We start from the raw sequence: 121,896 nt of genomic DNA, 5'->3' as shown, positions 1-121,896 counted from the left end.
CTAGGCACAAACGAATGAAGTTTCCAGAGCCACCAGTGTGGAACTGTTTGCAATGGTCAGTCCTGTACAACATTTATGGGAAGAAAAGCAAGCAGATCTGGGGATCTTGTGGGCTTGCCGATAGGTAAAAGCATGGTCAGATAGCTCTTTTGAACCAGACATTGCCTAATGCAGCCTCTGGTTCTTTCCTTAAATGTAGGGGCAGGAGGGGTGCTGTACATTTTGGATAGCAATAAGTAACTTTATCTGCATCTCTGGCCTTGTGAAAGGTTTCATTTGGCCCGCAGTAGTGTCAACATCCTTTCCAGTTCTTTCTTCCTTGCTCTCCTACCCATAGGTAAGGTCCTTGAAGTCATCATCTACAGCCACACTCAGGAGAGACCTGTACTTACTCTCTTGAAGGGATCTGAGGAAGAAAGGTGGTGTTTGGGTGGACCATGGTGGAAGACTTTCTTCAAGGATTTCTCTTTGGGTAGGATGTGTGTGCCATGGAACCAGCTGTTTTGGAGAAGGTGGTTTGAAATCCTGTCTGGAGAAACAGGAAAGTAAGTGACAAGTTCATATCTTTCATTGCTTTTCCTCACCAATTTGCACTTCTATAGCAGATTTGGCAAGGCATCAGCTTTAGACTTGGCACCAGGAGGAATAATCCAAATTAATTTACCTTATCCTTGCTTTAAAAACTCCCAAGATCTATCAGTTTATTGTCATCCTGGAAAGCACTGTGACATTTCTCTTATTGCTGAATTCATTGTTCCTATTAAAAGTGTCACTCATGATGGTTTTTGATGTAGATGGATATAAATCAAATGCATTCCTTTCATTGATGCAATTAATGAGCAGAAGGCGTGGGGAAATTGTTAAGCTGTTGAATACTGCAAATTAAGGCCTTCAAGAAAAACAAATCCCTGTCTATAATGAAAAGAGCAAAGATGTGTCAATCTTGTTTAGTTACCTGGTTATAGGATGCAGATTTTTTTACTGACAGTTTCAGAAAGAATGTGACAGGGTAAGAATATAAGAATACCAGATTCAGTAGCTCTTATTGAACCAAACCCATATGAACCATCTCATCAAACATGCTTCTAATTTTCTTACAGAAATTGTTTTTCTACAATGAAAACCAGTCCTTTTTGTGAAACTGAGCGTTTCAACAGTGCACATCTCTCTCTGAGGATTTTTTCCTAGATTTTTCATGGGAAACAGACCAAATAACCCCAACTCTGAGGTTATTTTCTTTTAAAACAAATTTATGGGCCTTTGCTGAAAGCCTCAGAGGTTTTGTTTCTTCATCCTAAACCTGAGAAACATGTTAAAAAGAGGTCAAGGATAATGACATTTTATAGCAGGGAAAATCAACAACATTTTAACAACTATTCTCCCTGACCAGCTTGGCTAATTGTATATTAAACCACTGTTAAAAGCCTTAGAGAGGTACAAAACCTCTATGCTTAGGTGATACCAAAGCCAGCTGCCTGGAAGGTCCCTCTCAAACACACTGGTCATGGTGCCACAACCTTGCCAGTCCAAGCTGGCCAGCCTGAGTCATTTTGTTGCCAACTCCTGTGATGCAAGCCTTGGGATTTTGGCCCCAGTGGGATTCATTTGCAGAGGTGAGAAACCCCAGGTTGCACATGAGCTCCAGTTTTTCTGCACCTCCAAGGAAAAGGGGGCAAGGATGTCTGTCCTGGGAGATGGGCAGCAAAGCTACCAGGAGCGTATGGAGCAGGAACTGGACTCTGGTCCTCATCTGCTCTGTGCATCTTCCTCCCGCAGAAGACATTGAAGGTCATTGCCATGCCCCCTCCTCAAGGCTTGGTTTTTGTTGAGCACATGAGTTTGGGTTGGCTATCTCTGACTCTACTTGCAGGCTCTCCCTGACTCCTGGGTCAAACTATTTCCAGAAATAAAAATCCAAAAAAATCCCATGAAAAGGACTCTTAGGTCTTTCCCCTTTTAGACCTTGAAGACAAAGCTCCATTTGGGCCTGTGGCCATCTTTAAATAATTAGAGTTGTGTAAAAAGCTCGGTTTATCCCTTCATTTATCAGAAGAAACAGCCTGATCTCTCTGCCTTTCAGGTCTTTCAGTAAAGCTTCACAAGTGTTGGATGTGACTGGCTGAGCTGGCGTTGTGCCTGGCCTCACTGCTGCCATGATGTTTTGAGTTATCAGTGAAGAAGCGAGAATGTTAGATGCACACGAATGCACCCATGCACAGGTAATTCCTGCTCCCGCAAACACCACAGGCCAGGTCACCCTGCTGCTGTTGGGTTTTCTCTATTGGGTTCAGAGGGATGGAAAGGGTAAAAGGGGTGCCCAGGCTGCAGAGAGCCAGGGATGGAGGCCAGCTGTCCCATGCACAGGCCTCCAGGGCTTTAACCTCCAGACCACAGTGCTCAGCTCCTTCTGAAAAAGGACAAAGCTGTTCAGCAAAACTGTGGAACTGAGAGGCTTGCGGGCTGAAATGAGTCCAAAAGACATATTAACAGGCATGAGAGGCCTGTGATGAAATAGCTAAGGTATTAATGCAGCCAGAGGCTGGTAATGAATACAAGAAATGCCCACGTTTACCCAAGAGGTCCCAAAGGTCTCTTGGCCAGAACATTGTGATCCTTAAAGGAATCTTAAGAAAGTTAAACCACAGGGTTAGGGCTCCAGGAACAAAATCTGGGCTAGTGTGGTCTCTCAGCTCCTCTAACTTCTTGGCTGATGAGACCCTATTTAGGAGCTTTGTGCTTTTTAAAGAGCATGGATATTATCCTCTGGAGCTTGTCACCCAGAGTGCTGTCAGATGAGGGTGCCCCCTTGCCCATATGGATGGCATGAGTCTCCCACTGTGCCCCGTGGCTGTGCTGCAGGTAGCAAAGTTTAATTCTCATTTTTTCAGATGAGGGTCTGTCACCTGGTGGCAGGGGAAATCCTGAATGCTCAGGTATTAGCTAGTGATGTACAAAATACTCTTCTAGTACTTTGCTGTCTCTCTCCATCCCTCAGCTACTGGGGAAAACATATGAGGTACAGAGCATGGGCCAGTGCAGGCTATACTGCTGCCATCACAATTTGACCTTCGCTTCTTCTCCTTGTTGGCTCGTCCCATTAATTCTTTAATGCATGGAGGGCCTGGAGACAGTCCATCACTGCTGAGCAGAACGGGGCTGCAAGGAGAAGGTGGCAGCTGGAGGCTGATGGGAGCAGACAATTGTTGGGTGGCTGAGCATCCCTGGTGCTGGATGTGATGCAAACACCATGGCGACGAGGAAACCAAAGCAGGTTTGATGGATCTTCCTCTAAAGTTAATTCCAAACCAGTGCCTATCTGACCTGGTTTTGGAGGGGATGAACCCCTTTTAGGAGTCATTCAGTGCAGACAGGCACCTTTAAAAGGGAGACAGACCCATACAAGGGAGACAGTCCTACCATTGGTGTTAGCATGTCCTGCCTGTCCCCAACACTGTACCCACATTCTTCAAGCCATGTCTGGGTGTCGTTTAGCCTCCCTATCCCTGAGAATTTGTTCTTCTTTTGTAAGTACTTTTTCCTATTCAGTATGCCCCAATGAGGAAGGACTGGTGAGTGGAGGTCTTGTCATACGGTATCGGGCCTCTTGGCATGAAAACACCACCATGCTGTCATTATTTTGTGCACCTGATGTGATAGTCCTTACAGCCATCCTTTGCTTCAACCATTTACAAGGCCTGATTTTAGTCCAAAACAAGCTTCCTTGAAATAAAATAGTAATTTTCCAGTCTTCCTGTAGAAGCCAAAAGTATTTTAAGTTGGACTGGACTGGCCTAAACACAGGGTGGGGAGGGAATCAGTAGGTTGGGGACATTTTAATAATGAAAAGAAGAATGTGAAAGGAAGGATTAAACACAGTGTTTTATATGTATTTATTGAGTCAATTTATAAGGTGCCTTTTGCAAAATATCTTGAGTGCTGCATGAAAAACCACAAAGCAAAATATTTGAAAAATTTGGACATGAAGCCAGCTTGTCCCAGCGTACAGCCAGGCAGCAGAGGAGAACCTGGCATTGGGAGCAGCTCTCTAATGACCAGGCACCAGCAAAAGGAGATCTGTGTCTGTAGGGCAAGGTGAGTTATCAGGGAAGGATCTGTGGGCCAGCCAGCCACTGATGGCCCACTCTGTGGGCAGCCTGGAGGACAGGGTGGCTCAGCCCATCAGATCTGCTCCAAGCAGAGAGTCCTGGGGTGAAGGACCTTGTTAGAGATGGGGTGACCCTGGCTGATCTGGGAGGCCTGAAGGTTACCCATTGCAAGCCCAGCTGGTGAACACATAGTCCCCAGAAGTGGGGCTGTCTGGACCGGGAACACATTGGGGAGTGCAACAACTGCTCCTCCTGTACTGCGCAATCCCCACAACTGCTGCCCCTGGATGGGTTTCAGAGAGAGGCCAATTTGCAGCCCATTACAATAATTTCACCTGGCCCCAGCAAGAGCACAGATGTTTGTGGCACAGTCTCTGTTACGGGATTTTCTTGCTTGCAGTTGAAGGTCAGTGTGAGTGTTGACTCTGGCACACTGCCACACTGACGGCGTGTTCCCGTGACATGTCCAGAACTTCCCCCTCCAGCTGCAGGGCTCTGCTCAGCTCTGCTGAGGGGCTGCCAAGTGCCGCCCCAGGGTGACTGCCTCCCCAAAACCTTTGGGAAGTTCATGGGACACCTATGCAGTGAGGAACACTATAAAGCAAGCAGTTAACAAGAGTGCTTTGAAATCACAGGTAGCTGGGTAAACTCTTGAATGGTGAACTGCTTTTGGACAGGCACATGAAAAATATTCTGTTGAGGATTTAGCTGAATTAAAGATCAGGTAATGACCTCAGGACAAAATTGCAGCATCTCTATTATGTACCTTCCTCAATTGTTTTTAAAGGTGACAAGGAACTGAAAATGGATAGAGCAGAAAAATGGCCATGCTGATTGCTTTGAGCCATACAAGATACATTTTTTAGCATCTTTAGTGCAGTTAATTTCCTGATGCAGTATTTTTCCTGAAAATAGTTTACTATAATAGAAATGAAGGAGCACCATGCTCAGGGGACAGTGATTAATCTGTTGCACATAAGGACTTTTCTTCAGGGGAGGAAGTGTACCTACAAGAGGAGGTTTCATTGCAGGAAATACTGCTCACCAAAATGCTGAACTGAACATATTTGAAGAGACAACTTTGTCTTACAAATCTAACTTGTTCAGTATCTGCTGTGGCTCAGGCTAGGGGAAATGAGTGAGATCAACAAAACATTGTGGGTGGGGTGGGCTTCATCACTTCCTTCTCTACAGTCAACCACTTGCCTCTCTTCCAATGAGGAGGAGAGCAAAATACTTAAAAACCCAAGAAAACCAACTCATAAAATTACATCTGTTGGCAGTGAGGCCCAAGATAGGACTTCATTCTGGTTTTAGCTCTTGCTTTTGTTAACTGACTGGAGCTCGATCCACAAAGTAACCATTTGATTGTCTGGGAAAATGACTACAAATAATAAGGCTCTGGGCAATCTCTGTTGGGAAAGGGGTTTTGGGTAGGTGTCTGTTGAGAGTGGTCAAGGGTCTTTCGGGTTGGCTTCTCAGTGGGATGAAGCCATGGTGAAGAGTCAGAAGTGCTCTAAGTGTGATCCATTTTACTGATGTATGATCTGCTTGCCCATGTGTCTGTCCCAGTCTTGGAAGAGAGGTGATAACAAGAATTGTGAAGCCCACTGGGATCCTGAATCAGAAGCATGGGCCGATGCACCCACATCTTGGTGTGAGAAAGGCAGCATCACCCATCTTTCTGTCATGTAGTTTTCAGGAGTGATTTGGACACTGATTTGAGGACTTTATCAGCTAGGAGCAGAACTGATTTACAGCCTGATATTTTTCATAAATATGTGTGTGCCCAAAGCAGAGAGGTACTTGTGTGGAAGATGTTAGAATAGGGGCTGATACTTGGCACTGTTGCAAAGCATTGCTGGAGGAGCTGGTTTGCATGAGGGAGGATTTGACCTTGAACTTTCTCCTGCAGTTCAAGCCAACATCTTCTACCCCCTAGGCCTGAAAAAGTTCCTCCCTCTTGTTTTAAAAATACATTTGTTATGTCTAATGTTTCTGGCCAGAGCAATGGTACAGACTTCTACCCGCAGAGCTATGCGGGTCAGGGGTGGGGGTGATGTGATTTCTGAGTGGCTTTAGCTAGGCTCACTGAAGTCCCTAGTGCAGATCCACCAGCAGAATTGTTCTTTTCTGGGGACAGTTTATTGCTGTCCCTAGGGACGGTGGCTTTATTGTCCCAGTGTGAAGTACAGCCCTGCTAGGCTTTCTGGGCTCACATTAGGCTGTGGCAGCCACAAGCTAGCTGTGATATCCATGCTGCCAGTTCAAGAGTGGGTTTGAAAGCAGATACCGAGAGCTCTGATCTGCTCATATTCAAAGGACCTGCTGAAGGGGTCAGGCTCTGGGTGTCTGTCTGGGACTGGAGCAGTGTCTCTGATCACCCAGAGCACATGAACCAAGTTTTGGATCTCGGCTTCAGGGCTCCAGGCCTCACGTGGGGCATGTGATCGTGTGCCAGTAATGTGGCTAGCAAATGAGTCCCATTTTGGGGACAAACTCAGGTAGAGTAGTCATGTCCCCTGTGATTCCACGAGTTAGGTATAGAACAGGGCATGGACAGAAGCAGTGATGGAGCAAGTTTGGCTGCCTGTGTGCTCAGAGCTGGGCACAGATATTGCAGCCAGACTGCCTGGTCCCCAGCTGGAGCATCTCAGCACCCAGGCCCAGCTGCAGACTGGTTCTTCTCAGGACTGTGCACCCAACCTCTCCTTCACCCTGACTGCTGGGTTTTGTGGGGGAGAGTGGAGGCCACTGCCATGCTGCCAGGTGCCTGGGGTGAGTCATGGAGTGCAACCCTCCCGCCCCACTTCCCAACTCAAGTCTAGACACAGGGGAAGTCCAGCTGCCTGCAAACACCCCATCCCATCAGCTTCCCAGCTAAGCTGTGCTGTCCTGGCTGGCTTGGGTAATTTGGAAGGACTCCAGTGGAGGATTTGGCAGGCTGACTTCTCACAGCTCTTCCCAGTTCAGACCAATGTGGTGAACTGGTTTACTGACCACTTCATACTGTTCACTGTGCTTTTGCCCTTCTTTGACTAATGACTGTGTTCATTGGCAAAATGGCAATGTGCATGCGGTGAGGTTACCGTGATGTTGGAGTGGGAGCATCTACTTCTTTTGCAGGAAAAAAGCAACTGTAGAGGGCAACTGTGGTTATTTTGCAAGCAGCAGTGTTGGGTATAGGAAGCCACATTTTTGGGTCCCATCTCTGCCACACCACGGTGGGTTTTCCAGTGAATTCCCAGCAGTGGGGGATCTGTGAGGTGTTCTGAGAAAGACCCCATCTGTCTGGGAGAATGCAGGTGAAAGAATGGATATCACGGCACCATGTGGATCATGCAGAGCTTGCTATCAAACCTCCCCCAGGTGCTTATCACTACTGTTGATTTTTTTGATGTGAATAGTTTGTCTAGAGAAGCTGACTTTTTCCCACAGACCATGATTTAAACCTCGTGGGAGCTCATGTGCGGGCTGCTGGTGGTGTGTATATACAGGAATCCTGGCTGGCTGCCATGCAGCTCCCTGCCCTGACCTGTCCCATGAAATTAAGAGATGCAGAAGCTATTTCCTAGGACATCTTTTATGCTTATGCTCTTCTGGGTTGGGCTTACCCACACAAGACATTGGGTTGGGGTTTTTTTCTGCAGTGGCAAAGTGGCTGGAGGAGTCTGAAAGCTGGATGTCTTCTCATAGTGCCAGCCATGCCCCCATCTGCTCTCCGTGGGGCAGGGCAGTCCTTCTTGGACCGAAGGATGACAGTACCCCCCTGACATCCACCTCTTGCTCTTCTAGGCATGTTAATGCAGCACTAGAAAGCAGTGTTAATCTCCTTCAGGAAGACAGACAAGCAAATCTTGAGACCCTGAGCTAGAAAAAGCTTGTTTCATTGAGACATTGGACAATTCTGAGAGCTACAAGTGGCAAGAGGAAGATGTTTCTTCTTTATTTAACTCGCCCTCCATCACTTTCTGTATCCACGGCAGTTTCTAGCTCTGCCATACCTTGTGTTCAACTCTTCCCTGCCCCTCCCCTTGCAGTTCCCAGAGCAGACAGCCCCTCAGGAACGCAGGACTGGACTGTAAAAGAGCTGGTTTAACCCCGGTGCTCCGGGTACCGGGCCGGGCTCGCCGAGCTCCTGGCAGCCGGCAGAGGGCAAGCGAGCTGAGAGCGGTCCTGGCCCCGCAATCCCCCCTGCGCTGCTCACATCAGGCCCGGAGCAGCAAACCCAGCAAATTCCTCAGGAAAGATCCTTTGGGATTGTTTTGGGCTCTCAGTAGACAAGATCGCATTATCCAGCTCCTTTTTTCCCCCTTGCTCCCCCGCTGATCTTGCCATTTTTCCGGGCCACTAACACCGTATTTTATTCTTTGCTACGTTGGTGTCCTGATTGGTACTGGCATCATCTTATATTCACGGCATCTAGCTATTTTGCAGCCTTACTAATGTGGTTTGATACAAGAAGTATGTTTTGTATGGTTTTTGTTTCCTGTGTCTGTTTCCTGCTGTTTTGGAAGACATCTTCCTCCTTTTTTTTGGTCCACTTTGGAGCGCAAGCCCTGGGATCTTGAAAGCTGATTCTCTGGAAGAGCTGCTGTTTCCCCAGCCTGCCTGCTATGAGCAAGGAGCAGTTTTGCCCAAGCTGTGCAAAACGTTGCTCAAATTGTGCCTGCTGCTCCTTTACAACTATGGTGCATCCATACGTTCATGTTGTTACCTGTTACTGTTCCAGCTGGCAGGTATGGTGTCCCAAATGCTGCAGGACAGAAGTTTCCTAATCAAGTCCTGTTCTTTCTGGGGATGTGCACTGTTCACCCTTAGACCTGGCTGCAGTTTAAGATTTAGGATTTAACCAGCAAATTAAAAAAAAAAAAAACCAAAACCCCAAGCTTGAAGTGAAACAGATATTCCTGTCTTTTTTTTGCGGGGGGGGACGCTCTCTCTTTGTTCTCAGGACAAATAAGTGTGTGTACATCATCAAAGTGATTTAAAGTGTGGTTCAACTCTCAAAAGACACTGCAGAAAAACAGCACCAGTTGTGCATTTGCTTCCTTTAAAGGGTCAGAACTGGGCTGTACTTGCTGCAGGCTTGGAGAGTTAAAAATGCTGTAGGAAACCTTGTACTCATTTGCCTTTGGATGCCTGTAGTACACAGGCTCCTGGTTTTGTTAGGCTCCCTGAAAAATCCTAGCAATGAAGGTAAGTAGGCTTTATTCCAGGTCACAGCTGTTTTTTAGGTAAAAAAGTGAGTAACTATTTTATTGTCTAAGAAAAGAGCTGTGTTTTCTCCTGACTGCTCCCCATACCCCCTGTTGCCACACCAGCAGCACCCACCAGGACAGAGTGGCCCATGGGAGAGGTGGATGCTGGAGGAGAAGGATGGATCCAGCATGCAGCAAGACATGGATTAGCAGGTTCTGGCTTGGTGGCTATCCCAAAAGCCAGGGTGTTGCATAGGGTTTGGGGAGGTAGATTTGGACCCTCTGTTTTAGAGCTGGTGGATGAGGGAGAGGAACCTGTGTTTGCAGAAGGCTTGTTAGAAAACAGCTCTCTGGTGGGATGGGTTTCATCTGGAGCCTGCGAGAGACAATAAACAGGAAGTCCTGCAATGACATTTTTATAGAGCTGCTTTGCAGAGTGGGACTGTGCTTAAAATCCAAATTTAGTTTATTTGAGTGGGAGCGTCCTCAGCTTTAATGTCCGCTTGCTTTCAAAGCAATGTGATAGAGCTTGGCTCACGCAGCTCTGATGTCCAGGCAAACCTGTGATCTGGATCCCTCCTGTTATCTTCCTAAAAGCCCTCTGCCCTTTCTTTAGGCTACGCTGGTACTCATGCTCTGAGATCTCAGCTGCAGTGTTTTTGTGAAGGGTTAATTAGCAAGCTGTATTCTGCAGCAGAGATGACTTCATTTTAAAGTTTAAGTAGCTTTGTACATCAGGCCAGTAAAATATTCTTGGAAATAGATACAGAGCTATAAAACTAAAATCATACTCTACCGCTGAATGAGACACCAGAATCTTTAATAAAAGGTCTGGTTAATAACTAGCATGTGATAGCAAGTGATGAGGAGAGGCTGTGGGCTGGGTTTGTTCAACCTGGAGAAGAGAGGGCGAGAGCTAATTGCTGTATTTGACTCTCCAAAGGGAGGATTCAGAGAGGATGGAGCAGGTCTCTTCTCAGAGGGGCACCACGAAAGGACAAGAAGCAGCAGGGACAAGTTGCTGTGAGGGATGTTCTGTCTTAATGAAAAGAAAATAAGTTCACAGGGAGACCGGTTTAGCCCAGAGAGGCTGTGGGATCACCATCCCCAGAGATACTCAAAACTGGACTGGCAAAGACCCTAAGCAACCTTTTCCAGCTCTGAAGGGGACCTCTGGAGGTCTCTAGCCAAACCCTCTGCTTTGCATGACATCTGTTTGCTCGTGGTGGGGTGCTCCAGGAGGTACTGTTTTGTGGGATCACTGGCAGACCTTTTCTTCAGGTGGAAAAAATATACAGCCTTGGGCAGTAGTGGCCCATTCTTGTTACTTTTGTCATGCATTTTCTTTGGCAGGGTGTCCATGTCAGCAAGGAAGGGGAGAGCTTGTTAGTCCAGCTTCTTCTGTGTAACAGGAATCAGTGAAGTTCCAGAGGGGCAAGCCAAAACTGAGCAGTGATGCTTGGGCAGAAGGTCATGGAAGAGGTCTTGCTTGTGGGCTGCATGTCACTGCTTGTGTTCACAGGCTGGTACATATAAACTTACTGAAGAAATGGAAAGACTCGCTGCTGTGGGAGTGTCCTGGAAGGGGAAACCCACCCGCCAGGCTGCCTGGCTGTCCCAGCAGGACTGCAACTGTGCAGGAGGGCTCATCGCGTTACCCTAGAATGAGATGATACAGATCACCCCTTCCCACACCTGCCTTGACAGGTAGCATGCTTTAAAGCATACGATTAAATATTCTGAGTTGAGGTGTTTTTCTGCTGGCTTCTTGGTTAAGTACCATTATCGACCAAAGGGCTGTGATGCTCACCAGAGATGTTTATCTGTAGCTGCTAGTCGAAAATGACACTTTTATACAGGGTTGCTTCCTCAATCTTTCTCCTGTGCTGTTGCTGAGGAGGGCAAGGGGTTTTGCCTGGAGGTAGAAAGGCAGAGTTGGTGTTGCCCCAAGATGCTCACAAGTGGTCTCTGCCTTTACTACTGAGCAGAGACAGAGGTGGGACAGAGCTTGTCTGAGGCCAGGGGAGCTGTGGGATGAGGACCTCTTTCTGCAAGATGCTCTGTCCCCATAGCTCTTGGCTCTGTCTCCCTCTGCCTTGGCCACATCTCCAGAAATGAGTCAGACCCAAGAGAGGTGCAGACATGGGACCAGGGAAACAGGACGGGAGAAATTCCTGTTTTAGTAGGGTGTCAAAGGCAGCACAGCCCTGTGTGCTCCCTAGTTCTGGAGCAGCTCCTGTTCCTTAACAGCCAGGAGACTGCAGGGGCCTGGGGTTTCCTTTGTGTTAGAGGTAAATATCAGTGCACCTTCAAATACTCCTCTTGCCCTAGGAGAGATCTGTGCTCCGGGTTAAGATCTGAATGGTCTGTCTTGTCCCCAGTCAACACAGGACTGTTCCCTGTATTTTTTCCAGTACTCGTTTTATTTGTCCCAGGAGATGAATAAAGTTACTTCCCTGAGGAAGCTTTGACATAGGCAGCTAGAGACCAGCAGCTGGAGTCTTTTCTTGATATGTAGTCACCCCACACTTTCCTTTCCTTCATCCTGTTCCATTCAAGCACTTTCCGTGGGCTCGTGTAAGCAATCCCTGCTCCTACTGGGGCTGCAGCCCCTTTCCATTCCTGCATGCAATGTTGTTACTCAAAGCAGTATCCCAGCATGGTGCCTAGGAAAGAGTTGTTTTCTCTCCTGAGTAGGTTCTCCAAAGCTGTTATTGCTTTTCCAACAGCAAATACAAAACAAGTGGAAATGTTGGCTGATGCTGCTAATAAAATTCTTAAGCATTTGAAATGCTTTCATCCCGCTGCCCTGCTCAAGGGGTACCAGACACCGAGGGAAAGCTGGTCAATGTAAATGTCAAAGGGATCTTTGGGTTCTTATATTTGTCAGGGGGATCCTGCCTGTTTCCTATTCCCACTGTGTCATGGGGCTGCGAGGCTGTTCCAGCCCTCTCCAAGGAGCTGGATCCTCTAGCATCTGGACTCACTGAAACAAAGGGATTTTGAATCTAACTTTTATCTGAGGATCTAAATCCCCATGGAAACCAAGGAGCACATTGGAAGACTCAGTAGGTGTAAGCAATGAGGCAGGTCTTACGCCCAGGCCCATGAGTTTGTGGGAGCACTCCTACCACTGAAGGGAAATGAGGGTTGAGTAGCCTGGAGCAGGAAGGTCTCTGAGGCCAGAGGAGTGGGTCCTCAGGTAAGAAGATAGGGCTGTTGCCCACCAAACCCAGAGACTAATAATCCCTGTTCCCTATAGGCTAGGGCTGGGATTTTGTGATGTCTGAAAAGGTGCTGAAGTTTTAGAGTCTTTGCAAAGAGGTCACCTTCTGCTGATACCCGCAGGACTGGAACTGGGAAACTGTAATAGAGAAGCTATGGGTAGTACCAGGTCCTTTAGCCACCCAAGTCCCACTCCAAACAGAGATTTGTTTAAAGTAGGAAAATCTCTGCAAAGATGTACTGCTACCTTGGACTGAGATAAAGGCTCTTCCTTCCCCTCCCTCAGCTACATCTCCTTCATCCTCACCAGGTCCTTTTCCAACAGCAATTAACCCTGGTACCTGCTGAAGTCAAGGACAATCTCCACACAAATCCTCTCTCCTCTTGTTTTATCATCCCTATAAGCTGAGTCACTGTGCCTGACCATCCTAGGTCAATATTTAACCCTTTTTGCATCACCTCCTCCTGGTCAGCTGCTTGATTTCAAACTGCTTTGTACACCTGAGACTAATGAAAGCATCTTCGAGGGATGCTTAGGGATGAGCAAGGAGTTTGGCTACCAGGGTGTCCAAATCCACAAGACTCTGCTATGTATAGCATCTACAAGCCTCTGCTATGTATGGCAACTGTAGACCAGACAAAGTCACGGCACTCTGCCTCCCTCCCCTGCACCCTTGCTGAAGAGAGGTGGTGCCTGGGAGACAGGCAGTTACGAAGCACCTGGTCCCTGAGCCTGGAAACCACCACTGCTTTATGCCTTCCAGCTAATGGGTGGTTTTAGCTCTACTAATCTCTAATCAGTTCTGGAGAAACCTAAACAAACTAGCCTGGACCACTCCAAAGCATTTGTAATTACTGGATCAGGGTCATAGATAATGCATTTAGGGCTGCTCTAAAAACATCTCAGATAGGGTAAATGTAAAGAAAGTGGCCTGTAATTGACCCTTCTGCTGACATTTGAACTCTGGCCAGGCTGATGCACCTGGGGAAAACAATTTGAGGCTGGAGAGTGGGGCCTGGGGCATCAGGGAGATTCAGACCTACCTCTGAGAGCGAAGTCTGGAGCAGCAGAGCTCAGGGTGTGGATCAGAGCTGCAGGAGCTTGCGGGGTACCTGCACTCCTCACACAGGAGCCAACCAAGCTTCAGAGGGAAAGTGCTGAGTGAAGCATGAAACATGCTAGATGAGTTTTGGGGGACGGAAGGACAAGAGGCTGAGGTGTAACCCCAGGGCAAACAAAATCGAGTCACCACCAGGAGCGAAGGCTGGAGAGCAGGGACAGGCAGAGGGTGTGCTGGGGAGATGCGTGGCAACCCAGATGGTGCAGTTCTGTCCCTGTCTAGTGCAGAGCAGGGGGAGTGCTCCTCGCCTGCTCATTCCTCCAAGTGAGAAAACATCAGCTTCATTTCAGATGAGAACCATTCCCACTTTCATGTTCAACCACTTCAGCTGACCGAGCCTGGCGGGTGGGCAAAATCTGGTTTTGCCACACTTGAACCTTTGCTCTCTCCCACGTGCTCTGGCAGCGCCCGTAAGGTTTGCAGCAAACCTCTAGGCATCTAACCCTGGGAAGGAAGAAGAGGTGATGCTGGTAACATATTTATGGGCCATTCTTTTATTACCTTGAAAGCTTGCCATTTTCAGTGAGATTGCCTTGGGGAGCAGCTAGCACTGTGGGCAGGCTGGATCAAGTGGGACTCACACTGCCTCCCCTGTCCATGCAGTGCCCTGCTCAGCACACTCCCACCACCCCAATTTGGTGGGCGAAGCTGCTGAACTGGGGTGTCTGGAGGCAGGTTAGTGCCACCCTCACTGCTCCTGTGGCCAGGGACGAAGCGGGGTGGGGCTGGAGCGTCAGGCACCTATGGTCCTAGGGAGCGTGTAGGGGGGGAGAGGGAGCCATGTTCCAAATGCCACTGTAGGGAAAGGGAGCTGGGCTTGTGGGTGAGGTGGGGATCTGGCCTCCAAAACTTCAGCAGCATGCTTGACCTGCTGCTGAGGGGAAAAACATGCTGGCTGGCAAAGGCAGGGCATCACCTGAGACCATGAATGCACACATGTCTTGTGATGAGACTTGGCATCTCCATAATTGGATTTTAAGGTTATTTTGTTCCTTTTGAGAGGGAGATGAGGTCCCCCCTGCAGAGGACAGGGATCGGGGCAGAGCTCTTTCTGCCCCCACTACCAACTAGCCCTGACCTTGGGCACGCACCCCTGCCACCTCCTCGCTGTCCTGCCCCTGATGCGCTTCATCGGTGGAAATTCCCAGGTCCCAGCCCCTCAGCAAACTTTTACTCATGGCCAAACTTTGCCAAATCTCCAGGCGGAAAGCAAGATGTTGGCCACCAAACACTCACATTTGACCCAGCATGCATCCTCAGCCTTCCTCCTCGCAGTCTTCCCTTCCTCATCACCTGCCCCTCGCCATGGCAGCTCTGGGACACAGGAGACTTTCTCCAGCACTCACCATAAAGCACTTTGTGCCAGTCTATGAAAAGGGGGCCTTTAAAAATAATAAGACTGGTTTATTATTTTTTCCTCTTTTTTCTTTTTTTTAATTTCTTCCCCCTCCTCCCCCATTACCCACCATGCTAAAAATGAGGGAAAGGAAAATGCAGGAGAACATATTGTTTTCTCTTCCCCCCTTCCCCCGCTCCAAGCTGTAAAACACTTCTTAATCATTGGGAGCAAGAGGATCTCCGTGCTGGGCCTCCACTTTTTGTTTGCAAGTTTATTTTTCCTAATTCATCCTTGACAAAGGACAGAGCCATAAAAGAATCGACCAGCACGTCTGTGGGAAAAAACTGCCCTGAAAAGGGTCAGAGGAATACTGTAGCATTTCCAAACAATTCCAAGGGCTAAAGCCTCTGTGAGATGCAGCTTCAGCTATAACTTGCCTTTCTAGGAACAAGCCTACATCTGTTTGGCAATGCCATATTTTGTAGGGTAAAATAAACCCTTGAGAACAAACAGGCCAGCTTATCCAGAGGGGTAAATGCCTGTGAACAGAGCTCACTTGTTAATCCTAAAACTGTCAGCAAAGACCCACTGGAGAAATTATAGCTGGCCACGGGCACTCAAGCTGTTTTCCCTCTGCCTCCCCGCCTCCCCCCATCCCCACAACAGCTGTAAAATCTTCTTTATTGTTCTGCTCAAGTTGGAGAGCTGCACAGAGAGGTCTCCCGGCTGAGGGCTGCAGCAGCAGGGGCAGGGGGAACATCTGATCTATTGTATCTGCACCGGCGTTATTGCTTCGGTGGCAGACAAAGAAAATGACGGCGATAAAAGAAGGAGAACAGCCCGAGCACCTACTAAAGAGGCATATGAACAGGAAATCCTGGCTCGTTCCCACATCTGAGCTGCGTACGGTTTCTTTCCCTCCAGGATCATTATGTTTTATGTCCTCCTGCAATTCAGGCAGTTGAGCTGATGGAGCCCCTTCCCTCCCCCTCCTCTCTCCCTTCTCTCATCAGATTTTGAGCCCTCCCTGTGGAAAAATGATTTGTGCACAAGCAGCCTACACACCGGTGCTCATAAGGAATTTGCCCCTGCCAGGAGTTATTAATGGCACCCCAGTAAATGCCCCCAGCAAAACGGGCCGCTGCAAGCATCAAGTGCGTGTTGAAAAATCGGGTTTAAATCGTCCCTTGGGGAATGACCTATTGGCCACCTAAAAAATGCAGGATTGGATCGCTGTATAATTAAGTTCAGGCCATCTCTTGTGCTTACACATGCAGAAACCCAGATGTCAGCTTGGTACGAGTCAAAAGTGCTGGGCTGCTTTTAATGCACCGGGACAAGACAGACCGTGGGGGCATAACATTTGCCACTGGAAGAAAACCTATTTTGAATACTTGGAATATTTAACTGACTGCAACAGATAATTAGCCAAACCCTCTTACACCTCCAAATATAGATTCATTAGTCATATGAAAATATCTCATTGGAACCAAATGTGAGTCATTAGTGAAGTCAACGGCAGATCATAAAAAAGGTACCGAGAGCCTCCTTCCCCCCCATCCCCAAGAAGTCGTGAGTGTGCGGTGAAAATAATTCGCTCCATTTTCTATTGAACATCTGCTGGCAAATCTGTTTTAAAGGAAGGCTTTTGAGGGGCTGCTTGTGTGCAGGGCTGTGCATCCCGTTTTCCCACTTTGAGATTTGTGGGAGTAACGAATGCAAAGTCTGTGCTGGGTTTTTTTCTACATATATTTTTTTTTTTTGTCTTCTTGAAGAGACTTCCTTGAGTCACTTGGGCTAAAATTTGGGTTCTGTAATACAAAAAAGGATTTTGTAACGTGAAGTGGAATAAAAATATTTTTGTTCTTTGCTTCTAATTTCAGGGGAACATTTTTGTTGGCTTGGAGTTTCGGAGTCCACTACACTCAGAGCAATGACTGCTGCAAGCAGCAATGAGTGCTTGCTGCTACAGGGACCCCAAAACTAACTGGATTTCTCCAGAAGTGAAACGGGGATGGTTAAAATCACGGTTCAGCTTAAGCAAGGTGCAAACAAGCACTGGTACTTTTTAAAAAGTAAAGCAAATGGGCAGCTCTTCCACATCAAGTTATCTGCAGTGTGATGGGCAGCCAAAGAAAGGGACCATGCTTGGTGAAACTCTTGTAAAACCCGAGCAATTGCTTGGGAAGACCCAGGGACTGGGATGGGACCGCGTGCTTGGTCCCAGGATGTTATCACGGGGATTTCATGGAGCGTGCTGAATGCCGCAGACCATCGTCCCACCCTGTGCTTGTTGATCCCACAAACAAACATGTTGTTGTATAACTCCAGGGCCATGAGTAATCCTGTGCTGAAAGTTGTGCCACACGAGTCATCAACAGCAGCATTTTGCATTTTTCTTAATTTGAAAAAAACAAACCCAAACCACCAGAAAACTACAGAAGCAAATGTTAAGTGTCCCAAAGCTGACATTCCCATGGCTGAGGGAACTCAGGCTGTCTCACTGCCTGACTTTAACCATACAATCCCACGATGATATTAACTGAATTTTCCAGCTTCATTAGCTCAGTTGCATTCCCTCGGCTTTGTTGTTATTATTTTTTATTAGTGAAAAAAAGTCACCTCCACGTAATACCCCTTGCACTTAAAATCCTTTGCATAGCCTGCGACGGTCGGGCAGCAGGGATAGGAGCGTGACAGGGTTTGAAATGGGTATTTCACACCAAAACCCCAAAGCCCAGAGAGCTCTGCCTCTGCACCCTGGCCTGTACCCCGGCTTTCGGGCACCCTCGCAGGGCAGTGCCGCAGGGGAAGTGCTGAGCCTGCTGCTTTGGTCTGGGGGTGTAAATGACTTGTGGGCAGCTGGTCTGGAGATGCGGGCAGCGCCATGGGCATGGGGCCCTGCCTCTCCATGGGGGCTCACGCGACCTCAGGGTCCTGCTCCCATGGAGGCAGGGTGGCTCCCAGGCCCAGCGTTGGGTGGGGGGCTGGGTGGTGGGACTGTCCCTGAGTCCAGGTTTTGCCCCCCCATCCCCACGGTGGGACCTGGCCCAAAACATGTCTACTCATGCCTGGCCCTGGCAATTCTGGGGCAACAGGGTGAGAGTGAGGCCCCACCTCCCCCCAGCCCCCCTCTCGGCTCTCTCTGGGGGTGTGGAGATCACCCGGTTCCCCCCCGCCAGCACCGAGTGTCCCTGTGGGGCAAGACCCCCACCCTCTCGTGGGGCAGCATCTCCATCCCTCCCTGTACAAGGTGTCTCTGCGGGGCAGGCCCCAACCCCCGCCGTGGGGCAGGACTCGATTCCCTCCGGGTTTGGCCCCGCTCTACCCACCGGGGCAGACCCCAACCCGCTTGCGAGGCCGATCCCCATCCCCCGTGGGGGCAGCCCCGGACTCCCGCTGCCGCAGGCCCTCTCCCCGTGTTGGCCAGCCCTCCGCCATTTCCCCTTTGGGGCACCCCGCACCTCCTGCGCGGCATCCCCCGACGCCCTCTTGGGGTAGCCTCCCCTCCTCTCTCCCCTCCGGGGCAGCCCCGACCCCCGCGGGGCGGGCGGGCGCGGGGGCGGCTCTAGGACCCGGCGGCGCCGCGGCGCGCCCGGCCCCGCTCCGCGCCGCTCCGCGCCGCTCCGCGCTGTGCCGCGCCGCGCCGCGCCGTGCCGTGCCGTGCCGTGCCGCGCCGCTCGGCTCCGCTCGGCTCCGCTCCTCTCCGCGCCGCGCCGTGCCGCGCCGCCGGGGGGCCGAGCGGCGCGTCCACCTGCCGGCCCCGCCGCCCGTCAGTCCCGCCATGGCGCTCGGCGGGGTCGGTCGCGGCGGCGCGGCGCGGGCCGCCTGGCCGCGGCTGCTGGTGGCGGCGGCGGCGGCGGCGCTGGCGCTGGCGGGGCCGGCGCTGCCCGAGGTGCTGTTCCGCTGCCCGCCCTGCACGGCGGAGCGCCTGGCCGCCTGCCCCCCGGCCGCCCGCCCGCCCTGCCCCGAGCTGGTGCGGGAGCCGGGCTGCGGCTGCTGCCCGGTGTGCGCCCGCCTGGAGGCCGAGCCGTGCGGCGTCTACACGCCGCGCTGCGCCGCCGGCTTGCGCTGCTACCCCGACCCCGGCGCCGAGCTGCCCCTCCAAGCCCTGGTGCAGGGGCAGGGCACCTGCGCCCGCCGCCGCGACACGGCCGAGTACGGCGCCAGCGCCGAGCGCCCCGCAGGTGAGCAGCGCCCGGCACCGCGCACCCCGCGCCGGGGGCGGCGGGTACCGCGGACGGGGCACGGAGCGCCCTGCGCGGCGTGCTGGGGACCGGGCACCGCGCAGCCCGCCTGGGGATGGCACCGGGCACCGGGCGCTGCGCACGGGGACCGCGCACCCCGCCCGGGGATAGGGACTGGGCACCGGGCATTGGGCGCTGCGCACCGGGCACCGCGCAGCCCGCCTGGGGATGGGACCGGACACCGGGGACAGGGCATTGTGCGCTGCGCACCGGGCACCACGCACCGGGCACCCGGGACCGAGAGGGGAGCCGGCACGTCCAGGGGACGAAGGGATCCTAAAGGGTGGCCTGAAGGGGGTCCTCCCGGGGCAGAGGAACCCCTCGGGAGGGCAGGAAAGGGGGGTCCCAGCGGGAGAGGAGAGAGTCCAGGGAGGGACGAAGGGGCAGGGATGAGAGGGGCGCTGGAGGCGGGGAAGGAGCGTGAGTGCATCCCTAGGGGTGTGGGGAAAATGGGGTATTTGGGGGTGCAGCTACCCTGGGGGTTGGAGAGGTTTCCTCGGCACGGAGCAGGAACCCCGGGGTGGGCTGTAACGAAGGGGAATGCAGGGACTGCCCCGAGGGGCAGAGTGGGGTTTGGCATCTTCTAGAGAAGAAAATCCATGGGGGCAGATAAAGGTGAAGTTTGGGGAGATGCAGCTGAGGGGAAGGGGAGTCCTTCGGGGAATGGAGGGAGGTGGGGGTTCAGATTTGGGTTTGGTGGGGGAGTAAAATCACCCTGGAGGGTGACAGATGCCCCAAAGATACGGGGAGAGGCCGTGTGGGAGGACCATGTGCTGCCTGGTGGGAAGGGGGTGGCTGCGGGGAGCCCGTTCCCTATGGCTGCCTTCCCAGCAGAGCCCACCTTGGAGCCGGGGTGGCCGCTGCTGGCTCCCGTGGGGGTCCTGCCCCCCTCTGGCCCCCCTGGTCCAGGCACTGGGTGCCGGGGGAAGAGGAGCGTTCCCCGAGGGCACAGCCAGAAGGACGGGGACGCCAGCAGGCTCCTGACCTGTTGCTGCAATTGCTGTGGGAGGGAGCGCTCCTGGGGATGCCCGTACAGCAGAGCTTGCTTTTATTAATGCCTCCTCTCCCTTGCGATCGGCCGCAAGCTCCTTCCCTTTCCGTGGGGTGTTGAAAATTGCCGAATCAGGTCTGGGAGTGAAACCCAGCACTTGCTCCTTTGAAATCACCCCTCCTTGATTTCTGCCTCCTTGCTGGTTTTGCTCCCCTGGCTAGGACTGGGGCTCTGACCCTGTTCGCATAACTAGTTCAGCAGCACGACTTTGAATTACCTCCCTTCCCTCTTGTTGAGGCTTTGTTTAAAAAGGCTCTGGACCGGGCTGTACCTCTGAGCTTCGCTCCTCGGGACGACGGGAGCACAGCTGGGTACCTGTGCACGCTGCTCCGAGTGCCTGAGCACGCTGCTCCACTCGAGGGGCAGAGATGGAGAGAGGGGAGTGGAGAAAAACCAGCAGCAGGGAAAACTGCACGTTGCAAGCCGCTGCTTCCATGTACCCAGACTGTGACCGCTGCGGGTCCCCACTCCTGTCCCCACTCTTGTCCCTTCTCCTTTGCCCAGCTGCGAAGGGCTGTGGGAGAGCTGGGAGTCTGGAGAACACGTTGATGTGAAGTCTTGCTTGACTACGGAATATGAGTGTCAAGGGAGTGAATTTTACACTCTCCAGAAGAAGCCAAGGGCATTTAGATTTAAGGAATCTGGCGCTGACTTCCACGCTTATGCTTTTACAAGAAGTTGGCGGGAGGGGGATGTGCAGACAGCATTGCCGTGATGGGTTGAGAGGTGATTTTCTAAGTTAATGCTGCTTTTTTTGCTTGTATGGACTTTATTTCAGAATTATGTTACTTCACTGGGTATTTTGCTTGATTTTATTATCTTTAGTCCTTTACGATGGATGTGATTTATTTGACCGTATCTCTGTGTGTAATACACACACACATAAATAGCACAGTTTAAGAACATTTTAATGTATGTGGTGCTCTGTAATGTCCATAGGGGGTGAATAATAAAAATACTGGCACATCCTTAACCAGCATGATGTGAAACATGCAGCTGGAATATTCACAGTCAAGCATGTCTTGGCAGAGGAGCTTGGAAATCCAGAAAAGGGTTTGCTCTTTTCAGAATACAAAATTTTAACAGGTTGTTGTAGCCATTAGAAAAAAAACCAAAAAACAAAAACACCAAAACAACCAAACCCACAACAAAACCAAAACCCAAATCTGCCAGCTTCACTTGGTACTCTTCTGTTCAGACTCACAGCATCGCTTCCATCTGCAGCATGCCTGCAAAACATATATGAGGGAGAGTTTGCTTTTCGTTTAAAGCAGTGACAGGGAAAGCAGTCTGGCACCCGAAAGAGCAGGATTGGAATTCGCTTTCAAATGCTGATGTCAAGCTAGTTTCAAGAGTGCCCCGAAAGCAGGTTTTTGCCTGCAAAAGGCAGGTGTTGAAGCTTTTTTTTTTTTTTTTTTTTAATGTGCTTAAAGGTATTTGCCCTTTTCCCCCTTTCCAGCTTTAAAAGGCTCCTTTGACTGATTCAGGACTGGAATGCAGAGCTTGTGCTATTCCTAAATTAAGAGGTTGGCAAGTTTTTTTGTCCCTGATGAGAGGCAGAAGGATTGCCCAAATGAAACAAGGAATAAAACTCTGCAAATTCTCCTGCTGTGGCTCCAGCATTGTTTAGTCTTCCACTTAGGTCTGTAAAGCCAATCCTGAAATGGTTGTAGGCGGAAAGTAACATAAACCACCATGTAGCTAGGAAGCAGGGGATGTTGCTCATTGCACAAGAGGTTTTGGGTATTTTGAAGATGTTGGGAATGTTGGAACAGAATAGCAGCCGTCTGTGGAAATCAGGCTGAGAACTTCTACCCCCCGGGGAGGCGAGTGCACGAACTCCCACCAGTGGAGGGAGCGAGACAGAGGCTCAGCACCTCCAGGGATCAGGGCCTCTGAAATAGTTTCGATGCCACTGCACCACACTCTTTTACAGTTTATTTCAGGTCATCGCGTAACAAACTTTATGTACTGCTGACTGGAACCGCCTGCACTGGGGACAGAGGGTTGTTACTGTGCGTGCGAAGCTCGCAGAGTTCATGCCAGTCTCGAGCGTGTTTATTCTTTCAGCACCTCAGCGAGATCAGCACGCTGTTTTGCAGGTGGACTAATCAATGTACCTGAGGTCCACCAGGACACGGGGAGCAGAGTGAGGGCTGTCTGTGTCCTGGCAGATAATGTCCCAGTCCCTGATAGCCATCTTCTCTTCAAGCAAGTCTAGGGTGGTCGAGGACCAGATGGGTCCTGGAGACACAATGTGCTTTGAGAGGCGTTTCAGGTACCGTTGAGGTCTCTCAACCTCTCCAATCTCAGCTGGAGGGTGGGGATGCTGCCTTCTGCTTTGGTCATCATGAACTGGAATCAAGTGCTTGTGTGGTCCTGTCCAGCTCTCAGCTGCAATATCCTTCTGCCTGCCTTCTGCTGGGTTTAGCTCTCACCTTGTGTCAGAGCAGGCTGGTTCAGGAGTTAATCCTGCAGAAAGCCAGCCCCAGGAAACAAGTCAATCGTTTTCTGTCAGATCAGTGACCTGAAATGGCTCAAGGTACAGCAGGGTGACAGTGCTGCTCCAAGGTGGGACCTTGGGCTAGGAGGTGGAGGAGGGCAGATCTTAGCGATGTCTGCAAATGTCCTAAATTGTCTTGCCCAAGTTATGAGAATAGCTGAAGGGCATCTGTTTTCTCCTAAGGGAGACAAGGTCCTAGGAATAAAATTTGTTCCACTCTGCAAAAAAGTTCCTGAGCCACTGTCCAAAGCTGACCAGTTAAGGGAATTTTTCTTCCTTTTGCTAGTGCAGTTCAGTTGGGTTTGTAGTATTATTTTATTTTGTTGTTGGGATATTTGTACTAATTCAGTGGGATCTGCCTCAGAACCCACTGCTGGCTATTGAGTTGTGCTTTGGAATCTCACTTCTTTATTAAAACAAATGTGTTTTTTTTAGTCTATGCCAGTGCAAAGTAACCTTTCCAAATGGAAAGAGAGCTGTGCAAAGAATGCGGCCCCAGGCAAACTTGAGCTTGCAGGGCTGGGGTTGCCTCATTCACCTGGTCAGGGACTCCACTTTGAACTCCCATGACACAGAAACAGCGTCAAAACAGTTAACTGTTAAAAACGCAGCTTGTTTTAGCATCCAACTAAAATCCTTATTTGGGTAGCCCCAAATGCCACACATCCTTCCTTATGGGTCAAATGTCAAAACCTCCATTTCCCCTTGGCAGGCAGCTGCTAAAAGACAGTTTAATATATTGCTCCAAAACACAGAAGACTCTGAGGTTGGAGGTAGCATAATATAAGTGGAATTTTAACAGCAACTTGAAAACCATGCCAGTAATGCTGAGTGCATTTTTCATGTCCACTGAATTGCCAGGAAGACTTCTGCTTTTCTCCTGCTTTTATAAGGAAAGGAAGCATTCGTCATGATCTGCATGTGTATCTGTCCTTCTGCCCCCACAACTTCTGACCCTGTCAGTCAAGTTGACCAGATCTAATGCAGCAGTGGATGTGCTGAAGGCACTGTGTAGCTAAAAAGTGGGTGAGGGCTAGAGGAAAGCCAGGCTATGAGTGTCCCCCTTGTCCTGTGCTAGATGTCTTTTGAGGCAGAAGCACATGAGCAAAAGGGAGGTTAGTTGTGAGTACCTGCAACCAGACATTCAGCCTGGCTTATGCAACCTTGGACATTACTAGACACCAGAGAAGCCAACTGCAAGAACCACATCCACGGGAGTGTGTTAGTATGTCCACAGCCACTACAGCGGCTCTGCCCAGGATAAACTGAATGTCTGCAGAGCTTCTTGCCTTGGAAGAAATTATTGAAAGTGAAATGCAGTGAAGAACAGCTCTAGGGATGAATGAAAAAATACACAGCTCATCTGTCCTCTCTGCCTCTGGGGCTTTGCCAGTAGATGGACCAGGTCTCCAAGCTCCTTCATGGCAGCTGTATCTTGGTCAAGAGCTAACCTGGTCGGTCCCTGGGCTGGCTATCATCTTTAAGACAATAAATAGCACCTTGTGGATCAGCTTCTTGAAAATAATGCTATTTCCTGCTCCAGTCCCACTAGAGTTTGCTGTGGTGGGGGTGATAGCAGTGTGAAAATGGTGGTTTGGAGGGAGGGGGAAGCCTGGGAAGATTTCAAGGCTCTGGCCCAAAGGAGAAATGTGTTTTCATGCTGTCCCTTTGCAAATGATCCATTTCCTTCTTGCCCTTTGCAGTTGTTTCCTTTCCTCTGGGTTCCAGGCTCATACTCGCTGAGCATGGTATTTGTCAAGGGAACAGCAAGAAGCCCCGTCTGTGAGAAAGTCCATGTCGTTTGTTTTATCCACATCCAGGAATTGAGCCGAGATAAACAATTCGGGAGGCAAAACAGTGAAAACTGGAATGCGAGAGGTGTGTTTGTGTATGGCTCTGTACTAGACCTGGCTGCAGTATTAGCTGGGGCTAATTTATCTGCCCGATGGGCAGCTGTCGCTGTTACCCATGAACAGGACTGGGTTTGTGAAGGCAGGGTTTCATCCCAGCAGCCAGCAGCACTCCTGTACCTGCTTTTCCTGGTCACGTGTTCAGCACTAAGGAGCTAGGAGGAACAGGACTTTTCCTGGTGGATTTTTTGCATTTCTGCTTGGATTGGGCAATTCCAGCTTTCTGAGCATGGTCACATCTGCCTTCCCTACTGGGACTCTGATTCCTTCAGGGAGGATCTTTTGCTCTAGACAGACAGAGTAAGAGGAATTCCAAGGTAAAATGCAAAGATGCTATAATTTAAAGTATTTCAGTTACAGGAAGAGGGCCGAGCTTGGTGGTGTACTGAGTTTCCACGTGTAAGAATTCCTGGTTTCTTTCCTTGAGTCAGGGTGAAATATGTAACTTCAATCCAGTGGCTGCTTAGCAGACCCCTTCAGTATCAGAGGGATGCAAAGCCATTGCCATTGCATGTGCTTCCACTATCGCTTCCCCCTGTCTTCACCCCTGGCTCTTCCTTGGGGAGGTGCTGCCTGAAACAGTGTGTGTGTGTGACCACTTTTGAGGGTGTCCTTTAGCAGCACATACTGAACACATTGGGCTTGGCTTTCCAACTTGTCCTTGCTGACTATTGGCATCTGCCAGAAGAGGCAGGTTTGTCCTCAGTGGAAGAGTGAGGCTTTACCTGATGGCATTGGGTTTGTGGAGAAAGCTGCACTAGTGCTCCATGTCTGCCTCAGGGAGGGAGCTGTGTTATGTGTCCCTTTGCTCTGTGCCAGGCAACAACGTGCTGCCTCATGGGTGCTGAGCGTGCTGTGGGATTTGGAGGCTAACCATGGTGCGTGCTTCAGGTGTGGACTTGGGAGAGAAGGAAAAATCCTTGCTATGGATCCTAACATGCTGGGCAGGTTATTCTTGCCTGCCTTTCATCCCTGCTGAGCTGATCTCATGGCAGTCATGCCCCACACCCTCCCTGTCCTGGTGCACATCCTCGTGCTCTGTCATACTGGTCTTGGTCTTTGTCTGGACCATGGGTGAGCCATGATAGGGAGTTAACCGAACCAAATCTTCACTTTTCTGGAAGGATGAGTTTTCTGCCAGTTTAGCAGATTGCAAATCCAGTTTTACTATTATTTCCACAAAGACAAACTAGCTTCAGCAGAGCGAGTCTGACTGAAACATCTTTGCCTACTTTTAGCAGTCACTGCCAGCAAGCTAGGAGGTGTTTCTTGTTCACGAACTGGCCAAGCGTGACCTCATTAAACGAGTTGACATCTAATTACAAGCGAACGTGATGTGGTGGCTATCCTAGGCAAAGGCTTAAGAGAAAGGGGTTAGTGCACAGTTATCGGAGCTTTGCTGCAGCCCAGTGTTTGACAGCTTGTTGTAACTGCGCTATTGATTGTCTTATGTTCAGTGTTTTGCCCCACACGTAATTTAGCTAGATACCAGTGGGAAGATAAAGTCTCTTGCTTCATCAGCTTACGGTAGAAATAAATTGGTTTAGAAAGGAAGGGTCAGTAATCATGTGCCTTTCTTAAGGACTGGAATACTGGGAAACATCAGGTCACTTTTATAAGCCTTAAACTATCCTTTGACATTGCAGCTTTTATTCTGAAGAAAGCTGCACTGTGCCTCTTGGCTGGTAAGGGAACAAGTTCACTGCCTGGTGCTCTCTGTAGTCAAAGATCCCATTAATTCTGCCGCCTGTGAGGAACGATTTCTTGGTATTTCATTCTGGACTGTAATTGAGAGTGACACAAAGCACTGGTGGGAATTGGACCGTGTTGAAATCCCTGCTTTTCCTTAATATTTTCTGCAGATAAACCAGCTCAGGTGGGATGAGGGGAGTTCTAGTGCTCTGCCTTTGAAATTAATAATGTTTCCAACACCTTACCGGCTGGAGGGAATTTTAGAGAGGAGTTTTTGTGCTTCCTTGCAGCTTGTCCTTGTAGCCAGGTGATGCACGATGCCTACAACAGTGACATACTGTTGCAGTCACTTGCATGGTGTTGTCTGTTGGAGAGTCCTATAGTCCTGTTGGGAGAATTCATGAAGTTTTGCCCAGTATTTTTGCTCCAGACCACAGCAAGATTTCCCTATAAGGTCTTGCTTTTCAGACTTCAGCCAGGGCAGTCTGTTCTCAGATCTTCTGGCTAGCTGTAGAAGACCCAGTCCCTGCTAATGGAGTTCTCTTGGCTTGGTGAGGAGGTTGTCTGATAACCTTGCCATATTTTCCTCCTGCTGTTCTAAAAAATAGAAAAGGGTGGGCACCTGATGTCCATGTCTCGGGAGTGCTTGCTGGTTCAGTCTGAGGGGACTGGTGGGCACAGTGAGTTGTTGAAGATGTTTTGGTGGTTTTGGGTATCCTCCAAGAGCTTTTTGGTACCTTCAAAGTGTGACCTGTCTCCTCCAGTGTAGGGGGTGCCCTGTATTTTAGAAGTCCCAAGTTTTGCTCTCGATGGGAGCGGCCCCAGTGAATGCAGAAGACTGGAAGCAGTGAAACTGGCCAGAATCTGACCTTTTTTTGCATCTGGAAAGTTGCTTGGGGGTCATTTTGTGTTTGAATCCAGGAGGTTTTGTCTGTGGTGCTCGGCACGCCGTTCGGCTGCAAGCCGAGCTGGAGGGAGACGCAGGGTTTGCAACCGGCGCGGTGGCAGCCCTCCCACACAGCCCATGTGGAAACGCTCGTCTCCCATTGCTTTCAGCGGGCGAGCGGCTCGCCTCCATCTGGTGCTGTTTCATCTGGCACTTCAAAAGCAAGCAGAATCGGGGAGAGGAACTCAGGTTTAGCGAACAGGAATGGCATGAAGAGGAGGAACGGGAGGGGTGGCTGGCATGGGGCTCCATCCTCCCACGCTGTTGGAGCCCAGACCTGGTGCTGGGGCTCTGCCCTGTAGCCCCAACAGGGATTTGTAGCTACCAAGGCTGTGGATAATCCAAAGCGGCTGGCTCAGGGGCTCTCCAGGGTGCCTGGTTTGTGTCTTCTGGGTCCTGGCTGCCAGGAGAGTTTGATGTGGAGTAGGGTTGGAGTGGTTGGCCACCATGGTGATTCTGTTTGCAGTGAGGCTAACCCAACAGTCCCAGGGCTTTCTGTGGCTGTTTTTTGTTCCCCCTGGTCCTCCTCATTCACCCTGCAGTGCCTGTGCTAAAGACAAATTCCAGTTATAGTGGTGAATTATGTCTTGCTTCTTGGGATCACTTGTCAGGGGTCCTGCAATCCACCCTCCACATGGTAGCTGCTTTGCTCTTCTAGGTTTGCAGCTGAACCAGTGTGAGGAAAATGCTGACTGATAACACTAACCACTGCTTTCTGAAGGTTGGAAGAACTGCTCCACGCTCCATCCCAGGCTCTGAAAAGGCATCTCTTAGTCCAGCTGGTCAAGGGCAACGTTCCTGTGGTGGAACCTTCTCACTTTCTGCACTACTGGGCTCCAACAGCCATTCTTTTTCTAGCATAGTACCCACCACTAACCAAGGGCCATGAGTTTGATACAATCCCTGATGTGTAGAGGGTACTTTCCTTTCTTCTGAACATCATATGAACCAGATTGATATAATGGCAGGGAAATCACTGCTGCAACATCTTGATCTGACTGTGGTGTGAGTGGACAGGTAAATCATCTGCCATGATGGAAACTGGGATGAGAAGGCCTAAAGCAATGGTTGGCCATGGTAGGGGACCTCTTCCTTTGGCCATGGTGAACTGTGCTGCCTCCATGGCTTGTGCAGAGGTGGTTTTGGGAGGATTTTGTTTAGACTGTTAGAAATCCAGGTTGTTAAAGGTAGTCCAGTACACAGGACATTTGGGGCATATTGGACTTCTAGTGGTGTTCAGGGAATGTTGCCATTCCTGGGACTGGGTGGTGCGACAGCACTAGAAGTACTATTTAGAGGCTAACCCTCTATCACTGAATTTAAAGAGCAATGCAGAATTGGGAGAGGAAAACGAGACTATGGCAAAATGTTGCCCTTCTTACACAACAGGTCAGCTCCCTGTGGGTATTGTGAGTCATTTTGTTGTCATTGATTTTAGTGCCTAAAATAAGTTTATTCCATGCTTTTTTTCCCTGCCAGGCCCCACAGACCCTGTCACCCCCAGCTTGCAGGGAGTGAGACAGATTCCATTAATTTTTGTGCATTATTGAGGGATTTTGGTTGATGAGATTCTTGCCTGGAATTTCTCTGTGGAGGAGCCTGGCTTCCCACTGCCTGCCGATGGGGCCCAAAAAGCTCAGCCTCCTACCACACCCAGCTGAGTGGTGGGAATACAACTTCTGACATCTCCAGGACAAATTTGGTACCTTGCTCCTGTCAGGGCACCTGTCACTGAGAGCATGGCCAAGGCTGGGCAGGTGAAAACAGTTGGTTCGCAGAGCTTTGAATAATGACAAAATGCCTGATTTAAGCTCATTTAGGAGGTCTAGGAAGGTCTAGACCTCTGTGCACATGGCTGGGACATGCTTGGTCTGGGGGCACTGGGAGGAATTTGACATGGAGCCCTCTGAGGCAACTGTCTTGTTTAGTAAAACTCGGGCTGTGGGAGTCGGTGTGAGGAAATAACAACATCCACTTTGGTTGCTGCAGTCTCTGTCCCGGGGGCCAGTTGGGTGTTGCAGGAGGCCACAGGAATCCTGCTCGTGACCACAGCCAGATTAATGGCCAGTTTGGCAGTTTTTCAGGAGTGAGGAATTTGGCCACTTTCACAATAATGGCTAGAAATTCCACATGAATTAATTAGTTTTATTATGGGACATGTCCTTCCTGCTCCTCCAGGGCTGCCTGAAACACTGAACTCATTACATGAAGAAATGAAAATAGTACTAAAAATAAGAACTGGTATCCCAAGCCTTTGTGAGGAAACACACAGAATATACTGACATCCTCCACCAGACGTGCTTCCCAAGCTGTGGCTTTTGGCCAGATGAGATCTAAACCCAAGTTTTAGATCAATTGCAGCCACTAAAATGCCCCAGCCTGCTCCATGAGGGTGTCTTCTCTCAGCCTCTTGGCTTAAGACATTCATCTAGACTTCTTAATGACTCCCACAGTTTCAGTTTGATGCAGTGTTCAGATCTGACCCTTGGATGTTGCACAGTGGAGGCTGCACACCTTCAGCCTCCTCTCCCCATAGGACTGGTTTCCACAGCACTGTTTCTACCTTGCAAGGACACTGTTTGCTTCTATGGTAATGAAGTGCTTGGAAATACCCTTGTGAAAGGGTGCTCTGCATTTGAGTTTTGGTCAAGGGTATGCCATAAAAATGACAACATGGGACTTTGGAAAGGTCTGCTTGAGAGTAGTCAGAATACGGTTAGACTGAGTAAATATTTTGGAAGCCCAGAGCTGATAACTTTCCCTTACTTAGGTTTGTGGGGAAACAGCCTGTAGAAACTTACCGCCTCTCTCGTGGCTTTTAAACAAAGGTTGTCCGTGGACTCAGTGTGCTTTTATTTTAATTCCTTTTTAGAAGCACTGATGTTGTCTTGAGATTTGCCTGCTGGTAAGAGGCAGGCATGCAAAATGCACACTGCTTGCTGGTTGTTCCAGTGTTTGCTTTACGAATATTGCTTCAGATATCTGTGTTCAGACAGGGGGTTCTCCTTTTGAGACTAACATCTCCTTTCCGCTCAACCCCACCTTTGTTGGCCAGGGCTTGATTTCTTTGCTTTTTTTTCCCCTTGTTTTGGATGAAGTGAGTTCAACATGGCAAAGGTGACCAGGGAGGTGGTAAAGTTCCTGCAGGTAAAGCGTGGTTTGGTTGGTGCTCAGACCTCTTGGGAATTGTGACCTTCATCCTGCAGGGAGTAAGGTCAGCTGAGCTGACAAAGGGCTTAAACACAGAATTTTCATCATTAACAAAATGTGCCCGATAAAAAGAGTATAAAATGATAACGCAGACGTAAATTCTTCTAATCTCAGACAGTTGGAAAGCTTCCATCTTTCTAGTAATGTTTGTTACTGATTTCAGTCATTGCTTTCCTCCATTTCCCTGTTTATTCTTTTCATCAAGGATTTCAAGGATTTGTTACCTTCACCCCTGGCCATTAGGCTGGTCCTGCATGTGCTGAAACCGACCTTTGCAAATTCAGACCACACTGAAAGTGCTTCAGCAGTGCAGACGTGACCGGGCAGCAGACCAACCTGTTCAAAGGTCCATCAAGCCTGAAATCCTGCCTTAGGTGGTAGCCAGTGGTGCACAAACTGGGAATTTATGAAAAAGTATGGAGGGAGCCTTGTGAGGTAGGAACAGTGCTATAGAAACCCATCACGGTGCTGACACTGCTCAGCCCATGATTTCAGGGGTTTCCAGAGCACTGCCAGCTGCTCACAGAGGTACCTTCTTTGTGTGTAAGCTGCCCTCCTGACTTCTAGCAGTGGAGATTTAAGTGCTGGGGGAGGCAAGCACACCCTTGTCTGTGTACATCACTGTGGTGTTTTGAGGCTTTGAGATACGAAGATCTCTATGTACAAGACCAATTTGGGGCTACTCTTACAAATACAGTTTGCTACCTGTTCCCATCTCCTGCCACCTTGTGTGACCAGGAGCAGCAGCCATGGTGAGAAGGGAGATCCCATCACTTGGGCTGTGACCAGTGGAAACAACCCTGCCCAAGTCTGTTTTTTCCCTGAGTTACATGCTAGAAGAGTTCAGCCTCCAGGTTGTGGTTGTCAGCAGTGTCCTGTCCCCTGGAACTGATCTGCCCTAGCAGAGCTGAAATGTCCCAGCTGACCTAAAAAACTGCTTGCAACTGAAATGCAGCGGCCCCCTATAAATATTTAACTGAGTCTGTGTTTGTTGTTTTTTTTTTCCAGTTCTCTTTTATTTTCCCTGCTTATGCAGGGATAGTCAACTGAATTCATATCCCCTCCAAGGCATCCTGTGATGAAGCTGCATTTTTGGCAGTTAAATTATGCATCTTGCTTGTCTCCCATCATCATTACCCATGTTCAAGACTGACATCAAGCTCAGTGTTGTGTGTGTGAATGCTCCTGTGGGAGTGTTTACAACCCACAGTAGACTGCCCACTGCCATACAAATTACATCCAGAGAAACTCTGTGGAGTCTGCAGTGAGATTTTGCAGCTTTTATCTTGAAGCAGTAGACTCCCATCAGATTTACGAAAATTTTTAATGGGGGAAGTTCCTAAAATTTTGTCCAGGAAAGAGCTGTGAATGAGTAGGGCTTCAGGCCATGTGGCAGAAAACCTCTGCAATGCAAGACTGCAATTAGTGCAGTAACACAATGAAGAACGTACTTCTGTGAGCAGCCAGCAGACTGGGCTGTGCTTTGGAAATCCCTGAAATCGCGTGCTGAGCAGTGTCGGCAGTGTGACCCAAGCTGAGCTGACTGCTTGATGCCAGTACCTGGGGCTTGTTGTGCAAGGTGTGCAGTCTGCTCTGTACTGGAGTAACCCCGAGACGGGTTGCTCTCTTCTCTCTCCAACCATGGAAGCATGCACAGTGCCTGGAGGGCATGTAGCCACAGCCTGACAGGGACTGGGACATGGTGGATCAGATACTGTCCCTGTGATGGAGCTGGGGAGTTCAGCTAGAGGTGCTATCTTTGTTGCAAGAGCAACACCATGAGGTATGGTCACTTGCCATTGCAGCTCAACATGGAACAAATGCATTTCTCCATCATGACAGTGGTCAATGGCTGCATTTCAGAGCTGGGAACACGGTGTTGGTTCCCCTCCACTCCAACCCAGCTTCGCACAGCGCAGGGGCTGGTGCAGTGCAGTGCTGCCGTCGTGTCCTGGCTTGCAGGTCGTCGTGCCCTGGCTTGCATGTCACGGGGAGAGCGGGGCTTTGCTGTTTTCGGCTGGTGAGTCAGACCCTGAGCAGCCTTAGGCCAGGGTTGCAGGTTTGCTCTTTTTCCAGCTAGACACATGCATCTGTTTTAAGGCAGCCAAGGCACAGAGTGGGCAAGACTGAACCTCCCTGAAAACCCCGCAGCTCTCCAGGCAGCCAGCACGGGGACCTCGGAGCAGGTTTAGATACCAAAGTTTGGGCAAACACGTGTTGCAGTGCTGCCTGTAGAGACTTCTATCCAGGGGCTTTCCTGTAGATAGACATACCCAGGAAGCAGAAATAGCAAGTGACTAAACGTCACGGTTACATTCCTGCCATCTGAAAAGAACTCCCTATTTTCTTTTGGCTGCAAAAATTAACTTCCCTTTTCTCCTCCCCAAGCGGGCAAGCTGGCTCCCGGCAGCTGTGCCCTCGTGGCGGATATACAGGACAGTCCAGGTCAGGCTGAAAGGAAAACTCTCCTACTGGGGGCTTTTCACTGTTCTGGTCCTTTCTAAAGAAAATGTGCAAGACTTTTCCTGGCTCGTCTGAAGGCCAAGATGCAGGTCTGTAGCTGGAATAGGGTAATACTAGCCTCATTTGGGAGCTCGTCTGGGTTTTGAGCCACTTGCTTCCCTCCCGCATCCCCTGTGCTGCTGTCTGAGCTACGTGGGGTGGGAGCTGACATCCAGCTCTTTGTTATTCATGTAATTAATCTCATCCCTCCCCGACTGTACTTCTGCTACCCCCAAGCACAGACTGGCCATGGGCACCTGTGTTTGGCCTCTGCTGCACTGAAGTCAAGGAAGTTGAGGCAGGTACCACTGGGTGTGTTGTTCTTGGGGATACTTCTCCTTTGGTCCTGGAAGACCCAGTGATGGGATTGTATTTCAGGAGAGCAAATTTCTTGGACTGAACAGCCTGCTAGTTGTTCCAGTGATGAACATTACAGAAGCCATGATGGTGCCATGTATTGCCTAGTTTGAAGATGCCAGGATGAGGGAAACACTGAAAAGGCTCCAATGCAAAATCCCCTGGGATTTTTTTGAGTTTATTTTAATATTCTTTCCAATAGCAGAAGCCTGGATTTTTGTGGGATTAGAGCCCCATGGGTAAGAAAGGATCCAGCAGCTGCTGCACCTAGGAGAAGTCAAGAGCTTGGTCCTGATTTGCAAAAGGCTTTTGGGGGCCTTCTTGGATCTCCTTGGTGCCAAGAAGGAAATATGCACCAGTTATACCCATGCCGACCACGTGCATTCAGGCCAGGGTGTTCATCCCAACCCCTCTTACCTTCTTCCTTTGCTGCTTTTTTCCCTAGAGCCCAGTACATTTTTCCCATTGCGTTTTTTTTGGTCAGTAGGTTTATTTTTTTCCTGCTATAAAGTGTTGCACTCTCTGTCTTCCTATTGTTTTCTCTTGCTGCATTTCTACCAGTCTTACCTTCTCTCCCAATGCCTGCTGTCAGATTTACTTTGCATATTTTCAGTGGGGTGCTAACAGGCTCATTTTGACCTGTCTGGCTTGGTGAAGACCTGCTGAAACCTGCTGTTGCTCCAGAGAGAGGAGCAGTCAGGGGCTATCGCACTGGGGTGGGAGGGTCAGATGCACAGCTCTGCGTGAACATGGCTGGGAGCTGTGGAGGTGACACGCTCTGGGTTTGGAGTATGATGCAGTCCACATGTTGTTTCCTGCTTGGGGCTGATCATTTCAGTTTGGCTGCCAAAGCATTAAAAAAAAAAAAAAGAAAAAAAAAGAGCAAAATATAAGGTTTTATTCAGGTAACTTTGAAATATTGGCGTTTCTTCTTGGGAGCACAAAGGAACCTAAAAACAAGCTTGCAAAGATGGTGAGGGAGACTAGCAGCAAAAAGTGTTTACCATTTGAGCATCTTTAAAGAAAGCAAAGGGAACAAACAGCCAGACTCTCAAAGGTGGCTCCAAAGAGCATGCCACCAGTTTACCCACAGAGCTAGGATGCGTGAAAATTGACCCCAGACTCTTCCTTTGCCCAAGACATGAACACAGGCTGCCTGGGTTCCCGCACTGTAACACTTGGGTCTTGTCAAACAATGACATTTCAGTTGGTGTAAGCAGCTGGTAGTGTTTGGGGGAGACCCTGATCCTGCTTGACTTGGTGAGCCTCCTGAGCAGCAGCTGCAGGAGCCCCAGGATCTCTGGCTGAGTGGGTGTGGAAGAGTTTAGTCCCAAATGGCTGGGCTCTTGGTGGATTATGTTTTCTTTGCTCTTCCAGTTCTTTATGGCCGAAATTGTGCCATAATGTACCTCCTCAGTGGAGCTGCTCGTACGTAGGCTCCCCTCCATCCAACTGACCCCAGTACTGACCACAATCTTCTATTTTTCCTTCTGAAAGGACCAAAAAGAAGCCTTGGGTTTGACCACAGGCAGACATTTTTTACTTGTTTGCTGTTAATGCTGTGATTAGACCCAAACAAAACCAAAACCTGAACATTTTCTATACATCCAGTTTTATTTCCTTTTTTCCAGGCCATCATTCAAAAGAAAAGACCCCAAACAGACCCCAGGTGTTTGCACTGTCCTGGTTTTCATACAAATGCAAAGTTGCTTTATAAAAATGTGTGCAAGAATTTGAACTACTTTGGGCTTTTCCTACTCGCTCTCTTTCTCAAGGGCATTTGGAGAGAGCTTCTCTTCTCTGTTGTAGCTGTACTGAGATGGTTTAGTCCTGGTGCTCTCCTTCCAAAATGGGGCAAGGAGAGGCCATCAAGAAGCTATGGAGAGAGCAGTGTGTCTGTGAACCCAAGTGGACTTTGGAGCAAAGCCCTACAATGAAGTTGACCCTCCAGATGGGTTAAGTGTCTGCATCTGTAGCCACCCCTTTTCCCCGCTGCTGCAAACTGAACAGGGCTTTCCTGGAAGCTCATCCCAAAGCCGGGGCTGGTGGCTTGCTGTCACGTAGAGCGGAGCAAATGCAGGGCCTGAACTGAACTTGGACCAGTGCCCATCCAGTTTCCAGAGCTTGGGGGGGCAACTCCATAAGGAAAGTTTTCCCAGGTTTCAGCGAGTTGAGTGACCATCAGAGCATGTGGGCTGAGACATAGGCGGACCTTCATCTCTTAGCTCTTTTCTTCCGGTTACCTGAGGCGCTGTCTGTCTCCTCAGCATGCAAATTCCTCTCTGCTTTGCATTGCCTGTAATTCAAACCAGTGCAAATTGCTTTCCTCCGCTGCTGATATCCGTTTTCTGACTTAGCGTTTCTGCTGGTTGAATTTTGGCCTTCACCCTTTGGGGGCTGGCACCCACTGAACCCAGCTGAAAATGTGGCCCTTTGTGTCGTAGCTCTTTGCAGGAGCTGGGGAGCTTTGCCTTCCCTGCTGTGAGCCTTTTTGGCTGGCGAACGCGTGCCCTTTTCTGGTGGGGAGGGATTTAGGGGTGAGGGGGAGGTGAGAGCACTCCTTGTGCTGGAAGAAAAATGATGAATGACTCTCTTGTGCTGCTGAACAAAACCAGGAAATCGGGGCGGGGGGGGGGGGGGGGAAGCAAAAAAGGAGGAAATGAGAAACAGTAAAGAGGCCTCCCCCGCCTTCATATAAGCAATCACTCCACAGCATCTGGAGCCCAGTAAAAGGGCTGTTCCCAGGAGACCTCGCACTCTCCAGCCACACAGATCTCCTTTATTGCAAACTCCCGGGGCTTGCATCCCCACCTCCCCTGCGCCAGCTCGGAGGGCAGCCCCACAACCAAAACCAGCTCGACGAGGGCTAACTGAAGCTCGGTTTCCGTGGCCGTCAGCACCGGAGATGCGTGCGTCCAGCTCGGCTGGCAGGCCGCTATCTGGATCCGGCCTGAGGATATGGTTGCGTTGCTGTCGAACCAGCCGGAGCACCCGACACGGTGTTTGTGCTGGCATGCTGCCTTGCAGCAGCAGGGCTGACAGTACCTTGCCGGCATCACGTTACAGTGGTGCAGATGATGCGATACTCTATCTGGCGTGAAATCTGCTGGAGCAGAGTTGCCCCTCCTGCCCTCTCCCCGAAATTGTTTTGGATGCATTAGATGCAGCAGGGTTGAGCACAGAGCGGGTCACTGGCCATGGTGGTTTGGGTCTGATTTTAAGCACTCTCAGGATGGAGTCAGTATACCTGACATAAGCTATTTAGTTAAAATGATGTGGGAATACATAACTCTGGTGGGGCTGGAGGTGGTGGCACTCCAGCACAAGCCATGGCTGATGAGGTCTCCATATGGAGAGTGGTCCAGCAAAGCTCTGCTGTGGCTTGTTCTGACATAGCCACATCCACCTCCATCCCTGCAAGGCATTCAGAGCACATTGAGGTTTGGTGGCTCAGTTTGAAGAAGCTCCTTTGCAGTTTGTTAAAAAGTATATCTGGTAGGGACCTTAACAGGCCAAACTCTTCCTCAGTGTAATCTCATTGGTGTTACTGGTTTAGTCATTGTGCAAGGGGCTTGTCAGCAGTGGGAAAGCTGTTCCTAAGCATAGCTTTAAAATCATGATGCAGAAATAGAGACCCTGCAAAGGGCATTACTGTTACCCATTTCCAGCTGGAGATGAAGCAGCTGAGCATCTTCATCATGCCGGCCAAAACACTGGCTACTGATTTGGTTGCAGCTCTTATCCCTCTGTTGTCTCCATCAAGTCCCACCTGAATTTAAATGTTAGGTGGGAAGAGGGCTTGCTGTTTGTTTCTACTTCCCAGACTGAGAGGAGCTCTTCTTCCCCTGGACATAAGTCTGTTAGTGTTGTTTATTCAACTGTTGTCCTCTAGTCTGAGGATGGTGAGTGTTTCTGATGTAGCATTTGGGTCTTGCTTGGGAATTTTTGGTGTTCATGGCTCTGTAGGAGAATTGTTAGTAATAGTAGTAACACAGATCCTGTGGACCCTCTGTGCTGGTGGATGTTTTTATTTCTTATATACAGAGATTGTATTTTCAGCCAAGCTTTAGCCTAGCGCTTGCTCACCTGCTTATGTGACCCCATTTTCATTCTTATAAATCTGGAGGATCAAGCGTGTGTCTGAAAAATACATTTGTTCTCCTTTGTGGGCATGGGAAGGGAAAGTTTCTGCTTGTGAAAAGGTCAGTCTAAAGCACCACCTTGGATATTTGCAGCTGCTTTTGAAGTCCCCTTTTATCACTTTGTGAGCATCATCCTATTTCGCAAATGCAGTGTCCTCACTGTGTAACTCTGCTTGGCATGCTCCCAGAGGAGCTTCCTCTTGAGGGGCTGCAGAGAGGGATGGCTGGGCTCGTGGAAGGTGTTGTGAGTGCTCACACAGAGGAAAGGTAAAAACACCCTAATTACAGAGGAGTCACAGACACCCTGCTGTTGTGGAGAGAAACAGTGAATAAAATCAGGTTGCATCCTTGCAAAGTGGTATCTTCAGGTTTTTCCTAACTAGTTAATGGTGGGGTTGGTGGCAATGCGAGGGATTTGGGCTGTTTGGCTGGGGCAGCCTCCGTGTAAGGCAGCTGGTCTCAAGAGGAAAAGCAGCATTGAAGCTCCCAGGGTTACACAGCCTCTAGCGGGGTTTGCTAAGAGGAACAGTATTGTAAAAACCTTCAGCTCTTCTGCGTACAACCCACAGGGTAGCACCTTCCTGAATTTACCTCTCCCCTTGTGTCCTTGGCTCTGGATGCTTAAGGAGGGTTGTGGGAAGCCAGGCAGCGCCTCCGCTCTTTCCACTGCCCATGTGAATCCCAGGGTCAGCTTTGGAGTGACCCCTGAATTGCACAAATTTGGAGGCTGTGATCAGAAAAGGCACTCTGAGCCCCGTCTGCAAGGTTGGAACTGTGTTGCTGTGGACTCCTTAGCTGAAGAGTAATGGTGGGTGTGGCAGGTGGCAAAACGAAGTTTTGTGTTTCATTTGATCAGGGACTGGGCTGGGAGCTTGGTATTTTTTTTACAGCAGTTGTGTTTAAATATATGGGGAAAATGTAGGTCTTTCTCCTTGTGCCAGCAGTGCCCACAAGAGTCTGGTGAGGAGTGACCAGTCCCTAAAGGAAGGCAGCTTATGATTCACCCCATGCCCCCTTTTGTTTTTATACCAGCGATGCTTTTAAAGAGGGTCCTTGGGTGGCCAGGGAGGGAGGTGTGTTGGAGTCAGTACCTGTTGCTGCTGCTGTATCAGACCCTGGGCAGGGGTGTGAAGTTTTGGGGAAGCCTCAGAGCACCACAGCCTCCTCTGCTGGCTGCCCCTGTGTGAGGGGAACCTTGTGCTCTCATTAGCACAAACCAGCAGCATTTGAGCCTGGTGAGTTTACTTTCTCTCTCTGGAAGTCACTTGATGGGAAACCCTGGGCTGGTTGGCTGGGTGACTGCCATATTTTGGTCCCAAGCCCTTCAAATTAGCTGGGCCCACTCAAAGGGAGATAAGTCTTTGGGCTCATCTTCCTTGGGAAAAACTCCTGAGGGAAGTCTGACTCTTCTGTGGTTTCCATAACACCACGCTGAGGTGTCTGCGCGTCCTGCTGTCTTACTAATTTGCCAGTGATGATTTTTTTTTTTTGAGTTATTTTTAACAGGCACATTGTGCAACTAATGGGCTTTTTATTGGTGGTAAACAAGCAGAGCTAGGCAGGAATGCTGCTGAGGCTGGACTGGCAGGCTTGTCTCTCAGTGCTGAGAAATAACTTGTTCCCTTTTTTCCTTTAAAAAAAAAAAACACGAGAGAAAACCTGTGGTTCTTCTGCAGCCTGATGTTACTGCTCCAAGTCTCTCCCATTGAAGCAGCGGCAGAGCAGCTGAGGTGCATGCTCTGCACCTCATGGCCTGATTTTTGGTTCTAAAACTGCTCTCTGCTTTGGTTTAAGGGGCTGTAACCTCTGACGGGGAGGTAATGGCTTTGCCCACCGTAGCTGGATTGTGCAGGGCCCAGTCCTATCCTGACACAAATTGCTTCTCCCTGCCAGGCTGTGGCTGGGATGCTCAGGGCTGGATGCATGGATCTGGTGGGTCTTGGCAGGGGCTGTGGAATCCCCCCTGTCTCTTGTTATGCTTCTTGCTTGATAAGCTCAAAACTGGCTGTGGACACACAGTACTTCAAAACCCTCCTGGAAAGGGAGTGAGCTTGTACTGGAAACCTGTACAATCTGGTGAAACGCAGGTACTGCTGCAAAGTTGTTGCTGTGAGTGTGTCTGGTGACGCTGGTTGTGTGAGCCCTGGTCCCTCACCAGGGGCTGTGCTGGGGACACTAGGGCTCGCACTGAGCTAGGAGCTGCCCATGGGCTCAGCCTGTGCCCCTGCTGTGTGTGTGCCACCGCTGTCCAGGCTAACCTCAAGTGAAAAGTATCAAACTTCAGTGGCCAAGAAAAGAGCTGACCTATTTTGGACACTTATTTATATTCAAGTTGCTTCTCTCTGTCTCTGTGAAAAAGCTGTTGTGACTCTGATACTTTTAAAAAGTTTTCCCCCTCCCATAGCTTTTCTTTTTAACAGGATATAATCTAGGACTAACATCTGTATTTTCTAGTAGTTGGAATAAACGTCATCTTATCTTTTAGTTTTCTTGCTGAAACAACGTTTTTACAGGGCAAAGCCAGCTCTGTAATACAGCTAAGCCTTTGGTTGCGTTGTATCTCAATTTTTACAGGTTCTCTTTTTATTTAAAGTCTTTGCTACAATTCAAAGTTTTCAGACCAAAATGAGAAAAAAAGTTGAAAATATGTCACTGCTGTCTCTGATCATGAGCCATGATGAAAAGTCAATGAAAATGTAGGGTCACAAAAATTACGCAAAGCTGTTGGTTTTAGTTTCTGAGATTTTGTTTTAAGTACAATTTCCTTCTATCACTTGCTGTCTGTATCACTTTGCTGAAATCTTGATCTTCTTCTGAAAAGTCTTATTGATGAAAATGTTTTTTGTTTTTTTAGTCTTGTTTTGACAGCTAGCTATTCTCTAGCTTTATATGCTGCAGTTCACAGTTAATTTCTGATGTCTTTGAAATTGAAATTGTAATGTCTATGTCAAAATTGTGTCATTGGAATAATCATAAAATTTGAACAGCTTGATCAGTGCAGCTGTGCGCACTAACCCTAGCTGGATCCTTGTAATCCTGCATATTTTAGGACTTGCATTTCTTACTGTTAACAGTAGGAACATAAGTTAGATATTTAACCAGCAAGAAAAACAAAGGCAAATGCTATGGTTATATCATTCATGTGAATGAGTGACGATTGTTTTAGTCCATTGTATTCCATGAGTTTTCCTACTTTGTAGGAGCTTTTTGTGTGTATATGTTTTATTTTTTAAGACTTAAAAGAGCAAGGGTGAAAAAACTGGGAGTGCCTTGATTTATGGAAATTGCAGACCCGTTGCTTCACTGGCCAAGCTTGCAAATTCACCAGACATACTAGCTTTACGCTTAACTGGCTGTGCCCTGTGCAAGTGCATCTACATGAAGATCATATCCAACTCCTAGAAGGTCAGTGGGAGCCTTTCCCTCATCCTTGTCTGCAGTTGGATTTGACCCAAAGTGTATCTGAGAAGGATTAGGGAAGTTTTTGTTACACAGCTGTGGTATGTAGCTTTTGTGTCTGTTGTATCTGTGTTCCTGTTTTCAGAGCGTCTGACATGAAATTACCAGTGTCATGTGCCCAGACAGACACACAGCCACCTATACCCGGTGTGCACGGAGATATGTCTGCACAGATGTGGCTGGATTTGGGACAATCCCATTGCACCGTGGCAGAAGGGCTGTGTTGGCCCCGTGAGCTCCTGAGGATGATGGCTCTGTGGTTGCCATCAAACATAGCTGCTCCTTGAGCGTGGCCTGGCTGCGACTCCCCTGCTTGTGAGGCTGGTCCTGTGCAAGGTTTTGCAGCCTGTCTTGGCCCTACGTGCTATTGTAAGAGGTTTTTCCCCAATGTTCCTCACTGGGCAGCCAGATGTTGTGATGTAGTCTGGGGGTGCTGAGTCTGTGGGTGGTCTTCATCCAGAGTCAACAGGGAATGGAGAGCTGGAGGCAGAACACTCATGATACAGCAAGGGCAGAGTTTTTCAATTTCTTTCAAGCAGGAACAGCAGTTGAGGTCTGTAGCCTCTGATCCAGGACCCTGTACTGATGCAAAACTGTCCTGAGAGCTCAGCATCACCCTTAGCAGGAGTGGAATATGGCATGGTCAAGTGAAGGCCTCCATGCTGTATGCTGGGGTTTGAAATGCCAAATGCTCTTCAACTTCCAGTGATTCATGTATGTTTAAAGTTCTTTGTGATCCCTGTGTGTTAAAAGCATTTGTAAAGCTCATATGAAAGGAGGTAGGTCTGAAGGTGAGACTAGTTCCTATTGCTGCTGGGATCAGAGGTATATAACAGCTCTGTGTTCTGAGTGGTGTGTTGCTTGGGTTTGCTTGTTCAGACTTGGTCATGGAGAGACCAAACTATGACCCCTGCAATGCAGAAGAATTTTTTTTTTTAATATTTTACATGTGTATAAATGGTTTAAACGGACACCATTTCTTTGCTATCAGTAGAGCAGTTCTAGGTGACCAATCACATCAACAAAGGACATAACTTAGAGAAATGATGGGCTCCAGAAGAGATGCTTATTTTGTCTCCTGAGTACCCTCCATAGGCTGCTGCAGATGAGCAATGCTGTTGACATCTCCTGGTCAAACCTGCTGGGGTGCTTTCACACCAGCAAGGAAACCGTGAGTTTACCAAACCCATCTGGGATCTGTTGGATTAGGCATGATGGAAGGCTGCTGAGTCTGGATGCCCAGGGACTCTCAGGAATTAATGATGTGTATGTAGTCTGGATTAGTTTTATCTATAGAAGGTTTAATGCAATACACATACTGAGAATTGAAATGCTCCTTGTTCAAAGTAAGCATAATTCTCCCTTCAAATAAGGCAAACTAAAAGGAGGGATGCTCTGTATTGAGTTGGCATGTTTAACACAGTTTAGCTACTCTACTGTGAAAATGAATTCAGATTAAGCTTTCTCTGTGTAAACAAGCCAGTTGAGGGATTTTGTTATGCGATGAATTGATGCAGTGAAGTGGAAGTTGTGAAGGACATCTGTCCTGAGTGCAGGGAATGTCCCTGAAGCTGGCATTAACTGCCCCTGGTTGTGACATTGGCAGAGCTGGGGATGGAGAATGCTTTGGAGAATGCATTAGACCCTCAGCTTCAGTGCTCAGCCCTCATGTACCCTGTACATGATATATCAGGTCTGACGCCACAATTTTCCTATACTGGAAGCTCTTGGAGAAGGTTTCTTTGTTTTCCTTGAGTCTCTCAAAATTCAGTCCCTTGTACTTTGGTTTAGTTATCTTCATGGTGCTGGTGGTCTTGTGCACATGTGTGTTGGCTCCACACCTTACACACCAGAATGTCAGCAGGGTAAAAGTTACTGGGGAAAACTTCTGGTATTCTGGTTTGTCAGTTTCTTGAAGAAGTTTGGATCCAAATCTGAGGCTTGGGTGTTCTTCTTTCCCTATGTCGCTGCCACCATATTTGTCTCTAAGCAGGAAGGTTGATTAAACTACAGTGAACCTCTGTTAATGTGCAAGTATGGCAGCTCCTTTAAATTTCATACTAGTTTTTATTTTTCATGTGGTGAGTAATCATGCTCACACATCCAGAGGGTTGAGGAAAGAGCAGTGCACAGCAACTGCTGGATATGCGTTTCAAAATTCCCCGTGGAAGACTGTCTAATTAGACTTAATGAGCTGGCTGGTGAGCATGCACGTGCGTGTGTTCTTTCACCTCCTCTAGCTAACAGGATGAGAAATGCTTATGTGTTGGAGGTAAATTGGATGAGTATGTGGGAGAGATGTTTTTTGCACTTGCAGAGTGCAGGTTTGAAGCAGACTTCTACCTGTTTCTTATGTCTGTGCTGTAATAAGAGACTTCCATTGTGGAGGTGAAGTATTTGATAATGCAGGTGGTAAATTAGAAGTGAGGTTTGCTGTGGCTTCAGCTGCTTAGGTGAGGTGGGATGGGAGCAGAGCATCTTTGATACTTGATATCCCATCCTCCATAATGTTGTCCCAAGAACCATTGGTGCAGGAGGGTGGCAGAGCTACAGTAGGTCACAGGACGTGTGCCACCAAGCTATCAGGGGAAGGTTTTAATTTAACTGGAGACAAATGGTCAGTGAGGCTGGGATTTCAGTGAGTGAGGTGGATAACAACCATCAGGTTTGCACCTTGCTGTGTAAGGTGTCTCGGGTCTGCTCTCCTGGCTGGTTTCCCACCCCTCCATCACTGGAGACAGCCCTGAGTTGGCTGTGTGTAATTTGGCTTTTTTGCAGGGGTCGCAGCCATGGGTCAGTGCTCTGTTTCCAGGAAGGACCAGTCTGGGTGAAGAGCTGTGCAGAGAGGGTGGCCATTTTAATGAGGAGTTTCTCTTTGTGTTTTTTCTTTTTTTTTTTATTAATTAACCTTTGTTTTCTGTCAAGAAAGCTGTCCCGAGGCACGATTTAGCCAAGCAAACATGCCCGGACAAAGGGAGCATTAAGCCTGCACAGAGGGAGGGGAGAGGGTTACACCTCTAATTACTTTGTGTGCATGTAATTTTTTTTTTTCCCCTCTGGTGACTGATGGGTCTTGAAAGGACTTGCCGGGGTTAGTGCGTGATTCACTGGGGCAGAACGTGTTCTGGGCTGAAGCTATGGGCTGTCTGGGCCCTGGATGCCAAGGGCAGGCAATGCCCTCGCACTGGTGTTGCTCATGCCTGAGTCAGCACTTGTGCAGCACAGCTGCTCCTGAGCTGGGGGTCAGGCTGTGGGTTTTACTGCTCATGCCCCAGCGGAGCCAGACAGGAGGATGGAGAGGCTTGGTTCTCTCATGTGAGCACGGCCTTGAGAGGGGTGGTGTGGAAGCACACGGAACAGCGTCTCCTGGTAGCAGTGTGGGTGCTTGGAGCCATCCTGAGCAGATGTGAAGCATTGAGCTAGAAAATTGCTTCTGCCAACCAAAGGACTAGAGAAGGAGGCAGTCCTGCACCCCTTTTACACATCCATAGCCCCAAACAGGGACTCAAGCAGGGAAAAAGGGTTTGGTGCTCTCCCACCCTCCCAATAAGCAGCAGCCTCCAAATCACCCAACCTGCCATTCTGTCCCTTTCTCTGGTCTTCATGCCTGGTCCTGGAGCTCATGATAGACACCCAGGCTCTCCTGAAAAAATGGGATCTGGGTTTGGCCAGGAGGGGAGTTAGAGCTTATGATCATGTGGGAAGCAAGAAGAGGGAGGAAGGGAAACTGGGGTGGAGGTGGAAAATGGTGAATAAGCAGTTGTGGGGCTGGTCTTCAGGGAAGAGGAGGAGAAGCTGGGGCTGCCTGGGAGAGGGGAGGAGGAACTTGTGGAGTGGGCTGCAGTCCTGGCCTCGAAGCTGATGGATTAGGAGGGCTTGGCAGGGAGTTGGGGATCTGGTTTTAGGCAAACAGTGTAAAATATGATGTGGAATTCAAGGAGGGAGCTCCAAAGCCACTGGGCTTGGCTCCTAAAGATCCCACTGGAGGGAATGCATTTTAGCCTGATTTCTGTAAAGGCTTTCACTTTCCCACTAGTTTTTAGATACATGGACCAACTCCCTGCATGTAGGGTGGTGTAGAGGTCTGACCGATGATTTCCTTCCTGAAAGTTTGGTGAAAATCACTGGCCAGGTAAGGAGGAAAGGCCCTGCTGGTGCCTACTTGGAGAGGAAGGCTGTAGTGTGGCTTGAACCACCATATAGACATCAGGGTGTCTGTGTGGGTGCTAATGCCCAGAGTGCACTCATGGGTAGCACTGCTCCTGTGATGGCTGGCTCTCCCTTTGGGAAATAATGCACTTTCTGTATGAAAATCATTGAATCATTTAGGTTGGAAAAGAATATTCAGATCATTGAATTCAACTGTAAACCTAATGCTGCCAAGTCCACCACTAAGCCATGTCCCTAAGCACCACATCTACACGTCTTTTAAGTATCCCCAGGAATGGTGACTCCACCACTTCCCTGGGCAGCCTGTTCTAGTGCTTGATAACCCTTTTGGTGAAGACACTTTTCCTAATATCCAATCTAAACCTCCCCTGGCACAACTTGATGTTGTTTCCTCTAGTCCTATCACTTCTTACTTGGGAGAAGAGACCGACACCCACCTCACAACAACCTCCTTTCAGGTAGTTGTAGACAGTGATAAGGTCTCCCCTCAGTTCAGGGATGGCCTCTACCCCCTTCTTCCACCTCCCAATTTCCTATTCTCACCCAGTGAAATGCTTTGGACACCCACTCCTCCCCTCTTGGGGGCTGCTGCCTTTGAGGAAGGGTCACTTTGGCTGTTGCTGAGAGGATACTGTCAGCCCCAGGGTTTGGGGTGGCTGTTGGTCCTGCAGGGTGTGGACACCCTTCTGTGCATCTTGGTTGGCCCTGGTAGGAGACTGGATGCAGGGCAAAAATGGGCTTTGTTCTGGGTCAGTTTGGCTGCTTTTAGGGTTGTATGGGAATACAGTGAGACCAGTATCTCTTGGGGGTCATGTGTCCAGAATAGATTCTTGCAGGGTTAGATTTTGCATATGGAAAAAGCCTAACCCTGCTGTGGCAGCCAGGAAATGCAGGGGAGGGGGCCCTTCCTCATGCTGCACAATTCTACGTTTGCATCCTATAGCTTGAGAGATGGGGCTTCCCCATTTCTGGGCATGCCACTCAATAACATGAGTAGATCTTACTGCTTACTTTTTTTCTCTGCTTTTTCAGCCTTCCCCTCTTCATTTCACCAATTCCTCTTTCCTGCTGGGAGGTGATCCCACGCTTAAAAAAATATCAGTGTTTTAGAGAAAATGTTTGTCAGCAGATCTTTTCCCCTCTCTCCTATGAATATCTCATACGTTGTTTTCATTAATGAAAAATGGTATCTAGCGAAAGGAAATGAGCATCTTTGCCATTTTGAGCAAACTTCTCATCTAGCCAGGGTGGGGAAATCTGTCTCCAGTATTGCCTGTTTGGTTGGTTCCCCCAGCTCTTTTCTGCTGATGGAAGATCAGTTGCATTTTACAGCTTGCAACAGGGATATAAGCATTTTTGGGGGGGAAAAAAAACCCCAACAAAAACCCCAACACCAAACAATGAAAACCACCCAGCTGTCTGGGGGTTCTTTCATTAAGTGGAGCTGAGGGACTACAGCAAACTACCTTTTTTTCAGGAATCCTTTTTGGCTTGAAAGGAATTATTCATGCAGTTACACAATCCATGTTGAATTTTCAATTTGTCACAGTTTTCCCCTGCCCCCTCCCTTTTGTCCACCAGCCCAACTAGGCTCCTGCTGAGTCTCTTCATACATGCTTTAGAAAGAGTCCTAATGTGTAGGTGCAGTCCTGATCCAGCAACCCTCCCTGCTCTGAGGTCTATGCTTGGAGCGAGTCGCTATGGTGCAGAATGTGGGTCTAGAGTCTCTCCCAGTTTAAGGTTAGCCCCACTGGAAGGGAAAGCCATCATTTTTCATCACAAATTCTTTTCTGAGAGGCTGTGGTTGCCTGGTGTCTCAGCTTCCCTCTCGTGTTCCCAAGCAGTTCGCGTTCCTTGCAGGAAGAAATCTCAGAAGCAGAGGACTGCATCGTCCTCTGCAGCCATAACCTGAACACGGTCCCAGCACAAAGGTATTGGGAAAAGCTCAGAAGCCTTCACTTCAGTAATATTGCCTCAGATGGGCAGTGTCTGAGCTCAGTGTTTTATTTTGCTCAATTTCAGATGTGGGGTGGAGGTGTTCACTGCTTATCCTGATGTAGGAGAGCTCTGCCATTTGCAGTAGGCACCTGAACTGCTGCTGGCACCTGTTAAATCGCAGCTAAGAGCCTACCTGTGCTATGCATCAGTTTAAAAATCATGGTTTGGCACGGATTATTTCTTCATTAGTTCTATGTAAAAATAATCCTCCCCTTCCAGGGAACCTGTGTGGTGGGGTTCGAGTCTGTGTAGGCATGAGCATTAGCAGGGCAGAGGTTTCTCCTGTTGGTGAGAGCAGGGCCATTGAGCACAAAACTGCTCTTCCTCCACACCAGTTATGAAAGAAAATGGCTTAGCCTAAATCACCCTTTTTGCTTGAGTTTCTTATGAACAGATTAAAGGGGAAGCAAGGGGCTGGATGTGATGAGACTCCTGGGAGCTCTGCATGCGGGTGGCTGTTGTGGCTCAGCTGGTGACTCAGGAGGCTGCTCTGAGCAGGGTGTAAGTGCCCTGTGCTCCCCTAGATGCACTTGCACCAGTGCTGCTCTCGGGTCAGGGGATCCCATGCATGTGTGTCCTGATGGTGGGGAAGGTTGCTCCCTGTGCCCTTCCTCTCACTGCAGGGCCCTATGGTTGTAGAGTATCTGCAACAGGAATATGGGGATGGGGTTGTCCTCAGAAAATGGTGAGTGTGGCCCCTGATCACCTTCAGTTCCATGTGTATTCCCCCCTCTGGGGGAGAGAGTGTCTCTGAGCTGTAGGGTGGTCTAGTGCTGGAGGAGCCATGCAGTGGGCGATGCCTGGGCAGCACCAACACACACATTGGCTCTGATTCACAACAGTGGTACACATGTCTGTGGGATGTGAGCTGGAGCTGAACTGCTGTGAGATGGGGTAGTGTGGATTATTTTTTCCATTTTACTCCTCACATTCAATATTAGTGGAAGGGATTGCAGCTAACAAAGCTAGCTGTTGCCATTCACAAAAACATTTTCTTTCAACTCCCTAAAAGCTCCAGCAGAGAAAATAATAAAAATTCACTTGCTGTTCACATTTCCAGGGTGTTCATGCCTTGGAGATGCACTAAGATGGTGGAATAGGAAGATCTAAGGGAGGGTGTATATCTCCTGGGGCTGTGGTCAGGAGTCTGAAGCACTGTTTAAAAAAAAAATACAAAACAAAGCAGAACAAAGCCAATCAACCCTTCCCTAAAGACTACTTTTGCTGCTCTCCCTTGGTGCAGCACAGGCCTTGAACCTGACACCCTCATCTTTCCCTGTGCTGATTTCTGTTACTAATTTCTCTTGCTGCAACAAGTGCTAAAACCCCAGCTGCTAAGCAGCAGGCCTGGGCTGTGTTTCACCCCCCCCACCCCCCTTTCCCAGGGGCTGTCAACGTGCCTGTGCTTGCATCCTTTGTGCTGTGTCCTCCATCCTGACACAGCTTTTTTCTTTCTCTCTCCTCTCCCTCTCTCACTTTTGAAGGGTTCAGGCTGGGGATGTGATGTGTGGGGTTTTCTAGGGGTATGTCAACCTTGACAATGTTCCCTGAAAAATGTCCCAACATGAGGAGAGCAGAAAACTTGTGAGAATATTTGAATTGCTGACTAGTTCGATAGCCTCTTGCGTGATGCAGCACAGGGGCAAATACTGCTCCTTGCAGACACTGGAGTTGGGAGGTCTCTCACCTGCAGAAGGTATCCCCCTGAATTCCTCAGTTGCAGTGTGGCCAGCCCAGCCCGCCAGCCAGGTCCCCCGACCCTCTGTATTTTTGTATGGCTCCTAAAGTTGCTTTAAGTGAATTCAAACTTAATTCTTCCTGCTTGATCCAGCCCTGTTCCCCGGGTTTCTTCCACATGGGATGTGCTGGAGTCACGGAGACGTGAGAACACCTCCAGGCCTGGACGGTGTTTGGAGTAAAACATCCCATTCCTCCATGTGGGGCTACCCTGCTGGCATTGTGCACGCAGGGACCAGCTCTCCTTGGCGCAGTGGCTGGGGGCAGGTGGTGAGCAAGCCTTACCCCCAGGCTTTGTGAGGTGAGCAACTGGCTTTCTGCTTCCCTTCAGGCTGCTCCATAACACGTCTGTCCCCACTTGTTCATGCCGCCGCCTGAGCCCCAGGGATGGGGAGGGCAGGCGGGATCCCCTGTGCTGCTTTGGGTCCTGATGCTGAAGCTCTTGGCGTCTTCACTTAGCGCAGGCGAGTGCATGCATGTGTTTTGTGAGGCTGGGTTTACTGTGCCCGTTCTTTGTCTCTTCCCCACCCCTTAAAACTCCCAAATCTTACATTTTTCATCTCCATCACGTGCATGCATGCTTCATACATCCAGAGCATTTGATTAGAGTCAAAGTGCAAACCTTTCCCCCTTTTGTGCAAACGTTTCCACACCTTTGCAATGTGCCATGCAGTATTAACTCTGTCGAGAGGGCATCTGGGCGATAAAGTGCAAACATGGTCCTTGTTTAGCTCTTGCACTCAGTAAAGACTTCCTTTTCTTGTTTTAAAGCAATGTACTGGCTGTCCCATTTTGAGCCTGGCTTTCTTCCAAATGAGCCATGTGTGTGGGCACGTGTGGATTATCTTTGTCTCTATGGGTACCCTGAAAACTTTTAAACCAGAAAATTCACTGGAGGGATTGAACTTTAAGATACTGGTTTCCTACAGCTTTTATGAAAATAGTTGCTGGGTGGTGGGACTGTACCTTGTTCATGTGTCCTGATGGGTTGTAGCAGAAACAGGCAGTATTGAACATCAGAGAACCAACAACCAACTCTCAGGCACAGTCTCAGGAAAGAGCTACATTAAAAAAACCCTTAAAAATCAAACTTTGTTAGTTCTGTCACTCTGGTGTATTAATATTAATTAGGTCATTTTACTAATTACCTGTTCATCTGTAGGTAAGGGGCAATTGACAGCTTGCTGATGGGTCCCAGCTGGAAACTGTAGAGCATGAGAAACAGACCTTGAGAGTCAAGTGTGGGCAAGAGGGGGTTGATTATCACCTCCAAGAGCTCTTGTTTTCTAGGGTTTTAAATCATTTTGACAATCCCTAAGGTTGCATGTGGGATGGAGAAGTGCTCTCTCTGATGAGGGTTAAGCATGTGCTTTTTAAGAGAGAATTAGTGCATGTAAGCTATTCACTGGTGCGTGCTTGCTAAGAGCTGCTGTCAACATTTTGAGAAGATAACAAGTAACAGCAGTTACAAATATCATCATCATCATCATTATTATGTTTTGGCTTTTTTCAGGCATCTCCCCAGTTGGAGATTTAAAGATGTTTCTAATTAGTCAGAGTTTCTGGCTCTGGGAGATGACTTGCTGAGACTCCCATTGCAGGGATGTGTGCGTTCTGGGCCTCTCTGAAGCTTATCCTGGGGTCAGCATCATCCCTGCTGCCCTCATGAAGGTCACACGCTCTGCAGTGAGCATGAGGACCTAAAGCAGGAGACTGGAAGGGGAGCCTTGTGGACCACCTTGTTGTCACATTTCCTGCAGGTGTTGGGTCTCTTAGAGGGAAGACATTAGTTGGAGACACATTGTCTTGTCTTGCCCCATCAGTTGGATGTGACAAGTCTTTTTTCTTTGCTTTGTCCAGCTGCAGAGGCACACAGCTACTTTCTGGCACCAGGAGTTTTTCTAGCACCACCTTAACTCTGGGTGCTTCAATGCTAGGCTGAACTTTGGGGATGGGTAATGCTTGGGAAGAAGGAAAGATTTGGTGGTAAGCAAATGTATAGCCTCTTGTCAGTCTTTCTAGACTGACTATGGGAGTCAGGTCTTACTGGTGATTTTTTTTCCCCAGCATGTTTTTAAACAGAAGTGGTGATATTCCTCGTGTTTCAGTCATTCTATTGCATGCCCAATGTAATAATCTTTGAAGCCATTTAAACTATTTGTTATTCATTTTGTGAAAACTGGTAGAGATGAGACCCTTTTAATACTATGAATTTGATGTCAGAGAACTGCATGGAAAGTATTCATCTGTGTCGATCCCCTGGACAGCTGGCCTTCTTGATTCTGCTCCCTGGAGGACCCACCAGTTCACTGTCATTTTGGGCAGAGAAGATGCCAAAATTGGCCTCATTCTCCCCCAATCCTAGGGTATTCAGGTAGAAATCTGACCATTTTATGGCAATTATTCCTTTTGGGCTTGTCAAACTTTTTATTTCCTATTCTCTCCATTCTCCTGAGAGCTGCTGCTGCTTCTTCCACCCCTGCTGATGGCAGGTTGATATCCACCAGACCTTCCTGGTTCCTTCCTCAGCTCCCCAAGCCCAGTCCCCTTTCTCCAAGTGTTTCTTGATCATGTACAACCCTCAAGTTCAAAGTAAGCTGCTGCAGAGACTGATGTAGTCCTCAGAGGTTCATCCAGGTGGGAATCCTCATTATGCAATGAGTTTGAACTAGTGCTTATTTGGCATCAGAGCAGTAGGAAGGACAGGGTCATAAACTAATGTTGCTCTCAGAAGAGTGACAGCAAAGGCTTGGTCCAAGATGTGGAAACATGGAGGGGAAACAAAGAGAAGAGGGAAGAGCGTCCTTCCCTGATACAAAAGCTGTTGTTGCTCAAAGTAAGGAGTGAAATAACATTAGATATAATTGATGTGGCATAAATGGTGGAGACAAGGCAACAGAAACTTGGAGGTAGCTGCCTCTGGACATCTGTACATGAACAAACAGCTGTCTCAGGAAGAAATTAATTTGCCCTGGGAAGAAATTACTCTGGATGGGAACTGGTTAGGGCAGGTTTACTTCAGCACAAGGTTGCATCATGCAGCCTTTTTTCCCTCCCCTTAGGCCATCTGGGGATTTCCTGGCTGATCCTGTTCATGCTGCTTTCTCTGGGTGCTTGAGATATTTCTAATAGGTGCTTGTGAACAGCTGTGGTGCAAGAGTGTAGAGCTAGCCTAGCTCATTAGGGGAAAATGGGTTCAGAGCAACTAAGGTGATTTGGGGGCATTAATCAGTGGAAGATAAAGGTTGGGTTTTTCTTTTCATTTCGGCAGTCTACTGAAGGCACAGTGGGATCTAGTGAGATAGGTAAATGGCTGCTGTATTCATGGAAGCAGTGAAATAAGATCCTCTACTGCCCTTGGCAAGGGTCCTTTGCCCTGCTGTGTTGCTTCAGCAAGGTGCTCTCACCTTCCAGTCATTAGTCATCCTCTTGTTACTTTATTTTGTGAAAGAGATTATAACCAGCTGAGGAGATAGGGAACATGAGAGACCAGGGTGCTGTCTTGTACTCCTGTATTGTTCCTTTGTCTTTGCTTTGACCTCCTTCCAAACCCATGGCCATCCAGACCATACAATGGAGAGCAGGCAAGAGCATTCTTTATGGTGGGAGGAGCACCCAGTCTGGACTTGCGCAAGTCAAGTTGCCTAACCCTGGAGTTACGCTATCCATTGTGGAAAGAACAAGGGCTGGAGTCTGGAGCCTGGGACTGTATTCCCAGCTCTGCCACTGATGCTTGCATCATCTTGAGCAGATGACCCTCAGTTGCTCCAGCCTGCCTGTCTGCTGTATGTAAGCATTGTGATGGTGCAGTGTTGATTTCAGAGAATTTATAAACCTTGATGCATTCAAGGAGGGTGAAGGCTCTGGGCTGGAGGACTTCTCCATAATGTGGTTGTTTACTGCAGCCTTTGAGTCAGCCAGGCCCCAGAAGGTTCAGCAGGAGCAGGTGGATTTGAGGGAGTTTAGCTTCAGGACCTGAACCTCAAGATTCATATTAGCTAATCCAGTCATAAAGCAATGAAATTAGGGGTGCTCAGCTGTTCCCTTAAAGCCTGACTGTTTTTCTTTGATGAAGAAGTCTTTAGGAGACAAGATTATCTCTAAATGGGTTTGTTCAGCAAATTGTATGCTGGGACTCTGTCCTGAAGGGATCTCAGGTCAACATGTTCATCTTGAGTGATAACAGTAGCATTTGATGAAGTGGCTCAGGTGTAGAATTAGATTTATCACTTCTAGGAGGCAGAGTCTGACCTTTGTTCCAGGGCTCTTACAGTTCTTTCAGAACCAAATCTTGGTCCCTCTGAAGCTGATCGCTGACTGGGAGCAACTTTCTCTCCATGAGTAAATAGCTTATTACTGCCTGACTTTTCTCAAGGGCAAGTTGGAGACTACCATTGCCTCTTACGTGCCTAGGCTCACGTGTGTTTTGGCACGTACACCTCTTTGATATGAAAAATGACTGGGTTGAGAAAATGCAAATAACTTCTGCAAAATTGCTGATTCTTGTTTTATGGGAGGAAAAAAAGACGCACCCAAATCTTTCCTGAAAGTCCCAAGTTTGAGGAGTGTCCAACCTCTGCCATGTTTGGTAATCACAGTGCCTGGTGCCAAGCAAGAATAGTAGTTTTTAAACAGGTAACAAGGTCGTATGGTTAGGTGGATTGTGTTTGGTGCTGTGGGGAAACAGCTGTGTTTCCTGACCCTGCTGGGTGGTTTGGAGCAGGAGCCATGTCAGGGTAAGCACCCAGAGGCAGCTGTGCCTCCTGGATTTCTGCATGGGGTCAGCTTTGCTTTATCTGCATAGCCTGGGATAAAAAACAGGTTGGATGTACAGCTCAGGGTTAATGCCTGGGGTTGTCTCAGTTTGGGCAGCTGCAGTGTATGAGGTTTTTTTGTGAAGAGGCAATCTTTGGTGTGATGCAGGTGAGGTAATACCACAATCCTTCTCCTCTCAGATTTAACTAAACAGCTCCAGCCTTTGTAGGGCTGAAGAGAGAAAGAAACCTGACTTCCCCCCGCCCCCCACCCCTGTATGTGCAGAGATAATAGCATGCCAAAATAAAGTGGAATTATTTATGTGGCACTAAAAGCACAGTCAGTGTCAGAGCAAGGGACTTGCACCTAAATATTCAGTGTGGCTATACGGCTGTCCTTGCCATAGTTACAAGGACTTCCTTCTATCTGCTGGCTTGATGCTAACAGTCCTTCTGTCAAGGATGGGATTTTTATCATCCCTTTTTTATAGATGTGCACTGCTGGATAGAGTGATAAAATTACTTCCTCAAGGTCTCTTAAGGAGGGGGAAGCAGGGTAGAAAGGCTTGAATCCAATTCTCTTGAACTTGGCCCTGAGACTATTTATGGGACCTTCCTGGTGTCAGGATTGACTTCCCTGAAGTCAGCTATATTGCATCAACGTAAACTGCCTTAAGCAGGTTATGGCCAGGGCCACATTAGCTGCTTTCAAGGACTTTACTGTGAAACACAGTGCACAAAACTTGGAGAGGAAGCAGGAAAAAAGTACTGAAAGCAAAGCTCTTTGGCCTCACAGTCTGTAACAGAATGGACACTGGGGACTTTCTTAATCCACTAGAATGCATTTTTGTCTCATTGTAATTTATCCTCTTTCATTTGCATTTTCCCTTCTTCTGGATAACATTGGTTTTGATGAAGAACCATGTCAGAGCCTGTGACTTCCATGACAAGTCCATTCACAGTCCCTCACACTGAGACAACGCTCCTGACTCCACCTCAAACAGACTGAAGATGAGGACACCAGTAGCAAAGACTTAAATGATCTTCAGTGAAGGGTTTTTGTGGTGATTTTTGTCTGTGGTGGTATATTTTATTCTCTTTAATAGTGTCCTCAGAAAGGAGGAGGATCTGGGTGGCTGTGATCAGAAGTCAAGGGCCCCAGAGTTGGTTACACCACAGCATTAGCATGTAGACTATGTGGACTGGTAGTGGTGTTGTCCTAGCTGTAGTAGTCTAAAGACATAGACAGGGCAAGCTTTGTGGGGAAGGATAAGCTCTCTTATTAGGCTGGTGGCCAGGCTTTCAGGTACACGAGTTGAAGTCTGGAACAGAGATGGCAATCTTCAAAGCTACATTCAATTTGAGAGCAAATACTTAAAGCTTAATGAGGTAGGTTGATCAGGTAGGTTGTTGGAGAGGAAGGTAATTCTTACCTGCATATGAGAGGGATATTAACAAAAAAAGTGAAATTAAGGAAATTACTTTCTGTGAGGAAGAGAGAGACAATTTGCCTTCTGTTGAACATGGGATTTGCTGGAAGGAGGCAGGACAGAACTACAGTAGTCAGTAAAGCCAATCTCCCCGTTGAAACCAGGATTTCTAGTATCTAGCAGAGTTATAAATGCTTGTTTCTAGGCTCACCTTTTGAAGGTGTTTTATGGGTCTCTTTTGAGGACCATGGCTGAGAGATCGAGGCTGCCCAAATAAAGGGATGTACCCTTTCATAGCATCAGTAGGTGAGTTGTGGGACTACTTTCCAGAGGATGCTGTGAAGGCTCAAAGTTTCTGAGTGCTCAAGGGGAGACTGGGAAAATTAATGGGGGTTAAAATCCCCTCAAACAGTCTTTGATCTCCACCCACTTTTATCTACTGTAGGAGATGAAGTTATGTGGACCTGTGGTCTGAGCTGGTACAGTTGTTCCTGTGATGGGCTGATTGTTTTGAGAGTCATCCTGATGATAGGACCACTTAAAGGTATTCACAAAATACCTTAGAAGACTGCAGTTCTTCTGAGTACCTTGGGATGTAGCCATGAGAGGATAGATAGAGCTGCAGACTGTGAAATGAGGGGTGGCAGGGGTTGTGTGGAGAGATTTCTCTGTAATGTTATTAGAAAGATAAATGTTACCAAAATAATATTGCTGTGGGAATTTAGGAATGTATCTTAATATCTAGGAATACACATTGGCAAACACATTGTATTAATAAGGTAAAACATAGATATTCCTGGATGTGATAGCCCAGATTTTTTCATTAAATAGTAACAGCACCAGCAAATGGAGGTGCTATTTTAGGTTTTGTTTTGGTAACTAGTGTTAATGTTACAGGAGGGCCTGATTGTACAGAGGAATCTTGGACTTAGTGCTCATAAAATGGATTCCTTTTAAATTAAATGGAAGCCTAAACAAAAGTATGTCTGGAACTAGGATACTTCTCTTTGAAAGGGCAAACTGAAAAATTAAAAAAAACCTGTTGGGTGAAGTCATCTGAGCAGAGAAGCATGAGAACTTGAATGCAGAGGATGCAGAGCCTCTCTCTAATTCAGAGGTGCCGAAACTATCTGGACCAGCTTTCCCAAGCAAAGGAGGAAAACACGGCAGGAAAGGGCTCCTTGCTGAAGCTGGTGAATAACCACCTTAAAAAGGATAGCTGGGATTACACAGACAGTCTGCAAGGAATGGAAAAAAAGACTAATCGGCAAAAAAGCAATGTCTTACAGGTCAGGAGGGGTAGGGATAAAATGAGATTTGCCAAAAGTCAAGCTGCGTTAGGCCTGGCAAAGGAAATTAAAACAAATAGCAACAGGTTTCTCAGCTATATAAATAAAAAGAGACTTGAAGCCGCTGTGCAGTGAGGACCAACTGGAGATTAAAGATGATATAGGTATGCCTCCAGTATTAACCGAACTTTGCTTCAGTGTTCAGTACAGTTGGAGGGGATCAAGACATGGAAACCTTGAAAACTGAGGAGGAAAACCCAAAAGTCAGAGAATTAAATTGATTAAAATGGGTTGGAGAGCAGAGGCCAGGAACACTGGCCCCGGTTTCTGAAAGGACTGGGTCAAAAAAAATAATCACTGTCATGTGTAAGGATTTTTAGGTCATGGTGGTACATAGGAGACAGGGACCCAGTATTTCAGATTGCCAAAGGTGGGGGGGTGATTCAGACAAATGCAAACCCATTAATCCAGCCTCAGCTGTGGATGACACTGGCAGATCTGGTGGACAGAATAATAAAGGACTTGAAGGTAAACACCAAGCAGATGAAGCAAAGGTGGATCATGCCAGGCTGAGCTGATACTTTTGTCTGATACACTGCACTTACCTGAAAATCAGTTATCTGGTCTGTGTGATCTCCCATGGAGCAGTAGATACAAACGCATGTGAGAAAATATTCCTTAAAATAGGGACAAGGGGAGTCAGTTTGAGAAGTGGTGAGGGGGTGACAGGCTTGTGCGGGGATGGTGAGATTTGGCTGCAGAGGACCCCGGGGATAAACGAGGTGTACCTGGCTGTGGGTTTGTAATGATGGCCCTGGTGGAAACTGTAGGTGTGAAGGTGTTGAATACTTGTGATTACACTGAGTTAGGTTTATTATCATGGAAGACTCTTTAGGATAAGTGATGTGGAGGGGTGACAGGGTCAGGGATAGGATAAAACTGAATAGCACAGAGTGCTGGGATGCTCAGTGAAAGACAGGGCAGGAGACTTTGAACTGAACTTTTGCTAGCAGTATCTGTCAGTGGACAACTAAGACTTGTATCTTTTAATCAATCCCAGGGTGAGGGTGGACTGCCACTTGGGCCCTGCTTTGCAAAAACCACCCAGGCTCACCCTGTATCCAGAGAGAAGCCTCCCACAAGGGGAGGTAAGTGTTAACCCCTCTGAAAGCAGCTGGCAAGCCCTTGGCTGCAGTCATGAGCTTGAAAAAATGGATGTGGGCAGGCGCAGGTGCAGGGACCAGCTCCAGGGTAGTGGGAGCATGTGTGATGGGGAGGGATTGGCAGGGGAGGACTTGGCTGCTCCCTCAAGATACAGGAGGGAAACAAACACGGGGAGGGGAAAGAGCGCCATGAGCTAGAGAAGAGTGCTGGCAGGAGGGCAGCATACCATAACTCGGCCCTAATAATATCCTGTCTAGAAAACACTGCGTCTTCTGCTGGCTGGAGCACTGTCCTTCTAGGACATCATCTCCAGGTGAAACTTTGAGGCCAGGGCAGATGCTTTTCTGTTTCCAAGGAGGGTGGTGTGATGTGGCTGAACCCAAGTCCCATGTCCAGTGGCTCCAGGAGTCCCTTGCCCTAATCCCAGGGAGGATTTAATCTTTTCCTTAAACAAGAATTTTAAAAAATGTTTTAGTTCTGCTCATGGGCCCAGCAGGTTTTGTCAGTGCACGGGAAACATAGCGCCAACTTTGCCATACTAATGTTCCTTCAGTTTGGCAAATGGAAGCTTTGTCATGGAAGAGTCAATTGTTAAAGAGCAGTATTTATTCACCAAATGCAAAATAAAATTGTGCTCTCAGAATTTGGGGTCTGGTTCAAAGTGGAGTTGGATCTAGGCTAAGGCAGTGTTCCTGTTTCACAATAAGTTACTGTACTTAATTTTCAAAAGGAATGGAGATGTAGAGATTTTTTTGCAGTCTCTGTTAATAGTTTTCTAGGTGCAGGACCCCAGTCTGCTTGTCTGTTTTCTTTATTTAAATAGATTTTGTTTTTAATTGTAGCAAACCAAGCAGCATGACATATTCTGACCTAAAGCAAGTTTCCATGTATTTATTTATTTACTGAGATTTTATTGCTCAGCATTTCAGGGTAGCAGAAGTGTCCTATGTGTTTGTTTTCTTTTGGGCTCTAGAGTTTGCCCTGCAGCCAAGCCAAATTACTCCAGCTTTGGGGGGAACTGAAATGAGGAAATCTGTACTTTGAGACCTTAAACTTTGAATGAAAGGGGATTTGGGGAGTGGAGAAATGGCAAATGTTCAGAAAGTTAATATTTGCAACAGGGAAATGTGGGAAGACTTTAAAACAAAGCCCTTGTACAATGCCAATAACTAGATGATGTGGTAAAGTTAGGACGCCCTTGATAGAGAATCTGTTGGTCAAGAGGAGGTATCAGGTACATAGTCTGAGGCCAACAGCCCCGACAAACAAGGGAAAAGGATAGCTGGCATCTCTGATACTTTAATTGTAAATGAAACAAAAGCTGGCAGGAGAGAAATTGAGAAGTGTCACATGCCTTTAAGGCCTCCAGAAGGCTCTTCCCCAGCTTACAGTGGTCCTTTGTTGATTGCTGTAGAGTGATTTATTCCTGTGGCTCTGAGAGTTGGGTTTTAGGCATTTGCTTCTCCCCACCTCCAAGCTCTCCCAGCACGGCTGTGCTGCCTTTGGGGCAAAGGAGCAAGATGCACTTCAGGCTATTTATGGCTCATTCTACAGTTTCATTCTGGGAACATCCCAGGGAGGCTGATGGCTGTTTCGGCGCCAAATATTCATCAGCCTTCTGCCATATTCCATTTAATTTGTCTGGATGACTTCTCCAGTGACCTCTCACATTTTCCACCACCTGATGCTCTATTAAGAGTTTGTTCTTTCATTGTATCGACACTGCCTCGTTTTCTGTCTGATTTAAGGATATATGCTAACCTCATCAGTCATGGCAACTGATCAAGGCTGCTTTTGTAAGGAATCATCATGTGGAGACCTCCGTCTCATGCTCACCAGCTCCACAGTAGCAGGTCTGATCTGAGCACTGCCCTTTTCTTTAGCAGAAATACTCAGTTTAGGTTCAGCCCATGCGATGTCAGATCTTCTCCTAAGTGCACCCATCTCTGGTGCTCACAGGTTCATTTTTCACAGCTTTAAGGCCAGAAGGATGGTGTCCTATCCTCAATCCTGACGTCTGGTCCAGTTCAGAAGACAGATTTTTGCTGTGTGAATTGCTGTAGAGTGCTACAAAAATTACGCAGTTTTGACTTTAAAATCACTCACAACAGGAGATGCTATCACAACCCATTTGTAAACTGTGCCAGTGGCTAATTATTTGGATTGTCCATGTTTGCTTCATCCAGTAAATAGTCTTCATCTCAGTACAGTTGACTATTTGCAAGAGTCATTAATTCCTTTTTGATCTTCATATACTTAACTATAGGTGAAGTCAAATTTTCCCTGGTTGCTCTTTTTCCCTTCTAATATGTTACCTCACCAATTTATCCTGCTTTCTTCTGTGGCATTCCATTACAGTTGTATTTTAGGAATGAGTAAGCAGCTTGTGGGCAATTTTCTCTACAGGTTTTATTCACTTTTGCTTTTCATTATTGATTAGCAGTTTCTATTCTCCTCTTCTCTTACACTCCCTTAATAATAAATATTTATGCTGCTCCATCAGTTTACATAGTACTCTGCAGACCTCAAAACAGGCGGAGTGCTGTCCCACTGATCTCTAGTCTTTCCATGCATCTCCTATGCTGCTGTTGGGGGCTTTGGGAGCAGAGATGATACAGCTTTGCTGGAGAGGACCCGAATACTGAAGGTGCTCGGTGCATTTTGCTCCTTTGGAGCTCCCTGGGAGTAGAAGACCTTTCTACTTCTTCAAAGAGAGGGGAGGGGACATACCTGTTGGTGATACTTCATGCAGAGAGAGTGGAAGTACTCTGGTAATTTGCTTGGCATGTCTAGAAGAGGTGGCCCATGTGGTGCATTATGCAGTCTGGCCTATGTGTGGAAACAGCAATTGCCGTTAAAAACCCACCGATCTTTCATTCCCTGCATGTTGGGCCAGTTGCATGATGAAACCCGCTGACAAACTTTGCAGGGCTTGCTCAGCCTGCTGCATGGGGTCCTCCTCTGCTGGGGCAGAGGACCCAGCCTGCTTCCAGTGAAACTCGACCTGCCAGTTCTGCTGTCTCAGCTGCTGTAACAAATCCTGTCTTTGAATGCTCTCTCCATGCAGAATTTGCATTGCCGCTCCCATGAGGTGTTAAATGCCACCAGCAACTCTTCACTGTCACTACAAACCCTTCCCTCCAGGGCACTGGTTTGTTGCTCCTTCAGGCACACTTCCCAAATGATGTAGGAGGGAGTTGTAGTGGAATGAGTCTAACTCGGCTGTTGCAGCTTTAGGGACGTCTCTGGTCTGGAAAAACTTGATGAACAGATCTGTGGCTGTGTAGGGACCAGCCCAGCAAAGCCGGTAGAAATTAAATCAGCCCAAGGATTTTCTTACCGTGGGATTCAATAGGAAGAGTCAAATGCAGACGTGATGATTGCAAGTGCATGTGGCTGTCCATCTTGAGGCCTGTTTAGTGAAAACTGGGTTCATCTGTTTGCCAAAAGCAACACACTTTTCCTTTTAACCCTCAGCAAGCCTTCCAGCTTTAGTCCAGCCAACACCATCATGGTTTATTTAGCAAGGCAAAGTGTGGTGAGGCCGAGGGAGCGGCGTGAGAGAGGCCACAGCTGGGCTTTGTGAGAAGCAGGGATGGGGCAAGGGAGAAAACAATTAGGAAAAAGAAAGTATTTCGGTGCAGAGTTTGAGTGGGACTTGTAATATTCAGTGGTAAATAGCCAGTTAATCAATGCCAGATCGTCTGCTGGACATCCTCTTAATTACTTCAGCCTGTGCCAGACACTGATATCCTTGAAACCTGAAAAAATCCTATTACAAGGTGCTTTTATTGGGGCTCAGCCAACATGCTTTGCAGGCTTTTGAGGAAGAGCAGCACATGACAAGAACGAGTGCCGATGGGCTGGGGCTGTCAGGGCAGCAACAGGGGTGGCACTGGAGGGGTCTGTCCCCGTATTGGGGCACCCTGTACAGCTTGTCAGGAACTTGCAATGAATCCCACACTCTGGGGTGGCGTCCCAGCTCTCCAATTAGACAGGCAGCAGTAAGAGCTGCTGCTGCTGCTGTTTTCCATGTGCTTTGGCTTCGTTCCTGTGCCCTCAGCTTGTGCCAAGGCCCTTCTGTATTTGTGAAAAGGCCAGGCATTTTTCTTTCCCTTTAAAGAAGAGGTGTCCTGGCTCCCAGCCCCTCGCAAGGGCTGTGGTTGATTCCAGAGACATGATGGAGGCGTGTGTGGCAGACAGCAGGTGCATGTTGCTTTCTGAAGCTCACCCCTTGATTAGGGGGTCTTCAAAACCTCTCTCAACAGAGTATGAAGACCTGCACTTTGGTGTTTAGGTCTTTCTGATTACTTGTTCCTGTGGGCTAAGCACTATGAAATTGTGAATAGGGGGAGGAACGAGAAGATCACTATTTTTTCAGTTCATTCGGCATCCCATGAAAAGGTCAAGCAGCACATCTGGGGGAGGAGGACATGGAATTAAACTGTGAAAGTAATTGCTGTAGGAAGTTGGAAATGTCCTTCATATAAATGGCTTCTAAAAGGAAGTATAGAAATTCATAGAGGGATGGCTGGCTATGAAATATGAAGATCCATGTGTAGCCTCTGGCTTGGAAAGTCCCTACACCATTGGTTTCCAGAAGCAGAGCAAAAGATCAGTCCTATGCTCCTCCTAACATCTGCTGCTGACCACAGCTGTAGCTGCTGGTGGGTCACGGAGATTGCAGCCGAGTGCTGGAAGAGCACGCTGGTGCCTTGGCAGGGAGACATGAAGAAGTGTCATGTGCTGGGGTCTCAAACAAGCTGTGTGCAGCTGGATGGGTCTACTCTGCTCCTCCCTCAGTCTCTGCATGGATGAGCCTCTGTGTCATGGTCAGCTTGTGTTTCGGACTTGTGACTGGTTTGGTCTCTGCACAAGGAACCGCCACGGCCCACTTCCTCTCTCACTGGTGAACATTGCTGCAGGTGCCCTCCGCTGTCTCCTCTTCATGGCTCTCAGTCGAAGGGGGGTCAACACGGCTTGCACATAAGCCATATTCAGCTCATGGGGCATATGGGCCTTGAGCAGAGGACACACAGTCAGAGGCTCTGATTGCAGGTTTTGCTTTATATGCACTGCAGTATCTAAATTTTCTGCCTCACCAACTTTGGAAGATGCGGTGTCCTTGTGAGGATGACTTGGGTTGGTCTTCCCATGGGTACAGCTCAGCTGGGTTCAGTTGGAAAGCCTAGAGGGATTTTTTTGATAGGAAAGATGTCTCTGCTTTGTGCATATGAGCCATGCTGGAGGAGGGGAAGAGGACAGGGAGGGGTTTAGAATTCATAATTTGCCTTACTGACTTCCTCCCAAGGAATACAGAAGAGCTTGTCTTTTTAAAGATGGAACTGTTTTCCTTTCCAGTGAAACAAGAATGCCTGAGTAACTCTCAGACCCACAGCAACACCCACTAACAGTTTGGGATAGGAAGTGCAGAGCTTAATTACATTTTGACCCTCTTTCACTTCACTATTCAGATGTTTCTTCTCTTGGGCTTGAAGTCTTGTTGGACCGGGACAGGAAGGACCTGGGGAGCTCATTCGGCTGCTGCTAGTATGCCTTGCATTTTGCTCGCTTCAAGGGTGGCTTTTGTGTTTAGACATCTGAGAAAAGATACCAGGCAGCGGGGATAAAAGATGGTTGGACTTAGCACTGCAGCATGAAATCAAACTGGAACACGGCATTGGGAAAGCTGACAGTGCTTTGAATATCTTACTCTTGTAGGAAGTGGGACAGGCAGGACATTGCCTGCTTCCACTGGAAGAGTTGAAAGCCAGTGCTTACAAGGTGTGACGCTGACTGAACAGGACTCCCTCGTGGGTGGCAGGCAGGAGAACAAGTAGCTGATGGTCAGGTCAGCACATCTGGGGAGATGACTGATGGGGGCACAAAACAGATTGTGGGACTGCTGCATCACAGCCATGATGTGTTGTGGTGTGATGAGGCATCACTTTTCATCTAGCCACTTACTCTGAAGCTGCAGTAGTCCTGGTTTCAGCAGGTTGTCCTGCTTTTAGCAGGTATAAAGTTCCTGGGCTGCATGTGTGGGTTGCATCCTGTATTAGCATTAACTAGCATAATGCATCTGCTGTGCATTTGGTGCTTGGTGAAAGCCAGGCTGCCCACTGAGCGGTCCCAGCCTCAGTCTGTAGTGAGAAATGCTGTCTGGGGCAGTGTTTTAAAGCCAGGCTCTGGAGACACTGCTGGTACCTGTGCATGCCAGATCATGGTCTGAAAGCTGTGGTGAGATGCTGGGCACGGGTCCCTGGGAGGATGCTGCAGCCCAGCAATGGTACCCTAGCTCCTTCCCACAGGAGGGACTAGTCCTGTTGTTCTCCCAGTGGCTGGGAAGCACTTGGGGTGGCTTAGTGGGAAAGCAGCCAGCTTTGCAGCCAGTACTCCTCTCTGTTCCCAGCTATTGCGTGCCTGGTGTTTCCTTTCACAGGGAAACACAAGCATCTTCCAGTGTAGGAGCTGGCAAAGGGGCTTGCAGGTAACCTCTCCTCTGTCTGGGGGCATGAAGGACCTTTGTGCTTCCTGGAGGAGATTTCAAGCACCCCATGCATCGGATGCAGGCTTCCTGAGCTGGGCTTTTCTGTTGTTCAGGCCACCTGGAAGGATGTGCCAGAGGAGGCTTGCAGCGTGATTGTTTGTGAGCAGTAGCTGGCACTAGCACAGCCTGCGCTGGGTGGATGGAGGGGGACGTGGGGGCTGTGTTTTGATTCTGCTTTTCCTGTTTGTTGTAACTTGGCAGAGGCAAAGTTTCAGAGACTGCAGGGGCAGCAAGATCCTTTTTCTTTTCTTTCTTTTCTCCCTGGCATGTACTGCGACACTTTCCGCCAGTAACTCTGATTTTTTTCCAGGAGGGAGAGTGGGAGGGGAGAGTTGGTGTGTCAAAGCTCTGCAGCTTTAGAGCACATAAACCCAGAATATTTAGGATGGGGTTCATTGTCCAGAGGTGAGACTTACCTAAAAGGAGTCCCCAGCGTGTAAGCAGCTGTCACAGGGGCTTTTTTCCCTGCTTCGGGTGGGATTTCAGTGGAAAATATTTTAAAAAGGAAGAAGGAAAAATCCAAACCCAAAACGCACAAAACCCTCTCCCCAAGGCCTGTTCAGAAAATGGAGATAAAGCAGCAATAAAGTCAAGTGCTCAATTAAGCCAGATGTACGTGCTTTAAAGCACTAACAGATGCGGCAACAGTGGCTCTAATGAAGTGGAGCTTTATGGACTGAGTGTGATGGAGGCGGGTGAGTGTGCCTGTTGCTTCCCGACAGGGAATGGCGCAGCAGTGCTTTTGTTCTGGGGGCTGATGAAAGTCCTCCGAGTATGTGGGTGCTCAGAGCTGATGTTTCCCACTGTCTCCGCGGCTCCTGCCCCCTTGCCCCTGGGATGGATGCGGTTATGGTGCTTTTCAGCTGCAGTGGTCTGAGAGCAGTGAGGGTGGGTTAATTATAGCACTCCAGGGCAAACTATTTCATGACAGCCTCCCACCTTGGTGCTCCTGGGAGGTTTCGGTGGCCCCCTTGATGTGTTCCTTCCCCAGACCCTATGCCTGGGGCATTACATGCCCTTAAATGACTGCCACACTTTGTTTTGAAAATCGGGGGGTTCAAAAATGCAGCAGAAAGCTGTGAGATGCTTTCAGCTGTAAGAAGATGGATAAAGGCCAGGTAAAACCTGATATTCACATGCTGTACAACACCTGCAATATATGGCATGAGTGATGCTTGCTGCAGAGCAGCCAGCTGGGTTTTGGCTGGGGAGGCTCACCTGGGCCAGGCTTAGACCATGTGCAGGATTGGTTTGGAGAAGGATTTCAACATCAGTATGCCACAAGCCAGATGAATCTGTCCAGCATTTTGGGGTCAACTCCATGAGAATGCCAATCCTTCTTGAAGTCAGGGAGTCCCCTGGCATTTTCTTAGAGTAGCTCAGTGTTTTAACTCTTTGTCTTGTTAACACAGGCATGGGTGGTTTGCTCTAACTTGGGGACCACCCCACCACCACATACCACCAGCTCCCCCCTTTAAAGGTCTCTGCCACAAGCCTGGGTATCTTCCAAGCTTTTAGGTGGTAGCCAGATCCTCCCACCTGGAAAGGGGTCCTGTGTAGATCAGATGCACAGCAAACACACCAGGGCACTTGGTGCTGAGCGTGCTGGCTGGATGTACATGAAATGCTTTCTGGAGCTGATTGAGTGGAAAGCTGACTGTTGCACATCCGAGCTTCCCTTCCAGTGGTTCAGCTGGCTTATCACATCTGTCTCCATCACTGTGTTTTGTGGTGGTCTGTTTTTTAAGCTTTGCAATGCCTCCCTCCTCCTTGGGAATGCAGCTGACTGATGTTCCCCTTTCTTTTCTTCCTTCCTCTACCACAGTTTTATGACTCTCTCTTCCTGCCTTTTGCTCAGTGGGAGTCTGCATACTCCTGAGGTTGGAGCTTGGGCAACTTCATGGGTGGCCCAAAATACAGAGTCGTTTGCAAACAAAGTGAGATCCAGCCCCTTTTTCTATAAAGGCAAGAGACCAAAGCAATGACAGCAGAGCAAAGCAGCAGGCTGTCTTGCAGTGCTTCCCTCCCACCTATGTGGGAGGAAGCTTCCCCTTGCGAAGGCCAAGTGACATTGATCAGGCCATGCTGTAGCCTCTGGAAGCTGGAAGTCGCTGAAGGACCATAGAGGTTGCATTACTCGCATGCATGGCTGTTGTTTGCCACAAAGTTATTGCAGATAAGCTGGTCAGCTGATCTGCAGTAAATTGCTGCCTTCTGGTAGCCTGTCCATGAATCTGAGCCCTTCATGGTGTTACTGCATGTGTGTGCGTGTCATTCAGCAGTGGGACAAATCGGCAAGTCTTAATTTTTCAAAACTCCTGTTTATTTCAATAGCAGTGTTGTATCAACAAAGACTTAATGCCTAAGCAGTGGCAGTTGCCTTATTGTAGTAAGTGCACATAGTAAGTCAAATAGTAAATGTGCATAATAAATACATGTGCAAGACCAGGTTCAATCCCTTCTCATGGTGCAGATGAGGTGAGTTCAAATTCAGCTCTACACCTACCTGGGAGAAGGAAGAAACAAAGGTTAAAGAAATCCAGCAAAGTGACTTCAAAACTGAGTGAAATATTCCTCGAGAACAGATGAACAAAGTGTTTTGATGTAACCTGAAACAATTGCAGTGTTGTTTAGCTTGAACATCAAATGAGAAAAAAAATGTAGTCTGTGAACAGCTCGACTTGGGACTTAAATGTGGGATATGGCAACTTGGTAATAGCCCCCATGAGGAGGGAAGGATAATGTCTGTGAGTGCTGGAGGCAGCTGGGAGATGCTGGTGGCCAGAAGAGACTCAACTAAATTACAGCAGATACTGCCTCTTTCCACCTACAATTCAGTGCTCTGGTCATATTTGGAAGCACTTGTGCTTTGTGCCTGGAGAATGCAAGTTTGGGGGGGGGCGAGTAGATGCAGGATTGGCTTCAAGGGCTGGTGCTTGGCTAGGGGGCTGCATGGGGACAGTAGATCTAGGAGACCTTGAGGTGACGCTGTTGGTAATTGCTGTTGGGTTCTGGCAAGGTTTCTGAGGAGAAGATAGGAAGGAATTACCGTACTAATAGTGCATTTTGAAAAGGGCAGACTGAGGAAATGTGCAATGAGATTTGGGTGGGTGGTGAGGGGAGCCCTGGACTGAGCCGCTGTCTGGAAAATTGACTGTGGAAAAGTAAGATGTTATTTAAAAACTAGTATTACGAATGGCTGAAGTTCATCCCATTTGCATGCAATAGTCGTCATAACTGGAGAAGCCAATGTAGCTGAGAAGGGAGTGGAGCAATACCGGAGATAGGCAAGAGACGGCTCTCACAAGCAGGGTGGGGCACTGCTCTGACCTTTTAGGGGTTTTAAGTCTTTTTCACTTTACTCATAGTATATTTTTCCTCCTGGTTTTGAAGCTTTTCCACCTTTATGCAGGGCAGAAGGTCAGACTTTTGGCCTCTCTGCACACAGCCTTCCCAGAAGGTGTGGAGAAATACTCTGCCGTAGGCTCTTCTGGTCATGCCCTGTCCAGACCCACTTTCCCACCAGCTGTTGATCTTGATGGGAGTTGTGAACAGGAAGCAAAGGGCGCACTTGAGCTTCCAGAGCCAGAGAACATCTTTCTGGTGAGCTAAGCCATCCTTGAGGATCCAGGACAGGCAGAGAGCATTGCAAGAAACAACCCCTAGACTTCTTATATGATAAAGACCATAAAATTTCCCTCAGCCACCTCTCCTTGGAGCAAGATGTCTTGTATTTGCCTAAAGCATCCTATCCAAGAGGCACATTATGTGGGTTTGAAGACCCCGATGGACACATGCGAGCACTTCCTCCAATAGTACGTGTTTCCTTGGTGCAGGTTCAAATTGATTTTTGACAGGTCTGTCTCCAGCTAACTTGGTGTTTGCTTGTCACTGCCTGCACCTAGAAGGGTAATCATCTTAAAATAGAAGAGTCTGAACAGGTCCTGTATATCACACTTTTTCCAAAAATGTGTGAGGGAGGCAGAAATGTTTTGTGTGAATTCAGGGAAGAGTTTCTTATTTGTGATTGCGTGTCCATCAGATCATCAGTTTTTCATCAGCCCTTTCTGGCAGGCTGCAGACTGTCGAACCTGGGAATCAGCCTTGTTAAGATTCACAGCTCCTGTAACTCTGCCAGCCTTTGGCTCTCCTGCAGAAAAGAGAGGTACAGCATCCCAGTGCTGAACAGAGATCACCTAGATAATAATTAACATGGAGGCTGCAGTAAGGAAAGCTTTTCTGTGCTTGCATAGTCTGGACTGTGGGATGCAAAAGTCCCAGTGGGCTTGGACTTGGGGTTAGAGATGAGCCTGTGTTTCCTAAAACAAACTGGAGAAATAAAGGTAATTCAAACATAGCAGTAAAACCTGTAGGAAATGAATGAGGTGGGTTTGTGGTCTGGTTTCATTGTGGAAGGAGCCAAGCTTATACTAGAAGTTGGTGCAGGCTGTTTGGGGTGGCTGGAGCACCAAAGACCACACGGATGCATTCGAGTGACCAGGGAAGGAGAGCAGAGACTTGGCCTGGTAAGGTTAACAGCTCGTTTCATTCAGGCAGAAGCACCTAATGACTAAGTAGCAGCTACTCTGGGGATTTTACAGATGGGGTCAAGGTCAAATCGGGAAGCTGCAGTGCAATTAATTTAAGCTTGGAAGTGTTTTCAAGTTAATTCATTTGGTTCTGCTGGGAAGGTTGCAGCTTTGTGGAGGGCTAATAGGGGAAGTGTGTTGAAAGGGCTGAGATACGGTTCACTAACAAAGGGGAATGCTTTTATGGCAGCAGGGAGCTTGGAGAGCCTCACTCGGCAAAACCTTCCAAACATGTTAAGGTCTTTCCCCTGAGCAAGCTGCCTTCACACATGTTGAAGTTAAGCACATGTGCAAAACCGCTGTCATCAGTCACAAGACGAGACCCTCTGGCTCCTCAGCCTCAGCTTTTAGGTGAGTCTGGAAAGTCTCTGCTGTAGGTGTGCACTGGGATGCTCAGCAGCCCCACATTTGGGGGAAGAGGTGGGTGAAAGAAGAAAGCAGGATTGCAAGTGGAGGTTGGGTAAATGAGGGGACTTGAAGTGTTCCCCTGTATTTTTGAAGGACCTGAACGGTGTTTTCCCTTATCATTCTTGGCACGCAGTGAACGGCTGGCGCGGGAGGGAACAGGATGTTACAAACAACACTTGCAGCCTCGCTGTTGGCAGGAGGAGGGCTGGAGCAGACCTTCCCCAGTGGTGGTTTGTGCTCTGCTGGGTCCACACAGAGTGGGCTGGTGATGTGCTACACGGCCCATCAGTCAAATCGTTTGGAAAGAAAGCTAACAAAATGAACCCTGCTATTTTATCTTTTCAGCCTGGCTGCACATTTCCATGAAATGGTGGAAACTTACTATTTTTGAGAATTGTGTTCCTGTTTGAGATGTAGTTGGCATTTGCTGACGTGTTTGTAGATATATTGGGAGGTGGAGGGGGAGGAGGACTAATAGGGAGACAGGCAGTCATGCAAACACATGCACATGCAGAAACACATAGAGGCAGGCTGTGTTATTGCACAAGTCCTGTATCCTTGGGAAACCAGTCTACAAATATGATTAAAAAAAAAAAAAAGACAACTGTTTGAAGTAAAGCCCGAGGGAAGGGACATCTCAGTCTCTGACATCAGTTCCATTTCAGTATCACTTCTGTGCTTGCTCCAGGGTGCCAAAGGAGTTCGTGTGCGATGGGGCACAGGTGCATTATAGGGCACTGTGCAGTGGGTAAGAAGTTTTTCTCTGGCTCTGGACCTAGGCGGATGGAGGAGAGAAAGTTGCTCTCTCCAGCCACTAGGAATGGGCAGAGAAAAGAGAGCGAAGCAGGCTGTTGAAAGCTGCGCTGCGCCGAGTCAATGTCCCCGGCACTTTGGAGGAGCATAAAGCATTTCCTGCAAGACGCCCGAGCCAAAGGAAGGCACTGGGTGCCCCTTGGATCACCCCTCAGTGCCAGCCGCTCAAGGCAGGGAGAGAAGCTTGCTAAGCAACCCCTGGCCAGGACATGCCGTTCCCTCCCCAGTCCTGCCCTCCCTGCTGTTAGAGATGGGCTGAAAAGATCTCACAGCAAAAATAAAGGGTGTTTGCAGAGCCTCAGGGCTCTTGGCCCCAGGGGATCTTAGAGTTCTTTGTGTACAGCTTATCACAGAGGTAAAACAAGCTCTTAGAGACTGATGCAGGAATTTTCTGGCTGTGGTGTGCAACTGCCTTGCTGTTACTGAAGATAGTTGGTGTGATGAAATAACCCTGAGGAGTGCAGGCAGGCAGAAGATCCTGGGAACCTGCCCTGAGGAGCTCCTTGGCAGATGGAGAGATGCTCCAAGCTGATCTCCATCTCTGTGTCTCATGGGAGCCCTCAGTTCTGAGAGATTTGGGGGACCAGGCTCTCTGCAGCCCTCCCAAAAGCTGGGTGGCATGGACACCCCTAGGCTGCCCAGGAATGCTGGTTGTGTGTTCTCTGCAAGCAAATCAAGTGCTTAAACATCCATGTGTCGCCTGTGCAGAACTGGATGAGGCAAGCAGAACAGGCTGCTAGCTTGGGAGGGGGGACCAGGAGGAAGTACGTGAGGGGTCCCTGTAGTTGAATCCAGAAAGGGATCATGCATGACTCCTCCCCAGTTAGGCTTGTCAATGGCTATTAAACCCAGTCTAGATGCAACCTTTGGCTCCTGAACTGCTGATTCCCAGGAGGAGAGCTGGGGAGGGATTGCTCTGTAACTGTATCCTTTCTTCTGTTCCTCCTCTGAGCATCCATGTTCAGCCTCTGTGAGAGATGTCCTGGGTCAGGGCGACTTCTCTGCTCTGCATCCCTTCTTCCATTGCCCCCTCTCCTACGTGGCCCATTGCTTATACTCCCTCTCTGGCATTTCCCAGTCACACTTCTTTTTTTGTGCAAAGTGAAGAGTGAAACTTGAGTGGCTGCTTTGGTTTCGTCTGTCTCTGGAGAGCTGCATCCCAGCCTGGCTCCATTATGCCTGGGGCCAGACCATGTACTGGTGCCCCAGTGCTTCACCTCTGCTGCCAGCTGAGCTCTGACCGATGCTGTGCTGTGGCTCATCGCTTTGCAGTTTGGCAGCGGTTATCAGCAAACCCTAGGTCCTTTTTGGGGTAGGATGGGCCAGAGGGCCCGGGGGGGACTTTGTTCTTGGCAGCTCCTGCTGCGAGGAAATTGCAGCGTCGGTATAATCCCTGCTGGCAAAAGTTTTCTGAGGTATCTGAGCTCCAGGTCAACAACACCCACACTACAGCTATTGCACAGGAACCTTTGCTCAGGGCTCTCCTAGAAATACTTTACAGACTGATGAAGCAGAGGTCACTGGGGCTGCAGTCGGGGTTTGTCTACTTCTTCCCCACCTTCCTGCAAGTAATTCTCTGACCATGGTTCTCGTGCATGTTAAAGGTCAGGTTTAAAGGCCCTGCCTGCTCTCAGGCTGTGAAGGACAAGTGCTGGGTTCCTGGCAGCCTGGGACAGGCAGTTCTGTTCCTTAAAATAAAAAGTGGCAAGCAAAACCCAGAACAGGCACTTAAATTATTCTGAGATGGTAGAACTTGTGGCCACAAGAAGCTAAAAGTGTTAGAGGAGACACACTGCTCAGAGTGAAAAATCACTCTCTGGATGCCGCATTCCTGCAGTCCCAAGTGTGCTCGCTCCTGTGCACAGTGTGGTGCCAGGGCAGGAGTGCAGGCTCCTGGGTTTGCTCATTGATTCCCTGCGTGGCTTTGGGAACACTCTCAAATTCAAATTTTCCCCTGCCTTTGTTTTTTACTGTGTGCAGCCCAGGATGAACACCTTTCTCTTCAGTGTAATTAATGAAATTCATAGTGCATTTGCGTCTTCAGAGAGAAAGTGATGGCCAACGGAGGCTGCAGTTGCTGCGGCAGGGAGACCTAAGCCCCGTCCAGCCCGGGACACAGCCAGGACCCGACGCTAATGGCAGGGTGTTGAAGGCCACTTAGGTGAAGCTTTCTGTGGGTCTGGGCCCTTAATCAGCACTTAAACGCTATGCAAACACCGTGGGCAGATAAGCAAATGCATGTGAAACCCTCTGGGCAAGCTGTCCTGCTGGAGAGGACGGCTGTCGTCTTGGCATGGTGCGTACTCCCTGTGATACAGGCTGGCCCTCTCATGCTAAGTGAGTGCTACTGGCTCATTCCCGTCCTGCAACCCAGATACGCTTCAGGGCTCTTCAAAGGGATAAAGATGTATTTTTAACTTCAGGCAGCTGCCTTTTTCTGTGTGGTGCTTTTTTCTTCTTGCAGCTCGGGAAGTGGCAGGTTGTTTTTAAGCCCCTCTGTTTCTCAGCTGTCTCAGCGGAGGTGCCTAGAGGTCTCAAACCAGATTCCCGAAAATTTCAGCACTGGAAATTGGTAGCCGCTTTTGAAAATGTTGGCGAGACTGTGTAGCTCCCTACAGACGTTAGCTGATGACCGTTTGAACACGCTTTCACCCGCCAAGTCCTCGCCCCATTGAAGCCAATGGGAATTTTCCTTGAAAAACACCATAAAGAAATCATTTTCTTGGCGTGGAAAGAGGTGTTTCATGGGCTTCACATCAGTGTTCAGGAGAACTTCAGCTATCTGCTTTGATTCCTGCCACACTTGTCCCACCCTGCACAAAGCTCTCTACCTTTTGATCCAAAATAGCACAGGAGATGTTTTCCACATGCCATAGGAAAATGGAAGAACTATAAAACATAATTGTTTTGGAGTTTGGCACCATTCCGTTCACAGATATATTTAGTGTGAATTGAAACTGGTCAGCAAAAGGGCGTTTGCCAGGATGACAAACAGATTAGGGTTGTATGTCTGAGGCAATTGCATACCTGCCCTTCCCATGCCGGTAGGGTTGGTGGGTGGCTTAATTGTTTCATGGATAGTCATAAGCAAGCACGCACAACTCACTACTTTTGGGCAGCGTTAAAAAGCATTATCTGGCTGTAAAAGCTGTCGTTTGGCTCATGGCATGCTCTGTGTTCTCCTGACCTTGAGTCTTGATGTCTCCATTCTTGTCGTCACTACCTGTCCCGTTTGCTCTTTGAAATGTGGTCCGTCACACCTGGTGCTCAGCCTCCTCCCGTGCATGCAGCTTTTCCGTGAAGGAAATGTCAGTGGTTTGCACATGGGACCAACCTCTTCTGTCCCATCTTTATTCCCCAGTGACTGACTCCAAGCCCCAGGTCAGGAGAGCTCCTCCTAAGAGCAGAATTGGATTTGGGAGAGGGAAAAGCTGTGATGGGGCTCTGGCATCAGCCCAAGGTCAATCAGTCCAGCTTGGCAGCAGGTGAAGGTATGGCTCGCCATGGCTGTCTTGGCCTTGGAGAGGAGAGCTTGCACTTGATAGCAGCTAGACCTTCCTGGCCTCTGCTCCAGGCTTGCTCCTGTGGTGGTGCCTGGGGAGCCAAGACCAATCTCTCCTGTCCCTGGGTGTGTTCATGCACGTGGTCTTGCACACTCTGCTCCCATCAGTGGTTTTCTTTGGGCTGACATTTGTTAGCATTGGAAAGTGAGAAAAATGAGCAAAAATATTATCAGAAGCAGGTTTTGTGAATGAATCAGCCGACAAGAGGCTTACCAGCTTGCCTTCATTTACTAGCACAGTGCTTATTTGGGCAGATGTCTATATATTTTAGTTGGAGGCAGGAAGGAGCGAGAATCGATGGGGGAAGGCACTGCTTCCAGTTTGCTGCTTTTCCATCAGTTTGTACCATCGGTTTTCTGAATGAAGCAGGGGACTGCAATGTGTCTGAGATGCTGCCCTGCTGCTACACTTGTTCCTCTGCTGTTGTTGACAGCTTGGTGGGACAGCAAGGAGAGGAGCACAAAAGATGTTGGAAGGCTAAAACCCTCCTAAGCAGCTCATTGAGGATCAGAGCCTGGCCAGCCTTGCCCGTCTCTTGCACAGTGCTTTTTCATTTGATCCTGTATGAAGGGCAGCCTCATGGCCTTTTCTCTTCTCACTATGTGTTTCTAATTAATGGGGAGACTGGTGTATAAACAGAAGATTCCTGCTCAGAATATTCCTTGTCCGGCTCCTAGGATGACGGCCAGACGGCAATCGCCAGGCAGCAGCCCAGACTTTGAGCTCGCCCATCTGGCTATCAAACCTGGTCCCAGTTCTCATCTGGAATCAGTGTTGAGGAAAGTCATGGACTTTGCCAGATTGGTTTTGCCCTGTGTTTGCTTTTCAGTTGCTACCTAAGCAGCTAAAAACCTGCAGACCAAACACATTTAGTATTTCTGGGAAGTGGGACAATCCCAGTACTGGGAGATCTGAGGCCAAAATGGTGAGGAAGTTCAAAAGGGTGTTGGACAAATCCATTGAGGGATGGGTCTCTTGGTGGCTTTTAAATCCTGGGGGTCATATGCAGTCTCCAGACATAAAAGTGCTTTTACTGATGGTCTGCAACACAGATTGGGAATGGTTCTTCTGACATGTGTCTGCAAGCAGCTGCTGGTGGTCTCTTGTGGATGGCATGCTGGGCAGGAGTGGCTCTTTGATCCAGCCCACTTGGGCCTTTTTTGCTATCAGCCTGCAGGCAGCCACACATTTGCTGAGTAAGTTCAGACAAAACTCTTCTTGCAGTTTCTCCTGTGTGAGCCTGGGGTTGTAACACCTGAAGAGAGCTTGGAAAGCTGTGGCAGAAATAAAACACTTGCTATTATGATTTTCACTCTCTGTCATGAAAGTAGAGCTGTGACATGACAAAACATCACAATGCAGCTTCTGAAAAATAGGCAATGTTAAAATCTGTAAATGCTTTGTATGCTTGGTCTTCCAAGAAGCAGGAGAGATCCATAAATTAAGCACTGTCACATGAGTTGAACCATCGCTTGCCCTCCATCGTGCAGTTTCATGTGATTTCTTTACTCCTGTATAAGTGCCTGAGTTCCAGAGTGCTGGAAAGCTGAAATCAGAGGTGCCAGAGAGAATGCTGATGATGGGAGGCTGGGTGCTACAGTTCTTCCTTAGCATATGCTAAAAGACGCTTCATGTTTGTCACCACTGTAGGACCAGAATGGCCTGGTCTGTCACTGGTGTGGGACCTGTGGAGCTGCTGAAGAGCTCCTATATACAGAGATATATACAGAGACATACTTAGTCTGGGTTATTGTGGTAAGAGGTGATGTGCGTGCATGGGTTGAATCATAATTTGGGCTGGAAAGGACCTCTGGAGGCCTTGGTCCAAGCCCCTGCTTAAAGCAGGGCCAGCTTCAGTGTTAGATCCAGCTACAGTGTTAGACATTCTTGCTCAGCCAGATCAGACCAGGCACCAAGGAGGGGTCAGCTGTCACCTTCTGGGCTTCTGGAGCAAGCAGGAGGAATTGAGATCTGTCCTAATTGCCGCTGCAAAGTCCAGAGGGACTGGTGTCTACAGCATCGTGACCATTGTGTCCTACTTGGGCAAGGATTGCTGTCAGAAACAGCACCCAGTGAACTGGGAAAATGCACAAAGCAGAGAGTGGAGGAGGTGGAAAAGTCCAGCGTTCATTCCCAGATTTTTGCTAACTGATTTTGAAATGGCTGAATTAGCTGGGGGTCTTGTGGCTTGCAGCAGTGGTGGAGTTGGACCCAGGACACATGGGGCTGTTCCACGGTCAGCAAGAGTGGCTAAGTGCAGAAGTAGGTAGAAGCTGAATGAGTAATGCACTGTATGACAAATGATGCGAAAGATGATACAGCAAAGATGATCACTGAAATGGCACAATCTCCGAGGGAAATTAGGGTGGCCGTAAAACAGAGGCAAGGCATTTTTGAAATTGAGAATTTATTTTAGCACATTAATATTGAGTAAATATTCCTGGAGATACTCTGGGGGATGATAGATGAACTTAAGGTATTGTTACTAATCACTGTGGTTTTAAGTTTTGGACCTGAAGTACACTTGGCATCCCTAACCCAACTGGACTTCTGAGGGGAAAATTACATTCTTCAGGAAGTAATTTAGAAGGTCAAAGAAAAACCAGAAAGAACTTCTCCAGCAGTGATTTCCCCTGCTCTCTAAACTGTCTTTTAGTGTGGTAATAACTCCAGAATGAAAGGATCTATTCTCACCTTCCAGATGAAAGGGCTAATGCAATTTAAAATTTTTGCATGCAAAGATTTTATGGTTTGGTAACTGGCCATGCTTGAAAGTGATCCAGGATGGGATGAACACGTGAGAAAGTGCCTGGCTGAGCTTGACCCTTTCCTTGTCTGCCCTGTCTCCTGCAGATAATGGCGATGACCGGTCTGAGAGCATCCTTGCCGAGAACCACGTGGATGGGACCACAGGGATCCTGAGCGGAGCTGGCGGGAGGAAGCCCATGAAGTCGGGCATGAAGGAGCTGGCAGTTATGAGGGAGAAGGTGAACGAGCAGCAGCGGCAGATGGGCAAAGTTGGCAAGCCCCATCACAACCATGAAGACTCGAAGAAGTCACGGCTGTCGACGGGCAGGGTGAGAAGGCAGGAGGGTGTGGGGAGCTAACGGAGGCAGCTGCAGGCTCACCAGGGAAATGCTGAATGCAAAAGCCTTAGTGACATTTGCAACAAACTGTCTTAAGAAAAAAAAAAAAAAAAGAGAAAGAAAAAAGGGGGGAGAGGAAAAAGGAAAAGTAAACGTTTGTTTTGGCCTGAAGCTGGGGCCCAGCACACCATCTGATGAACTTTGATGTCCTGGCGAGGAGGTGTTATTTTCATTGCTGCTTCACCTCCTGACAGCAGAGCCGGGGAAGGGGGGGTCCCGCTGGCTTGACACCTACCCCCTCAGGGGTGCGTGCATGCCCTTTGCCCGCGGACTGGCTTTCTCACACCCTTTTTCCCTAAGGAAGTGCCAGGAATGGCCCAAGGGGATTTGTGGGGGCTGTCTGCCTCCTGCAGGGCAGCCCCAGTCCAGGTTGAGCGGGAGGGCCCCGAGCCCCCGAGGATGAGCTGCGGGGCTGTCACATAGCAGGGAGAGTGCCCGGAGTCCTCCCTGTCCCCTCTTCCCTGTCCCTGTGTGTCTGCCCTCCAGTCCTTGGCTGTGGCTTCCCTCTAGTGGGCAGCTTGGTCAAAGCAACTAGATGAGATGGGGATGGGGATGGAAAGCCTCCCCAAAAGGTCCATAATACATATCTCTATAAACATATAGGGACAGAAAGGGCCTTAAAAGAGAGCCCTCATCCCCTCCAAGCAGCAGGCAAAGTAGAGGTTCAAAATAAGGTTCAAGCACTGTCAACTTAGAGAGCTCCCACACTGCTGCTGCTTCTTGGGAAAAAAGAAACCAAACCAGCAACTGCAAAAGCAGAGAGGTGCGGACTCACTCCAGCTCACATCAGGCGTAATTCAGCCATACTGCCTTGGCTGGGAGCCCTGGCTTGGGGCTGCTGTGGAGCGAGAGGGATGCCTCCAGAGGCTGGCTTTGCTGGGTGCTCTCATTCCTGGGGCTTCCTCTCCACTCCCATGGGGTCTCATATGCTTTGAGTTGCACTTCTGGACCAAAGCTGCATCACAGGTGTGGGATCTAGGCTATGCTCATGAAAACCCTCCTGGTCTGTCTGGATTAATCCTGCTTCACATCACTTGTTACCACCAGTGGGACCCATGGGAGCATCTCTGAGAAGTCTCCTCCTCTGTGTCTCCACTGCCTGTGACCTGGTGTCATGCTGGCTCTTGGCCACGTGAGGCACGTGGCACATGGGAGAGATGTGCATGTCTCCCTGTGTGGATCTCCACACATCGGCATGCACAGGCGTGCAGCACTGTGATTTTGGGTGCCTGCAGGTGAAGTCTGCAGCGGGACCCTGTGGCAAACCTGTGTCATGAGGAGGTGCACACAGGTGTTCATCCCTACTGGTGTTTCTGCTGTCCAAAGTGTAGACATTGAATAGTCCCATTGCCCTCATTTTTTTTGGTTTTGTTTTCTGCTTTCTGGACTCTTTTCAGACCCCTTGTCAGCAGGAGCTGGATCAGGTCCTGGAACGTATCTCCACTATGCGGCTGCCAGATGAGCGAGGTCCCCTGGAGCACCTCTACTCCCTCCACATCCCCAACTGTGACAAGCATGGCTTGTACAATCTCAAACAGGTAAGTGCGGGGGAGAGCCAGAGCCCTGGGGCTGGCTGCCTTCCCGGCAGCAGCCCTCGGCTCAGCATGCATCCCCACCATGGACAGCCACGGAGGACATGCACAGCTCAGGGCTGGGCTGATGTCACGCACATGGACTGAGCTGTGGGGTTAAACAGCAAATATCACACGTGGAACAGACAGGTTTAGTAACAGCCAGGTGCATCTGCAGCCATGGGCTAGCAAGAGGAGATGAGAGACCCATGTCCACACGTGGCCGCAGGCAGCCCAGAGGCAGAGAATCTGTTTAGTTCAGAGCCCCTTCTTTCCTGTGAGAGCTGCTTATCTGTCCAGGTCTATTTTCATGTGCTTTGAGCCAGGTCTTATCCTGTCTGGGCCCCACTACAGTGGAAAAGCAGAGACAGGCTGAATGCTGGCCAGTCTTGCAGACAAAGCAGAAAACACTTCTCCTGGGGTCAGGAAGGTTTCTAGTGCACTTTACTGGTTTTCCTCCACAAATTGAGGCTGGTCCCACAGCTCCAGGAGGGATTCCTTCCAGGCGTGAGGTGGGGGTTGGGGTGCAGCATGCTTCTGAAAGTATTTATGGGACCCAAAAGGACTCGAATGATTTAATGTGTGTCTGAATTCTGACTTCTTGGCTTCATTCATGCAAAACCAGCAGGTGTCAGCAGCTGAGACATGGGGAAAAAAATGCCAGGAAGAACCTCTTGGGCAGCAAAACACCAGCTTGTCCAGGGTTGACTGGCAGCCACGTGTGAATAGTACCTGCATATGAGCACCCCTTATAGCTATGTGTAACTGAGCCTTTGGAGGAGACCCCAGAAAACCTGCTGTTTTCATAGCTAAGCCTTTTTCTCAGGGCTACTTCTACCCCTTGATCAGGCGCATTAAAAAAAAAAGTAGGATGCTCTGAGATAATCTCCCTCCATCTCTTCTCTCTTCCCTGTCCTGCCTGGACCCTCACCCTCCACTTCCCCCGAAGAGCCCCATGGGCTGGCTGGATCCCCCAGCATGAGCACACTTGGAAAGGGTGGATGGAGCAGAGCTGGCAAATTCCCTGTAAGGATATGAGCCATGTCTGGGGAACGAGCCTGGGCAATGCAGCGATGCATTGTGTGCTACAAAGGAAAAGACAGTCTCTGCTGCTTCTTATGCCTGGGAAACAGCCTGCACTCAAGGGTGCAGATGGGTTATGCACTGGTCACTGGTGGAGAAAAAGAGAGGGAACAAAAATTGCGTTCTCTTCTCCCCACCCCTCCTGCCCTGGTTAAGGGCAAACAAGGCAAATGTGAAGCGATACTCATTTCCCTCCATCTGCGTTTCCAGAGCTGAGCACCAGCTCTTTCTCATTTGATGGAAAGTGGATGCCAACAAAAGCATTCCCAGTTGCTCCCACCTCCTGTGGGCCAGTGCTTGGGTGGAGGGTGCCTGGATGCACTCTCCTGATGGGGAGATTTTTTTCTTCCTTTCTTTTTATTCCCATGAACAAGGCTGTATTTTGACCTCAGTCCAGCTGCAGAAAATGGCCTGAATTCAGCTTTACAGAATGCACGCAGAGGCTGACCTGCTGGAGTAACCTCTGTGTCTCCCACTACACCCTATTCAGAGATGTATCTGCTGGGGGTGGAGTGATAAGCATCAGGTTCAAAGTGCCTGCAGCCCTTCCAGGGCAAGAGGGGGATGATAACCATTAGGGCAAGAAACTTCTCTCTAACCAGAGCAGGCTGGGTGGGGCAGAGTCCAGGGCACCATAGTCCCTATCTCTGTTCTGGGAGAGAGTGAAACCCTGTTTGGAAAAATATTTGTGTGTGTCTGTGGGGGCCTTGCTTTCATGTTTCAGTTTGTTTAGCCCAATTTGCAGGTGAGAAGCAGCTTACACAGCTCCTCTGTCAGTCTGTCTCATCCCTCTTCCCTCAGGGATTTTTAACTCGATGGATGCTTTCATCCACAGTTGACAGAGCACAAAGCATCTTGGGAACAGTTGTCCTTGTGGTTCATTAGAATTGCCTTCTTGGTCCCTGGCACAGCCCCTGGGGGAAGAGGTCCAGCCCTCAGCCTGGACTGCTGGAGCAGTGATGCTGGTGCAGCACAGACCCTGGGGTGTCCAAGTGTAGCATCCCCAAATTTTGCCTAAATTCAAACTGATGATAAATTAATGGAGAAACCCCAGCTCTGCCTGTGTTTGGGCTTTGGACTGGTGGGGCTGGGAAGGGAATTTTGTTCCCCTATTGCTTCAGCTGATGCCTGTCCTGTCCCTCTCCCTGCAGTGCAAGATGTCAGTGAACGGGCAGCGTGGCGAGTGCTGGTGTGTGGACCCCATCCATGGGAAGGTGATCCAGGGCGCACCCACCATCCGTGGGGACCCTGAGTGCCACCTCTTCTACACAGCCCATGAGCAGGAGGACCGGGGAGCACATGCCCTGCGGAGCCAGTAGATGGACGTGATCCCGCTCGCTGGAGGCGGCTCGCCATGGCCCCAGTGCTGGATTTTACATGGGTTTCAGCATGTCTCTTTAGGCTCTGGAAGAGACTGGGGTTGGGTCTTGCGTGCTGCCCTCCTTCCCCTGCTGCCCGGCTCCTGGGGAGGGGAGGGATAATGGGAGGGGAAGGGCGGTGGGGGGGTTGCAGGGAGAAGGGACTGCTTTCCTATAGTCTTTCACCCAACGTAAGCCAGAGAACCAGTCTTTTTTGCTCCTCACCCTGTGGTCCTGCCCTCCCTGCTGCTTCATGGCATCTTCTCACACCCTCCAGCACAGACCGCTGTGTGCTCCCCGACACCTCCCAGGGGACAAAAACCCTCAACCATGGGCAGGAGTGGAACAAAAAACAAAGGAAAAAACCCACCCTTTCCCCCTCTTTCCCTCCCTTCCCCGAGACCAAAGACTGTAAATACTGTCGCCTGCCTCTTGCGTCCTGCCGGTCCCCTGTGCCCCAGCCTGGCCATCGGTTCTGGCATGGGATGCAGTGTGGGAGGGAGGGAAGGAGGAAAGACTCTAGCTTCCCAGCTGGATCATGCTGGCGTGGTTGGGATGCATCCCCCAAAGAGGCATTAGTGAGGGAAAGGGCTAAGGGTGAGACAGCCCCCTCCAAAATACCCCTGGGTGCTTCCTCTCCTGGTGCTGGGGCACAGCCAGCCCCACAGGGACCCAGCTCCAGCCACTGGTCTGGAAGGACAGGGCCTTTGGGTGACGGTGAAGCTAAATGCTTGGTTTTCCAGGAGATTTGAAGGGCTATTGCCCAGTATTTCTTAGGAACAGCTTATGCTGAGGGAGCTAAAGTGAACTTGCTGGGGCTGGGTGGAAGGATGCCTGTGTAGATTTAGGATAACAAGCCAGGGAGTGTTTCTCTCTCTCTCTCTGTCTCTCTCTCATTCATTCATTCTTTGTTTCTAGATAGGAAAAAACCCATCTAAAACCTGCACTCCCAAGCAGCTGCCCTTGTCCCTCCATTTTTGCTTGGGACTGGAGTGAGCATCTGCTATTCAGCACAGACTTTTTCTTTTTTTTGTAAGTAAATTACAGTATATATCTTGCTTTGTAAAGGCCCTGACACACATGTACCCCTCTGCCCACATACACATTTGTATAGATTAAATCCAAGTGATTCCAGGCGCTCTCAGAGGTTTTGCGCCGGGCATGTCGCTCTGAGGAGAGATGTGTCTCTGCTATTATTTCACCTGTTGATTTCTTTCTGTACAGAACACACCAATGCTGAGAATAAATAACTTCCCCATCGCCTAAGCAAGGAGATTTTATTATTTTCTTCCTTTTTTCCCCTTTTTTAATATGGATACCATTTGCAGAGCAATTGCAAAAATCTTCTCACAGTAAAAGTCTCAGGCTTTCCTTAAATGAAATCAAGGTGGAGAAGTGGGAAATAAAGCATCTCCTGATTTCTGGCAATGCTTCTGAGTAGCAAACAGCCTCCAGATCCCAGGTCCTGTGTGGGGTTAGGTTGAACAGGGTGGAGGAAAGGGGTTCCTTGGTGAGTGTGGGTGCTGGCTGGGAGCACCCTGTGCCTGCATGGTGGGCGCCAGGCAGCAAAACTACCTGACTGTGACCATGACCTGCAGGGATGAGACCAGCCCCCAGTGACTGCCAGCACACCCCAGAAATGCCAAATGGTGCTGGAGAAAAACCACATTGGGGTCTCCACTACTGATACCTCCTCATCTGGGGACTTTGATCTGAAGAAGGAAAGGCAAAAAGCCCAATGGGCTCTGGAGGAAGGGGAGTGCTGGGGTTTGTTGCTTTTTTCCCACCTTCTTGGCCCCATATTTCAGATCCCAAGTGTGAAGAGCATAGGTGGTCTCTGCAAATTAAGCTGCTCATGACTTAGACGGGGTTTGGATGTGGCAATGGATGAGACAGGGAAAGGACCCCATTTGGAAAGTCAGGGGTGGGGGTGTGTGCACGTGGATGTGTATAAGGGAGTGAGTGCACGAGAGAGAAAGAAAACACACCTGCATGCAAAGCCAAGTAACTGTAAAAATGATGCTACCTGTTTTGTGTTAACATCCAAGGGTGTTCTGCTTTTTCATGTAAACCTCGCACATGCTGGCTCTCATCTGCAGTTTGTACTTTTTGTTTTGTTTAGGAATCAGGAAGTTTTCTTTTGTGTTTTTCTCTTTTGGAAAAGCTGAGCTACATAAAGTTGGAATAAATTAAATGGGATGCCAGAAAACTGTCATCTTCCCCCCTCCCCACTCCCCTCTGTTCATAGAACATCTTTCCTTGCCTAGTGCATCACACCCAAATTTGGACCTGTTCATCTTTTGTCCAGGGGGTGTAGTAAACACCGGGCCCGACAAGCGGTGATGGGACTTGGGCCTGTCATCGTTACTGGTCCCAGTTGTATGAGCAGGGAGGAACTGGTGTCACTCGTCCACTGGCCTGCTATGTTCCTGCTCCACTCGTGGTACCTTGTGAGTCTGCAAAATGTAACCATACCCTTGAGTTCTCTTGAGTCGATATCTGGCCAGCACGTGTGTGGAGCCCATCTCCCTGCCTGACAGCAGGTTGATTTGGTGGAAAAGGGTGGTTGTATCCTACTTTGCTGGGCAGAGAGGGCAGCAGCGTGAATGCCCTGTCCGGCGTGATGCTCGTGAAGCTCCTTGAACTGCTGAGTGGCTGCGTGAGGGCGGTGGTTTCCTGCTCCTTGAGCAGGTGCTTGGGCAAAGGCTCCTCTTGCCCAGCACAGGGACCTCGGGGACCTTGGCAGATGCTTGGGCAAAGGCTATAAGGAGAAGGGAGCTCTGCTCTTTCCAGCTTCCCAACCTTGGTATGTCAGGGGGCTTCTTGAGGTAGCAGGAGCGTCCAGTGGTGCTGTTCATTAGCTGGTAGATGGACCTGTTCTCCATGAATCATCCAGGCTCCTTTAAGCATCTTGCTGTGGTTTTGGTCTCTTCTGCATCCCCTGCAGGGGTTCCTTGGCTGAGCAGAGCACTGCAGGGAAAAACCCTCCATGGGGGACCCTCCAAGGGCTCTCTCCTTTGCTTGCTCAAAAAGAGCAAAATTTGAGCCAGCCAGAAAGTCAGCCTTTGTGTTTCTGTGTGAAGTCTTTGTCCAGACCGGGCTGCTCCACAGGTGTAGGGAGGCCTGGGCTGCGTGTGGTATCAGGGCGTGGCTGAGCTGCTGCACTCCTGGGGCCATGGAGACAGTCCTCTTGAAGGTCCTGCACCTTCTCGAGGGTGAGAGGTGCTGCCTAAGGGAGCATGATGGTACAGTCCAGTGCTTGGGGCACCACAGGGAGGCAAAGAATAACAATAATAATTAAAACTCCAAGCTGCATTCAATTAAAATTGCAGCATTGAAGGAGAGGCCCTGTGTGGCCCCGACAGCCAGCATCCAGGTGGCTGTGGTTTCTGTTTGGCCTCCCCAAAGGAAGGCAAAACCACTGGGCTGCTTCCCCATCTGTTTTTTCGTACCCCATGCTAGTACACTGAGTGGGACTGGTGTGTGCTGAGGGGCTGGGCAGTGGTGGGGAGCACCAGGAAAATGTATGGGGCTAAGAGGTAGTGAGCACATGGGGCTGCAGGGGAGGGGGGGACAGGCAGGATGGGGTGTGGAATGTGAGCTGGAGCACATGGGAAAGGAGCAAAATTAACATTTAGTACCATCCTGTTTTGTGCCCCTGGGGGGGACTGAAGGTGGCTCAGGAGGTGCCATGGAGGGGGGAATGCCAAGTAGTACCATTGGGCATGAGGGTGCTCCAAGCCAGGTGCTGCCCAGGGAGGGCTGGGGGTGGCAGAGGTGCCCAAGCCCAGAGCCCAGCCATGCCTGGGGCCATCCTCCAGTTCAAGGGCTGGAGGGGAACAGGAGGCTTCAGCCTAGCAAAGGGAGCCTGCAGCTGGGGCAGAAGGACTGCAGTAAAGCAAGGGGAGCAAAGAGCTTCAGGTTAGGTTTCCCCAGGGTTGCAACATGACCTTGAAGGCTGCATATGTGTGTGTGCATGGGTTTGGTGGGTGTCACTGCTTGGATCCTGACTCTGAGGTTTCGTCTGGGCCAGCTCTGTGCCTCCTGGGCTCTGGGTAATCAGGTGTGTGCTCGGGCATTGAGACCTGGCCTGCTGCACGTAGCGTAGTAGCCGAAACCCCAGCAGCTTCGGTGTACACACACAAAACTATCTACACTGGCAAACTACAATTTTAGCATAGCACAAAAATTATGCACTAGTATAATGCAAACAATATTTAATATAAAGGCTATAATTAGTGTAAGACTGTGTGACTGTGTCTATGTACTGCTGTAGCTATCTATATACATGCATGTAGCCTGTGGGTAGGAGTATGATTTACTAGCCCACTAGCAGAGGCGGGGGGCGGGGGGGGACGACGGACACACACACGGGGAAAAGAGCCCTAACTTTTTGGGTGGAAAGCCCATTTTCAGTGCCTGTGTGGCTGAAAGCAGCAGCAATGCCTCTCTGCCGGGCAGCGCAGGCAGCGCCGCCTGGTGCCGGCTGCGGCGCCGTGCGGCTCCTACACCGTGGGGTACCCGGGGGAGCGGGCCCAGCCTTGGGGGTGCCATGGGGGGACAGCGGGGTGCAGACTCCCCCACCTCGCTCGCCCGGGGTGTCAGGTTTGGCCCCATCCGTGCTATGGGGTGAGAAAGACATCGGGGAGCACGTGGCCGAGCCAGCCGCGAGTGGTGCAAATAGGATGGGGGGATATGTTTTAGAACACCGCTGGCAACACACGGTCCCCAGTGGGGGCCAAAGAAGACGTTTTTTGCGTTCCACCCTGCTCTGGGTGCATGGGGTGATGCTGGTAGCTGGGGTGGATGGAGGGGATGAGCGGGCACAGGGGGTGGGAGATGAGTGAGTGTGTGGGTGGAGGGAGAGGCTGGATCCGGCATCCGGGAGGACACGGGGCAGTGGGGAAAGGTCACCATGAGGTGTCTGAGGACCACGGTCTAGCTAGGCTGCCCAGGGATGGCACAAGGATGCTCTTGCACACTGGGGAAAATCTCCCTGCTGCCCAGAGAGGGCTGAGGCTCAAACATCCTGTCTGATTCCAAACTGTGGGGCTCAGCATGACCAACAGCCAGGCCCTCTTCCCTCATAATCTGTCTGAACACAATTACCCCACTACCACATGCATGCAAAGAAATTGCCAAAAAAAAAAAAAGCAGGGCAGCCCTGCTTTAAGGGCACTCTAAACTCAAGCTTGCAATTTTACAACTGCCTTAGCATATTGTTCTGGTATCAAAAGCTCTCCTAAACCATTGCCACTGTGTTACCCCGTGCCCTGTACCTCCCCCAGCACCCGTATGGGTCTGGCTGAGCCCCCCCAGCGGCACAGCGTGGCCAGCCAGGGGGTGCTCGGTGTTGGAGCAGCTCACTGGCACAGACACTCCACGAGGGTCAGGCACAAGCTAACTGAATGCATAACTTTATTAAATAAATGCTTTGTCATGAGAAAAGACAAAGATCAAAGAGTAACATAAATTATAAGTTGAATAAATAGTATACAGCAATCTTCACTTTTTAATAAAATGTGAGATTTTTTTTTTTAAGTACAAAATGCTAAACAGAGCATTAAGCTCTTCTTCCATTGTCAGTTTTTCACAAACTGCTTTTTTTTCCCACCAGTAAGATTATGAGTATTTCTTGTTTACTGGAAAAAAAAAACAACAACAAAAACAAAACAAAACAACAGAGCTACCGTATGTATGTAAAGCTATAAAAAGCTACCGTAAAATGTGTAGTGAGTATTGCTTAAAGATAAAAACCAGGCAGGAAACTCGGAATCTGGTGTGTTTTAACAACTGTGTTACAATGGTGGGTAACGTGCGTGGTGACGTCTGTCCCGGTGGCAGTGGCGGGGGGCTGGCAGGGCTGGGGAGGGGGGCACAGTAGGCAGGGCTCCTAGCCAGCGCCAGGACAGCGGTCTGGAAGTGAGGTGAGCTGTCAGTCGTTAAATATACAATGCTCCGTTCGGGAAAAAAAAATCAACAAAAAAACCCCACCCAACAACAAAAAAGAGAGTTTTCATGGGGGACAGGGAGAAAAAAGAGAAGGGGGGGGAGAGAGCAGAGAAATAGTGCAAAATGCTCTTGTACTAGTGGTTTTCAAAGTCCACTGCAGTACAGACAAGGGGTAGCCCAGCCGCTGAGCGCCGCTCCCCGGGGAGGTGTGGTGGAAGGTCTGTCCTGACCCCTGCGCCATCCTTGTCCTCTCCTTCCCAGTCAGCATTCCGGGCAACAGCGGGGGCTCGGTGCAAACACTGTGGCTGGAGACCCCCGAGCCTCACGCCTCCCCTGATGCACAAATTGCCAGCACTTCCCCACGTGCCTCGACCCCTCCTGCTGCTCACCCAGCCTTCCCCAGCTCCCAAATCTGCCCTTTTAGTTTTCTCACCCCAAATGCAAAGGGCACTGAGAATGTGAACACCTTGTCACTGTTGCCCCTGGCGGGGGGCCAACCCCTCCTGAATCCACTCCCAGTCTGACCCAAGCTCCAACCCCAGTCCTAAATATTAGTGCAGCCTGCAAACAGCCTCGTCCTGCCAGGGATTCTCAAGGGAGCGGACGGCTGGGGGTTCTCTCAGTGCCCTGTCCTGGGAGCCGAGGTGGCCTGGAGAGGTGAGGGTGGTTCAGCCCCCTCCTTGCATCCTCCTCCCCCCAGGTCGGTGGGGACAGGACAGGCAGTGCCATCCCAGCACTGGATGTGCAGCAGCGAGGGAGGCTGTGCGGGATGGATTTTGATGCTCTGGGCTCCTGGGGCCATGGCTAGACTTGCTTTCTAGGGAGAGGTCAGGTAGGCACCCTGTGTCCCCCTCCCAGTGTCACCGTGGTGGCCACATCATGAGACCACCACCAGGCCCTGTGAGCTGACCCTCATGCTGCAAAAGCATCAGCCCGAAAGGCAGGGTCCATGGCCCACTCCCATCCTGCCCCAGCGGCACGTCTCCTTTCTCTGCAGCCAAAGGCTTTCAAGTTTTGGGAAATCAAACAACAAAACAAACAAATGTATAAAAAAGCAAGAAAGAGGGAGAGAGGAGGAAGGAAGGGTCCTGGGGAAGGTGGTACTGGCCTATAACAGGAGGTTTTGCACAGGGATCGGTGAGTGGAGGAGATGGGAGACAGTGGTGACAGTGGCGACCTGTGGCCCTTGGGGTTGGCACAGGCTCATCCTCCTCCTCCACCTGTCTTCTTTACCCCATTCTTCACCCCACCTTCACCACACCATTAACCCACCACCCTGGTCAAACCAACCCTGCTCCATCAGTCCTGCGGAGACTGGAGGGGTCCCTCCCTGGCCACAGCACCTGCTGTGCTCCCCTCCAGCAACATGAGGGTCACACCACTCTGGCAGGTTGTTTTGGGGGGCAGATCTGCATTTGGTGGCACTCTCCCTTCTTTTCAGCAAGGGAAGATGCCTCGCCCCCAGCTCCAAACACGCCTCACCAGCTCTCTGTGGAAGTCCATTGACAAAACTTGCCCCCACCATAACTCCAGGGGAGATAACCACAGGGTGTCCAGTCCTGCCCTCAGCTGGGGCAAGTGTCCTGGTGGGGGGCCCACGGGGTGCTCGGGGGAGTGGTGCCACGCCATGGAAGGCTATGAGGGGGCTCAACGGGTGATGGAGAAGAGTCTCCACCAGGCCCACTTGGCATCAAATCCCTCTTGTCCCATCCTGGCTGGCAGGGACCTGGTGGTGCTGCAGACCCCCTTTCCTCTCTGCCCAGCTTTGGGATGCTCAAAGGGACTTCGGGGCTGCAGAAACGTTCCCCCTCAGATCAGCCGTGTCCTTTGACCAGCACCAGCTGCTGTGTCCAGCCATGGCAGCAGGATGTGGTCCCCAGTGGGTGCGTGTCTGCCCACTGTGACTGCAGCACCCAGACCCCATTCGCTTTCCTTTCCTTCCTTTCCTTCACTGCAGGATCTCCTCCCAGCACCAATGTCCCGGAGACCCTTGTCATGGGGAAATGAGAGGCAACAGTCTCAAAATCAAATGTAAAAATTAAAAACAACAAAAAAGTCTGGAAGGCAGGCGAGGGCTGTCCCAGCACGCCAGAGGCAGTGGGTCTCCGTGGTGCGGTGGCTGCTGTCACTGAACAAGGAGCTGGGTCCCAGGTTAAAGTCAAAGGCCTGTCGCAGGATCTTACTGTAGGGTGGCGATGTGAGCAGTATCCTCAATGCGAAAGGATGGAGACTAGTGTTTTCCTACCCATGGGAAAGGCTATAAACCATCCTTAACAAAAATCCAAGACAAAACAAAGTATAGGTTTGGGTTTTTTTTCCCCTGGAGCAAACCACTTTTTTGGCTGTGGAAAATAAAATAAAATAAAAATCTCCGTAGTTGGTCTTCCTCATGGCAGCAAAGGGTGGTGAAGAGTTTTGGCCCCGATCCCCCTGTTCCCACATAGGGATGCTTCAGTCTGGACAATGATGGTGTATCTGTGGGGTCGGCTTGGATGCAGCCGTTGGTGTCAGCGGGGCCCTGATCCCGCAGGCACCGGTGCTTCTCTGTAACTCTGCTCCTGTGCTTAGTCCGGCAGGTTATTATTATTGTTTTTTGGGGGGGCAGCATCTCTCCCCCTGCTTAGTTAAGCCCTCCAGATTGCAAGTTTCGAGGCGAAATTTTGCAAGGAGGAAAAGCCACGTCCGTGCACACACACGCTCGCACATACGCACATGCATGCAGGTGACAAACACTTCCACACCTAGATGGACAATGGTTAAAGTCCCGCTTGTCCAAAAAGATTTCTGACCTCCCGTTTGAGAGGAACCGGACAGAGAAGGATATCTTTTCTTTTTGGATTATTTTTTTTTGAAGTCCATGAATATTTCTGGGGGGATATTCATGCCGTTACAGGAGCTGTGCTTCCCTCCCCGGCTCATCTCCAGACACGAAGCCAGCAGTCCCACTCCTCCGCCCAACGTGTCAAAAGCTGCTTGGATCCGGGGTGGTCGTTTCAGACTGAAGTCAAACCAAATCGACTTGAGTGAGTCCCAGTTATGTGGGGAGGAGACTCTGGAGGACTGCAGCGAGGAGGGGGAATGCTTGTGGCCACAAGGTTTTTTTCTTGAGACCCTTTAGAAAACAACTAGCTAACCCCCCCCCCAAAAAAAAAAATTAACCTGCCCGAAACCCATACTGGAAAATCACCAACTCGGAGAGCTTCCTACATTGGGGTGGCCTCTGCTCGGGCAGCACTGGGGAGAGGCGCGGGGAGGCATGGGATGGCGGAGCGGCCGTGGCTGGTTTGTCTCTGGCTCTGTCCTTTCCTTGCTGAGTCCTTGTTGTCAAGAGGCTGCTATAGATTCCGAGTCCTCAGTTTCTTCAGAGTTTGTTTTTCTCCTTTTCTTTTCTTTTCTTTTCTTTTCTTTTCTTTTCTTTTCTTTTCTTTTCTTTTCTTTTCTTTTCTTTTCTTTTCTTTTCTTTTCTTTTCTTTTCTTTTCTTTTCTTTTCTTTTTTCTTTTCTTTTCTTTTCTTTTCTTTTCTTTTCTTTTCTTTTCTTTTCTTTTCTTTTCTTTTCCTTTCCTTTTTTCTTTTCTCTTTTCCTTTCCTTTTCCTTTTTTCTTCTCTTTTCTTTTTTCTTCTTTTTTATTTTCTTTTTTCTTTTCTCTTTCCTTTTTTTTTTCTTTTCGCTTTTCCTTTCTTTACTTCTTTCTTTCCCTTTCTCTGTTTTTCCTTTTCCTTCCTTTCTCTTTTTTCTTTTCCTTTCTTTTTTTCTTCTTACATGAGATGAAAGGAATCGGAGTCCCGGGGCACGGGGAGGTGCGAAGGGGAGGGTGGAAGGGAGCCTGGGTAGGTAGTGATGGGGCAAAGGGGAGGGATGCGACTTCACTCCACATTGCTGCTGTCGAACGCGTGGCACTGCAGGTCTCCGCTCAGGTAGTCAGTCCCTGGCAGCTTCATGCCGTATTTGTCCACACACCAACACAACCCACGCTTCCGGCCTCGGGAGGGCTTGCACTGGGGAGACACCCAAGGGCAGAGATCAAGAGCTGACCACCAAATGCCACGTGGCTCTCTCACGCTGGGGGTCAGGATCAGCCCTGTGTTTTGCCCCTTTCACCCCAGCGATGCAATCCCTTGGGTAGGACCTAGCTCCTGCTCTCTGCTTTCAGCACATCTCCATTCCCACTGCTACCCCAGCCCCGGACTCTCTTTTTCTCCTCCCACACCAGCTCCTTCAGGATGCTCGCCTCAGGCTGCACAGCACTTGGAGCCATTAGCAAGGCCACCCACCACTAACTGTGCCTGGAGATGCTCACAGCAACCTCCTCACCAGCCCAGAAGAGGAAAAACCTCCACCCTTTCCATCCAGGGCAGCAGACCCTCCCTGGGTGGGAAGCATCCCTCCGTGGGGCTGTTTCTTACCTGCTTCCTCTTGTAGAAGCCTTTTCGGTCGCAGTTGGGGAGGTGGACAGCACGGGGGACCATCCGCTGGCTGCTCTTGAGCTCCTGCAGGGATGCCTCCATGTGCCTGCGGCAGGGGCCCTGCGAGCAGGGAGAAGATGGAGCGTGAGAAGGGGAGCACCTGTGGCAAGTCTTCAGCTGCAGATGCCCCCAGGTCCCCTGTCCCCCCGCACTGGCAGCTGGTCCCCAGGCCCCCTGCCTGCGGGAACCCCGCAGAGGGAAGGTGAAGGCACCCACCAGCTCAAACTCTTGCCGGAGCTCAGGGATGACGACGCGGGGGTGTGCCGTGTTCTCTGCCATGCCCACAAACTTGGCCAGGGTCAGCTTCTTCCGACGGTCCTTCTTCAGGGCCTCAGCCTTGAGCTCGGAGAGGCGCCCGTGCTTGGGCCGGTAGGACTTGGGTGGGTAGGTCTCCTCTGTCATCTCTGACGTGGTTGGCTCCTCATGCTCTCGGGACTCCCGTTCTGGAAGGGAAGTGTTACCAAACCGTCAGGTCTCCAGGAGCTGACTGGGGCTTGCTTTTGCACAAAGAGCCTCCTGCCTGACCCCAGAGGACATCTTTGCACCAGGCAGGATGGGAACAAATGACCAAAGAAATCCCGTTGCCAGCTGCTGCCTACAGCCCTGGCTTTATCCCACTCTGTGGGACTTGGTGTGGCTTTTGTATGACCCCTGAGCTCCAGACAAGAAGGTGTCTGAGGGCATGGAGGAGCTGGGGATCAGGATGGGCTCCTATATACAAGGCCACCGTTGTTTGAAGTGTGTCAGTGGAGAAGGACTGGTGAGAGGGTTATCCCAAACCCAGAAAGGACTATATGACACACAAAATGTGGCAGAGAAGCCCCTCTTTAGCCATGGTAGAGGATTAAGTGACAAATTCATACCCCACCCCACCCTGCAGATGCAAGAGCAAAAGCCAGGGATGCTCCAAGATGAGACAACTCCAAAGTCAAGGTCAATCCCACAGCAAAGCCACCACGTGGTTGGGCAGACATTTTGGCAGTGATGACCAAGACATGGCTGACAAATCCTGGGATCTCCAGGGTCCTCAGTCTGCAGCCCCACACTCACAGGACTGAACCAGGCCCCGTCTGCTGGCACCCACTGAGCAGTTGGTAAAGCCCAGGGTGGTGGTGCCTGACCATGGCTGCCACCGATAGTGCCGACGGCAAGGGAGAAGCATGTTTAGGCTCTGTCCGTGGCAGCTGCCTTCCTATACACCCCCTGGATCGCACCAGCATGACCTGCGCGGGCAGGATGCAGTCAGGAGCTCTCTGCAGTTATATATAGGAGAGAGCTGGTGACAGTCTAAACTTAGATGACTTGTGACATTTAGTACAGCCACCGGAGTGAAAACGGGTTATTTCTGGACTAAATCTGAATAGAGTTTAAGGCTCCTGAGGCTCCTGGTCTTCCAGTCCCTGGTTCCCAGCAGCCTTACACTGACATCAGGTTTGTGCTGGGGCCAGTGGTCAGGCACGGGGTAACCCACTGTGGCAGAAGGAAAAGCATCAAAGCAGCTGGAATCCCTCCCTGTATGGTGTCTCCCGCGACTTTGATGCCAGTGAACCTGGCTCATCCTCTCCTGCAACCCTGTGGTGAAGACAGCAGGGCACCAATTTCGCCCCTCCTTGCAATATCACTGTCGGAACAGAAGAAAAAGGCTCAAGATGAAAATAAAAGTGGATAACCCACCCCCAAGAAGGCAAACAGGAGCCTCCCTGCACACCAGCTGCTCCCTGGAGCCCAGATGCACCCAGGGGGGAGGAGGATGGCTCTTCCCAGCCAGGCTGCCCAGGGGTGCCCAGGGGACGCCCGGCGAGGGGGGACGGATGCGCTACTCAGCGGCAGATGGCAGCACCGGCCTGTCACACGCACCCAGCCGGGTGGCCTTGGAGGTGGCTGAGGGGACAGGCTGGTCGCTGGTCCCCCAAGCCTGCCACTACTACTCGTCTCCTCTTCCTCCTTGCTAAGCCAGACCTGCCCTCTGCCAGCAAAACTGGAAAGCTTTCCACGGCTGCTTACTTACTAAAGCAGCCTTTTTTCTTCTCTTTCCACAAGAACAGAGCTGGGTCAGCATCCCAGACTCAGCACCCTCCTAACTGCCCACAGCAACATGAATAACCCCATTCACCATCCCTGGGACTTGCACATATCCCCAGGATTGGATTCTCTTGCCATTTTGCCCCTTGATGCTTGTATGTTTGGGGTCTTTTTTCTTGATGCAAGATTCAAAGGCCCCCACAGATTGGGGATCCTCTACTATAAGCGGATGACAGACAAGGGATAGGGAAGAAATTGATTAAATTGGGAATGATCTTGTCCCCCAGGAAATGACACTGTACAAGGTGCAGTAGAAGAGCATCCTTTGCCACAAAGGTGTTGTGGCAATCTGAGGTCCGAAAGGAGACCGGAAACATCTGCAGTGACTAAGCCTTTCCACGGCAATGAAACACACTGTGATCTGTCCCAGGAATCCCCTCTGGCACCAACTGCCAGGGCCAGACATGGCAGAGCCTGGGCATCTCCCTGGGCTGCCCTACGGTATTTAGGGGGAGGGGAGGACTCACATCTGCGCAGGCAACCCTACTGTAACACAAGAGGGGCACAGCTCATTACCTTTGCAATAACAAATATGAGAGGCACAGCTACCTGGGCAAACCTAAAATAACAAACAAATTGGACAAGGGAGGGAGGATCCAGTCAGAAAAACAGCACGGGGTGTCCAGTCCCCAGGACTTGTGATGCAATGAGTGTTTGCACCAGCTCATCCTGCTCATACAGTCAGCAGCTTCAGCCTCTGCAAACACCTTATTTCTCTGCTTCCTGCAAGCTGCCAGCTAGCCAAAGCAGGCTGGGAGCTGGGGCCAAACGTGAAGCCCTTTTGGCAATGGGGGATGGGAGCCACAGGAGCCCAGTGGTCTGCAGTGGGAGCTGAGGGCTGGAATGCACTGAAAGCTGCTCAGCTCCCAGCCTGAATCCAGTGCTTCCTGCAGGGCCAAAAAAGCACCTGGAACTGACACCCTTCACCCTTCCTGGCATGCACAGGTCCCTGTTCAAGCAGCGATACGACAAGGGATGGCTGTGGTGAGGCTCCTCTGTCTGCTGCTCAGCAGTGGTGTCTAGTTTGGGTCTTCATTTCCCAGCAAGAACTCCATGGATGCGTTGGAGGGATCCCTTTCCTCCATCCTCTGATGTTTTTTATAGCCTAATTTCTTTCAGCAACAAGGCTGAAGCAGTCCCTGCTCATGCACTCGACTATCTGTTCCCTAATTTGATACTAACAAGACCATTTTGACAAACTGAAGGGCAGAGGTCTCTGACACACAAACTCCTGACAAACCCTGGGCAGCTGGTGAGGGACCTTTCCAGTGCCAACAGGAGAGGGAAAGGCAGAGCCGGGGCAGACAGCACACACACCCTCCCCCCCTTCGCCTCCCAGCTGGCTCATCCACATCAACCTTCAGCCACCCGCTGCAGCCAGGACTAGACACCCATATCAGCATCTCCAGAGCCCCTGCACCTGCCTGCCCATCCTCACCCATCAGCTCACTCGTCAACAACCTCCATCTGCCACCTTGGAGCTGGCTCGTGGCAGGCAGCGCTGGCACCACTGCGCCTTTGCTCCCGAGGGAATGCCAGCAGGAGCAACGCCCAATTTCCCCAAATGAGCCCTAATTGTGCCTGTCTGAGACTCAGGAAGGAGGCTGGAGTTCCTCCTCCCTTGCTGTCAGGATCTGGCCCACTGCACAGCCCCTTCCTGCCTACTCCTATCCATCTTGCCAACCTGGTGATTAGATTTCTGGCCGGCAGCTGTTTGCAGAGGCAGAGCATGCTACATCTCCATATTTCAACTATGGGCACAAGGCAAGAAGGCCCTACTCACCACATCCCCAGTCAGAGGACAGCGGGAAGCAGGATGTGGTTGGGTCTCACATCTCCATCCCTTCTCCCCACTCCTTAGGAGGAGGTCCCAGACTCCCTGTCCACACAGAAGAATGACATTGCTGGCCAAGCTGAGGATGCCTGGCTAGCCTGGAGGTGAGACCTGAGCTGTAGCCACCTCAGGGGATGTTGACCCTACAACCAAGGCAGGAGACTGAACTCAACTCAGAGCCACCCCATGGCTTCATGTCTGGTCTGATGCTGCAGTGCCCATGGAGGAGCCAGGGAAAGAGGGGTGAGCATCTGGAGATGGTCCTGACACAAGTTAGGCCAGAAGGAATGTGTTGTTGATGTCCTAATTCATGCAGGCTCCCATGAGTTCTTAGAGGCAGAAAATATCCATAGCAGAGCGTGGGCCCCAGGTCTGAGGTCTTAGTGCCCTCTCCCAACTCCAGGCTGGCCAGAGGGAGCTGCCTAGCAGGAGCCATTTCCAACCCTTTCACCCTGCCCCTACAGAAGGGACATGGGATTAGCATACCAGGCAGAGCTTCTGGGAAGCTGCAAATTGCTCCTGTCCAACTGCCTGCTGCCCCTGACAGACATCACCAGACAGAGCAGCCAGTGCACCTTCCTGCACCTGGGCCAAAACCCAGCCTGGGTGCTTCAGTGCTCCAGAAGTTTTGGACATAGAGGGGTGGGTGTGTGTGTACACATGTGGGTGCGGGGTGTGTGGGAACACCACCTCCCTGCTTGCTGACATTACAGAGAGGAGCACGAAGCTTGTTCCAAATGGGTAGGAGGCTTGAATTTTCGTAATACATTTTCATCAGTTTCTGGCAGGAAGGTAGGAAAAGTATCTATTGACTGCTGCTGCTAATGATCCGTGCTCGTTACATCCACAGCCCACTGCTAGAGGACTTGCTGTCCTGTTCCAACACCCAAAAAAAAGCCACATGCACCTAAGAAGGACAAGCTTACAACCATAGCACAACCTTGCTAAACAACCCTCTTGATTACTGTAATGATTATTATTATTTACAGCATGGGCACTCATATAATAGACCACTTAAGCAGGAAGGTGTTGGAGAAAGACTTAACCGGGATCTCGGTTAAACTTCTAGCTTCACAACGACAGTAAACCTCACTGGTAGAGACCTTGAGAAGTTGCCCAGTTCCTCCTTTGCCCCCAAACTCGTCCATCTCCATTCAGAACTGCTCATTGCAAGACGGAAATTAAGGCTTACGTTACCCAGGGCTGAAACTTTGCTGCTTAGAGAGCAGCGTCTCCCACTGAACAGTGCAGTGCAACAGTGCATAACGTCTCTGCTCTCCACTGGAGGAGGATTTACCCCCAGGATGAAGAGCCACCTCTCAGTATTGCCATGAAGAGAATATCCCCAGCTGCAGGACTTAATGAGAGACTTCCCACCCTTGACTTTGGGCCTGGTGGCAGCTGTCTTTGGAGGACCCCAGTTTCTGTCTCATCGCCACTTAAAACAATGTGGCATTTTCCAAACCTAGCTGGGTGATCTCTGACACCTTGTCTTTCTTTCTGGGGGGAGGGACAACATTTCGGGATCAGACACTAGGCAGCTGATGCTGGCAATGGAGAAAGGAAAAAAGTTCCTATCAATCGGGACCCCGAAGTGCTAATCAGAGCCAGATCCAGACACTTCTTCCAAGCTTCACTCATAACAACATCTCCCCAGCACAAACAGCTGCAGACTCCTATCTACGGTGGCTCCATTACCCGCCCAGCCTCACGCTGGCTTCTTATGTCTTCCTGGTGGACTTTACACACACACGCAGGCAGAGTCAATGATGGCTGAAATCAGTGTTTGTCTTCTTCCCTGTACCTGCCAGAGGGACAGGATCCTTCCATTTCTCCTTCCTCCCCCATCCTTTATGATACTGGTTCTTGCTGGGCAGCACAAAGCAGTTTCCCTGGGGTGCCTGTGGCTGGGAGAGGAGGAACATCGGTGCTGTCCCCGAAAACAGCTTTTGCACTTGCAAATCATGTTAGAGATGTAGCTACTTTTCTTCAGATCAGGTCTTATACAGGAAGTCTATGCTCAGGTCCCTGGCTGGTAAAAACCCTCACTGTGTATTTCCCCCAGCTGCCCTTCCCTCTTGTCTCCACTCCAGAGGAAGGGACATGCCTGACCTACACCGAAACATCCTGGGATGGGCAGGCAAGTTCCTCCCCAACCTGAACTTACACCTGTGACCATGACAGTAAAACAAAAATCCCTCCCTCCTGGTCAGCACACGGGGACAGCTGCTGTGTTTGCACTCCCAAAATGCAGGCAGGGAAGGGATAATGCAGGCAGGGAAAGGATGCAGAGGTCATCTCATCTCGCACCCTTTGGCAGCTGGAGAACACAACTGAGCAAAAGCATTCCTGAGCTCCCTGGAGGCTGCTGGGATCAGCCCAGACAGAAGGGAGCTTTCACCACCCTAACGAAGAACAGCTCATTTATGTTCCTGTCACAGGCACAACCCCCCAGCATGGGGGTGAACGACCCCAGCCCCTCGTCACAGCCCCGCAGGGGTGGGCAGTGGAGCTGGCCCAGGCGCAATGCCCGAGGCAGGGGTCACCGCTCCCGACCACCGCCCTGGTGAAGTCAGGCAGTGATCTCAGGCGGCCGCCCAGCCCGAGGCCGTCTGGCACCCACCGGAGGAGAAACAGCCAGGACCGGGGATGCAGGCTCCAGCCGGTCCCTCCGCTAGCCCAGGGCGTTGGCTGCTGGAGAGACAGCTGCAATGTGCCTTGGACTTTCGACGAACTTTTGTGCTTTGGTGGGGACTCGACGGCAGGCCGGCGTGGCTGGTCTGGTGGGGACTGGTGAGGGAGCATGCTGGTGATGTTTGCAGGCGATGAGAGACTGGGAGGAGACACCACACACTGAGAAGGACAGAAAAACAGCAGCCCTGCTTGGACTGCCACCCCATGTCCCCCAAGTCCCAGAAATGTGCAACAGGCATTTACCACAAATCTGCATCACATAATGCCCATCCGCTAACACAGAGGTGTTGGGGCTTTGCTGGATGGCTTAACTCTGTATCTAAGTCATTGCAGAGATGCTGCACCCTCCAAATTGTGACCAGCCCCATCATTTCTCTTGGGTGCCTATTTTAGGGTGGAATGACATTTCTCTGGAGGCTCCTGTCTCTCCTGCGACTCCAATGGTCTCACTTAGGCCTCCAAAGGTCTGAAGTTAAGAAAGATAAATCCCACCACCTCTTCAGTACTGGTCCCCTTGCAGCCTGCAGTGCAGCTCTCATCATCAGCAGCGCCAAACTGTTTAACAGGCACAGGGGCAGTGGTAAGAAAACCCAGACCCTATTTCCTTCACTGGGGATTAGGTACCTCAATGGCTGCCAAAGGCAGCAAATCACCTTTGTCCCCTACCAAAGATGTATGATCAGGGTCCAAATAGTCCATGGCCCAAATGCCACACAAGCTTTTGGAAGAGAACTCTGGGCTATTCCAGTACCTTAAATCCCTGTGACAGCATGGTGAAAGTTGCTGGGACCTCACTCTTTTGTCCCACAGAGACACCTTTAAAGAGAAGGATATGGATCAGTACGACCAAGCTCAGAGAAGAGATGGAAAAGCAGCCAGAGGGCTGGAAGGACTCAACCCTAGGTTAAGACTTAGCTTGATTCTATTAAGCCAAGGCCCAGTAGGATGCATGGGAACAGCTCAGGAATACCTGAAGAGCCTTGGAGAGCATGGATGGATGGATGGCAGAGGGATGTGCTATACTGTGGCCTTTTGGTTTTTAAGTTTTTGTTTGGGCTTTTCTGAACTAGCCTGGAAGACCAGCTCTTTCTCAGGAGATTTCTGTCTCCTCAGCAGAAACCTGCGGATGCAGATTCTGCTGCATCAGCCAGGGCTCACCTGCAGAGCGTGAATATCAGGTGTTTGGGCTGCCCCCAGGTTCACATAGGATTCATGGGAAAGGGAGATCATCGTCCTGATGACCTTGGTGTCCTCATACAGAGCTGGATGGGGGAGAAATGCAGCGCAGCATGTGGGAAAGGAGCGCTCAAGGGAACCAGCTCATGTTTTGGTCTGCTCTGGAAGCACAGGGCCTATCTGTAGGAACGGATCTCTGGGTCAGCACCACTTCTCTGCAGTGCCAGCAAGTGCCACAGAGGTGGGAGAGGTATGGCTATGGGAACTTGAACCGTAAGAAAGGATCTGCGTTGCTGTATGCCAGATGATACTTTACTGAGCTGCCCTTCCTTGCTGCAGCCACAAAATAAAACTCCCTGGGAGCAACTCTCTAGATCAAGGAGAAAAGCAGGTTTAGAGATGGGGAGCTCCATGATGTAAGCTCCTTCCCTACACATCTAGCAGTAAGTTCAGCAGGCTCCAAGCAGAATCTATGCTGTGCTGGAAGAGCCAAGCTTGGACATCAGCTGGAGGGCTGGTCTAATTCTGACCTGGGATGTACAAGCAAGGACTGGGGCTCACTGTTGCCTTTGACCTGTCTCTTTCTCTTCAGAGAGCTCCTAAATCTGGCTATGATGAGTTCTCAACAGAGGCCTGGGATGTAGCAATGCACATACAGGACACACCAAGTTCAGGTGAAGGTCTGGGCCTCTGTGCTGGACCTGCAGAGTGGCCAGAGACTTGGGGTTCCCAGCAACAACCATTTTGGTGCAAGATGGAACCTAAAATGTCTAACCAGTAAAAGAATTGGGAAACTTCCCAGAGTTTCTCCCTCCGGTAAGATGATGAACAAACATCCATCCATTACAATTAAATTATGCCGACAGGCACCATCTTGCAAAATTGCAGGCACTCTGTTTCTAGATAGCTGCTTGTATCAGCCTGACATTTCCTGAACAAAGTTATCTTCCAGGGAACTGAACTGGCAAGTGGAGGGGAAGGAAGTATTTCAGGATTAGATTTACATCAAGAAGCTCCTGTTGCTGATGCACTGATGATAGGAAGATAAAACATATTTCCTTCATATCATCTGGAGACTACAGATGTTCCCCATTCCATATGCTGAAACTGCAGAAGAAGCTGAGAGCTGAACTGAAGAACTACCCAGAGAAATCTAAATAAATCATCTTTCAATATTATAGTGACCAAGACATATTTTTCCTTCCTGGAAAGGATGAAATCATTCAGTCTTTCCTAGTCTTGCATCTTTTCCAACAAAGCCACCCTAGCGGCAGATTCCATCAGTTGTAATAAAGGTGGCAAAAAAACCACGAGACTGTCAAGGAACTAAGAGCCGAAACAAACAAAGAAGGAAAACTCAGGGAAGAAGATTGCATGACAGTCTCTGCCTAACTGACAGTAAAGGTGAGGAAAATCTGAAGTAGCTCCTGACAAGCATAGTTTAATTATTTACCAGCAGTTTCTCCATAGGGTTCATCTGTGTCAAAAAGACAGGAAAACCCTTCCTAGAAAACAAACATATTTTCAGGTCTTCTGAATGAAAACAAAAGGGTGCAAACTGCTCATCTGGCCACCAGGTAGGAAGGGACCACCTGAAAAAAATCTTGCTATATCTCGGAATGAAGGGGCTGTGATGGGTTGGAAGAGAAGCCTAATAGCATCCATCAGCTGTCATTGTAGGAGAAAGAAGGGGATAAGGAGGACTTTTTCAGATGAAGGTACCTCAACAGCAGTGGTAGGGGAAACATCACTAGGGAGGAAGAGTAGGTAGCTTTGCCCTCTTGGACTAAATGGGGCCTGTCTCCAAGACTCTGCTGAAGGTGGGTGTCAATATACACAAGATGTCAAGAAACCTGGACTTGAAAGCGGGATGCTGCCAGGACGCTGATACTATTCTGATCAGTGAAACCCAAATGTGACAAATCATAGTAAAGCCAGGTGCTAAGATGACCTTAGAAAGAGAACCATAACCAGGAAGAGTGTTGCTGGGAGCCATCAAACACTGAGATATCAGTGTGGATATTGTAGCATTTTACCCTGAAAACAATGTGCAATTAAGAGGACACCTCTATATTAAAGGAGATGATCCTGAGAAGAAGATGTCCTACCAGAGATGTAGCCACTACAGTTTATGCTAAGCTCTCTGGCCTGCTTATGGATGAAAGTGGCTTTTGCCTTTTAGTCAGGGTTTTGAATCTGATTTAGTTTCATACGGAGCAACTGGCCTACTGGAACTGAGTCTGGGAGAGGCTGCTCCCACTGGAGGCTGGTGGTCTCCGTCACAAGATCCATCCTCACTTACGTTATTGAGGGTCTCTGTCAGCCTCAACAGCAGCCAGTAACTGGAAGAGCCAAGAAAGCCAAATCCTTTGTCTGCCCCAGAGAGAGGTGAAGGCACATCAGATGGAGTCTGGAGATGCACCTGTATGAGGTGCTGGATGAGAACTGGTCCAACACAATTATTTCAGGCTGTGATTGAAACCTCCAGCCTACCCTGGATTAATTTCTAGGCCTTCAGCCTGATTTTCACAGCTCTGTCTTAAACCAGATGGAAAAGATCTGTGAGATCATCCATTGCTCATCTTTGTGTCAGCACCAGATGACACATCGTCACATGTACTGTACAACCTGACTTTTATGAGCTCCAAGTGATGAGATTTCCACCTCTGCCCTCAGGACTCCCTTCTACTCTTCTACTTTTAATCTCTCAGTCTACCTAAGTAGTACCACAAAAAAGTACCAGAAGTTTGATGTTCACACTCTGACAATACTGATAAACAGAAACTTGCTCAAGCTTGATCCTAACGGATGACTCTTGCCTCTCCTAGCCATCACCCTCCCTGCACTGTACCACTGCATACACTAACCATTTTCCTTTGGTCCAACATGATGCAAAGATGCTTTCCAATGTTAAAAAAAATATCACAGGTCCCTTGATGGAGTGAAAGGTGCAGACCTCCATTCTGGGGTCTGAAACTCCAAGAAAAGACAACTGATCACCCTTTGCCACAGGTCCAGAGCCTTTCTGGAATGATAAAATCCCTGTTGCACTTCGTTGTTTATCCTGCAACCTCAAGCTGACTCTGCTACTACAAAACCAAATAACCAAAACAGTGAAATCGTTATGAAATTATGTGGTAAAATTTCACCCATTTTTGCTGTTTCTTCAGGAAAGCAGGAGTCACAAGTGAAAGCAAAGTGACTGTATGTCATTTTGTGTTTAGACATTATTAAGACATACATGTCACTGTGGCAGCATCATAATTGACTGCTGGACAGGTATAGGACATGCAGTCCCTCCCTAATAAAACTTTTTTTCTTTTCCAGCATCTCATTTAAATTAAAAAGTAAAAGCCAGGTTCTATAGTTGTTCACTGGCTTATTTAATTACTAGATTTGCATCATTAGTCCAGTCATAACATCTGATTTCTTAAGGATGAATAATAAATGGGTCTGTTGATTTAATTGTCTTGTGAGGATGAATCCCATCTGAATTTGGAAAAAGAAAATATTTCTACTGATTTTCTACAAAAAGAATTATGACTATTGGCCAACTTTGCCCCCAAAGTTACCTTTAAGATACATTCCCTCTCCTGTTTAGCTAGGGGATCATTTCCTTAAGTATCTGTCAGGATTACTTTCTTGCCCTTAAATAGCAACCAGACCAGTTATCTCCATCAACATAACAATTATCTCCATCAGTGAGCCAGCTGTGTTCATCCAACAAGCAAACAAACCAAATTGCAATAACAGCCCTCAAGGCAGGCAGCTGCTAAGAGCTTTCCAATCCTACTGAAGCCAACAGTGTCTTCAGCCTCACCGTCCTTTGAGGACTGAGGTAGCTGGCTCCCACAAAGGGGATTAGGTGCCTGAAAGCCTATGATGGTCTGGGCCTATCGAAAAGGTGCTCAGCATCTTGCAGGATCAAGCCCTGACAGGCTAATAGGGAATGATGTGCCAGTTTGCTGTGGGGGGTATTGACACTCCATTTCCATATTCAGTGTGAAAGAGACAGTTCTAAAAGGGTGGAGGCACAGGGAAAAATTATGGCAATATCAGAGGGGTCTGGAGAATGAGGGCAATATTAAGAGCAAGACTTTATGTAAACACACATAAGTGCCCACCAACTCCATAGGCATAAATTTAAGATGCCTCCTCAAGGTTTAGTTTGTTGACCAGAGTCTCTCTGCAGCCAGGGAAGCTTTGACCTTCCTGCAGGCATATCTTAAGGCAGGTGTGGTCTCCCAGCCAGAAACTGATGGTTAAAAGACATGGACTGATGGGCAGTTAGTGCACTTGTCCTGGAAACATCATAAATAGGAGATCCACCAAAACATACTGAGAAATGGCTTCCTTGAGAACAAATCTGCCCACATCAAACCACCGAGAGTCCCAAATTTCTGCAAACACATTATGCTGGCTTCTACTGGGATTAACTGTGAGCTGTGGATTGACATAAACACTAAGCGGTCCCCTCAGATTGCTAGCATCAAAGAGCCACCTCAAAAACAACATCTTGCTGAGAGTTGCCTTGGCTACACAGCTGAAGGAATAGAGCGTCTCATGGGGGTTGAGTGGTGAGAGGATGGGGAGTTTCACTCCTTCATCACCAGATGTGACCCTTCCTGGATGGGCAGAGGCATCAAGTATGACCCATGCCCAGTGATCTCAAATGGGCTGTCCTGAGGTCCGTGAGCGCTGGCACAGCTGCCACCCCACTCTGTGACCCATGGGCAGCCCTGCACATCGCCCCAGGGAGATCTGGCATGGATGCCTCTCACTAAATGGGCTTGGGGGGTCCAGGTCTTAGAGGATCAGAGCATGTGGGCCAGGGTTCCCTCTCCTCCTTGCCAGCAGAGCCTCTTTGCACTTTTGGCTACACCTGTCCTGAGGATAAACAGATAATATCTATCTTTTCACCTGTAAAAAAATCTCCTTACAAATGACTAGGTGGTTATTATGCTGGCTGCCAGTGAGTTCACCCAGGCCAAACTCTTTGGATCATCTTTGACCTCTGCATGCACAATGTCTTCAAGTCCTGCTTTCTTCCTCCTCCTCAGTGCTAGAGGTTGTTTCTCCTGCCCTCAGCTTGCCACATTTCAGCAAATTTGACATCTTTTCCCAATTCAGTTCTTCTTTCCCGCTTTCCCAAAGGCCAGTTGTTGCTGCTTGGGCAAAGAGAAGACTGCAGGGTCCCAGTGCACTCAGTGCCTCTGCTGCTGTCTGCTCTACCACTGCCATCAGGCACCACTGTCCCTGACATGTGTGCTCCAGCCCTGGCATGAGGCAGGAGGATTGGCTGCCCTCTGCAAGTCACAACCTATCTGCACCTTCACTGTGGAATCTCTCAGGGTATTTAATGAATGTAGACTTAGTTCATCAAGAAAATACAACCCACCTCCAAACACAGGGAGTGAGTTCGGATCCACACAGCTGGCTGGGAGGAATATCTGGCCTCTATCTCCTGCCTTGCCTCCCCTTGTTTGATATGCTCACCTGCTGCACCTCATTTCTCAGCCCTCAGTGGGAGGATGGGGTAGGCCTGTCTGTACAACAGTATCTGATCTGGACAGCAAAATACTGATGTGCCAGTCATAAGCGGAACTGCTGCACCTAGGAGAGGTTTGTGTGTGCTGCCTGGAAACCATTCTGTCCCCAGAGACAAAAATGCTTCGTGTGTGTGTTTGCACACATTAAATGTTTGTGCAGGTGTGTGTGGGTGTGTGAACACAGGTACATGTGTGTATGCTCACATGCATATCTTCCTTGTGCATATTAATCCTGCTGCTCTGCAGCCCACATCGAGGGGCAGGTGTGTTGCAGCCAAATTCTGCTTTTATTTATGTCCGATCTTGAATTTGCACTACTAAGTACTTGGTAAAAAAACAGGCAGGATTTGCTGTGCCATAGGCCCTTTTATCTCCCTTGTGACTTAGCACAGGTGAAACGAGCTGCAACTGTTCTTAGCAGCTCACCTCACTGAGCAGAGGAGGACAAGCCCCAAGGGGCTGAGGTTCCTGCCCCCTTCCCAGTCTGCTCCCAGGCTTTCCAGTTTGGGTGAAGAGCACTGGGAACTGCCACCGCTATAACAGTTCCCACAGCTGCTCCTACATCTGCGATGCCATTTGATCCAGCATGGGCAAAACTTCCCGCAGACGTTAGGAGGAAGCAGAGAACCGCGTTCTGTGTGAGGCAGTGCCCGCTCGCTTCTCCTCCTCCTCTCCTTCCTCCCTGGCTGCCCTGACACACGTATGTCGAACTACGCGACCAAAAGAAACCAGGGGCTGTCCCAAAGCTGGCACAAAACGTACCCGAGCTCTCCTACCCTTCTCTTCCGAGCCTGGCAGGACACCTCACCTCGCAGTCATGCAAATGCTTCCAGTCACACAGGACTGTGCTCACACCACCAACGTGCCAAAGCTGCAACGGTCATCTGGGCACAGGATGCTGGTGCTTAAATATCAACATGAGGAGGCACACAGCCTTCCTCCAGCGTCCCTCAGGTTTGCAGAGGCTCCCATTTAAGGCCAGCCCCTGTTCTCTGCTGTGGCGGTACAGGCACTGGAGGGGCTCCCTTCGTTCACCTGGAGCAGGTCCAGCCTGACAGCGCTGCACGGGGGCTCGGGACCAGCTCTATCACTCATGCACGCACGCATGCACAGAGCCACGTCTCTTCTCCGGTGAACTCTGCTGGCACCCAGCAGGAATTTCATTTGTATCAACTACTTAATATTCTTGCTCTTTCCTTAGAAACCAGGCTGCTGAAAAATCTTTCCAGCCAAGGCCCCTCCTTTCCTGTTTGAACCACCCCATCCCTCCCTCCCCCATACACACACACCGCAGAAACCCAGCTCTCTTGCTGGCACCTGATAGATTTCACACTTTTTTTTTTTTTTTTTAATATATTGTTATTGTTGTTGAAACTTCAGATCAAAAGCAAAATGGAGATTTTCCTGTTTTGGATCTGAGGCTTTGCAGGCCTGTTGCTACTAGCTTTTCTCCTTGACAGCTCGGGAGCTGCTTTGCACAAAAGACCTTCCGCTCAGCACCAGCCGGGTCCCTCCCCGAGCGACACATGTTCGCAAGCCAGCGCGTCCCAAGCGCCCCGCTCCCACGACCCCTGCTCTAACCCCACCCTCGCCCTGGACCTCTGCGTGGGGCTGCCCACCTGCCCCGCCGCGTCCCCATCGCTCGCCCCTGAAGCCCCGCGTCCCCAAACGGGGAGCAGAAGAGCGCAGGAAGGAGAAACAAGGTGGGGGGGAATATGTCAGGGAGGGATAAAGGACTGTACTGAACATGAGCTGCAGGAAACTCGGGCTCGGCAGCACTCGTCCTCCGCCTACTTCCAGCTGACGCAGCAAAGATGATTTTCTTCGGGCTAGTTCTTCAACCCCCCCCTTTCCCCTCCTGGTTATCATTGGCTCACGGTTTCGTGAGGAAACTTGCCAAGTCTTGCTCGCTTTCTAGAAAGAGAGCAGGAATGAGAGAGAGGAGAAGGAAATATTTGACAACCTTTGTTTTTCCACGAGCCTTTTAGGGCAGCAGGCTCCAATCTGTGCCCTCCACTCCCCGGCGCTCGGCCTGACCTTGCTGTCTCAGCAGGAGGAAGTCTGGCAGGAGCACAGGGGAGAAAAATGGAAAGACGTGGTGTATTTCAAAGGAAACCTAAACAAAACAGAGAAAACCCAGAATCCTGCAGCCTGTGCCATAAATGAAGCTCATTCATGTTTTTTTACCAGGAACAGTCAATTACAGCCGTGATGTTTGGCTTTCAGTAAAGGACAGTGTCTGACTGTTGTGCCAGGAAGGACTACAGGGACCATCCTGTCAGTACCTACACATCCGCCTACTTAAAACGAGCCTTACCAAAGATCCCACACTTGCTTTAATTTCAAATCTCTCAGCAAATCTGGAGCACATTCTGCCCAGTAGCTCCAGCGTTTCTCAGTACCGCTGTGCCCAGCTTACAGATGAGGAAACCGAGGCATGGTACCCGGGAGCATCTTGTCCCCAGGCAAGACATCTGGTCTACATGAGAGCCAAGCCCAGCCTCCCAGGCTTGGGCTCCTGCAATACCGCTTGTTGAGTCTCCACCTCAAGTATAAGGAGGAAAGCATCTGCGATTTTAAACTTGGCCAGCACAAGAGCAGAAATAGATAGAAATGCAGTTTGATCTAGTCCTCGCTGCTGTCACATAGTTTATTTTGCAGAGTGCTGATTCTTTCTCAGCGGTTCGCAGCTCAGGGCCAATTTTGGTCATTGATAGATGGGAGGGCCAGGCCCGCTTCCCCAGCACACGGTCCCTGCACTGCTGGCCAAACTGGCAGAGGCCAGAAAGTTCAAGTCAAACTTCATTTTTTTCCTTGCCCTGTTGCTTAGAAACACGCCTATGAAAATATACTTTGTTCTCACACGCTACCAGTCGAATGCCAAGAGAGTTTTTTCCCTCTCCCGTCCTCAGGAATTCCTGATTTATTTTTTATTTCTTTTTTGCAATCATGCAAATCTCAAGAGCAGTCTGCCGGTCTCCCGTGGCTTCTTGCAGCAGCCTTTCTGATCCAGACTCATCTCCCGGGTGCGAATAAAACCCATCGAAAAGAGCCCCCTGCGGCACTCCAGGAGTCCAAACTGGAAGTGCAGGTAGTGCCAGGGGGTTGGTTTTGCAACAAACCTGCAACCTCTTTCCTATCCCTCTCTTTGTTCATTCAATGGGTGCTCCCCATCCCAAGAAAACCAAAAGCAATGATACTACAAGGGGACCGGCCAAAGTTTTTACGCAAAACACCTGCTAAGGACCAGTTTGCTTGGGAAGAGTGATGCAGGTGGAACAAAAGGAGATTCATGCTGGGAGCAAGCACCAAAGCTTTTTCAGGTGCCTTTGGTCTGCATGGGGCACCCTCGCCACGGGTGAGAGGATCGGCCCCGCTCTTCCAGTCGCTGCTGGGTTTCAGCTGCATAGCTTTGCCTTCCCGACCACACCGCCTGCCCCTGGCCACGCACACACGCGCAGAGTAAATAAACACCGGGGATGACGCGCTCCAGGATACTTCGCATAGCTCCGCTGCCAGCGGGTTATTGCCCAGCTTCCTGGGCTCCATGGCAGCAACGCAGCTCCTGGCTTCACCCTCCACTCCCTGTGCAGGTCCCCTCCCTACCCTCACCCCTTTCAGCTCCCCTTCAGAAAACCAAGCTCAGCTTTGCTGTTTCTGGCTGATTTTAAGGGAATTTGGACATTTGAGGGAGGGGCGAAGTTATACACACAGAATTTGGTTTTGCTCTGAAGGATGGAGTGTAGCAACACAACCACTGCCTGCAAGCAGCGAAGGGGAAAAATAATAAAAGCATCAAGATTTATTAGGTGCTAGAAAGGATAAATGGATTCCTATTGCACCGGTATAAGCAGAAGCTTGCTAACAAGCAAAAATTACTTTTTCATGGACCAAAAAAAAGTGGGGGGCTTGTTTCTCCTTTTTTTTTTTCCGAGTGGTTCCCTAGTCCCCTGGACATGCAGACACCCTCCTTGCCTCCCCTTCATGCTGTAGCAGAAATAGATGTATTTGGAGTATAGGGAAAGTGTCCTTGCACAAGCTACAGGATCCAGAAATGGGAGTTAGAACGAGTGCCAAAGTGAAGGACTGCTTTCTTTCCTGCTTTTGTCACGTGCAAGGTGCAAACATTTCAGAAGCTTGGCTTTGAACTGGTGCTACCATGCCAGCCTTCATGCTTGCTTTTAACCTATTCTTTCTGATTATTAGCAACACCATCATTATATTTTGCAGTCGCAGATTCCCTGTCCCTAATGCACCTGCTCTCTTCACCTCCCTGGGCTAAAACCCACTGTCCGACTAAAGACGTCCAGCAGTGGGCAGCCAGGAGGAGCAGGCTGCAACGATCCAAGGAGAAAGCGGGAGACTGAGCAACAACCTCGGCGGTGGCGGAGGACTTTGGGGATGGGGCAGATGGTTGCAAGGAGGTGCCCTGCCCTCCCCTGTATCTCAAGCTGCAGAGGCCAGCCTGGGCCCCAGAGCGAGGTGGAGGATATGGTGAGAGAAAGGGTTCAGGGAGAGGGTGAAGACAGGGGTGCAGGAGAGATGCAGAGGATGCAACTGGGGAAGGACTGGGATGCAGCTGAGACTAAAAGGGTGCATCTGGGAGGTGGGAGAAGAAAAGCTTTCCTATTGGGGATGGGACAACCCAGAGGTGATGACGGAAGGGGAGTGGGGGAGGCTGTGAGATGATGCAACAGGAGGTTTGACCAGGGCATGGATGGAAAAAAAAGGATGGGAAAGGCAGCGGGGGGCATGGAAGAACAGCTAGAGGGATGGAAGAGTACCCGCAAAGATGGAAAAGCAGCTGGGGGGGGATGGAAGAGTAGCCAGAAAGATGGAAAAGCAACTGGGGGGGGGGGGGGGGGGTGTGTGGATGTAGAAGAGCAGCTGTGAAGATGGAAAAGTAGCTGTAAAGATCGAAAAGCAATAGGGGGATGGCAGAGCGGTGGTGGTGGTAGAGAAGCAGTCAGAAGAGATAGAAGAGCAACCAGGGGCTTGGAAAAGCTGCTGGTGGAGGCGGTGGGGTGGGGAAGGAATGGGGAAATATCTGGAAAGATGGAAAAGCAGGCGGGGTGTGTATATGTGTGTGCGAGAGAGAAAAATCAGGCAGAAAGATGTAAAAGTAGCCAGAAAGATGGAAAAGCAGCTGGTGGTGGTGGAGCGGAATGGAAGAGCAGCCGGGAAGGCAGAAAAGCACACGGCGGGGGAGGGGGGATGGAAGAGTAGCTGGGGAGGGTGGGGATGGAAAAGCGGGCGGAAAGACGGAAAAGTAGCCGGGAAGGCGGAAAAGCAAGCGGGGCTATGGAAGAACACCTGGGAAGATGGAAAAGCAGCCGGAAGGATGGGAAAGCGGCCGGGAGGGGCCGGGAAGCGCAGCCAGTGGGAGGGAGTAGACATCAAGCGGAAAGATGGAAAGGGAGCCGGAAAGGCGGAAAAGCAAGCGGAGGGGCCTGGAAGAGCGCCCGGGAAAGAGGGAAAATGCAGTCGGGAGATGGTGGCGGGGTGGGAAAAAGCAGGCGGAAAGGAGCCGGCAGGGCGGAAAAGCATCGGGGAGGATGAGTCTGGGGGAGGCGGGGGTCACTCACCGGCCTTGGCTTGCTCGCGGTAGCTCTTCTCGCTGAGGCAGACGGCGGTGCCGTGGAGCAGGGCGTGCAGCGGCTTCTCCTCGCCCTGGCGCGGGAGGCAGCGGAGCCCGCGGGCGCAGCGCTCGGTGTAGACGCCGCAGGGCTGCCCGGCGGGCAGGGCGCAGGTGAGGCAGCAGCCGCAGCCCGGCTCCTTCACCAGCTCGCAGCCCAGCGGCGGCGGCGGGCAGAGCGACAGCGCCTTGCCGTCGCAGGGCTCGCACTGCACGAAGGAGCCCAGACACCGCGACAGCCCCGGGCAGGCGCCCAGCAGCACCAGGAGCCGCAGCAGCATCGCGGCGGGGATGCTGCGGGATGGGGCGCGGGGGGCTGCCGCCGGCGGGGCGGGGGGGGGGGGGAGGGAGGGGGGCGGGCGGCGCTTGCTTTCTGCTTGCCCCTTCGGGGGCGAAAAAAAAATAATAAAAAAAAATCAAAAAGGAAAAGGGGCCGAAAGCGCAGCCCCTGCTTGCAGGCGCCCCACTCTGGGGTTTATTCTCGGGGTGCGAGACTCTCCTTTTCTTTTGGCGTTGGGAGAGGGGGGGCGTCTAGGTTTGCTTTTTGTCTTTTTTTTTTTTTTCCTTTTTCTCCTTGTTTCAGCTTTTTCTCGCCTCGAAAGGGGGAATTCGCACCGCGATCCGCGGGAGCGCAAAAAGAGAGGGGGAGGGAAGGAGGGGGGAAAGGGAGAAAAGCCTGCAAGGGGTTGCACAGCCTACAGGTTGCAGGGGGAGGCGTGGGGAAGCAGGGGGGTTTGGGGAGGTGGGACGGCGATTTCACACACACACACGCACACACACACACACACTCTTCCCAAAGGGCTGGGAGGAGGCAGATTGGGAAGGGAGCAAAGTTCCTTGAAAACCAGTGTCCTGCTATTAATGCATCAAAGCAGTCAAGAGAGGGGGGGGAAAAACCGCAGGAGAAGGAAGAGGGGATGAAAAGCTCCCTTTCCCTCTCTCTTCTTCTGCAGGAGAAAAAGTCTCTCCCGACGCAGCGAGCTGCTGGGAAGCTTGGTATGAAGCAAAGTTGTGTTTCGATCGGCTCTGTTCAACCCTCCCGCTTTCCTCTTCCAAGATTTGCAAAGGCAAAAAAAGCGAAAAAAAAAAGCCAAAAAAAGGCAAAAAAGAAAAAAAAAGAAAAAAGTTTTCTGCAAAGTTGGAGTGTTTTGTTGCAAAGTCTGCAGAGGAGCGGTAAAAACAGGGGGAAGGGGGAAAAAAAAAAAAAGAAAAGAGAGGAAAAAAAAATCCACTTTGTAGATCTCCCAACACTTTTCCCCTGGAGAAGTTTCTAAAGAGACTGAATACTGCAGAACAGGCTGTCTTTTAAATAGACTGCCTCTGGCTGCCTGCCAGCCCCTAGCTGCAATTTGAGATCCCAATGACACCTCAGCTTGACTAGGTGCCAGCAGCGAGGGCCCTATCAGTGCACACTCGAGCTGGTGGGGGTGGGGTGCACAGCTTCTGACTTCTGGGCTTCAAACCCCGGGCAGTGATCAAGGATAATATTATGAGGAGAGACAAGGGGAGGAGGAGGGGGAAGGGGAAGCCGAGGCTGGGAAGGGGAGGGGGGAAGTTCAGATCTTCACGGTTTAAGGAAAAAAAAAAAAAAGTGATTGCCATTGGATTGCACGGCAGCCTGGGCTGCAGGGAGTCTGGGAGGGAGAGGTCAGGGCTCTGAGTTTGGGGAGGAAGGGGGGGCGGTGAGTGAGTTAGCAGGGTCTGATCCTGCACGCTGTACCCTGTGCTGGTGAGGCAGGGACCCCCATCCGCTGCCTGGGTAGCTGGCGGGCTGGGGACCCTCAGAGGGGGGAGCCGGTGCGCACACCTACCCGTCAGCTCCGAAGGTGAGCGCAGGAGGGAGATGGCTGGCTGCGCGCCACGGAGCCGCTCTCGCCCGCCCTTTGTGCGTGCAGGGTGCCCAGCTCTCCTCTCCTGTCGTTCTACCCCTGGGCGAGGTCTAAAACCGCAGTGAGGCTTTGCCCGGTGGTAGGGTGCGCCCCCGACACCCCCAAACAGCAAGGGTTAACGCAGCCGGACAGTGAGCGGGAGGGGAGGGCTGGGCTGCTTGTAAGAACTGTGTTAGATTCCTCTTTGGAAAAGTTCTCTGTTGCTTAGGGCATGCCAGAAAACACGGGGAATTTTGCCATGTGAAGTCCAATTTGCACGTTTTAGCTCATTCTTCTTCTGCCTCTTGCCCTGCACGAAGTGGGGAGGGAGAAGAAAAAAAAAAAAAAAAAAAGCGCTTTGCAATGCTCATCCTCTGTCCTGGACAGCTTGGGGTTTGTTGTCTTTTGTTCCACCGCTGCATTCCTAAGGGTTACAGCTCTCCGGGCCGTGGTCCTTCGCACTTGCCTCCCTTAGTGCTCATTCATTGCTAGCAGCGGGGAAGCTGGAAGCGAGGGGAAGGGAATCTCCAAAATTGCGGTGTGCAGCCCCGTGGCCCGCCCAGGCAGCTGTGCACCGGGCTGTTACACCTGGAGCAGAAGGATGAGCTGAACCCGGCCGGGAGGGATTGCTGAGCCAGGGGTGGGAGCTCAATCAGCAGCACAAGCACAGGGTTATCTCCCAGGGGAGTGGGAAATGAAAAAGGATCAGCCAGTTCTGGGTGAGGTTTACCGGAGATTCAAGTCAACCCCCCTTTCACACATGCACACGCTCCTCCAAAGCCTCATATTCCCCAGGTTTCTTTTCAGATCGGTCATCTACGCAGCTGCATTGCATGGATTTTGCCACTAGAATGCACCCTTATCTATGGTAAGAGGACGGATGGTTGCTTAAAAGCATTAACTCTTTCTTCTCCAGAATTTCCATGCTTAAGGCTTTTTTTGCACCTCTCAGGTGTTCCTTGTTTTACTGCCTTCCTACTCCATGTGGACTCTAGTAAAGATCAACTCCCTCCTGTTCTTCCCCCCCCTCCCCCCCGCTCTTCAAAAGAGAAAGCCACATTTCTAAGCTTTTTTTGGGGAGAGGTCTTTTCTTTCTACTAAGAGGTTTTCCAGAAGTTGTATTTAATGCTACCTGAATCTCTGCTTAGATCACAATTAACTGCAAATAAATAGGCACTTTTAAGGTAAGAAAAGCAACCCCATAGGATTTTATCTAGAAGTGTTTTAAAATGGTTTCTCCAGTTGACACAACTTTTACAGCATATTAATTTCATCCTGCTGCTGATTTTTATGAAGATCTGCTGCTAGTCTGAATGGGTGCTTTGCAGAAAATAGCACCGGGCAGAGAGCGAGCACTGTTCACCTGAAGATCTGGAAACACTTTGTGAGAGGGCTTAGGGCAGGAGAGAATTTGCTTTCCTCATTCTCTCCGCCACCCCTTAAGAAACTGTGTGCCCTGTATATTAATACCTGGTACAGAGACAGTGAGAGTAGAGGGGTGGAGGAGAAGTTTCACTCCCACTCCAACCTGCAAGACACAAAATGGTGAGGCATGTAGAGAACTGCCTCCATTAAGCCCAGCTGCAAGCCCTGGCATAGGAGGCTTGGGCACGGCTGCATTGCCATGGGGCAGAGATCCTGTGAGGGATCCCTGAGGAAGCTGCTCTAATTTAGGGCTGTCCGGGAACTTTCTCCCGGGCTTTCAGAGCAGGCCAAAATCCAGGTGATGTGAATCTGTCTTGCGGCTACCTTCATTTCACTTCTGTGCTGCGCCATGAGGACATTAATCCATGAAAGAGTACCTCAAAACTGACTCATATCCTCAACCAGAAGATGACAAGATTTTAGCCATGAGATGGGCCCCGATGGCAGGTTTTCTCCCACATTACGAAAGCAGTCTCAGCCATGTGGATCATGGGGCTACCACCTGTATTGAACCACTGAGGCCAGCAGCTGAGATGGAGTTGCAGGTGATGACCTGGTGTGTGCTGTCCATGCTCCTCACAAGGGCTGTCTTTTCAGCATCTTTTGCTGACACCAAAATGATCCCACTAGCCTGGGAAAGTAAGATAGCAACGGGGTAGTGTGCAGTGTACGGCTGGTCGTGAGCTGTAGGAGAGCCTGCAGCTAACAAAGATCACATTTCTCCTGGCTTGTGCTCTTCCAAGGGAGATCACAATCGTGTTTTATGTTTATAAGACATGCTTTCTTATTCTGGAGGAGTGAACAGAGAGTTTTCAGTGGAAACCAAAGTTTCTATTAGTGTTTTCTAATATACTTCATTGCTATAGGCTCCATGTGTTGTTGCATATGGCTCTGTTGCAAAAAGAGAAATAATTATTTGGAAAGCAGTTACCATTCTTTACATCTCAAATACATCACACTTCATTATGATACTCTCTGTAATGTGCAAAAGCACTGACTTTCCAGGGTGTGATAAAGAGGATGGAACATATGTTTTAATCAGTTTGGGCTAATCTGTGTGTTTTGGAGGCACTTAGAACATCAAACAAGTTCAGGCAATCTAAAAAGATTGAGAGCTGAAGAGCAGATACAAGAGTGAGATTTTTTTTTCTTCTCCCTCCAAAACCACTGTCCAGTTTGTGTAGATCTGAAACTCATTAGCAAAATAATGCTTATACAGGAGAATGTTGGGGTTTTTTTTGTCATGTGCAAGTATTAAAAACCACCAACAAGTTGTGAAATCAGGTGCCTGAAGCATCGTTATGAAAAAAAGCCAGTATTTCATCCTTGGAGGGAAAAATGGCAAGTGACAAAAGTGGAACTGATGGGGCAAATCTGAGACAGAAGTGCAGAAAAGAAAGATGAGTATCAGTACGTGGTGCTGATATCGACACAATATTTCACTTTGCATGGAGACCGGGTTGAGTGTCAGAAGTAAAATGTGATTTCTTCCCAAGATATTTGTCCTTCCCTTGGACAGTGCCTTCTTACTTGCGATGATAACCCCAACAAGCGTTCACAGCTTCATGCTGGGAGCCCCTTTCCAGCAGGCATGAGCAGCCTGTCCTGCAGTGGTGGGTGTAGTAGAGCTAGCGAGGGCTAGGTGGCATACTGGATACGTTGGAGAGTCACCTCCAAGGACTTCCTTCCACATCCAGCAAGGGCTAAGCTGAATGAAATTATCTCTTTGCAAGCAGATTTCTGTGTCATTAAAAAAACAAAGCAACCGATGCTTCTAGTGAAGACAGCATCAATGTTTTGCTTTCTGACATGCCTCATGGGGGTATCAATTTTAAACCGCATGTAGAAATGGAGTCTCCCCTCACCAGATCAGCGCCTGGGTGTTCTGCGGGGCTGTGTTGGCTCTGTTTCACATTACCAAGGCTTGGTTGCCAAGATTTCCAGCGGTGACTGTTGACTGGGGTGCCTCTATCTCTTCGTGGCCCACCAGAGTCAGCTTGCAAGGTGGGGGGATTCGGTAAGTGAGGGACATCAGATCCTGAGCATCAGGAGGTCTTCCAAGTTTCACAAGGACTGAAGCATAAAGGCTTTACTGGATGTTTAAATGATAGAGGCAGAAATGGCTCAGGGGACAAATTCCTCTTGCCTGAGCACAGACAAAATTAGTTTCTTCTGCTAATGGGGAAAAGACAGATGTTTCATCATGAGCAGACAACAGAGGTTCCCCCTTTGCACCTTCTCAGCTGGAGTGGAGAACAGAGGTCATTGCATTGCTGGTGGCTCTCAAAGGACCTGAGAGGGGTCCCTGAATGTGGGGCGAGCGGCTCAGTGTCCCTCCCAGCACATGTGCATGGCCCAGCAACGAGTGGGTGTTGCAACTCTCCCACCCCCCCTGGGCTGTGCATGCCAGGGGTTGTGCTTCCCTGGGGCATTGGGAAAGTGGAGTCTGGCTCTGGGGAGGAGGCTGGCCCTCTTCCAGAGAGGCTGGATGACCGGGGGTGAGTTGCAAAAGCAGCTTCAGTTTTCCCTATCTGCACAACAGGGCTGATGAGGCTTCTGTATCTTGGAGGGGACTGAGTGGGTTTAAAGGGCTGTCTTTGAAAGCAACTGGAGATCTTGTCAAGGTGCTCTGCAAGCTGGAAATATCCCTGCGATTCGCTCGCTTTCCACGTCCACCTTCCCCCGCTCCATGCTGCCCACATTCTTTTTTTGTTATTAATTGTTTTAGATTCAGACAATGCCTCTCCTTTGGCCTCAGGCAGACGCACTGGCTGAATCACTAAAACACTTTTAACACACATCTGCTGAGACAGCAAAAACCAGTATCTCTCTCTTTTTTTCTCTCTCTTTCTCTGCCTCTCCAGTATCACAGTCAAAAGGTGACCGAGACACAAAGTAGATTGGAATTGGCTGAAAAGGGAAAGTGCTCCCAGCTGAAGTGCAGAAAACACCTGCATCTAATAAAAACAAATGAGAAACATCATCAATAACCAGAATAAAAAATGGTGTAAATAAAAGGAAGAGTATAAATTCAGACTGTCTCTGGGAAACTTGAACAGATGCCCCAGCCTGCTGTCTTCTGGAGGTATTGTCTAATTATTTACCTTGTAGAGCAATAAAATACACGGGGTTGCTGTGTCTCTCTGGCATAGACTAAGGAGCTTTAGAAACCTTGCTGTGCAGATAGATGCCATGGTGATGGGTGACCCAGAAATACAGTAGCTTGTTGCTGTGACAGGAGAGTGGTATCTTCTGGAAGAAGCAGTTGTCCTCAGAAGGACACTCCTCTCCTCTCTGCTCCTGTAAGGTTTTGCAGGTTCTGCTGTGAGCATTAGGATAATGATTTAGGGTAGAAGTACATGCTTGGAGTTGGCTGAGAATCCAGAGGTCCCTTACTGTGTGCTGGGTGTGATGTGGGATATCCTTTGCCTCTGTGATCACATACCTGCTGCCTGGCCCTGTGAACTGGCAGTAAACAGTGCTTTCCCTAGAGGACATGACTCCTGACTGTGACCATCACCTCCCTCCAAGCCTGCTGTGCACGTTCATTCCTGAACCTTTGCATAGCGCCTGAGGAGTTGGCATGAAAATAACCTCTTGAGCCCTGCTGATTTTATTTTTCCTCTTTTCATCTTTCAACCACTCTGGATTCCTTCCTGCTCCGTGCATGAGCCAAGATGGATTTGGGCTTTTCATCTCCTTTTACATTGCCACGTGTGTGGAAATGTTCTTGTCTGAATTGATAACACCACTAGGAACACACCAAAACCCCTCTCCGAAGGGCAGGGAGGTGTAATTCTCATGGAGAGCCCCATGGGTGGGTGTCTGGCTGCACCATTGACAGGAGTGGGTGTGGATGTTTTGGAGGCTTTCTAGAGATGAGGAGACATGACCTCTATAGCCTGACACTGAAGAGCACTCAGAAACCAGGCTGTCTCTTCTGTTGAGGTGCCTCAGAAGGTCCCAGGGACATTCAGACTACTCTGGGATTTGGGGATGGGAAGAATTGTCTGTTCCCATTTATAGTCCTTTTGACTAGGGAAAACTAGATTTGACTGTCACACCTTGATTTCTTGAAGAGGTTTCTGCTGGTGGGATGCCAGTGTACAGCCTCCTTCATTAAATACCCACAATGAGTAGACCAGTCATATCATTCAAAGGACAATTAAGTTACTCACCAATCTAATCCAGGCTGCATCTTAGACCATCAGCTTCTCTGTTGTGAAAGGAAAACATCCTATCTCCATCCCATCCCAGACACATGCATGGAGCCTCATCCTTGAAGGTCTGCAGAGTGCTGTAAGGAATGTGTGTAGTGTTTCAGAGTCCTGCTGAGACACCAGGGACAACAGGTTCTGTGATGGGGATGCAGGCTCATGTAAGACTGGATGGAGACAGACCCAAACCAGAGCGGCCCTCAAACACTGCTTGGATACATCCTCTTCTTAGCTGCCAGTAACTGGCCTGGATGTGGGCTCATGATTATATCCCTGAAGTAATTTCGTGGACTTCCCCTTACCCCCACTCTATAATTATTCATAGTTATTTTCTAATGGCTGTCCTGCCACTTGTTTTCTTTCTGGCTTTCTTCTTCTTCTGAGTAATGAAAACACATCAATGGCCTTTCTCCAAGAACAGTTATTAAAGCAATCACCCCTGCCTATCCCCCCTCCCCTCATTTAAAGCCTATCAAGCTCCATTGGATTTGTGGCCAGACTTTGCATCAAATTACTATTTTGGGGTTGCCAAAAAAAACACAACCAGAAAGTTTGGCGGGGAGAGGAGGAAGAAGAAGAGAGAGAGAAAGTTATAATCTTCCCAGATCACTATTAATTACATTTACAATAATTACACTTTTCTAGATGGTTACACTGCTGACAAGCAGGAGGATCAGCTCTTGTAGGGGAACCTGTGTGCACATTTCGGTCTTTGCTTTTGCTCTAGAAGTCCTTTGTGACTCGCAGCTGCTGCTGGGACACCTTCATCCCCAGTGGGATGGAGAGGACAATGTGCATGTGCAGGGAGGGCAGATGGCTTCACTTCCTCGACGGCAGAGCTTGCTCCTGTGAATGGGTCCTAGCTTGGCTTGACAATTTGACACCTCCTCTGAGGCTGAATTTCAGTGCCAAGTTTCATTAACCCAATCTCCTGACTGTTCTGGAGCACGACAGAGGTGGGGTGCAAGAAGCAGGACTGGAGGTGACTGTCTAAAGCTGTTACTCAAGGCAAAGAAGAGTTAAGGGATGCTATCTCCTTGCTACCGGTTGAGCTGTGCCTCATTCAGATCTCCCGGGAACATGCCCTTGTGTGGATGGATATAATGGATAAACACAGTGATTCAGAGCAGCCCCTGCGAGTCAGACCATTCCTGATTTATCCAGAGGGGTGTAGCAATTAGGGAAGACACCAGAGATGTCAAAAGGCACTTGGCTCTCCTCCAACCAGCCTCTTCTTCTGTTGTGTCTTTCTGAGGCCACCATCCTCCCCAGTCTCCTGCAGTGCTGAGATCCCTGACAAGTCTCTCCCTTGTGCCACAGCCCAAGTTATTATCTCCTCTCATTGCCTGTGCTTGACATTTCCTGCTTGAAATCCCCTCTCCTATCCTAAGCCAGAGGTGTGGGGACCCAAAGACTCATCAGAAGCAAAACCTCAAAGGCATTAAAATAGCACATTTTGTCATTGACCCAGTTATCTGCATTTTCAGAGCTGTCTCACTTCAGACCCATCAAAAGCTTTGGATCCCACATATTCTCACCTGTAATGTGATATATTTTATGCCATATACTAAATGCCCTCTCTAAAACAGCATATCACACAGACCACTCAGTGAAGAGCAGAAACACCCACTTACCAGTGGGGAAACATTTTTATACAACATCCACTTCATCTCCAGCCTGTGAATCCTGATCCTCAAGGGTAAGCTAAAATAATACTGACTCTTGAACTAAAATTCATAACTCTCCTGGCTGTGACAAATCACAGCCTCAACAAGAGATATTAGTTTTATGGCATATTACAGCTTCCCTTACAATTTACTTGTCCCTCAGGATCCTAAAGGCAATAATTATCTGTCTGTCTTTCCATCCAGGACCAACAGCCTTCCCGCCTCCCCTTTTCCATCATCCTCCTCTGCTCTCTAGTTGCTGGCTCCCTTAACATAGACAGGCATAGTCATCACAGCAGAGAGCCACGGGTGGTGTTTGTAAGTCAGGGACAGATCTCACTGGCACTCCTAACAAAAGGCTTGCAGTGGTGGTCTCCGCTCTTGCCCAGCTTGTGTAGTAGTAGCAAAAGTACATAGGAGCAAGAGCTGTAGGGCCCCACAGCCAGTCTGCTACCCAAACTCCCTCACCTTGTTGGTGAAGGGAGGCATTTTCATGCTGTGACAAGACATCCTTTCCCTTGCAGTTTGTTTTCCCTAGGAAACATCCTGACACCCATTTCTGCCCTGCTGGCTCTCCTGGCGGAGCGTAGTCTCACTCACTGATGACCCAGCAAGAGTCCTTGTCACCCTCTGATGACAGCCCTGGGACACACTGGTCCATAGGGTTGAGAGTGGCCCATATCATTGTTTCACTCCATATTAAAGAAATCATAAAAAAGTGGTATTAAAGCATATGCATAAAAAAGGTTGTTGAAATAAGATCAGATGCAATCCAGGAGGCTGCGAGTGGAAACAGAGTCTGTGCCCAGTACAAAATAGTAGGGCATTAAATGCAGAACTGTTTCTTGGGCTCCCAGACTCAGAGCTCAAATCAATGGCCTGAACTTGTCCAAATCATCATCTCTTTTTTTTATTTCCTTCCTCCCCCCCCTCTTTTTTTTTTTTTTTGAGGGGGAAATCTCCACAGCCTCATATGAACTAAGTTTCACAACCTGGGGCAGGTGCATAGCTTTCTCTGGACAATTCCTATTTTCCTTTCACAACCATGCCATGGTAGGCTGAGAGAGAGGGAGAGGGAAAGGCAGACCCACTTGTGCCTTGCATTGGTGCTGACTCCTCAGAAAAGTCATTGGGAGGTCGAGCAGAGCACATGGGTCTCTTGGCAGGAGCAAGCACCCTCATAGGTCTGTGCCGGGAAACGGTTATGATTCTTGTTCTTTTGCAGCCTGGGGAAATGTAGTGACTCAACACACTTATGCCAGTGGGTGATATCTTCATGTTGTGATGCATGCAATGGCATCAGGAATTAATTCAGTATTCTCCCCGCACGTCAGGCTGACAGGAACTCACTCAGACCGGAGGCATGCTCCGGCACACGTGACGTCGTGTCTTTGAAGGCACTTGCAACGGTCTCGGGTAAACGCCAACCAACTGTGTGTTCCTTGGCAAAAGAAGGCTTAATGGGAACAGGGCAAAGAATCTGAGCCCTCCTATAACAGGAAATTCCAGAAGAGCTTCTCTGTAGCTGTGGGTCTCACGTTCCACTAGGATCCATGGACCTGTGGTCACCATCCTTCTGTCTGGAGCAAGTCTGGTGTAAATGATGGTTTAAGACATTTAGCTTCCTCTAGGACAGTTAATTTTTACGTTTTAGATGGGAGCCTGGGATTGAACCAGTGTGTGCAAAATGGGCAACAGAGGGTTAAGGGCTCAAGAGAAATGTGGACCAACCTGACAGGGTAAACTTAGAGGACATAATGCCCTGAAGAGCAGGTAATTTACAATGGGGTTAGGAAGAGGAGCAGGGATCTCCCTCTCCTGCAGCATAAGAAAGCTGAAGAGCCCTTTCTTGGTGTTGAAATGTCACATTAGGAAGCAGCACAGTAAACAAGCATCCTGGCAATGATGCCAGTGCTGCCAACATTCATATACCAAAGTGATGGATTCTTCCTCAGGACAAGAACTTTATCTGTGAACAAAAGCCTGTGCACAAATTTAGGCCAAAGGAAAAAAATCATGCCTCCCACTTGCCTTCATTTTTATGGCCCATTTGCACTCTTTTTCCGGAGTTTTCAGCAGCCTCTTCAATCTTCCTGCAGAAATCCCTCAGGACAGCCTGATCCAACATAAACTTTACTGTAGCAGCTTTCCCAGGTGACTGGCCCCTCTAGCTATTCTCTCTCCTCTAGCTCTGCCTGAAGTCACCACTTGTTGCCAGATCCTTGATGCTTTTCTGAGGTCTCCGAGTCTGAGTAGCATGTTTCCCGATTTCCCATATCTTCCTTGAAGACCTTCTTGTCTGTCTCTTAAAGTCTCATCTTTTCAAAGAGCTGGCAAAGTTTTCAGACCTTGTACTGTATGTCTCACTGTCACTGAAACCTTACTAAATCTGAACATATTTCAAGTGCAGTGGTGCAAGATGTTGAAGGGGTCACAGTGAGAGTCCTGTAAGACCTTCATCTCTGTCCTTCCACCATCTCATCCTCAACTTTTCTCACACTCTTCCAAATCAGTATAGTAGCCTGTAACCCTAACTAGCTGTGCTTGTAGACTCCATCCCACCTCTCTTTACACATCCAAAAGTTGGTTGTCTGGTTGAAGGTAGTTGTTGAGCTCTTTCATGGTTAAAGAGAGGTATGGGGGATCTGAGATGTCCCCAGACCTGAGAGTTTTGGTGGATGTTGAGAAATCCTGTCCT

The 121,896-nt window shown here is 49.5% G+C and overlaps 2 protein-coding genes across 3 annotated transcripts; one reads left to right on the top strand and one right to left on the bottom strand.

Moving 5' to 3' along the window:
- Positions 1–337: 337 nt before the first annotated feature.
- IGFBP2 (insulin like growth factor binding protein 2) lies at positions 338–82,843 on the top strand. 2 transcript variants are annotated; one of them, XM_074873504.1, is made up of 5 exons: positions 338–545; positions 2,081–2,219; positions 76,330–76,553; positions 78,020–78,160; positions 80,428–82,843. In XM_074873504.1, exons 2-5 carry the CDS (start codon positions 2,204–2,206, stop codon positions 80,593–80,595), a joined length of 549 nt encoding a protein of 182 aa, XP_074729605.1. In that variant the 5' UTR covers positions 338–545; positions 2,081–2,203; the 3' UTR covers positions 80,596–82,843. The 2 variants fall into 2 exon arrangements, with proteins under 2 accessions (XP_074729605.1, XP_074729604.1); XM_074873503.1 differs by lacking the exons at positions 338–545; positions 2,081–2,219 and adding an exon at positions 18,777–19,179.
- A 3,192-nt stretch (positions 82,844–86,035) lies between these two features.
- On the bottom strand, positions 86,036–111,281 carry IGFBP5 (insulin like growth factor binding protein 5). Its single transcript, XM_074873505.1, has 4 exons — positions 109,972–111,281; positions 91,268–91,494; positions 90,992–91,111; positions 86,036–90,583 (listed from the first exon to the last, which is right to left on the bottom strand). The coding sequence occupies exons 1-4, from the start codon at positions 110,300–110,302 to the stop codon at positions 90,452–90,454; spliced, it is 810 nt and encodes a 269-aa protein (XP_074729606.1). The 5' UTR covers positions 110,303–111,281; the 3' UTR covers positions 86,036–90,451.
- Between the last annotated feature and the right edge of the window lie 10,615 nt (positions 111,282–121,896).

This window comes from Strix uralensis, chromosome 6 (genome assembly GCF_047716275.1).
Source record: "Strix uralensis isolate ZFMK-TIS-50842 chromosome 6, bStrUra1, whole genome shotgun sequence".
Lineage (NCBI taxonomy): Eukaryota > Metazoa > Chordata > Aves > Strigiformes > Strigidae > Strix > Strix uralensis.
Note: the sequence above shows the minus strand (reverse complement) of the source record. Positions and strands in the feature narration are given on the sequence as shown.

Excerpts from the sequence above, each read along its gene's own strand:
- IGFBP5 (XM_074873505.1), bottom strand. The coding sequence starts at position 110,302 with ATGCTGCTGCGGCTCCTGGTGCTGCTGGGCGCCTGCCCGGGGCTGTCG. Across the intron at positions 91,495-109,971 it reads CCGCGAGCAAGCCAAGGCCG|AACGGGAGTCCCGAGAGCAT; the intron begins GTGAGTGACCCC and ends CTTCCCTTCCAG. Across the intron at positions 91,112-91,267 it reads TCCGGCAAGAGTTTGAGCTG|GGCCCCTGCCGCAGGCACAT; the intron begins GTGGGTGCCTTC and ends CCCTGCTCGCAG.
- IGFBP2 (XM_074873503.1), top strand. The coding sequence starts at position 18,777 with ATGGCGCTCGGCGGGGTCGGTCGCGGCGGCGCGGCGCGGGCCGCCTGG. Across the intron at positions 19,180-76,329 it reads CAGCGCCGAGCGCCCCGCAG|ATAATGGCGATGACCGGTCT; the intron begins GTGAGCAGCGCC and ends TGTCTCCTGCAG. Across the intron at positions 76,554-78,019 it reads CACGGCTGTCGACGGGCAGG|ACCCCTTGTCAGCAGGAGCT; the intron begins GTGAGAAGGCAG and ends GACTCTTTTCAG.